Raw genomic sequence first — 144,179 nt, 5'->3', positions numbered from 1 at the left:
TGCAAGGTCTATTGTCGCTAGGAAATGTCCCGCCCTCACTGGAGTTTTCTGACCCTGTGTAGGGACCTGATTAGAATTTGTGCTTTGTTTTTTTTTTTACAGAAAAGCAGGTTGATTTTGTTTAGTTCATTTCTTTCTTGATAGTTTGTATGATATTTTATTTATTTTTACCCATGTTTTTTTTCTTCCCTTTTTGGATCCATATTATCCACCCACACAGTAGGTGGCAGAATGCACATCCAATTGGTGCGAACGCCATTATACCATAGAAGAAGTAGTATCGATAACTGGTCTTGCGATTTGCTCATTCTGAAAATGCTTACCTGTACCTATGTTTGTCCTGTACAACTGCAGTCCTGGGTTTGTATCCAGATGCGATCAGAGGTAAGTTGCACTTTAATTACCTTCTGCCTTTAAAAAAACATATTATATATTTCTGGAGTAAGATAAGTATTTCTCAGATATAATTATGTTGTTGAAATTGTGTTTGGGGGGGAGTGCAAATCAAATGGCTAAGCAGGGCACTGTGGGTGTTGAAATTCTTACTTTTAATGAAAACGTTTATTGAATACAACCACCCGACTTTTTCCTCCTGTGTTGCTCAACTAGCGGCCTTGACTAGCTTCGTCAGTTGAGATTCAATTTGCACAGCCGCATTCGCATTGAGTTGAGCAACACAAATTAGGAAAAAGTTGGTGGTTAAAAGTATGAATTTCAGCATCCTGCGGAAGGGCCATAACTGTATAGGACAAACATACAGTAGGTACAGGTAAGCGTTTTCAGAATTTACATTTTTACAAGTATCGACTGATGGTGATTCAATGTTGTTGCTAGCATATCGCGCGACCAGTTATTAATACTCAACTCGAAAGAAAATAACAGAGTTGAGTGGTCCTCAGCTAACACAGAGTGAGAAAGCAATGCAGTCGGGGGGGATGCTTGGCTGGACTGACTGGTTGATTTGGCTAACTTTAACTAACTGCATGGTTTACACTGCAGCTAGCTAGCTTAGCCAGTTTATCTAGTGGCAACCTAATGTAATAGCTAGTTAGCTATTGCCAAACATCTGATGAATCCGTTCACTCTTTATGCCAATGACAAGGTGGCTTGTTAGCCAACAAGCAGAGATCATATGGGGAGCTAAGAACAGGAGAGTGTTAAGAGTTGCGTCAATTCAAATCTGGTATCAGTATAAATATGACAATGAGTATTTTTCCATTATGAGAAAGGCCTATGGCCCTGAAACTGTTAACAATGTTTCAAGTCAACTATTTTGCAAAACACATACATACATCCACACAAGCCAACAGCAGATAATACTCAATCACATATATGGTAACGGGCTATAGTGCATAACACAGAATCCTCATAAGAGTCAACTTTGTCAGATTCTGGGTTAGCCAAAGCTAGTTAGCTACCTAGCCATTTGATTTGCACTCGCCCCAAACACATTTTCAACAGCAAAATTGTATCTGAGAAATACTTATCTTACGCCAGAAATATGATATTACAAAGGCAGAAGGTTATTAAAGTGCAACTTACCTCTGATTGTGTCTGGCTACGAACCCACAAACAGAAATATCCTCAGGAGTGATGACGTGCACTTCACTTCAAGAACAGTGGTGGAGATACGGAGTTCGGCAGAACTTTGAAGCCAATGGACTTAAGAGTTTTGATGCCAAGTTATTTTGAATACATTTCATAGGTCATAGGGGTCGTGAAACTTTCATACAGACATAACGGGAAACAATAGTATCGATTCATGTACAAAAAAAACAACCTCAACTCCAAATTTGGTGTTTTCAAACAACAATGAGGGTATAATAATATAAATCTCTGTCGTAACCGGGAGGTCCGTGGGCGACGCACAATTGGCCTAGCGTCGTCCGGGTTAGGGAGGGCTTGGTCGGTAGGGATGTCCTTGTCTCATCGCGCACCAGCGACTCCTGTGGCGGGCCGGGCGCAATGCGTGCTAACCAAGGTTGCCAAGTGCACGGTGTTTCCTCCGACACATTGGTGCGGCTGGCTTCCGGGTTGGATGTGCGCTGTGTTAAGAAGCAGTATGGCTGGTTGGGTTGTGTATCGGAGGACGCATGACTTTCAACCTTCGTCTCTCCCGAGCCCGTACGGGAGTTGTAGCGATGAGACAAGATAGTAGCTATTACAACAATTGGATACCACGAAATTGGGTAGAAAGAAGGGGTAAAAAAAAAATATATATATATATATCTATGTAACTGAAGTGATTTGGTAAAATGTAACGGAGTGAAAAGTTACTTCCTTCAGAAATGACTTGAGTAAGAGTACAAGTACAGCAAACCACAGAGAGAAACTAGGAAAGTATGTCAGTGGGCCGGATTCAAGCCCATGTTACATGTGCCGGGGTCAGCAGCTGTAACCATTGTGTCACAGGCACTGAGGCACCAATAAGTTATACGCATGTGAACAACTGGCACAACTCTGATATAAAGTGGGTTTGTCACGTGTCCTACTTATATAGTACACTCCGATACAACCTAAGCATTACAAAACGTACATTTGAAAAAGCCACACGTACCAAATTAACCATTACATTTTTTGTTTACCAAATTCGACACGGTCTTTGACCTTCATACAAAAACTCCTGGCTTGGTGAGTGAAAAAAAATTAAATGTGCCACCTGCTGGACAAGATGGATTTTGGGCCCAGTTATTCCTCTCGCTTCGCCTCTTCCTCTCTGTGTTCTGTATAGCCTACACAACGCTTCCAGCTGCCCACGGGTGGTGATTATAAATATTCATTATTAATTCAAATCCTCCTGCTGCAGGATTATTTTCCTCCTGCCATGAACGAGGTCAAATTAAGATCCAACATCTGTCAATTTAACCCTCTAGATGGCAATATCTACTAAACAAACATATGTAATTGTTTTAATATGGTCATAAGATGGACCATTTAGCTATTTAATTTTGAGTTGTTTTGTTACCCAAAACATTTTTTTTTATAAAACATTTGATTAGACCATACTCCTATTAATCTATGGAAACACATTGAATAATACATTCATACATGGCAAAAAAATGAAGTATGGTTTGAGGTGTTTGAAATGCATAAGAGATATAGGAAAGCATCAGGAGTTTTACCTTACACTCACGGGTAAACCTTCTCACGAGTCCTGTGAAGATTGTGGGTGTTGTAGAGCCATGAGAAGACATATTTTTGGGATGTCTTCTGGTCTGACAAACACCACTGTAGCTCTATCTTCTTCCACCGCAGATGCAGAAGGCTGACATATGGTGGATTGAGACACAGTCCATACAAAAATCCAGAAGTTTCTAGCTAAACAGACAGATTCTGTTAAAGATTTTTGTATTATTCTGTTTTTCTCAATGACAAATGCAATTCGGCATTGAAAAAAGGCACAAGTTTAAGTTCCACCTGAGCAAGTCTGACCACAAGTCAGAGACCACTATGAATACACCAAATGTGTTTGATGGATCCTGTTTGTCTTATTCTAAAGCCTATTAAGGGGAAAGTAATCAAAAGGTAACTGAAAGTACAGGTATATATATAACTGTAATGGATTACATTTAGATAGGAGCCTATGTAACGGATGTGAAACGGCTAGCTTAGTTAGCGGTGCGCGCTAAATAGCGTTTCAATCGGTGACGTCACTTGCTCTGAGACCTTGAAGTAGTGGTTCCCCTTGCTCTGCAAGGGCCGCGGCTTTTGTGGAGCGATGGGTAACGATGCTTCGAAGGTGACTGTTGTTGATGTGTGCAGAGGGTCCCTGGTTCGCGCCCGGGTATGGGCGAGGGGAGTACTCAGCAGGGTCTGTCATTTCATTGGGAACTGTGCTCTACAAACCCAGCAGCACTTTTTCCCCTCTACCACCCCTACATGCACTGCAATGCATTGATTACACTGTATTTGAAACATCAAATATTTTTTGGGCTGTAGATAAAAGTAGAGTACCTGTGTCATGAAATGTGTCTCAAATTAATGAAAATTAATAACGGTGGTGAGCAAAATACTCAATTGTGATACTTGAGTAAAAGCAAATGCTATACAACAAATTCCATATATTAAGCAAACCAGATGGTGGACTCTTTCACTGCAGCCGACGTTTTTAAACGTGTTAACCCTTTAAATCCTCAGAGCATGCGCAGACCAGCTGGCTGGTGTGTTTACGGACATATTCAATCAATCCTTATCCCAGTCTGATGTTCCCACATGCTTCAAGAGGGCCACCATTGTTCCTGTTCCCAAGAAAGCTAAGGTAACTGAGCTAAACAACTACCGCCCCGTAGCACTCACGGGGCAGTAGTCAAGGACCATATCACCGCCACCCTACCTGACACCCTCGACCCACTCAAATTAGCTTACCGCCCCAATAGGTCCACAGACGACGCAATCGCAACCACACTGCACACTGCCCTAACCCATCTGGACAAGAGGAATATCTATGTGAGAATGCTGTTGATCGACTACAGCTCAGCATTTAACACAATAGTACCCTCCAAACTCATCATCAAGCTCGAGCCCTTGAGTCTTGACCCCGCCCTGTGCAACTAGGTACTGGACTGTCTGACGGGCCGCCCCCAGGTGGTGAGGGTAGGTAACAACATCTCCACCCCGCTGATCCTCAACACTGGAGCACCACAAGGGTACGTTCTGAGCCCTCTCCTGTAATCCCTGTCAGCCCACGACTGCGTGGCCATGCAAGCCTCCAACTCAATCATCAAGTTCGCAGACGACACTACAGCGTTAGGCTTGATTACCAACAATGAGATGGCCAACAGGGAGGAGGTGAGGGCCCTCGGAGTGTGGTGTCAAAACAGATGATCGTAGACTTCAGGAAACAGCAGAGGGAGCACCCCCCTATCCACATCGAAGGGACAGTAGTGGAGAGGGTAGTAAGTTTTAAGTTCCTCAGCATACACAACGGACAAACTGAATTGGTCCACTCACACAGACAGCGTGGTGAAGAAGGCGCAGCAGTGCCTCATCAACCTCAGGAGGCTGAAGAAATTCGGCTTGTCACCTGACTCACAAACTTCTAAGATGCAGAATTTGATCCGGTCGGGCTTTATCACTGCCTGGTAGTGTTCCACCCCACAACCGTAGGCTCTCTCTGCACACTCACCGGCAAACTACCTGCCCTCCAGGACACCTACACCACCCGATGTCACAGGAAGGCCATAAAGATAATCAAGGACAACAACCACCCGAGCCACTGCCTGTTCACCCCGTTATCATCCAGAAGGCGAGGTCAGTACAGGTGCATCAAAGCAGGGACCGAGAGACTGAAAAACAGCTTCTATCTCAAGGCCATCAGACTGTTGAACAGCCACCACTAACATTGAGTGGCTGCTGCCAACATACAGAATCAACTCCAGCCACTTTAAGAATAGAAAAATTGATGTAAAAAATGTATCACTAGCCACTTTAAACAATGCCACTTAATATAATGTTTACATACCCTACATTACTCATCTCATATGTATATGAGTACTCTAAACCATCTACTGCATCTTGCCATTTTTATGTAATACATGTATCACTAGCCACTTTAAACAATGGCACTATATGTTTACATACCCTACATTACTCATCTCATATGGATATACTGTACTCGATACCATCTACTGCATCTTGCCTATGCCGTTCTGTACCATCACTCATTCATATATCTTTATGTACATATTCTTCATCCCTCTACACTTGTGTGTATATGGAAGTTGTTGTGAAATTTTGGGGTTAGATTACTCAAATCAAAATCAAATCAAATGTATTTATATAGCCCTTCGTACATCAGCTGATATCTCAAAGTGCTGTACAGAAACCCAGCCTAAAACCCCAACCCCGACTAGAATTGAGTTAAGAATGCCTCAAATTCCAATTCAGTTCTTGAATTTTAATTGAAGTAGTAAACAGGATAAAGAATTGCCATTTGAATTAAAAGGAATTGTAATTGAATTCAGTGAAATTCAATTAAATGCAAATGCCTAGTCCATTATATATATATGTATATATATAGTGCCGTGCGAAAGTATTCGGCCCCCTTGAACTTTGCGACCTTTTGCCACATTTCAGGCTTCAAACATAAAGATATAAAACTGTATTTTTTTGTGAAGAATCAACAACAAGTGGGACACAATCATGAAGTGGAACAACATTTATTGGATATTTCAACTTTTTAACAAATCAAAAACTGAAAAATTGGGCGTGCAAAATTATTTAGCCCCCACTTTCAGTGCAGCAAACTCTCTCCTGTGAGAGTTCAGTGAGGATCTGAATGATCCACCTGTTGACCTAAATGACTAATGATGATAAATACAATCCACCTGTTTAATCTGTTCCGTATGCACCTGCACTATTAGTCTCAGACCATGCTGGTCATGAAGAACAAGGAACATCCAGGCAGGTCCGTTACTGTTGTGATAATTTAAACCCGGCATACAAAAAGATTTCCCAAGCTTTAAACATCCCAAGGCACTGTGCAAGCGATAATATTCAAATCAAATCAAATCAAATCAAATTTATTTATATAGCCCTTCGTACATCAGCTGATATCTCAAAGTGCTGTACAGAAACCCAGCCTAAAACCCCAAACAGCAAACAATGCAGGTGTAAAAGCCGGTGGCTAGGAAAAACTCCCTGAAAGGCAAAACCTGGAAGAAACCTAGAGAGGAACCCTATGTGGGGTCCTCTTCTGGCTGTGCTGGTAGAGATTATAACAGAACATGACCAAGATGTTCAAATGTTCATAAATGACCAGCATGGTCATTAATAATAAGGCAGAACAGTTGAAACTGGAGCAGCAGCAGTCAGGTGGAATGGGGACCAAGTTCATGTTATAATCCTGGGGCACTGTCCTAGGGCTCAGGTCCTCCGAGAGAGAGGAAAGAAAGAGAGAATTAGAGAGCATATGGGGGTGGCCAGTCCTCTTTTGGCTGTGCCTGGTTATAACAGAACTGGCCAAGATGTTTGTTCTAAATGACCCAGCATGGTTGAATAATAGTAAGGCAGAACAGTTGAAACTGGAGCAGGAGCATGGCCAGGTGGACTGGGGACAGCAAGGAGTCCTCATGTCAGGTAGTCCTGGGACATGGTCCTGCTGTTTGAAACTGGAGCAGCAGCATGGCCAGGTGGACTGGGGACAGCAAGGAGTCATCATGTCAGGTAGTCCTGGGGCATGGTCCTAGGGCTCAGGTCCTCCGATGAGAGAAAGAAAGATATAAATAAATTTGAGAACGATTTAGATTCACACAGGACACCGATTTACAGGAGAAGTACTCCAGATATTGACCTAGCCCCCCCGACACATAAACTACTGCAGCATAAATACTGGAGGCTGAGACAGGAGGGGTCAGGAGACACTGTGGCCCCATGCACCCCCGGACAGGGCCAAACAGGAAGGATATAACCCCACCCAGTGCTGCCAATCACAGCCCCATACCACTAATATCTTCAACCACCAACTCACCATCCTGAGACAAGGCCGAAAACAAAGATCTCGACGGTACAACCCAAATTAGTAGACAGGCCGACCACAACAGTGAATCAACCCACCCAGGTGTGTTTCCCCAGGGACGAACAGGATAAAGCCAGTGACTCAGCCCCGTAACAGGGTTAGAGGCAGAGAATCCCAGTGGAAAGAGGGGAACCGGCCAGGCAGAGACAGCAAGGGCGGTTCGTTGCTCAGAGCCTTTCCGTTCACCTTCCCACTCCTGGGCCAGACTACACTCAATCATATGACCCACTGAAGAGATGAGTCTTCAGTAAAGACTTAAAGGTTGAGACCGAGCGTCTCTGACATGGGTAGGCAGACCGTTCCATAAAAATGGAGCTCTATAGGAAAAGCCCTGCCTCCAGCTGTTTGCTTAGAAATTCTAGGGACAATTAGGAGGCCTTCTTGTGACCGTTTGTAATTATGAAGGACCAAATCAGAGAGGTAGGTAGGAGCAAGCCCATGCCATTTTGTAGGTTAGCAGTAAAACCTTGAAATCAGCCCTTGCACAGGAAGCCAGTGTCAGAGAGGCTAGCACTGGAGTAATATGATCAAATTTTTGGTTCTAGTCAGGATTCTAGCAGCCGTATTTAGCACTAACTGAAGTTTATTTAGTGCTTTATCCGGGTGCGGAAAATAGAGCATTGCAGTAGTCTAACCTAGAAGTGACAAAAGCATGGATTAATTTTTCTGCATCATTTTGGACAGAAAGTTTCTGATTTTTGCAATGTTACGTAGATGGAAAAAAGCTGTCCTCGAAATGGTCTTGATATGTTCTTCAAAAGATATAAAACTGTATTTTATTTGAGACGACTGTACAGATTAATTGTCAGATTCAACAGAAGATCTCTTTGTTTCTTGGGACCTATAACAAGCATCTCTGTTTTGTCCGGTTTAATAGTAGAAAGTTGCAGCCATCCATTTCCTTATGTCTGAAACACATGCTTCTAGCGAGGGCAATTTTGGGGCTTCACCATGTTTCATTGAAATGTACAGCTGTGTGTCATCCGCATAGCAGTGAAAGTTTACATTATGTTTTCGAATAACATCCCCAAGAGGTAAAATATATAGTGAAAACAATAGTGGTCCTAAAACAGAACCTGAGGAACACCGAAATGTACAGTTGATTTGTCAGAGGACAAACCATTCACAGAGACAAACTGATATCTTTCCGACAGATAAGACCTAAACCAGGCCAGAACATGTCCGTGTAGACCAATTTGGGTTTCCAATCTCTCCAAAAGAATGTGGTGATCGATGGTATCAAAAGCAGCACTAAGGTCTAGGAGCACGAGGACAGATGCAGAGCCTCGTCCGATGCCATTAAAATGTCATTTACCACCTTCAAATGCCGTCTCAGTGCTATGATGGGGTCTAAAAAACCAGACTGAAGCATTTCGTATACATTGTTTGTCTTCAGGAAGGCAGTGAGTTGCATCATGAAAATCTTTGAGAGGAATGGAAGATTCGATATAGGCATAGTTTTTATATTTTCTGGGTCAAGGTTTGGCTTTTTCAAGAGAGGCTTTATTACTGCCACTTTTAGTGAGTTTGGTACACATCCAGTGGATAGAGAGCCGTTTATTATGTTCAACATCCAAGCACAGGAAGCAGCTCTTTCAGTAGTTTAGTTGGAATAGGGTCCAGTATACAGCTTATTGAAATGGAAGGAGTATCAGACCACTGCAAATCTACCAAGACATGGCCGTCCCTCTAAACTTTCAGCTCATACAAGGAGAAGACTGGTCAGAGATGCAGCCAAGAGGCCCATGATCACTCTGGATGAACTGCAGAGATCTACAGCTGAGGTGGGAGACTCTGTCCATAGTACAACAATCAGTCGTATATTGCACAAATCTGGCCTTTATGGAAGAGTGGCAAGAAGAAAGCCATTTCTTAAAGATATCCATAAAGTGTTGTTTAAAGTTTGCCACAAGCCACCTGGGAGACACACCAAACATGTTGAAGAAGGTGCTCTGGTCAGATGAAACCAAAATTGAACTTTTTGGCAACAATGCAAAATGTTATGTTTGGCGTAAAAGCAACACAGCTCATCACCCTGAACACACCATCCCCACTGTCAAACATGGTGGTGGCAGCATCATGATTTGGGCCTGCTTTTCTTCAGCAGGGGCAGGGAAGATGGTTAAAATTGATGGCAAGATGGATGGAGCCAAATACAGGACCATTCTGGAAGAAAACCTGATGGAGTCTGCAAAAGACCTGAGACTAGGACAGAGATTTGTCTTCCAACAAGACAATGATCCAAAACATAAAGCAAAATCTACAATGGAATGGTTCAAAAATAAACATATCGAGGTGTTAGAATGGCCAAAAAGTCTGAATCAATCGAGAATCTGTGGAAAGAACTGAAAACTGCTGTTCACAAATGCTCTCCATCCAACCTCACTGAGCTCGAGCTGTTTTGCAAGGAGGAATGGGAAAAAATTTCAGTCTCTCGATGTGCAAAACTGATAGAGACATACCCCAAAAGCGACTTACAGCTGTAATCGCAGCAAAAGGTGGCGCTACAAAGTATTAACTTAAGGGGGCTGAATAATTTTGCACGCCCAATTTCAGTGTTTGATTTGTTAAAAAAGTTTGAAATATCCAATAAATGTCGTTCCACTTCATGATTGTGTCCCACTTGTTGTTGATTCTTCACAAAAAAAATACAGTTTTATATCTTTATGTTTGAAGCCTGAAATGTGGCAAAAGTTCGCAAAGTTCAAGGGGGCCGAATACTTTCGCAAGGCACTGTATATATATATTTAAAAAATACATATTGTACATAAAACAAACATGTCATTATATACAATACATGCATATACATTATTATCAAAACAATTTATTTTCAGGACAAACTCTCAATGAATGATCAAGGAAAATAAGCCTGTATGTGAATATTCTAAAGTTATTATATGTCATTAATCACATACATTTTGTTCAATACTGGGAAAATTCTCAATTTCCGAGGATACAATTGTTTAACCCTCAAGCTGACCCTGAGGCCTCCAAAAATATACAAAACAAATGAAATAGTTGGTGGAAATATAATTGCCTATTCTAGTGCCGTGTTCACATGCGATCTGTGTTAAAGAGAGCTCTTAGTTCCCAGTTGGAAAACCCTCCAACTCGGAATTACAAGTGGGAGACTGAGAAAATGTTATTACCCAAGTTGACCACTGACCTTTTACCTTTTCAACCAAAAGATGACAACAAATCCGTTTTTGACAGTTACAACCATATTAGTATGGAGAATGTAGCTAGTTTGACCATATATCATTGTTAACCAAGCTAGCTTTACTATTAGCAATGTTAGCTAGCTAAAATCTTCTTGATTGAAGAATTGTTCTGACTTCAAAGGCACGTGAACACATATCGAATTTACGACTACCCATTTCCCATGAGCACTTGAAGCCACCCTAAGCACTAAGGTTAAAGGAGTATATGAACATTGTTTCCAGAGAAAAGAGATGATTTGTTATATGGAAGTGTGACCTGTCAAATTCAATTAAACTTATTGTAGCGACCCGCACAGACAGCTGTGTGTTATGTGTTAGGCTAGGAGGTGGTTGTGTTGTACTGACTAGTACCCGGTGTTCGCGGGGTCCGACCTGTCAATCAACCTGCTATCTGCCAATAACGGGAATGCCTGGAATGTTCTGATGCCGGGCATCCTGGTGGTTGGCGGAGTGGCGTGGAGGGGGGTTGGGCAGGGGGGTGGAGCATTGGAAGTTAAGACCAGGTTCAGCCTTTGTTCTCTCTCTCTTACGTCTGGGTTTCACAAGAGAAGGTCACGATTGGCTTGTGGGTTATCTGTCATCTATTTGGCGTGTGCTACGGCCCAAACAGTAGCCTGTGTAAAGTTGGTGTAATAAACCGTCAATTCGTAAACTCAAGCCTCTGTCTGGACAATTGTTCATTTATGATCTAGTCAGGTCATTACATTGGTGTCAGAAGTAAAAACGTTGATACAAGTTAGCCAGCTAGCTAGCTGACTTATGTGGCTAGCTACCGTAGGTGAGAACGGGGATTGAAAATGCTTCGAGGAATCCGAAAGTGAAGGTGGAGGTAGGGGACGATTATGGCCAAGGAGGTGCGTGTGAATGGACGTCGGGGGCTCTGTCTGAGGAGATCGCCAGGGCGTCGGAGCGCAGAGGCCGCTTGAGGGAGGACGTTAGAGCGATGGCGGCTGAAGCGGGCATGAGTGCTTCGTCGAATGTATTTCGCGCGGATTCTGGTGGGCGGACCGAAGTGGTGACGTCGACGCGGCGTGACGAGGAATCTGGGGCTCAGGATGTAAACAAACATGGCGGCGCCCAGTTCCCAGCTGCGTCCGTATCTGTTAAGACCCCGAAGTATTCCGGTAAGGCGGATTGGGAAGCTTTTCATGCTCAGTTTGAACTGTTAGCTCATTTTAGGGGGTGGTCGGATGAAGAAAGGGCACTGCAGTTGGCTTTATGCCTCACGGATGAAGCTCTGGCCTGTTTGATATTGATTAGCCCCGAGGACAGGCATGATTATGGGGCTTTAGTGGGAGCACTGAGGAGGCGCTATGGACAGTGTGTACAGCCCGGGCTACTGCGCTCCGAACTGAGTAATAGACGCAGGCAGCCTGGAGAGCCTCTACGGGTGCTAGCTAATGACATTGAGAGCCTCTCTCGGCGGGCATATGCTCACATGCCCCCTCCGTGCAGAGCAAGCTAGCACGGGACCAGTTCATACAGGCGCTCTCTCCTACGGAGCTGCGCATACAGACCCAGCTGGCTCATCCTGAGTCATTGCAGACAGCCTTGGAGATGGCTTTGGAGAGGGAGCTGGTGTGGGCTGGGGCTTCAGCTGGGGCTTTGGTGGGGGTGCAGGGAGACACACCCTCTGTGCGAGCTGGGGGCAGAGCAGCCCGGAGCCGGAAAAGCCTGCTTGGGTGGCCGAAATGACAAAACTCATTCGTGCTGTGTCGCTACAGGCGGAACGAAACACACGCCCTGGTCCCAGGGTCTGCTGGGGTTGTGGCCAGCCAGGCCATCTGCGCCGAGATTGCCCCATGTCCCCCAGAGCTCAGGGGAAACGGCTCGGGGTCCGCATAGACCGGGTAGTGCGGACCCCTGGCTTTCTATCCCAACCACCATCATCTTCAGGAGGAGCCCACCGGCACAGATGGGGAAGCAAGGCTCCACTTCCCCCAGAAGCAGACGAGGGCAAGCGGATGGAGCCTGTTGTTGTGGTGGGCCGGACCTGTGTTGGGGACTTTTGTCATGTCCCTGTCACTGTGGAGGGGTGCCCTGCTCCGCCCTGGTGGACACTGGGTCCACAGTAACCCTGCTGAGGCAGATATTGTGCCAGGTTGGACTCAGTGTGAGCCTACAACTGTGCAGCTCCGCACAGTCACAGGTGAGCTGGCACCCATGAAAGGGAAGGGAATAATGACTCTGACAGTAGGGGGCAGGACTGTGCGTCATCCTGTGTGGGTGGCGGCTGTGCAGGACCCTTGTATCCTGGGGTTGGACTTTCTTAGGAGCACAGGCTGCCAGTTAGACCTAAATAGGGGCACACTGAGCTTCCAGGGAGGGACGGAAGTCACCATGGCCCCCCCTAATGTCACATTCACTCAACCCAACAAACCCTTTACTCCAACAGTTAAAGCAGCAGAGACTCATGGCTGTGCCCCTCCCCCACAGCTGTGTGTGACTTTTCCCCAGTCCCCCTGTCACCTACGGCGGTGTGTTACATTCCCCCAGCTACCTCCATGACACAGCCCTCTGTGAGCCCGGGCCGCACCCCCAGCCCAGCTACCCCAGATGGGAGAGGAGAGGACACTGTCTGCAGTGAGGGAGATATGGGGGAGGAACTGTGTTGGTCTTGACCCTGAGCAGCAGGAACGGTTGTGGCAGTTGCTGTTTGAATTCAGAGACAGCTTTGCGTTGAGTGAGGAAGAGGTGGGTCAGACTCATCTGGTGCAGCATGAGATCGACACAGGTGATGCTCGACCCATCAAGATGCGTCCCCGCCGTATCCCGCTGGCACGCCAGGAGGCGGCAGACAAGGCTGTGTTGGAGATGCAGCGGGCAGACTTCATTGAGCCCTCAGACAGCCCCTGGGTGGCGCCAGTCGTCATGGTTCCGAAGAAGGGGGGCAAGCTGAGGTTCTGTGCGGACTACAGGCGGCTGAATGAGGTAACCAGGAAGGACTCATACCCCATACCACGTATCGATGAGTCGCTGGACCTGGTTAGGGGTCCTCCTGGTTCTCCTCACTAGACCTCCGCAGTGGCTACTGGCAGGTGCCCCTCTCCCCAGAGGCCAGAGCCAAAACTGCGTTCTCCACTAACAGAGGACACTGGCAGTTCAAGGTCCTGTGCTTTGGCCTGTGCAACGCTCCAGCTACTTTTGAGCGTTTGATGGACAGGGTGCTGGATGGCATCCCCCGACAGCAGTGTCTGGTATACCTCGATGACATCCTGGCCCATGGCAGCTCCTTCCAGTCAGCCCTGGGGGCGCTACGGCGTGTGCTGGAGAGGGTGGCTGCCGCAGGTCTGAAGCTCCACCCCGAGAAGTGCCACTTCATGAGGAGAGAGGTGTCCTTCTTGGGCCACCGAGGGGAAGGAGGGGATCAGCACCATGGAGGACAAGGTAGGGGCTGTCAGAGACTGGCCCACCCCCACCGACCAGCGTGAGCTGAAGAGCTTCCTGGGCCTGGCCTCGTACTACAGGAGGTTTGTACGGGGCTTCTCAAGCGTTGCTGCTCCACTGAACCGCCTGCTGCCGAAGGACAAGGCTTTCACTTGGACAGTGGAGTGTGAGGAGGCGTTCAACACCCTCAAACGTGCACTGATCGAGGCCCCCGTGCTCGCCCCCCCTGACCTCACCTTGCCCTTTATCCTGGACACAGACGCAAGCAATGTGGGCATGGGTGGGGTGCTGGCCCAGGTGGGGCCAGAGGGGGAGAGAGTGGTGGCGTACTTCAGCAAAACATTTGACAAACATGAGCGCCGCTACTGTGTCACCCGGCGGGAGCTCTTGGCTGTTGTGGCTTCCATCAAACACTTCAAGTACTACCTGGGTGGTCTGCCCTTTACTGTAAGGACTGACCACTCTGCTCTCCAGTGGCTCATGTCTTTCAGAGAGCCAGAGGGGCAGGTGGCACGCTGGTTGGAGGAGCTTCAGCCGTATGACTTCACGGTGGTGCACAGGGCAGGGGCATGCCACTCCAACGCCGACGCCATGTCCCGTCGGCCCTGTACTGCAGACGGCTGCCGCCACTGTGAACGGAGAGAGGGACGGGAGAGAGAGCTGCGGGCAGAGGAGGTGTCTGTGCCACAGTGTGTCGGGCGAGCAGGCCTGTCTGCTGTGAGCTGCAGACTGTCGACGTGGCTGAATGGCGGCAGCAGCAGGGACGGGACACAGACCTACAGCCAGTGCTACAGTGGGTAGAGGCGCAGGTGAGGCCACCATGGGAAGAGGTGACAGCGCTCTCACTCGCGACCAAAGGGTTGTGGTCGAAGTTTGAGAGACTGCGGCTGGCTGATGGCGTGCTACAGCGGGCATGGAAGGAGTCAGCTACGGGAGAGGAGAGGTGGCAGGTGGTGGTCCCAAAAGCATTGCGGGAGGCTGTGCTCCAGAGTACTCATGGGGGGGTGGGGACTGGACACTTTGGGGTCACAAAAACACTGCGCCGTCTCCGTCAGGGCTTCTACTGGGGGCAGCACAAGAGGGATGTGGAGGACTTTTGTCGCCGCTGTGACAACTGCACAGCGAGAAAGGGCCCCCCAGGCCGCTCTCATGCTCAGCTCCAACAGTTCCCAGTGGGGGCTCCCATGGAGAGGGTGGGAGTGGATGTAGTTGGGCCGTTCCCCACCACAGACAGTGGAAACCGCTGGGTGCTCACGGCCATGGACTATTTCACAAAATGGCCCGAGGCCTATGCTCTGCCTGACCAGGAGGCAGAGACCATCGTCGACGCCTGACAGCGGGGATGTTCAGCAGGTTTGGAGCTGCAGAGTCCATCCACAGCGACCAAGGCAGAAACTTTGAGTCCCGTGTGTTCGCCACCATGTGTGAGAGGCTGGGTATGCACAAGACCCGCACTACTCCTCTCCATCCTCAAAGTGATGGCCTTGTGGAGCGCTTCAACAAAACGCTTGGACAGCAGCTGGCCATCGTCTCTTCCAAACACCAGCGTGACTGGGACAAGCACCTGCCTATGGTCCTCATGGCATGCCGCTCCGCTGTCCAAGACTCCACTTCCTGCACGCCTGCCCTCCTCATGCTGGGGAGAGAGATCCGCACCCCTGCGGAGATGGCGTTTGGTCGGCCCCTGGATAGCCCTCATGTTCCTCCGGGGCCGGAGTATGCCCGGAGACTCCAGGACCGCCTGGAGACAGCCCACACCTTCGCCAGAGAGCAGCTGGTGAATGCAGGTGTGAGGCAGAAAAGGAACTATGACGTGCACACCCGGGAAGGCACTTTGTGGCTGGGGAGCTGGTCTGGGTCTACAGCCCCCTAAGGAAAAAAGGCAGATGCCCCAAGTTGGACAGTCACTGGGTGGGACCCTGCAGTGTCCTGGAGAGGGTAGGGGAGGTTGTGTACCGGGTGCAGCTTCCTCCCAGGGGGAGAAAGGTGGCACTGCACCGGGACAGGTTAGCCCCATACAGAGGGGCCTCTTCTCCCCAAACCCCAGGAACCCCCACAATTCCCCTCTCTGGCAATGACATTCTCCAGGCACCCACCCTCAGGTGCCGCAGACAAGGCTCCAGACAGCCCACTCCCCCTGTCTCCCCCCCTGTGTCACCGCGTGGTTCCCCAGAGCCACGGACTGTATTACCCGTTCCCGCTTCCTTGTCACCCATATCCCTGCCTTCATCCCCTGGGTCCCAGAGGGGCACTCTGCGACCATTACGGCCACGCAGGCAAAGGAGACCTCTGGGTCGCTTCAGAGACTTTGTTTGTTCCCTCGGGGACGAGGGACTTTGTGGTGGGGGGGGGCTGTGTAGCGACCCGCACAGACAGCTGTGTGTTATGTGTTAGGCTAGGAGGTGGTTGTGTTGTACTGACCAGTACCCGGTGTTTGCGGGGTCCGACCTGTCAATCAACCTGCTATCTGCCAATCACGGGAATGCCTGGAATGTTCTGATGCCGGGCATCCTGGTGGTTGGCGGAGTGGCGTGGAGGGGGGTTGGGCAGGGGGGTGGAGCATTGGAAGTTAAGACCAGGTTCAGCCTTTGTTCTCTCTCTCTTACGTCTGGGTTTCACAAGAGAAGGTCACGATTGGCTTGTGGGTTATCTGTCATCTATTTGGCGTGTGCTACGGCCCAAACAGTAGCCTGTGTAAAGTTGGTGTAATAAACCGTCAATTCGTAAACTCAAGCCTCTGTCTGGACAATTGTTCATTTATGATCTAGTCAGGTCATTACAGTATGTTCTATGACAGCAATTTATTTGAATTGCACTGAATCACAGAATATCCATTATATTGACCAGATACTCAAATGGCCACTCTAACAACGAAATTAAATGCCTTCAAAAATGCAAGGTTGTCGGGAGGAGACAAGATCAGGTGGGCATTCTAGCCAATGAGAGTGCAAAAAGTGTTTTTTCTCAAAGTTGCCAGGATGTCAAGTCTCCTACTTATATCAGTACACTCATAACAACCAAAGCATTACGAAACTTCTGTTCGTAAGCCACATGTAGCAAATAAACCATTAATATTTTTGTTAACCAAATTTGACACTTATTGGCCTCCATACAAAAAGTCCTGGATGGTGAGCGAAAAAAACGAACAACTGCCACCTGCAGGAGAAGGCAGATGTTGGGCCCAGTTATCCCTCCCGCTCCGCCTCTTCCTCTTTGACCCAATTAAATTCCACTTCCTGTCACTCAAACTCAAATTCTACATCTTGTGGGGTGTGGCCTATTCAATTAGAATTTTAACACGAGTTGAATGGAAGTCAATTCCAATATTCCGAATTGAGCCCAACCCTGACACACACAACATCTCAATTGCATACTCCTCTGTTCTCTCCCCCTTCTCAAAATCCATAGGAGGAGATGGTCAGAGGGGAGGGACCTCTGGCTTTCTCATCCAATGGGTTTTGTACAGGCGGCAAAGAGAGGACACGAGGAGTATGCAATTGAGATTTGGTTAGTACTATTTGGAATCCTTGGGCTGTTCCTACCCTAAACCCTTACCATTTAAAATGTAAATTTCAATGGGGTAGGGACATCCCAAGGACCTTGAATAGCACGGACCATTGAGATTTTCCCACAAACACACCTCTATTCCCTTCCCTGATGGACAGATAGTGTAGTCGTCGTGCTGTCATTCAGTCTGTGATTTGTTGTAACAATGTGTTACCTGGTTCTATTCATTCTCCTCTGCTCTGGAACTCTCCTGTCTATTACGCTCATAGACTACTACCAACACCAAAGGTATGTTTGTAATACTGTGTATGTGAGTGTGTTTCAACCCAATAAGTCAATTTAATAATGTTGTGCGTTTGGACAGGCATTGTTTAATTGATAATTGACAGCCGTCCCACCAATTTGGCCTGCTAATTGTGTGCAGGTGATTTTAAGGGTGTGGGAGAGGCACAGGGGGAAGAGCTCAATTGCATACTTCTCGTGTCCTCTTCTCCATCTCAAAACCCATTGGAAGAGCAGGTCGGGGGGCAGGAACCTCTGGCTTACTTATCCAATGGGTTTTGAGGAAGAGACGAGTGCAATTAGATCTTCACAACTAACAATTCTAGGGAGAACGTTTGTTAACTGTAATGGTCCCTTGAAGTTTGAGTGATCAGTTTTCCATTAGTTAGGGGACAATTATATGTATGTTAGCAAAAACTTAGTAAGAACCTATTTAGCATGTTTTGCCATTAGTTAAGAGAACATTCCCTTAATGTAAAAAATTACTTACCCAGAAAGTGGTTACCATGTTCTCAGAATATCCAATATTAAAGTTCTAGACACGTTGCAAGAACATTCATGTGTCTGGTTTTCTGAAGGTTAGGAGAATATTCCATCGAGGTCCCACCAAACATACACAGAACATGGTTTCCATGTTCTCAGAATATATGAATGTGCTAGCCACGTTTCATGGGAACGTTGCAGGATAATTTCTGTGCATCAGTTGTCAATGTCACCTGATGGTCCTGAAGAAACGTTCTACCACTCTCAAATGTTTTTATGACATGTTACAGAACCCATCAAGGACCTAATTGGTGAACCACTGATCCATTCACAGCTCTTTGTCTGTTGGCAAGGTTAGGGAACACACAGTGTTTTCAACTTACATATTTGACATGCATGATTACACTGTTCATGTTAATTTATACAGTCATTATTATTCAGCATGACCTCACCAGGGATGTCAACTCACAACCTCATGGCTGCATTCACAGGCAGCCCAATTCTGATCTTTTTTTGTTATTTTGATCAATCAGATCTGAAAAAGAGCTGATATAATTGGGTGGGTAAGGCCCTAGGTCCATTTCGAAACGGGTCCAACTCTTTGGACCTGTGAAGATCTCCAATCTACACTGTATTGCCAAAAACCTCCATACCACTCAACAACTTCAAACAGACTCTGACCTGTCCAATGAGGCAAACTGACTAAATGATTCAACAGTACCCAAACACTCCTCTCTCGCTCACACACACATTGTGCAGTAGTTAGAATCCATAGAGAAGCTTAGTATTTTTTTAATATATTTTTTTAGCTTTATTTAACTAGGCAAGTCAGTTTAAGAACAAATTCTTATTTTCAATGACTGCCTAGGAACAGTTCAGGGGCAGAACAACAGATTTGTAACTTGTCAGCTCTGGGATTTGAACTTGCCTTCCGGTTACTAGTCCAACGCTCTAACCACTAGGCTACCCTGCCGCCCCAGTATACGCCCCAGTATACTGTGTGCTCACCCCTCCTTTGCCTCCATCACTTTCTCTGTTGTCTGTTGCAATCTCTCTTGTCTACCCCCCCTATCTCGTCCTGTCCTGGTAGTAAAAGTAAACAATTGTTTTAATTAGTCATTTCACAGGCTTACTGCGGTCTCTTTTTCTTGTCTGGTGTCTCTCCATGTCATCCTATTCTGTTGCTGTCTCTGTCTTGTCTGTCTCTCTCCATCATCTACTCTTCTGCTGCTGGCTGTCTCTCTTTTCTTGTCTGGTTTGTTTCTTTCGCAATCTAAAACAGTCAAGGGAATGCTGGGGTAGCTTAACTTGTTTTTGGCCTGTGTCTGAGTGACCTAAATCATCATCTTCCCTACCAGTTGCCCCTAGCTGCTGCTGTTCTAAGTACTCTGCTTTCCTGATGTTCTCATCTTTCCTCCTTAGCACATCTGTAAGGTAGATGTGCAACAAGTCATTAGCTAGTGGTAAAGGGCGACTGCACTTCCTGATTTTGGCCTTGCTTTAGATTTGCTTCATTAAGAAATGCGACCATGACTGAATTCAAATGTGAATTGTTTTCGGGGTATGGTTTAATGTGGGTGTGTTCACAGGTGGGAAGAGTTAGCCAAGTTATTTTAACAATAAGTTTTAGCCGGCTGGTGTGCAACCAGAGATGGGCCATCCAAAGTCAATCTCTGGGGCTAGTTAGGGGTCGTCAATAAATTATACAATGTAAAAGAGATACTATTTTCATGCTGCACACCTTTTAGTTTTCTCATTAAATGCTTTAAATATTTGTATATGAATTTTTACAATTTTAGAGTTGGTTTGAGGTTTTTAAATCATTGAAATCTGGAGCTAATGGAATTTGAACATATTGTCCCGTACATTGTTTAATTTACTGAAGGTCCTTAACTAATCCTAAAGGGATATCCAAAGTCAACCCAAATTTACCACATGTATTATAAACGGGTCACGTGCAGCTGCATTTTGAATTGATGATATCTTGCTTGCTGTCAGCTGTGGATTGAAATGAACCCAACTTCATTTATGTTGTGATGTAATCACAACCACAAGTCTCACAACTCCGTTTTTGACGAGACTGACCTTATGACAAATGATCCTTTTGTAGTAAATTTTGACAGTAGAATAAATGTTCCGGACTCATGTCAATGCCACAGGGTGTTTTCTAAATGGGAAGTTGTTTTTTTTAGGGGCAATTGCTCTTTAAAAAATACTGTTTACTGACACAACCAGGGCAAGAAACTCAGATGTCTGCATAACAGAGCAACACAACTCCAAACATGATAGATATGGAGCTACATAGCCCCTAGGCTATATGAACCAATTTGTAAGTCGCTCTGGATAAGAGCGTCTGCTAAATGACTTAAATGTAAATGAATATAAAGAGACATGAGCCAACACATATGACCTGTAGAATGGAATAAGACCTCAGTAATCCGATTTCCATCCAACCTTTTAATGCCTTTTCTGGCTAGCTTCCACCTGTCTGGCTGCCCTCCCCCTCCACTTATAATACATTTATTTTTTCATATACACATGATATACATAGAGTACACAGTGCAACAAAATGCTTACTTGCAGGTTAACCTCTCAAATTATACAATAGAACAAGTAAGTCGCTAAGTGTATCATGTTGTGTCATGTTGCTGCTTTGCTATGTTCTCTATGGTCTCTTATGTAGTGTTGTCTCTTTTCTTGTAATGTGTGTCATGTCCTATATTTATATTGTATTTATTTTAAAACATTTATCTCAGGCCCCCGTCTCTGCAGGAGGCCTTTTGGTTGGCCGTCATTGTATATAAGAATTTGTTCTTAACTGACTTGCCTAGTTAAATAAAATAAGTGAATACAAAAAAGCTTAAATAATTTCACAGATTCAATAATGAGCTGTGTTTATTTATTTGTTATAGTTACATGGCCTATACAATAATGAAATGAGCAAGTTTACCTGTAGAATGGAATAGGTTATAAGCCCTCTCTGATTAATTTCATTTAGTCAGTTCTACCACCTCAGCATTGCGCATTTCTAAACATGGTTAAATATCAAGTTGTAGTAAAGTTCAGTTTCCTTCCACAGGGGGGCACTGTCAGTCAGAAGATATGTGCTTCAGTCAGAACCTTACATCTCTAGCCAGACAGTAGCTACTGAAGTGGCTAGCCAGCCAATCTAGCTACAGAAACCAAACGCATCAAATACACTTTTCTTAATATCATATCATTTTCATAACATCCTTAGCTTGCCCACTCACTACATATACTGCTTAATAGCTCTGACTGATAACCAATAGCTTAAGGATGCCGAGAGCTAATGCTAGCTTAGCTTATTAGCATTAGCCAACCCTTATACTGAGGGAGATGAGCTAGATGGCTGCCACCAACCCTCCGCTAACCTGTGACTAACGCTTCCGCTGCATTTAGATATTCTTTTTGTTCTGCCTACTCCACCTCATTCATTGTTGCCTGCTCATGCTCAACCTGCTAGCTTTTTTTTGCCTTTCTTTTGGAAGAAGTAACAATTATCCATATTTGCTCTGTGATATACTGCAGACCCTGACTGAAATTAGGGAGTGAACGTTATTTGTAATAAGGGTTGCATGGAGAAAATCTGACCTCTTTGAAATGAAACTGGATGCTATCCATTGGAGCTATGCGATTGGTTGTCTCAAACTGGGACTTAGCGAAGGGTCAATTGAGTACTTTTTCCACCACTGTACTTGAGTACATTTAAAACCAGATACTTCTCAACTTTCTGTAAAGCAGTATTTTAATAGGTGACTTTCAGTTTAGTCATTTTCTAGGAAGGTATCTTTTACATTTACTCAAGTATGACAATTTAGTACTTTTTTCCACCAATGTTCCCATGAAACGTGTCTAGGACAATATCTTATTCTGAGGTCATTTCTGTTTGACATTAAGGGAATGATCTTTTAGAAACAGTCCTTGCACATCACTGGTATATTCCTATGAAAACCTTAGAAAATGACCTAATGACTCTTAAGTGAACGTTCTCTAAAGTTATGGGAACATTTGTTGTTTGCTGGGTTCCCATGGTTCAGTTTTTAGGCAAGGATATGATGTCTGGAGGTTTTGCATCTTTTATACCTCCTCTCCATTTGACCTTTTATCCTTGTTTTAGACATTTGAACTCTACCTGTTTTGAAGTCTGTATTTATTATATTTATAGAAAATAAAATTCATATTTTGGAGTAAATGCTGTTCCAGTCATATTTTAAATATTTTTTTTAATGTGAGAAGCATCAACCAGCTTCATTACCGTGGGTGATTCGCAAAATGCATACTACTGTACATTGAGCACGGGAGGGTTGGAGTATTAGTCCAAATCAGAGTATGAGGAGCGGAGGGGAATTCTCGAATGCGTACACCATTTGTACATATTTGAAGCATGCATCGATTCAATCTTCAACGTAAAAGTACGCAAAGAAATATGACAGAACCAACCACTTAAAAATTACTCAACATTTCTTTAGATCAATGGCGGCCATTATTTCAGCCTAAGCGAGAGAAAATACACTCAGAATTCAGAATTAAATGTTGACTTACAATATTTTATCTTGAAACATTAATAAATACATGCTGTGTTTAATTTTTGGCATGTTTACCTGCCTACTGTACGTATCATAGATCGCAAGCCCATAATAAGTAAATAGGGCTAGCTACTAGTATTGTTAGCTAGCCAGATTGCCACGAAGTACTGTTAGCTAGCTACCTACAAAGAATTTACATCTATCTTGCATGTTAGTTTTAAGTCATTTTTGCCTGTTAAACTCTGGTTAGCTTCATTATTACAATTCACATATAGCTAGCTGATAATTATGAAGTAAAACTGTTGCTTTGTGTATAGCTTGTTTCTTCTCTATTGCCATTGTTTTCCTGGCTGGAAGATGGTTAAGTCTATAGTAAGTTAATAGGGCTAGCTACCCACAAAATGTATATCTACCTTGCATAACATTTAGTTTTAGGTCATTCATGCCTGTTTAACTAGCTGGCTAGCTAGATTATTACAATTCACATATCTAGCTGATAATTATGAAGTAAAACATTTGCATTTTGTATATATTGTTTAATCTATTGTTGCCATTGTCTTGACTGGAAGAAGGTTCAGTGAATGGGGAGGTGAGGTACTCTGTGCACGGTAGTATGCATATTGAGAAACACCCTGTGTCTAATGGCAAGATTAAAGAGTGATTTTAGATAAGTGATCAACACAATGCTTAGTATATTTGGAGTGTCTGTAAAACACATCCTTCTGTTTCCCATATTCTGTTTGTGACACTCTAAGTACGGGTGTATGGTCACGACTTGAAGCTGAATTTTATAGATTAATCTTATATTGTTGATAGGATTGATGCCAGACTGGATGTACAAAGACCGAGGACAAAGATTATTCACTGTTACATTGTATTGATGACCTTCTGGAAATCAGATGACAAAGTCATTACCTTTTTTTATTTGCAAGCCTCTCTGGCTGGTGTTTACAGAACATTTTGTTGCTGTCCGATTGGACTATAAAGGCACTAATAATTCAAATACAATACAGATGTTGGTGCTATAACAAGCAATTGGAAATGCTGACTTTAAAGGTCAAACGCCTCACTCCGTTTGACCCAAAGTCATGAAATTCGGTACGTAAATCTTTCTCCTCACAAGGAACAAATTTGCGCCAGACACAAGGTCTGCCTTGGTAGATTTTCCGCCATTTTTAATTTTGTGAAAACACAAAACACTACTCATCTGGCACCGAATGACCGATTCTGCATGAAACTTGATGTGGCATCTATGGACAAAGGTCTCTCAATGCAATATTTTCCAGACTAGTAACTAAAACAACATGGCTGCTATTGACCAAAAAACAATTATGTGGGCAAGGTCTGGCACAAATGCATATAAATCCATCCCAGATATTAATACTGTAACAAATTTGGTACACATTTTGCAAACACTGTCAAAACTCAACATATACAAGAACATTCATGGTGCTATAATGGGCTTTTTTTTTTTTTTTACTATCAGTATAGTTTTATTTTGCCCAAGGAAGGTGGTGCTGTGGGGGATGACGGGTTTACTGTTGTTTTTGATTGGCTTTACCAACAACTGTTCTCCTCTGTTCGCTTGCATGTTGCAGAGATGGGTTCCTGGACTCTGTTCAGAAGGGGTTGCAGTGTAGGAGACTGAGAAAGAGACTGGTGACCATGAGTACTATAAAAAAGTAGGTGGCGTTTTGAATTTGAATGATTAGCTGACACCATGCTGTCACCTAATCTTCCTGGGGTCAGTGAGTGGAAGCTTGTTCTTCCTATGTTTCATGATCATTCTATATGTACTAGTATAGATCAGATCAACATGACAATCCAACTTCCAGCCTGATCCAACAAGTTCTCCTCTGTGTGTTTGTGTGTCTCAGAGTGGACATTGCCCTGTTCTCTCAGGATGTGAGAGAGATGATGGACTGTCCTTGGAGACTCAACCTCACACACAGAGAACTATACAGGTGAGACACACACACACACTTTGCTCAGTCTTGTGATCTTCTGCAACAAACGTTCTGTCCTGTTTGTTGCCCCCCCCCCCCAGGACAGAGTTGTGGTCATGCTGTAATGCGTCTGATAGGTTGATGGTGACCAGACAGAACACCAATCTGAACCAGAGTCTGTCCTACGAGATACACAGGTGGAAGAAGAGAAAGGTGGATCAAGCACTATGGGAGATGCTGCCTCAGGTGTGCGTGCATGTGTGTGCGCAAGTCTTCAGTTCTCAGACAAAGTTAGTCATCACACGAGCGTGGTTTACCAGCATTGTGTGTGTGTGTATGTGTATAGACCGTACCCTGGAGTAAAGGTTCGTTGAGTCGTTGTGCCGTGGTGGGAAGTGGAGGAATCCTGCAGAACAGCAGCTGTGGAGCGGAAATAGACAATGCTGACTATGTCATCAGGTATCAGCAACAACATAATCAATCATGCAAACATAGATCAATCAATATGTTATTGGTAGTTAACTATTGTAATGTAGTGCTGTTGTGTAGTGTATAATGTTGATGTAATGTGTTTGAATGTTGATTTATCTTATCGAAACTGGCACCTCTTTCTGAGTATATCATCTTTGTTCAGTTAATTATTTTTTTCAGTTAATTGTTATGTCGTGAATGTTGATTTAATATTGTGTGAATGTTATTCATAATCGTGTGTGACCGGCGTTTCTAATTTGTGGTGTTTTTGTTGTTGATAGGTTTAACCTGGCTCCTATCAACAAGAGTTGTGACGTGGGAGTGAAAACAGACCTCGTAACAGCCAACCCTAGCCAGATCATTAAAGGGTACATGCACTACCAACAGGGTTGACAGTAGTACATGTAATCTGATTTAAAAAATGTAATCAGTTACATTACCAGCTAAAATATTGTAATCCGATTACAGATACATTAGCTGATTACTTCTTGGATTACTTTTAAATTCAGAAAGGATGTTTGAGAAAAAAATACATTATGACAACTTCCTGTTTTCTCAATGACATTCAATTCGGCATTGAAAAACAACTGCAAGTTTAAGTTTGTTTCACTTGAGCGAGTCTGACCACAAGTCAGAGACCACTCTGAATACACACCAAATGCATTTGATTGACCCTTTTTGTCTTCTAATGCCTCTCAAGTCATATAAAACAATCGGAAAGATAGGGGTCAAAATGATTGTTTACAGTACTCCAGCAGCCCCCCCCTTGTGAGGATAATGACATTCCTCTATAGACTATTTCTCCATACAGAATCTTTCCAGATCCTTAATATCCTTTGTCTGCTCTTCAAATCAAACCACAGGTTTTAAATGGGGTTCAAGTGTGAAGACTTGAGATGGCCATTTTGTGGTCAATTAATAATTTCTTTCTGAATTTGAATGTTGTAGCTAGAAACATAATTAAAATGTGTACGCGACCAATAAATGTTTATTTGGAATCAAATTAAATTGAAATATACCTGACAAGTGTGAGTGGTTTAGGTTAATTTCCCATCCTTTCGTGGGCTCTGCCTGTCGAGCAGTAGAAGAGTACATTGGCAAATGTGCCATCAGCCGATAATGTTTACTTTGCACGCTACCGGTAAAAATGTTGTACAGTTGGCTAAACATAGTGGTGGTGGTAGTAGTAGACTTAATGTACTTTTTTCTCCAACCAACGTAGGCCTACCTACCAAAGTTAGCTATCTCCTTTTCAACATTTTAAGTGTTTAATCACTGCTGCTGACAGACATGATAGACTACATTGATTGATGGACCATGTCAAATTGGCTAGATAGCTAATAACAGATCACCTCAATATGGCTAGTTAACAAGCCACATTTCAGGGGATAAACTAGATGGCTGTACTTGTTATGCCATCTATAGTGGTGATGACAGTAGTCCGACTGACAACTTTACCAGGAATAGGACTTGCCAATGTCATGCTCTTTCCAAAAGCCTAATATCTGATGAAGCAAGCTAAATGACATGTTGTTTGCTTAGCTAGCAAGCTACATGCCAAATGGATAGGCTACCCTCACATCTGAAAATACATGATCAATTGATGTTTACTGATCATAAAAAGCATGCAGTTACTTGCTGTATAACTCTGATAGTTCTGATTATTTCATATTTAGTGATTTGATTATATTAAAACCAAATACAGTGTAGTTAAAAAATATAATTAACAATCCCTTATAAATGGCACATCAATGGTTTTAGCGGAGCTGGGGTCTCCTTGCCCCCCCAGCAGCCAAATCGAACACTCTGCACCGTATTGCAACATTTTATTGACAACAACCTATATATTGTCAATATTCACAATCAATATACATGATCAATACTCACCTGTCTCTGCCTCACACCTGTCCAACATGATTTCACAAACTCAAATAAATTCTTGACATCAAGTCGATTCTAGACATTTGTCCAACTGCCACTAACATCAACCCTGCCTCTCACCTGCCTCCTGTCTGCTAACTCCTCTCCTCCCTCACCTGTCTCCTCCCCTCCCCTGTCCTCAGGTACACTGACCTCCAGCAGAACCCTGGACACCTGGCAGAAGTCCTGTCATTCTATGGTCACGCCCATCTGCTTCTCCCCGCCTTCTCGTCTGCCTCTGGGACAGCCCCCTGCTTCAAGGTGCGCTGCTACTATGAAATGAATACAACTACGACTGGAAGGGATTTTTTTTTTCCCGTAGCAGGTTGGGAGAAGCAGGTTGGGAGAATTAGGTTAAGGTTAGGAAAGGGGTTATGGTTAGAGAAAATGTGTTCCTAACCTGCTACGAAAAGTCATTTCTGGTCGAAGCTGCATCAGTGCCTTGTTTTTAGTCCCAGACAGTGGAGGCTGGTGGGGTTAGCTGTAGGAGGACAGGCTCATTATTCATTTGTAAGGAATACATGGAACGAAGTCAAACGTGGTTTCCATATGTTTGATACTGTTCCACTTATGCCATTACAATGAGCCCATCCTCCTATAGCCCTTCCCACTGGTCCCAGATTAGACTAGGTAAAGCCCTGGTAACTATTTTTTTTTTCATCAATAAGTAGTCCACGGGCTGGGCTTGGTAGCATTTTTAAGAATGACAAAATTGATAACACATTTTGATCCTGGGGGAGAGGAGGGCTGGGGAAGGAAGGGGTCTGGGGGAGGAGTGTAAATGGTGATGATGTCATTAATCAGTCTGTTCCGTACCAGGTGTACCATGCCCTCCGTAAGGCCCGCCCCCAACAAGAAGTGGTGTTCTTCCACCCAGACTACCTGTTTGAGCTGGGCAGGTTCTGGCGTCACCGCGGGCAGCGAGCCCGACGGCTTTCTACTGGTTTGATGTTGGCCAGCACTGCTTTGGAGATCTGTGAACAGGTGTGTGTGTGTTTTGTTTGTTGTGTGTGTTCGTCTTCGTGTGTGATTTCTATCTCTTTCTTTCAGGTTCATCTGTACGGCTTCTGGCCCTTCCCTCTGGATCTATCCCACAATTCTTTGCCCCATCATTACTATGACAACGTGGGTCCGAACCGCAAAATGCACGCAATGCCTGAAGAGTTCCTGCTGTTACTACAACTCCACAGCCAGGGGGCGCTACAGCTACATGTTGGACCCTGTACACTGACCCCTACACCCTAACCTATACAACCTTAGTTACTACAATTCCACAACCAGGGGGCGCTACAGCTACATCCCTGTTGATAGCCCCTTGTGCAGGGCTAGGCAACAGAAGGCTACCACACTAACTTGTATTCACACCCTGATCCCTCAGTCTCTGTGGTGAGACAATACTGTGAACACGATTTGAGATTGAATTTGGACCACAACTTAATAGAGCTAACAGTTTAGAACACAACCTAATTCAGCATTACCCAAACTTGGCCCTGGGGACCTCAAGGGGTGCACATTTTGTTTTTTGCCCTGGCACTACACAGCTGATTCAAAAAAATAATCAACTCATCATCAAGCTTTGATTATTTTAATCAGCTGTGCACCTCATGAGATACCCAAGACTGAGTTTGGGAAATGCTGACTTAACTGTTTTAGAACTAAAAATACCAAATAGTTTGGAACCTGACCTAAATCATGACTGGTCAATGTTGTTCCTTTACCAGTTTGTTTTGTGTTTCCAGATAAATGTCAGAATAAAGAGATGAGGAGAGAGTGACAAGGTGTTTTGTTTGTGGGTCCAACATAGCACTCTATTCATTACACAGTGCACTATATCAAAAAGGTGCCATTTGGGACTGAATCTTAGGGTGCGTTCGTTAACAAACGCGCAACACCCTTTGAATATGACCGGTGTCACTAAACGTCTGCCCCCAAAAAAATACTCAATTCAATTGTTGCCAGCAGCACAGGTACAGTCACCAATGCTCTGGATAACATGATAACAGCCACCAGCTCTGTTACTGCAAGTAAAATGGTCAGAGTGAGTTCTTCTCTCATTTGAGTCTGGAAGCAGCTGGCAAGTTGGATATCTTTAGCCAGTTAACTTGGGTGCTTGACCACTGTGAGGTCAGAACATTTGGATCAACCCTCAGCCAGAGTGTCCAGTATGCGCTCTGAATGCCCCGAGAGTGAAACGCTCTGAATTTACAAACCGACAATACTGAATTTATGAACACCCGGAGTGCACTCTGAGCCACTCTGGCACTCGAGTGAATTTACAAACACACCCATAAGACTGTAGAGTCTACTGCCTGCCTCAGATAGTACACCTGTAGTACTGATTTTAAAAGAGCAACTGAACACAAAAGTTAACTGGTTTAAAATGGCCTATGTGGCATAAATATAGTTCAAACATTTAATTCCAGAGACAAAATTGAATAAAAAGTGTAAGTAGGATCATTTTGGTCATAAAGTCAGTATATTCCAGAGATTTGGGCAACTGAGGTCGTCACAATTTACATCAGGGATGAGTTTTGATTGCCTGGCACAGTCTAATCAAGGCTGGCAGTAATCAAATCATACAGAGCACAGCTGACCAGTGTGCTGCAGAGCACACTATCCAATCTCACCAGAATCAACCTACAACCCACCCTGGCATATGCACAAATATGTAGGAGAGTTAAAATGGTTATTCTATCAAACTTTAAATTCTAGCAATAGTACACAACGCAGAACAGAACATCCAGGTTCAGGTTAATGTCAGTGGCCCAAGCCAGCGAAAAGGAATATTCTAACTGTTTTGCTATGATTTTCAATTGTGGAACTATTAGTACTGCCTGTTTGATGTTAAAAGCAACTGGATAAGGTAGTGATTTCATTAAATGTATTTTATTTCATTTGGGTGCTTTACGTCACCTAACACCTACCCGTAGCTCCTGTTTCTCAGTAAATAAACACTGAGAAAGTTGTATCGCAGATTACATGTTAAATAAAGAATATTTAATGCTATATTTGTTTATAAGGGAAGACTATCGAAACATGTAACTTTATTTTTATTGATATCGTTTTACAGAGTATGTTACAGTTTTCTTCCGTCGAAGGAGAGTCGGACCAAAATGCAGCGAATTTTGATACATGTTTAATAATGATGAATTTTTTATTTTTTTTTAATAAAAAAGCATTATCTTCAATTTCATTCTTTACAACTCATAATTTACATACATACTGGAATTTTAATTAAACTAAACATAAACCCCAAACAAAACCTTGCATTGTCACCCTACAAAATACCTTTCCTATCTCCCCGTCCCTAATCTATCCCCTTACAAATCTAAATGACACCCAGCCCTAAACCCCCCACCCCCTCCACCTCTCCCGAGCAGCATGCTGCCCCCACTTCCTCTTCATCCTCTCCCTCAAATCTCCTTTTACCCTCCTCACTATCCCTTCCACCCCCAAATCACTCCCGGTCTTCACCATGTTCTGCCTTGCTTCCCACAGCCCCCGTTTAAAGAGACTCATGATAAGCCAGAGCAGAAACCTGTCCCTATCCGTCCCTCTCGCTCTCCCTACACCCCTCTCTAACCTGGCCCACGTCAATACAAAATCCCCCTTTACCAAACCTAACAACACCTGCCCTGCCCATACTACTCCGGCAAAGGCACAGTCCCAAAAGACATGGCACACAGTCTCACAAGAGGATCTTGGACAGGTGGGGGATTGCACCAAACTATACCGGTACAAGATGGAACGACCAAGCGGAGGCTCAACCAATTCAGGTCCTTGAGCCTGTTGTCCAGACCCCGCGCCTGCTCTCCCTCCCAGACCACTTCCGAGATGCCCACTACAGGCGCCGGACTCCCCGCCTTTCTGACCTCCTCGTACAGGTGCCTGTGATCTAAACCTACTCGGGCAACTTCAACCTCAGGGTGCGCTGCAGCCGTGAAGACCAAAGTGCCAGAATAGCTGTTCCGGAGGACTCGTGTTAGACCACACCATTATGCTTCTCCCTTCGAGAAGAACACCCGCAGGAGGTAACCGGACGGGTGTATCACTGGCTGAGAAGCTCCGTTAACAAGAAAGAAACAAAAAATTGTGTCCAGCTTGAGGGGGAAATGTGGTACCCCCCATTCTCCCGATGGGAAGAAAATTGCACCTGCCACTCCACATAAACTGAAACACAAGCCTCACTAGAGGCCTCCTCAACAAGCCGGCAATGGGTAGATGTATGCCAAATACAAAAGAGACGGCAACACATCCACCTTCAGGACCAGGACTTTGCCCATAAAAGACAAATACCTAGCCTTCCACTTTGCTAGCTTCCTCTGTACCACTGCGATACCCAGTTTAGCGTCGCTGAGCCGGAGGTCTCAAAATGGACCCCGAGAATCCTCAGGGCCCCCTCACAGAGAGAGAACCCCCCAGGCACATCCGTTCTACCGCGCCATCTTCCGAAAAACTTGACGGAAGACTTTGCATGGTTCAGAACTGCTCCCGACGGCAGGTGAAATCCCCAAAGATGGCAAGGGACCTTGTCAGACCAGGGTCCTTGCACAACAGCAAGGAAGTGTCTACTGCGTCATCTTAACACTGTAAACCACTTCCAGGGATCAGCAAGCTGTGTCTGCCCTAATGGCAGCCCCCATATCTAAAGAGAGAGCCGTCTGCCTGACCCCAGACGAGAGGTCAAAAACGTCACCCAAGTGACTATTTACACTAACTGAGCTCCGACATATAATGTACGAATCCATCCTATAAACTTCTCCCCAAATCCTAATCGACCTAACACTCAAAAGGATCTATTCACGCGATCAAAGGCTTTCGCCTGATCTAGCGCTGCTACCATTAAAGGCAGTCCTCTATCTTCAACCCAAGCGATGGAGTCCCTGATTAACTGTAGGTTCCATCTAATACAGTCTACCCCGAGGATCCTGGCACGTAAGAAGGGCAGCATTGAAAACCTTTGCTAGTAGCTTGTAATCTACACACAGCATGGTCAACGGCCGCCAGTTGCCAAGGTCTGTTACTTCCCCCTTCTTATATAAAAGTGACAGCACACCAGAGCCATTGATCCCCCGGGACCCCCGTCTCAGGATGGCCTTCAAGACTTCGAGGACCACTGGTCCAAGTATACCCCAAAACTTGAATAAAACTCAGCCGGCAGCCCATCCATCCCAGGCACCTTCCCTTTTCCCATCCTCCTAAGCTCTCAACCTCTTCTAGTGAGATCTGGGCCTCCATCACTTCTCTAATGTCCTCCGGCAACCGTCTGGACAAGTGTTCTAAAAAAAGCTCTACATCTATTTCCCTTTCCTTAAATAAACCTTGGATCAGTTGTCACCCTGACCATATCCTCTGGTTCTCTAACTAAAACCATTTTCTTCCCTAACACCATGATTACCTTCCTACTCTGTCTGGCCCTAACCAACTTAAAGAACATAAGAACAAGTCTCATTATGTTCTAGAAAGCCACTAGACGCTCCAGGAAAGCTCGAGCCTTCCGCTCCTGCATGTGCGCCTTTAGGGGATCTCCCCAGTCAAACGACCCACCGAGGTTGCCTGCCTCGTATTGAGGAATTAACCTACATCCACCTCCCTCCTCTCCTCCCTTTTTTTTTCCTCTTGCAATACCCTATTATAAAAGCCCTAATCATCACCTTAACTAATTCCCACCACTCTAACACCCCCTCACATGGACCGGAGGCCTTCAAGCCTCCAAAAGAAACCATAAAACCCGTCAACAAAAGCCTGCTCCTCCAGGACATCCCGATCTAACTTCCAGTTACCAAAGGGCAGACATCCCCACCTGAGCACCCCGTCGTGATCCGAAAAGAAAACAGGCAACAGCCGCCCAGACAACTTTGGGTACAAAAATATAGAGCGCTCAACCCCCTGGAGTTGCGCCATGTAGGACCGTCCATTTTCGGATAATGTGCAGACCACCATCTACCAGACCAAATTAGCCCGGCAATGGCCCACCGCTATCCCCCTCTTCCTAAATCTGTATTAAAATCCCCCTATCACTAATTTCCTAGGCAAAATATCCAATCTCCTCCTGTCTGCCACCACCTGTGGCCCATACACCACCACTAATCTAAATTTACAATCGCTTATCGTGACATCCACTAAGATTGAATCATACCCCTAGAACCCTCCCCTGCATTACCACAAAAGAATCCTCCACTTTTACCTCCTGTGCCCACACAAAATCCCTACCCCGAAAGTGCTGGTCATCCCTCCCTCAAACCTAACATCCCCTCCATCCCTCAGGTGAAACCTCCTGTAAAAAAAAAATCAAACCCACACCCTCCAAATAACCCCCCAACAAAATCCACAGTAAAATTAGACCCCATGAAAAAATAAAAACATGTAATACACTTTCTAAACTCAGACAGAAAAAAAAAAAAAAAACAGGAGACTCACCTGATGCTCCCCTGCTCCATATCTACCGCCGTACTCCCGACACCCCCCCCCTCTTCCTCCATCTCACCATCCCAGGATGCAGGAATAGTGTTTGGCTCCGGGGTGCCCTGCACCCTGGGTCTACCCCCACAATCCTCCCCCTCCCCAGTGTTGCAGCTGGTTTGGAAGAAAAACAATCGGGAGGCTGAATGCAACTCACCTCCTCCTGACCCAGCTCAGTCTTGTTAGGTGTGTCAACACTCTTCTCTCTGTGCCCTCAAAGTCTAGGTTGAAGAGGCTTCATCAATAAGCCATAAGACTCCTGAAGATCTAATCGGCACCTCCCCCCCTAAACACTCTCCCTGTTGCTTTCATCACTTTAATAACTCTACCTACATGGTACCACAACTAACCGGTGCCCCCGCACATTGACTCTGTATTGGTACCCCCTTGTATATAGTCTCGCTATTGCTATTTTACTGCTGCTCTCTAATTAAATGTTACTTTTATCTCTTACTCTTATCCTTATTTATTATTTTTTTAACTAAATTGCTGGTTAAGGGCTCGTAAGTAAGCATTTTCCTGTTGTATTCGGTGCATGTGACTAATACGATTTGATGTATGTATGAATGTAATTGTGGGAGTCGGAGAACAGAGAGAACAACTTGTCAGATGGTGCATTGGAGACTGATGTATTCCTGTCCTTTCTTTTTATAATACCATTGCAGATCTACATAGGCCAAGAAGACTGCCTTGGTGTCACTCTTCGTTTCTTGGTTCTTCTGTGGTACATACATACTGCTACAGATAGGGCTTTACCTGAGCAGAGCACATGTACCTTTTCCCTTCCAGTCTCCGAAGTGCCCTTTTGGATGGTATACTGTATATTATTTTTAAGTATTTAAAAAAAAAAAGTTTTGTCATTGCTGTTCGGAATCCTCTGCCCGCAAGTCGTTGCGTATTCATCATGTTCGCCACCCTCCACCCCATCCGTTGGTTCCACCTTTTGGTCTTCCTTGTACAGAACTTGCCGCGCCAGGTTGTGCCCGTTTCCCAGTCTTTCCTGTGTGGAGATTAAATGATGAGCCCGGTATCCAAACCTGCATGGCTTGAGAGATGTGGTCACCACTGGGATTTTGGCGAGATTTGTGTGTCCCGAGTGTACGTGTGGTGTGCAGTGATGCCAATTTAGCAATTTTGTTGCTAGACTTCGACGAGCCAAACCCAATGAATATAACTTACCCTGAAAATTAGTTGGCAACACTGGTGGTGTGGGGGGTCCGAGCTGACGGGTTTCCATGACTATTGGACGAGCACCCTGTATTGGTTTGTGTGTAACAAGGTAACTAGGTGCAACGGATTAACCTAACACCAGGGGAGTAGAGGAGCTACTAAAGAAATAATAAAGGGATACTCCGTGATTTTGGCAATGAGTCAGATGAACTCGTGGACACCATTTGTATGTCTCTGCGTAAAATAAGAAGGAAGTTACAGGTAGTTTTGCGAGCCAATTCTAGCTAGTGTTAGTGAAATGCTAGTTAGCAAATTAATTCAAACAGCACACGGAGACATAAAAAGGTATCCACAAGTTAATCTGACTGGGGAAGTAGATAAAGGGCCTTATTGCAAAAATCCTGTTAAAAAAAAGTATCCCTTTAAACATCATGAAGTGTATCATGTCGCTTTAACTTATGTTATTGTATCATGTTGTTATTATGTTGAGGTTTTGGTGTGCTCTGGTTCTTGGCGCTTCAGTGATGATGGTCAACTTTTATATTGATTCAATGCAACAGTGTTTCATAGCTGCTGTTAATCAATTGGAATATTATCTGATTGATAATCTACAGTAGTTGATTCATTTTGTGTGTGTGTATACTGTATTCTCATTTGAGTCGTTTGGAGACCTTTGTGCAGATGATAATAATAATAATACGTCTTATTTCACAATATTTCAAACCAGCACTGATATTTAACCCTTTCTCCTACGCTGAGTCTCCTCCTACTCATCTGTACAAACAGTGTTCTTTACTGCTAGGCAGGACTTTAGTGATACGGGCCATAAACTTATATTTCTCCCTTAGCTTGCCTTCCACAAGCTTCCCACAATAAGTTGGGTGAATTTTGTCCCATTCCTCCTGACAGAGCTGGTGTAACTGAGTCAGGTTTGTAGGACTCCTTTCTCGCACATGCTTTTTCAGTTCTGCCCACACATTTTCTATAGTATTGAGGTCAGGGCTTTGTTATGGCCATTCTAATACCTTGACTTTGTTGTCCTTAAGCCATTTTGCCACAACTTTGGAAGTATGCTTAGGGTCATTGTCCATTTGGAAGACCCATTTGCTCTAACTTCCGGACTGATGTTGCTTCAATATATCCACATAATTTTTCTCCCTCGTGATGCCATCTATTTTGTGAAGTTCACCAGTCCCTCCTGCAGCAAAGCACCACCACAACAAGATGCTGCCACCCCCATGCTTCACGGTTGGGATGGTAATCTTTGGCTTGCAAGCCTCCCCCTTTTTTCTCCAAACATAACAATGGTCATTATGGTCAAACAGTTCTATTTCTGTTTCATCAGACCAGCGGACATTTCTCCAAAAAGCACGATCTTTGTCCCCATGTGCAGTTGCAAACTGTAGTCTGGCTTTTTTATGGAGGTTTTGGAGCAGTGGCTTCTTCCTTGCTGAGCGGCCATTCAGGTTATGTCGACATAGGACTCGTTTTACTGTGGATATAGATACTTTTGTACCTGTTTCTTCCAGCATCTTCACAAGGTCCTTTGCTGTTGTTCTGGGATTGATTTGCACTTTTCGCACCGAAGTACGTTCATCTCTAGGAGACAGAATGTGTCTCCCTCCTGAGTGGTATGATGGCTGTGTGGTCCCATGGTATTTATACTTGCGTACTATTGTTTGTACAGATGAACGTGGTTCCTTCAGGCTTTTGGAAATTGCTCCCAAGGATGAACAAGACTTGTGGAGGTCCACCATTTTTTTTCTGAGGTCTTGGCTGATTTCTTTTGATTTTCCCATGATGTCAAGCAGAGAGGCACTGAGTTTGAAGGTAGTCCTTGAAATACATCCACAGTTACACCTCAAATTGACTCAAATGATGTAAATTAGCCCGAAAGAAGCTTCTAAAGCCATGACATCATTTTCTGGAATTTTCCAAGCTCTTTAAAGGCACAGTCATCTCAGTGTATGTAAACTTTGATTTGATTTGAACTTCTGTCCCACTGGAATTGTGATACAGTGAATTATAAGTGAAATAATCTGTCTGTGAACAATTGTTGGAATAATTACCTGTGTCATGCACAAAGTAGATGTCCTAACCGACTTGCCAAAACTATAGTTTGTTAACAAGAAATGTGTGGAGTGGTTGAAAAATTAATTTTAATGACTCCAACCTTAAGTGTATGTAAACTTCTGACTTCAACTGTATGTAAATGTGATTGATTGCTAATTTTAAAAATATATAATTATAAAAAACTGTTTTTTCTTTGTCATTATGGACTATTGTGTGTAGGTTGAGTAAAAATAACAATTGAATCAATTTTAGAATAAGGCTATAAGCTAACAAAATTTGGAAAAAGTCTAAACAATTATTATGACGAGGCACATGGGCCACTAACAGCTTACTAGACAACATACACTTAGTATTACTTTCTTGGCTACAGTATACATAACACCCTGGCATATTACATAATTTATGCAGTAGCATACAAGACGTTTTTGGATTCCCCTTGTTGTGCTGTGCTCACTTGAAAAGGAAGGTGGCGCGGCGGTCCTTCTTGACTTGGAATTCCGAGTTGGATGACCGTTCCAAATATTTTCCCAGTCTGAGCTAGTTTTATCTGAGTTCCCAGTTGACTTGAACTCACTGAAGTCTGAGATTTCCCCTTTTAAAGTTTCCAGTTGTTTTGATCGCGGCAGAAGTCATGCTGGATGGACAGCATGGCCAATGTATCCAAACTTTTCTGGCCCATGGCATTACCTCCTTTTTTGTGATATCCAACTGGTAGTTACGCTCTTGTCTCAATGCTGCAACGCCACTACGGACTCGGCGAAGGTCAAAATCCTTGCCGCACTACTTCTTGACACACTACTTCTTGACCGAAGTCAGCTTGCAGGCGTCCAGCCCGCCACAAGGAGTCGCTAGAACACGATGAGGCAATGACATCCCGGTCAGCCAAACCCTCCCCTAACCTGGACGACGCTGGGCCAATTGTGCGCCGCCTCATGGGTCTCCCGGTCACAGCCCGCTTTAACACAGCCTGGGATCGAACCTGGGCTGCAGTTGCGCCTTAGCACTCATTGTTGAATATGTGATTTCCAACTTGTTGTGTAATGTTTATGTCCAATGGCAGATGAGCACCGATACACTTTATTTATAATTTCTCTTCAAATGACAAAGATTGAAGTAGATTGCCGACTTGATGCATGATGATGACTGCTTGTCTAGCTTGCTATCTAAGATTTTGAAAGTATGATTTTGACATGATCAGTCCAATCAAAGCTACAGTAGATATAACATGATTTGATGTCATTTTTTTCTGTGTTCAATGACCTTGAGCCTTCTTGGATGGGCACTTCTAATGTAAGTCTATGGCAGCACCCAAGGTGCTTGAGTTTTCGAGCTCTACCCGTACATTTTGATGTGACGTAGTGTCCCCATGAGTGACAGAACACAGAGCCAGTCATGGCGCAACTAGAGAACATTACCAACCCCTATGCTGACTGCCCCACCACAGAGTAGCAGCAGTGTAAAAACAAAGGGGGAGAGTCAATGCAAATATTCCCGGTGGCCATTTGATTAGTTGTTCAGCAGTCTTATGGCTTGGGGGTAGAAGCTGTTAAGGAGCCTTTTGGCCCTAGACTTGGCACTCTGGTACTGCTTGCCATGCGGTAGCAGAAAGAACAGTATATGACTTAGGTGACTGGAGTCTTAGACACTTTTTTGGGCCTCTGATACCCCCTAGTATATAGGTCCTGGATGGCAGGAAGCTTGGCCACAGTGATGTACTGGGCTGTACGCACTACTCTCTGTAGTGCCTTACACTCGGATGCCAAGCAGTTTCCATACCAGGTTGTGATGCAACCGGTCAGGATGCTCTCGATGGTGTAGCTGTAGAACATTTTGAGGATCTGGGGTGTTGTCATGCCCTTTTCACGACTTTCTTGGTATGTTTGGACCATGATATTTTGTTGGTGATGTGGACATCAAGGAACTTGAAACTCTCGACCCGCTCCACTACAGCCCTGTTGATGTGAATGGGGGCATGTTCGGACCTTCTTTTCCTGTAGTCCACAATCATCTCTTTTGTCTTGCTCATGCTTAAGGAAGATGATGTTGTCTTGGCACCATACTACCAGGTCTCTGACCCCCTCCCTATAGGCTGTCTCATTGTTTCTGGTGATCAGGCCTACCATTGTTGTGTCGTGGTGAAACTTAATGATGGTGTTGGAGTCGTGCTTGGCCATGCAGTCGTGTGTGAACAGGGAGTACAGGAGGGGACTGAGCACGCACCCCTGAGGTGCCCCCGTGTTGAGGATCAGCGTGGCAGATGTGTTGTTGTCTACCCTTGCCACCTCAGGGCGGCCTGTCTGGAAATCCAGGATCCAGTTGCAGAGGGAGGTGTTTATTAGTCCCAGGTTCATTAGCCTAGTGATGAGCTTTGTGGGCACTGTGGTGTTGAATGCTGCACTGTAATCAATGAACAGTATTCTCACATATGTGTTTCTTTTGTACAGATGGGAAAGGGCAGTGTGAAGTGCAATTGAGATTGCATCTTCTGTGGACCTGTTGGGGAGGTATGCGAATTGGAGTGGGTCTAGTGTTTCCGGCATGATTGTGTTGATGTGAGCCATGACCAGCCTTTCAAAGCTCTTCATGGCTACCGAGGTGAGTGGTATGGGACTATGGGGGTCTGCTTGAAATATATAGGTATTACAGACTCGGTCAGGGAGAGGTTTAAAATATCAGTGAAGACACTTTCCAGTTGGTCTGCACATTTTTAAAATGTTTTATTTGTTTATTTATTTTATTTTTTATTTAACCTTTATTTAACCAGGTAGGCCAGTTGAGAACAAGGTCTCATTTACAACTGCGACCTGGCCAAGATACAGCAAAGCAGTGCGACAAAAAACAACAGCAGAGTTACACATGGGATAAACAAAAATACAGTCAATAACACAATAAAAAAATCTATATGCAGTTTGTGCAAATGGAGTAAGGAGGTAAGCCAATAAATAGGCCACAGTAGCGAAGTAATTACAATTTAGCAAATTAACACTGGAGTGGTAGATGTGCAGATGATGATGTGCAAGTAGAAATACTGGTGTGCAAAATAGCAAACAAGTTAATAAAAACAACATGGGGATGAGGTAGGGAGATTGGATGGGCTATTTACAGATGGGCTGCAGCGATTGGTGAGCTGCTCAGATAGTTGATGCTTAAATTTAGTGAGGGAGATATAAGTCTCCAACTTCAGCGATTTTGGCAATTTTGTTCCCGTCATTGGCAGCAGAGAACTGTAAGGAAAGGTGGCCAAAGGAGGTGTTGGCTTTGGTGATGATCAGTGAGATATACCTGCTGGAGCACGTGCTACTGGTGGGTGATGCTATGGTGACCAGTGAGCTGCTCTGAGTACCTGTCCTGGTAATCCATCTGGCCCCACGGCCTTGTTTAAAGGTCGTGCTCACATCGGCTACGGAGAGCATGATCACACAGTCATCCGGAACAGTTTGTGCTCTGATGCATTCTTCAGTGTTGCTTGCCTCGAAGTGAGCATAAAAGGCAGTTAGCCTTTCTGGTAGGCAGTTCCCCTATGTCTCAGTATGGGTAGACCATGTATCTGATGCTGTCTGGACATAAAGAGTATGGCATGTCATACTTTTTCTGGCTAGACAGCATCAGATACATAGGCTACATATAGTAAAACAGATGGAGTTAATATGCAGACCTAAGCTTGTCGCCTGCCTTTCTGCCTTTGGGACAACAACTCCCATTGTCAGGGCAGAGACATGAGCATCTCGTCATTTTATAGATACTCTGGTTTCAGGCTGCCACTTTTCTTTAAAAAAGGATTGCTACATTGTATGCCTATTTGGGAAGGCCTAGCTGATTACTGAGTTGAGGCGGACAGTGAAAAGCATCTAAAATACAATTGGCATGCTGACTGCAGAAATGTCCACCAGAGCTGTTGCCAGAGAATGTAATGTTCGTTTATAAGCCACCTCCAATGTCGTTTTAGAAAATTTGGTAGTACGTCCAACCAGCCTCATAACCGCAGACCACGTGTACGTCCACATCTGGCTTTTTCAATGTACATCTGCAGTGCATCTCCTCCTCATGGGCTGCACCAGATTTGCCAGTTCTTGCTGTGAGATGTTACCCCACTCTTCCACCAAGGCACCTGCAAGTTCCCAGACATTTATGGGGGGAATGGCCCTAGCCCTCACCCTCCGATTCCAACAGGTCCCAGATGTGCTCAATGGGATTGAGATCCGGGCTCTTTGCTGGTCATGGCAGAACACATATATTCCTATCTTGCAGGAAATCACGCACAGAACGAGCAGTATGGCTGGTGGCATTGTCATGCTGGAGGGTCATGTCAGGATGAGTCTGCAGGAAGGGTACCACCTGAGGGAGGAGGATGTCTTCCCTGTAACGCACAGCGTTGAGATTGCCTGCAATGACAACAAGCTCAGTCCGATGATGCTGTGACACACCGCCCCAGACCATGACGGACCCTCCACCTCCAAATCAATCCCGCTCCAGAGTACAGGCCTCGTTGTAACACTCATTCCTTCGACGATCAACGTCAATCTGACCATCATCCCTGGTGAAACAGAACCGCGATTTGTCAGTGAAGAGCACTTTTTGCCAGTCCTGTCTGGTCCAGCGACGGTGTGTTTGTGCCCAGAGGTGACGTTGTTGCCAGTGATGTCTGGTGAGATCCTGCCTTACAACAGGCCTACAAGCCCTCAGTCCAACCTCTCTCAGCCTATTGCGGACAGTCCGAGCACTGATGGAGGGATTGTAGGCCTGCTGTCCATCCTGTTTCCCTGTAGCGCTGTCTTGGGCATCTCACAGTATGGACATTGCAATTTATTGCCCTGGCCACATCTACAGTCCTCATGCCGCCTTGCAGCATGCCTAAGGCACATTCACGCAGATGAGCAGGGACCTTGGGCATCTTTATTTTGTTGTTTTTCAGAGTCAATAGAAAGGCCTATTTAGTGTCCTAAGTTTTCATAACTGTGACCTTAATTGCCTACCTTCGGTAAGCTGTTAGTGTCTTAACTACCATTCCACAGGTGCATATTCATTAATTGTTTATGGTTCATTGAACAAGCATGGGAAACAGTGTTTAAACCCTTTACAATGAAGATCTGTGAAGATATTTGAATGTTTACAAATTATCTTTGAAAGATAGGGTCCCGAGTTTATTTTTGTTCAGTATAGAGGTATACAATTTTCATGTTTTCCATTAAATATAAAACCACATCATAAAACAACTATACAAATGATTTATAAATAACTTTTAAAGATTATGTTACAGACAGTCCAACATGTTGCTGTATTGCCCCCTAGCTGTGGAGTTGTTTTAATAGGGGTTAGGGGGTAGGGGTTACAGGTTGTTCAAATCAAATCAATGTTGCTGTAAAAGAGAATGTATTCTCAGTCAACTCACCTGGTAAAATAAGGAATAAATAAATCCAATAATTTTAAAAAGCAAGGTATAGTTGAAAGGGTTTGGGTCCAACATGTAGCTAGCTGGTAGTGCCCACTGACTGGAGTTGTAGAAACAGGGGTTAGGGTGTAGGGCAGGGTTCGGCGAGTAAAATAAATGTGCCAAGTTTTTTGTAGAAATATATACCTTTAATGTTTGGTCAAAAAACACTACAATCAACAGGAATTTAGCAAAAAAAGACTGTTTAATTTAGAACATCTGTTCCCAATTTTTCCCACGAAATAAAGGTCATGTCTCAAAGTAATCAAAGTATGAATGATCGGCTATGAAAAGCCAACTGACATTTACTCCTGAGGTGCTGACCTGTTGCACCCTCGACAACCACTGTGATTACTATTATTTGACCCTGCTGGTCATCTATGAACATTTGAACATCTTGGCCATGTTCTGTTATAATCTCCACCCGGCACAGCCAGAAGAGGACTGGCCACCCCTCATAGCCTGGCACCTCTCTAGGTTTCTTCCTAGGTTCTGGCCTTTCTGGGGAGTTTTTCCTAGCCACCGTGCTTCTACACCTGCATTGTTTGCTGTTTGGGGTTTAAAGGCTGGGTTTCTGTACAGCACTTTGAGATATCAGCTGAAGTAAGAAGGGCTTTATAAATCAATTTGATTTGTTGAAATTACGGTTGTTTTCAAATACATCTTTTGGGCTTTAGTTGTGGTCAATTTTCACGGTATAAATTATCATTTAATTCCAGCCCCCGATGATCCACCTGTTAGGGTGTACAGGGTCCAACATGTAGCTGTAGCGCCCCCTGGCTGTGGAGCTGTAGTAGCAGCAGGAACTCTTCAGGCATGGCGTGCATGAAGTGACTTGGACCAACGTTGTCATAGTAATGATGTGGCAAAGTATTTTGGGATAGATCCAGAGGGAAGGGCCAGAAGCCATACAGATGAACCTGACAAAGAGAGATCTAGACTTAGAAACAAACACACACAAACACACACACACTTAATCTCTTAAAGTAGCCGATCGCATCCGACTGATTGTGGGTTGGCTGATGACTGTATAATCCGATGCGGGATGCATGCTGTCGTTGAGGCCGGTGCAGCCATGGTCATATGTCTTCTCTGTCACTTCACCAGGTGACACTCAGTCCTTTTTTCCTGAGCCAACTGCACACCTTGATGGAAGAGGCTGCACCAGGTGGAACGGTCCGCAGCACCAGGTGGAACGATCCACCGCACCAAGTGGAACGGTCCGCAGCACCAAGTGGAACGATCCGCCGCACCAGGTGGAACGGTCCACAGCAACAGCCCAGAGGGAGGCAGGGTTTATCCCACACTTTAGTGAAGTCTTCAAGTGGTCCTTTAGATGCTTTTTCTGACCACCTGCAGAACGACAGCCCAGTTGTACCTGTCATTCACGTACTGAAGCTCAAGGACTCGTTCAGATTCAAGCTTTGTGCTAGCTGCTACTAGAGTCCCAGTGTTGCTCCAGAAATAACTGAAGCACGGTGTATATGATCTTCAAAACAACATCTGTTTATGGCCTTTATGGACCTCTCCTAAGCAGAGGTTTAGACAGGTGGGCCTGGGTGGACACAGACCCACCCACTGGGGAGCAAGGCCCTGCCAGGCTCATCCAATCAAATTGAGCAAAAAACTAAAAATAATACATTATTATTACAAAAATACTCCTCAGTCAAAATTTCTGCAAGCCCACCCACAAATTAATTTCTGGCTACGCCCCTGCTCCAAAGCCTTGAGCAAAGTAGACTGTGAACACCTTTGGAAGGTTTTTCTGCAGTATGGCTACCCTGGGAAATTTGTCAACATCCTCGGTCAGTTCAATGAGGGGGTGATGATCAGGGTAACAATTGGTGGTCAGGAACCTTTTGGAGTAGGCACAGGTATGAGGCAAGTGGCGTGTGCTTGAGCCGGTCCTTCCTCCTGTCTTCCTCCTTTGTGTCCCAACACTGCTGGCACAAGGACATGGAAACGTGGAGTGGGGTGACCCTAGACTTCAGATTGGACAGAAACATCTTCTGAGGCAACACACACACATACTAACACCTGTTCACAGATCTCCAGAGCAGTGCTGGCCAGCATCAGACCTGTAGAGAGCCGTGGGGCTCGTTGCCCTCGACGATTCCAGAACCTGCCCAGCTCAAACAGGTAGTCTGGGTGGAAGAACACCACTTTCTGTTGGGGGCGGGCCTTACGGAGAGCTTGGTACACCTGGGACAGAACAAAGACTGATTCATGACATAACTATCTACTCTCCTCCCCCCCAGGATCAAAATGTTAGTTATCCATTTTGTCATTCTTAAAAAGTCTACCTGAGCCCAGACCTTGCCCTAGTAACTGATTTAAAAAAATAACCGCTACATTGTATTGTGTCCTGTCGGGCCCATGCCGGGTCGCAGTCTCATCTCATGATAGCAGCTCACCTTGAAGCAGGGGCTGGTCCCAAAAGCAAAGGAGAAGGCTGGCAGAAGTAGATGGGCATGACCGTAGACTGACAGGGCTTCCGCCAGGGGTCCAGGGTTCAGCTGGAGGCCAGGGTACCTGAGTACAGGTGAGTGAGGAGATGGGTGAGGAGATGGGGGAGGGGAGGAGTGAGGAGACAGGTGAGGTGAGGGGAGGAGTTAGGAGACAGGTGAGGCAAGGCGTTAGGAGACAGGTGTTAGTGGCAGTTCGAATGTCTAGAATCGACTTGATGACAAAAATCTATTTGAGTTTGTGAAATCATGTTCAAGGCCGAGACTGGTGAGAATTCATCATATATATAGATTATGTACAGTATCAGTCAAGAGTTTGGACACACCTACTCATTCAAGGGTTTTTCTTTAATTTTACTATTTTCTACACAGTTCAAATAAGCAAAGAGAAATTAAAGTCCATCATTACATTAAGATATGAAGATCAGTCAGTACAGAACATTTCAAGAACTTTGAAAGCTGCTTCAAGTCCAGTCGCAAACATCATCAAGCGCTATGATGAAACTCTCATGAGGACCGCCAAAGGAAAGGAAGACCCAGTTACCACTGCAGAGGATAAGTTCATTAGAGTTACCAGCCCAAATAAATGCTTCACAGAGTTCAAATAACAGCCACATCTCAACATCAACTGTTCAGATGAGACTGCGCGAATCAGGCCTTTGCGGTTGAATTGCTGCAAAGAAACTGCTACTAAAGGACACCAATAAGAAAAAGAGACTTGCTTGGGCCAAGAAACACAAGCAATGGACATTAGTGGAAATATGTCCTTTGGTCTGATGAGTCCGAATTAGATTCTAAAATCTTTTGTAAATTAAATATTGATGCCTATAAGCTAGATAAAGAACGCATAAATATTGTTTCTCACACAAACTTCCCTTATTTACATATTATTTATCTTTGGTTTTAGGCCACCCTCTTTCAACAACATTTCTGAGTTTTCACAATTTCCCGGGAATCACCAAGTCTGACACAAGGGAAAGCAGCTCCTTCCCCTCTCAAAGGTATGCTAACTGCATCCTGTGTTGCTTGGCGACATCTCCTCGAAGTTGTAACAGCTCAGCCGTTTTCCATTAACCACCCGAGCCAAAGCCTGTTCACCCCGCTATCATCCATAAGGCGAGGTCAGTACAGGTGCATCAAAGCTGGGACCGAGAGACTGAAAAACAGCTTCTGTCTCAAGGACATCAGACTGTTAAATAGCTATGACTAGCCGGCCTCCACCCAGTACCCTGCCCTGAATTTAGTCACGGTCACTAGCCGGCTACCACCCGGTTCCTCAACCCTGCACCTTACAGGCTGCTGCTCTCTGTACATAGACATGGAATCACTGGTTACTTTAATAATGTTTACATACTGTTTTACTAATTGAATATGTATATACTGTATTTTACTGTATTCAAGTCAATGCCACTCCGACATTGCTCTTCCTAATATTTATATATTGCTTTTAAATTGTGTCTGTTGTGAATTGTTAGATACTACTGCACTGTTGGAGCTAGAAACACAATTTTGCTACACCTGCTACCAATACAATTTCATTTGATGTCATTGCTGCCAAATGTGTTTCTAACTTATATTAACTCAGGGGGTTTAATACTTATCTAATATACTATCGTTTAATTTTCCATTAATTGTAAAAAATAAAAAAAATCCACTTTGACATTACAGAGTATTTTGTGTAGATCGTTGGCAAAAATGTTCTTGATGAGCTATTTGGCCTTTCTGTGACATCGGGTGCTGTAGGTGTCCTGGAGGGCATGCAGTCTGACCAGGTTATGCATTGGGCAGACCCACCACCCTCTGGAGAGCTGTGCAGTTACGGGCGGTGCAGTTTCCGTATCAGGCGGTGATACAACCCAACAGGATGCTCTCAATGGTGCATCTCTAAAAGTTTGAGTCTTACGGGCGAAACCGAATTCCTTCAACCTCCTGACGTTGAAGAGGTGCTGTTGTCAGTGATGTGTACGCTGAGGAACTTGAACCACTTCTCCACTGCGGTTCCGTTGATGTGGATGGGGGCGTGCTCCCTGTGCTGTCTTCTGGCACCACTCCGCCAGGGCCCTCACCTCCTCCCTGTAGGCTGTCTCGTCATTGCTGGTAATCGGTCCTATCACTGTTGTGTCGTCCGCAAATGTTATGATTGAGTTGGAGGCATGTGTGGCCAACCAGTCATGGGTGAACAGGGAGTGCAGGAGAGGTGCTGATCATTGCATCTTTGTGGGGCCCCTGTGTTGAGGATCAGCATAGTGAAGGTGTTGTTTCCTACCTCCCCCACCTGAGGGTGGCCTGTCGGGAAGTCCAAGACCCAGATGTAAAGGGCGTGTTCAGACCCAGGACCCCTAGCTTAATGATGAGATTGGAGGGTACTATGGTGTTGAAGGCTGAGCTATAGTCGATGAACAGCACTCTTACATACTGTAGGTATTCCTCTTGCCCAGATGGGATAGGGCAGTGTGATGGCAATTGCATCGTCTGTGGATTGGTATACAAATTGAAGTGGTCTAGGGTGTCAGGTAAGGTGGAGTTGATATGATCCTTAACTAGCCTCTCAAAGCACTTCATGATGACAGAAGTCAGGGCTATGGGGCGATAGTCATTTACTTCAGTTACCTTTGCTTTTTGGGGTACAGGAACAATGGTGGACATCTTGAAGCAAGTGGGAACAGCAGACGGGGATAGGGAGATATTGAATATGTCCGCAAACACTCCAGCCAGCTGGTCTGCGCATGCTCTGAGGTTGCGGCTAGGGATGCCGTCTGGCTGGTTTTCCCTTTGTAATCCATTATTTTCTGGAGTCCCTGCCACATGCGTCTCGTGTCTGGGCCGTTGACTTGCGACTCCACTTTGTCTCTGTGCTGACGTTTGCCTGTTTGATTTCCTTATGGAGGGAATAACTGCACTGCTTGTATTCAACTGTATTCTCAGTCCCCTTGCTGTGGTTAAGTGCGGTGGTTTGCGCTTTCAGTTTTGCCCGAATGCTGCCAACTATAATTTTTTGGGTTTGGGTAGGTTTTAATAGTCACAGTGGGAACAACATCTCCTATACACTTCCTGATGAACATGGTCACCATGTCAGTGTATACGTCAATGTTATTTCTGGAGGCAACCCGGAATATATCCCAGTCTGCGTGATCAAAACAATCTTGAAGCATGGATTCTGATTAATCAGACCAGTGTTGAATTGACCTTAGCACGGGTAATTCCTGTTTGATATTCTGCCTATAGAAAGGGAGGAGCAGAATGGAGTTTTGATCTGATTTGCAGAAGGGGGGGGGGGACGGCCTTGTAGCCATCCAGGAGAGAGTAACAATGGTTGAGTGTTTTTGAAGCACAAGTACTACAGACAATGTGTTGATAGAACTTCCGTAGCATTTTCCTCATATTTGCTTTGTAAAGGTCCCCAGCTACAGTAAATGCGGCCTCAGGATATGTGGTTTCCAGTTTGCACAAAGTCCAATGTAGTTCCTTGAGGGCTGTCGTGGTATTGACTTAAGGCGGATTATACATGGCTCTGACTATAATTGAAGAGAATTCTCTTGGGAGGTAATATGGTCGGCATTTGATTGTGAGGTATTCTAAGTCGGGTGAAGAAATAACTTGAGTTTCTGTACGTTATCACAACATGAGTAGTTAATCATGAAACATAAACCTATGCCTTTCTTCTTCCCGGATAGTTATTTATTCCTGTCTGAGCTATGTACTAAGAACCCAGCTGGCTGTATGGATGGGGACAGTATATCTGGAGAGATCCATGATTCCGTGAAACAGAGTATGTTACAGTCCCTGATGTCTCTCTATAAGGAGATCCTCACCAATGAGCTTGTCTACTTTATTGTCCAGGGACAGAACATTAACGAGTAATATACTCGGAAGTGGTGGATGGTGTGCACGTCTCCTGAGTTGGACTAGATGTCCACTCCGAACACCTCTTCTCTGCCGGCGGCGTCTTGGAGCAGCCTCTGGGATAAGTTCAATTGCTTTGGGGGGATACAAACAAAGGATCTGATTCGAGAAAATCGTATGTCTGGTCGGAATGCTGGTGAGTTACCGCTGCTCTGATATCCATAAGTTATTTCCGGCTGTATGTAATAACACAAAAAAACGCTCTGGGCTAATAATGTAAGAATAATCTGCAAATATTGTGCAATCCAGGTGTGCAAAGCTCTTAAAGTTGCTTAGGAGCTGGCAGCAAAGCTGTCATGTCTGTCGGCGCCATCTTAAAGTGACTCAGTGAGCAGTGAGTCTTTCTCTCTAAGAGCTTTGCATACCTGGATTCCCGATTTATTCTTTAAAAAATACTTCAAGCTCTGTAAAGTTGGTTGTTGACCTTGGCTAGTCTTACCATAGATTTTCAAGACGATTTAAGTCAAAACTGTAACTAGGCCACTCAGGAACATTCAATGCTGTCTTGGTAAGACGCTAAAGTGTATATTTGGCCTTTGGTTTAGGTATTTATCCTGCTGAAAGGTGAATTTGTCTCCCAGTGTCTGTTGGAAAGCAGACTGAACCAAGTTTTCCTCTATGATTTTGCCTGTGCTTAACTCCATTCCATTTCTTTTTTATCCTAAAACACTCTGTAGTCCTTAATGATTACAAGCATACCCATAACATGATACAGCCATCACTATGTTTAAAAAAATGGAGAGTGGTACTCAGTAATGTCTTGTGTTGGATTTTCCCCAAACATAACACTTTGTATTCAGGACAAAAATCGAATTGTTTTGCCACATTTTTTGCAGTATTACTTTTGTGCCTTGTTGCAAACAGGATGCATGTTTTGGAATATTTTTATTCTATACAAGCTTCCTTCTTTTCACTCTGTCAATTAGGTTAGTATTGTGGAGTAACTACAATGTTGTTGATCCATCCACAGTTTTCTCCTATCCAGCCATTAAACTGTAACGTTTTTAAAGTCACCATTGGTCTCATGGTGGAATCCCTGAGCTGTGTCCTTCCTGTCCGGCAACTGAGTTAGGAAGGACGCCTCTATCTTTGTAGTGTAATTAAAAACGTAATCATGCTCAAAGAGATATTCAATGTCAGTTTAACCATTTAAAAAAAAATGTTTCTACCAATGGGTTCTCTAATGCACATAGAGTGAGTCCATGCAACTTATTATGTGACTTAAGGACATTTTTACTCCTGAACTTATTTAGACTTGCCATAAAGAAGAGGTTGAATACCTATTGACTCAAGACATTTCAGCTTTTGACTTTTTATCCATTTGTAAAAATGTTGAAATACGTAATTCTGCTTTGACATTATGGAGATGTTGTGTTGGCCAGTGACAAACAAATGTAAATTTTAATCCATTTTAAATTCAGGCTGTAACACAACTACATTTGGAAAAAGTAAATGTGTGAAACAAACCAATGCCTGGCTTGAAAACAAAAATCTCAACAAATAATCCATAGTATGTAACACTTGCATATATATTTCCAACTAAAAAGCAAATGCGACACATCACTTTATCTAGCTAGCAAGATAGCTAGTTACATTAACTACTGTAACTCGCTATGTCCTACCTTTTCAACAGATCGGTTTTGAGTCCCTTAGCTAGCTAGCAAGCTCTCTCCAATTTGTCAACGCAATACAAGGTTTACTTTCAACACTCGTCTTGGCCCAGACTCTATCGTTTACACTTTTTGACTGTTGGCTCTCCGATGTTCCCGGTTTCTTTGGGTTAGATGGGGTCCGAGCTGCCTGGGACAGGTTGGCTGCTACCCGTCCTTGCTATATTGTCATCGACGTTCCATTCATATCCATTTGAATCTGTCTGAGCTGGCACCGCCTCCAAAAACTTGTCATTCATTATGCGCAGCAGTAAATCTGGCATGAAAATCCAAACCATCAGGGAGGTGCAATATTGTTACTGTTGAATCACATTGGATGACAACTAGAGATTTTAAACAGAAACAAAAGACAAAATATTACATATTGCCGCTTTAATCATTTCTTTGTGGATTTTGATTAGTGCTTGGGGTTATTGTTTTGCTGGAAGATTCACTTTTTGCCAAGGCTGACAGCCTCCTGGCAGAGGCAACCAGGTCTTTGGCTAAAATGTCCTGATTCTTGGTAGAGTTAATGATGCCATTGACCCTAACAAGGGTAGGCCCATAACATCAAAGATCCACCACTGTATTTTACTGTAGGTATGAGCTACTTTTCTGTGTAGGCTTCTTTTTCATGTCATCTGACCATACTGCAGCACCGACTGGTAACTGCATCAGCACTATGATTGGAACCAGTCAGATGACATGAAAATAGAGCTCTTTGTCTGTATCTGATCATGTGTATTGATAGAGTATATACCTTTTATTGATCTGGGTCGGATTGGCTGTTATGAGGTCTGTCTTCACTCCCACGTCATAACTCTTGTTGATAGGAGCCAGGTTAAACCTGTCAACAATAACAATCACACAACAGTACAAACAACTACGATCAGAAACAGCAATGTAAACAACAACATTCACACAACATTCACATTACATTATTCAACCATACACGACCTAACAACATTCACACAATATTTTTTTATTTTACCGTTATTTTACCAGGTAAGTTGACTGAGAACACAATCTCATTTACAGCAACGACCTGGGGAATAGTTACAGGGGAAAGGAGGGGGATGAATGAGCCAATTGTAAACTGGGGATTATTAGGTGACCGTGAATGGTTTGAGGGCCAGATTGGGAATTTTAGCCAGGACACCGGGGTTAACACCCCTACTCTTACGATTAGTGCCACGGGATCTTTAATGACCTCAGAGAGTCATTACAAATAATAACTGAAAAGAGCGCCATGTACAAATTGGTGATGGACTCAGAAAGAGGTAGTGGTTTCGATAGGAAGAAATAACTTTCAAACAACATTATAAACAACAGTATTCACACAACGTTCCCAGAATATCCACAGAACGTTCACACAAGATTATAAACAACAACAGTCACACATCACATCAAAGTTTAACACTACACAACAGAACTACATTGTTATAGATTACTACCAACAATGGATTGATTGATTGATAGATAATGTTGTTGCTGATACCTGATGACATAGTCAGAATTGTCGATTTCCGCTCCACAGCTGCTGTTCTGCAGGATTCCTCCACTTCCCACCACGGCACAACGACTCAACGAACCTTTACTCCAGGGTACGGTCTATACACACACACCATGCTGGTAAACCACGCTCGTGTGATAAATTTCTCTGAGAAATGTAAGACTTGGCCACACACACACACCTGTGGCAGCATCTCCCATAGTGCTTGGTCCACCTTTCTCTTCATCCTCCTCTCTACCTCGTAGGTCAGACTCTGGTTCTGAATGGTGTTCTGTCTGGTCACCATCAGCCTATCATACGCGTTACAGCATGACCACAACTCTGTCCTGCGGTGGGGAGGGGGGGCATTATGTTTGTTTGAGGTAAACGTAAGACTGAGCAAGGTGTGTGTGTATGTGTGTCTCACCTGTGTAGTTCTCTGTGTGTGAGGTTGAGTCTCCAAGGACAGTCCATCAGATCTCTCACCTCCTGAGAGAACAATCCAATGTCTACTCTGACACACACACACACACACACCCACATACACACACACACACACACACACACACACACACACACACACACACACACACACACACACACACACACACACACACACACACACACACACACACACACACCAGCCAGGTCACTCCAGATCCAATGCAATGTTTGATGTTTGTCCAGATCGCCACGATGTCAAGAGATGCCTTCAATACCGATCACAAGCTGCAATGTTGAGCTCAATTACCATCAAGTAGTCTTGCAGCAATGCGGATGACGGATGCTCATTTTTAAAATATTTTTTATTCCCTAACCCAAACCTTACCCCTGAACTTCAGTTTAGGCATTCATTCAGATTGGTTAACTGTTAAAACACAACCTTTGGACAAACGTGGACAAATATAGAATACTGAAATCAGACCGTGTCAAACTATGAGATCTTGTTACACACAGACACACGACTCATAGATGGAGAACTTGTTGGATCAGGATGGATTGTCTGGTTGATCTGATCAGAACTACATGCACTAGCGTGAAACATAGTAAGAGCAAGTCAGGCGAGGGAGAAACGACACCTCTCTCGCTCAATTAGCTGACATCATGGTGTGAGCTGACATCATGGTGGGATCCTAATAAAATTCTAAATTCTACCTACTGTTTCATAGTAGTCATGGTCACCAGTTTCTCTCTCAGTCTCCTGCACTGCAAACTCTTCTGGACAGAGTCCAGGAACTCATCTCTGCAAAACACACATGCACGCATGCAAACACACAGTTATCAAGACTCCAATGAACATTCAACCATTTTAGCGCCGAAAACCGTCCCAGCACAGAGGGCTCATTTGTAATGGCTGGAATGGAATGAATGGAACCCAGTCAAATATGTAGTTTCCATATGTTTAATATGATCCATATTTTCCATTCCAGCCATTACAATGAGCCCATCCTCCTATAGCTACTCCCACCAGCCTCCACTGATGAGTATGTTTTTTCGTCAAGAACGCATACTGGAAGAAAGTCCTCTGATGGCTGCTAAATAATGTTGTATAGAGTCAGATAACAGGATAACCTTACAGATCACCTGACTTGGAAGCCATCTTAGTTCAGGAAGTTGTATAAATCTGGGTAAAAAGTTCTGAATCCTGTAATTTTTTATACTTTATCATTTTTAATGGTTACTTTGAAGAATTCTAAACAATTTGTTTGTTCATTTTACTAACAGATTTGTTATCAACAGAGACCACATACACAAACTTTAAATAATTGATTTGAATCCACATAAAATTCCAGAAGGTTTTAAACCTTTATTTTTTACTAGGCAAGTCAGTTAAGAACAAATTCTTATTTTCAATGACGGCCGAGGAACAGTAGGTTAACTGCCAGTTCAGGGGCAGAACGACAGATTTGTACAATGTCAGCTCGGGGATTCGAACTTGCAACCTTTCGGTTACTAGTCCAACGCTCTAACCACTAGGGTACCCTGCCTGAAGGTCGATGTATGCATGGACACTTAAGGATACAGAAAGCACCTTCTCCAAACAGCTGAAACAGAGCAGTACCTAGCCAATTGCTTTGCTTTAGTCTTTGGCAGGCCTGCAATCTGGAGGCCATATAACGTAAACCTATGTACATGGCCGAGACTGCCAAATGTGACTTGATTCAGGAAACTAGACGTATGTCGCATGTCACTACTTCACAGGAGAGCCATTTCAACGTAAATGCGTTTTTTGGCAGAAATGCATTCTGGAACATGTGAACTTTCATGTGCCTTAATAGCAAACTTGTATGCCATCTGAAAATATGAATACAATTGTTAAATTACGAACCTAGTTGGTTAAGCCACAGAAGAAGAAAAAAACAGCCTTCCCACTAGCCATGATTGGTTGAGATAATGAGTGGGCTGGACATGCCGAGAGATGAGTTCAGATTGGTCTGCCATGTTGCACGCTTCTGTCTATTTGAGCTGGTCAGTATGTGTAGGTAATCCTGTCCGATGTGGCATTTTTAAAAATATATATCATGTGGTAGAACTGCATAAGTGTTGCTCCACTTTCTGGAGGACTGAGTTTTGAAATCAGTGGAATTAGAGTATGATAGCTAAGGAGATTGAGAAAACACCTGTCTCCGGATTACATCTTCAAACTAAGGGCAACCATGGCATCCGTGACAGAGATGGAGAGGCGTCCATCCATGTAAGATAGTCTAGCTAGCTACATTTCAGATATTACACCTTTCTAATTTTGTCTGAAAGTTGTTAAAGTATACTGTTAGCTAGCTAGCTAACGTTAGCTGGCTTACTGGCTCGCTAGCTAACGTTATGTGTATGATCTGTTTAGTAATATTATTCATATCCCAGAGCCATTTGCTTTGATAGCTATAGCCTAATGTTAGCTAGATAACATTGAACCTGGTTGGTTAGCTATCTGCAGGGTAGTAACGTCATGAGTTGGGATTATGGTTCATTGTTTAGCTAGCTGGCTACATGTCTTAAGAAAAGACTCCATGCAATTAATCATTTCAATAGAATGTTGATAGACAGAGCTGGTAAATTTGCTCTGATTATCTACTCCAATTTCAGAGAATTCTAGTCTGAGTGTGCCAGAGCGCAGAATAACTGATGAATTTACCAACTCTCAACACCCGTTGAATATGGCCGGTGTCAGTAAACGTTGCCAAAAAAGCGTAAATTGTTGCCAGCAGCACAGTAAAATTGTCAGAGTGAGCTGTTCTCTCATTTGTGTCTGGAAGTAGCAAGCAAGCTAGCCAATGTTAGCCAGTTAGCTTGGGTGCTTGACTGCTGTTGTTAGGATCAACCCTTAAAGAGATGGGTGGGGCTAAAGCTTAAGAGTGTGTGAACGATGCAGAATGGGTGTAGACAAAGAAGAGTTCTCCAGTAGGTGTACCAAAACATTCAAAGGCCATTTTCGCAACTTTCAAATCAGAATAACTTTCCCATTGCTCCTCAACTGTAGTGTATGATATACCATTATTCTAGATATACAATTTTCTAGTCTACCTTTATCCAATGTAAAAAATACAATTTAAAATGTTGCTACATAACACCGAATCGATCCGGTCGGTCACAAATCAGTGCTCCTAGCTTGCGCATATATCAGAGCAATTGTGGCCCGTCCATTAGGGTGTTAGGGGCAGTGCCCCACTTGTGATTGGTCAAAAAAAGAACAAAATATAAATATGTAAAAATATATATTTTTTCATACTGAGTGTACAAACATTAAGAACACCTTCCTAATATTTAGTTGGATTTCACAGGTGACATCAATAAGGGATCATAGACTGACCAGGTGAATCCAGGTGTAAGGTATGTCATGGTAAGAGCCGGTGTTGCTAATGTTTTGTACACTCAGTGTATATTATATAATTCAAGGATTATGATTAAAATGTCCATAAAAGTGTGGTTAATTTGTGTCCATTTTATGGTTTCAATACAAGCTGTTAATTTACCTACTGCTCTGCCATCAGCAGACCTGCCACCCAGTGCTTGGATTGATGGCACTAAAGAGCAAATCGCAATGAACTGGTAAATAAATAATCATGACAGTCCATTGGTAGCTTGGGCCCTGAGCCCGACATCCATATCTATCAACAGTCAAAGGACAGAGGGATACACTAACTGGAACCGTTTCACCCCCCATGGCTCTGTGCCGAAATCGCAAGAATGTTATGTAAACACCAGCCCGAGAGGCTTGTATGAAACCCAAATAAAAAGGTAGTGACTTTGTCAGCTGCTACAGAATCACATAGTGTTCACAGAACGCCATCAATACGGTACAACAGTGAATAATCAGTGTGTCTTCAGTTATTGTGTCTCCAGTCTGGCATTAACCATTATCAACAGATAAGGCAATAATCCATAACAGTCAGCTTCAAGCCTAGTGACCATGATCACGCACACTGAGAGTCACAAACAGAACACGGGAAATGATGTGCATTACAGAAAGTTTAAAAAATGCTGAACATTGTGTTGATCACTCGAAACTAAATCACTCTTAAATGTCCCCATTACTCACACGCACATACACAGTATTACAAACATACCTTTGGTGTTGGTAGTAGTCTATGAGTGTTATAGACAGGAGAGTTCCAGAGCAGACCAGAATGAATAGAACCAGGTAACACATTGTTACAACAGGTCACCGACTGAATGACAGCACGACGACTACACTGTCTGTCCATCAGGGAAGGAATAGAGGGAGGGAGGGAGGAGAGTCTGAGGGGAAAGGAGGAGAGGTGTGTGTTTGTGTGTCAAGTGACATTTTATTTGTCTCGTGCGCACAACAGGTGTACAACAGGTGTAGACCTTACCGTGAAATGCCTACTAACATGTCTTTAATCAACAATGCAATTCAAGAAATAGTTAAGAATATATTTACTAAATAAACTAAAGTATGTCAAAAAAATCAATCAAGAAGTAACACTAGGAAATTACATAACAATAACAAGGCTATATACAGGAGGTACTGGTACTGAGTCAATGTGCGGGGGTACAGGTTAGTCAAGGTCATTTGTAAAGTGACTATGCATACATAATAAACAGCGAGTAGCAGCAGTGGGGCGGCGGGCGCAATTTAAATAGTCCGGGTGTCCATTTGATTAACTGTTCAGCAGATATGGCTTGGGGGTAAAAGCTGTTAAGGAGCCCTTTTGTCTTATACTTGGCTCTCCGGTACCGCTTGCCATGTGGTAGCAACAGTCTATGACTTGGGTGACTGGAGTCTTTGACAATTCTTTGGGCCTTATTCTGACACCGCCTAGTATATAGGTCCTGGATGTCAGGAAGCTTGGCCTCAGTGATATACTTGGCCGTACGCACTACCCTCTGTAGTGCCTTATGGCATATAGTACCATTCAAAGGTTTGGACACACCTACTCATTCTAGGGTTTTTCTTTATTTTTACTATTTTCTATATTGTAGAATAATAGTGAAGACTTCAAAACAATGGAATAACACATATGGAATCATGTAGTAACCAAATGAGTATTAAACAAATCAAAATATATTTTAAAAAAAATTCAAAGTAGCCACCCTTTGCAAATCTGTCAAGTCAAATGGTGGCTAATTTGAAGAAAAGGGCAGTGTGGAGTGTGATTGAGATTGCATCATCAGTGGATCTGTTGGGACAGCATGCGAACTGGAGTGGGTCTAGGGTTTCCGGCATGATGGTGTTGATGTGAACCATGACCAGCCTTTCAAATCACTTCATGGCTACCAACGTGAGTGTTACGGAGCAGTAATCATTTAGGCAGGTTACCTTTGCTTACTTGGGCACAGAGACTATAGTGGTCTGTTTGAAACGTAGGTATTACAGACTCGGTCAGGGAGAGGTTGAAAATGTTAGTGAAGACACTTGACAGTTGGTCCGTGCATGTTTTGAGAACACGTCCTGGTAATCCGTCTGACCCCGCGGCTTTGTAAATGTTAACCTGTTTAAAGGTCTTGCTCACATCGGCTACAGAGAGTGTGATCACACAGTCTTCCGGAACAGCTGGTGCTTTCAAGCAACAAAGGTATTTAGCGCGTCTGGTAGGCTCGCGTCACTGGGCAACTTGTGGCTGGGTTTCACGTTGTAGTCCGTAATATTGTTTGTCCTAGCAAAACAGAGTCCTATAGTGTAGCATCCGCGTCATCTGACCACTTCCGTATTAAGCGAGTCACTGGTAATGCCTGCTTTAGTTTTTGCTTGTAAGCGGGAATCAGGAGGATAGAATTATGGTCAGATTTGCCAAATGGAGGGTGGGGGAGAGCTTTGTACGGGTCTCTGTGTGTAGAGTAACGGTGGTCTAGAGTTTTTTTCTCCTCTGGTTGCACATGTGACCTGCTGGTAGAAATGTTGCAAAACTGATTTATGTTTGCCTGCATTAAAGTCTCCAGCCACTGGGAGCACCGCTTCTGGATGAGCATTTTCTTGTTTGCTTATGGCCTTATACAGCTGGTTGAGTGTGGTGTTAGTGCCAGCATCAGTCTGTGGTGATAAATAGACGGCTACGAATAATATAGATGAGAACTCTCTTGGTAGATATTGTGGTCTACAGTTTATCATAAGGTACTCTACCTCAGACGAGCAATACCTCAAGACTTCTTTAATATTAGACATTATGCACCAGCTGTTATTTATAAATAGACACACACCCCCACCCCTTGTCTTACCAGTAGCTTCTTCTCAGTTCTGCCGGTGCAAGGAAAATCCCGCCAGCTCTATATTATCCGTGTCGTCGTTCAGCCACAACTCAGTGAAACATAAGATTTTACAGTTTTTAATGTGCTGTTGGTAGGATAATCTTAATCGTAGGTCATCAATTTTATTTTCCAATGATTGCACGTTAGCTAGTAGAACGGATGGACCTTGGGAGTTGACTCGCGGGCCTACGGATTCTCAGAAGTCAGCCCGACCTGTACCCCCATTTCCTCCGTCTTTTCATCACGCAAATGACGGGGATTTGGGCCTGTTCCCGGGAAAACAGTATATCCTTCTCGTTGGACTCGTTAAAGGAAAAAGCTTCTTCCAGTTCAAGGGGAATAATCGCTGTTCTTATGCCCAGAAGATATTTTGTTAGCTCAAAAGAGAAGCCCACTTTGGTCTACTCACCAGGTACTATTAGGCCAAATGTGAATTCCATAAACTTGAATACCCCCTCGGTTTTCAAATCACATAGAGGGCATGGGCTGTTGCACGATAGCAACCAAAGCCCATGTTAGTCAGTTTATAACATTCCATCATTGATTACTCTGAGAGTTTCTCATACTGACATTGGCTGCGGCCTCAGGCCCTTTGATGCCAACCTTGGAAAAGTAATTCCAATTTCTACTTTCTTCTCTATTACAAATAGTGATAGACCAAATTGTGCAGTTCTATGCAATCATATAGCCATACCAACTATATCAATATCAAACATCAGACATGATGCAACTGCCTATTGAACATAGCTTGTTTGAGTTGGAGGCTTCGTGTGGCTTTAAACATCGTAAAGGGCTTGGGTTGATGCATCTTAACATTAGGAGCTTACTTCCTAAACTGGATAACATCAAGATCTGGCTATGCAGATAAATCCAGAAATTCTGGTGTTGTTTGAATCTTGGATCTCTGGGGACATTCTGAACTCTGATATTAACTTTGAGGGTTACAATGTGTTCAGAGCTGACAAACAGGGTGGAGTGGCCATTCTTATTTTTTTGGAATTCTCTGTGTCTTTACTGAAATTCATTTACCTTGCCAACAAATATGAGCAACAATCCTTAAGCCTTTGTCTGGGGAAACATTTATGCATAACTGTTATAGGGGTCTTACCGTCCTCTCTCGGCTAACCTTTGTGCACTCAAGGAGTTATGTAGTTTGTTGTCGTCTTTGACTAAATCAGAAGTTTGGGTGACCTAAATTATGATTGTGAAATACAGGCTTCAGACAATCTAAAAGACACGTGGAATGATCCAAACCTAACCTAGCTGGTGACTAAGCCTACACAGCCCAACCCTAAATATCCTTCAAAGTAAACATTAATTTCATTCTAACGAATACACCATAGAAATATGTTTCTACTGGTGTCTTCACCTAAGATGGTAGTGACCATTGCCCAGTTGTTTGTGTTAGAGATGTGAGAATACAAAAAAGCCTTGTGTCATCACAAAGAAGAACTTTTAAAAAACTTAAGTGAACAGGCTTTTTTACATGATCTTGATTTTAGTGACCTTGATTGTATTTCAGCTATCCCTGATCCTGATTTTAGCTTTGAGCCTTTTTGGAGATGTCTTCAATACTATTGTGGATAATCTTGCTTAAAAAGGTTTAAAAGGTAGGTTGGATGCCTTGTGCACTATGGAATTATCAGAAGTCATTCATAAAAGAGATGATGCTTGGGTCAAGGCGAGGAATTAGAAAAGCTACATCTGATTATTATGTAACCACTCTTTGGGATTGTAATGGGAACCCAGCAAAATTCTGGAAAACTGTCACATCCCTGAAGGGTTCTACTTCCTCCTCTCTGCCACAACACATTCATTCAGACACTGGCCTCATTGCAGAAAACAATGCCATCATTGATGAATTTAATCAACATTTTATCTTTGAAATAACTTCTAAGCCTATTCACAATGAGACTGGGCTTGATGCTGGATGCTGGATGAGACTGGGCTGGATGCTGATAGGGAGAAAAAGCCTTTCTGTTAGGCTATTTACAAAAAAATAAGTCCTGGATGCTTTGCTAGCAATAGACAACTTTTCTCTTTTTTATGAGAAGTGTATTTTGAATGTAAACAGCAACCACTTCAATTGTTAATGATCTTGTCAATGCTTTAGACACTGAAATTATGTGCTGCTTTGTTTATGGACCTGTCAATAGCTTTTGATACTGTTTATTTATTATATTTTACTGATTAAGTTTTCCTCGATAGGCCTGAGAATCTGACGCCTGTTCATGGTTTCATAATGATCTTAGTGACAAAAACTCAGGCCTTCGTGATTGTTGAGGTTAAGTCTGAACTTCCTGAAGTGCATAAAGGTGTATCACGGGTCGATTTTGCGACCTGTTCTCTTCAATTGTGTAATAAGTTATTTAAAAAAGGCTAACCCTCTTCTGCCCTATGCATAATTCCTAAATATATGCCTGAATAACATACACACACACAAAGAAAATCCTGAACTATGTGGACTGCAGGCATAAATGTGGTACCTACAGAGAACAAGCATCTGTGAAACTAACTGTCGTGTCAAGACATTATGTGGGCATTCCCGAGTAAGTTCAACAGGAGATATACTCTGAAACAGTATTTTGCCCATCCCCGGGCAAGCTTGGGTAGAACAGGGTTTAAAGCATTTTATCCTTGTGTTTGTTCCCTTTAAACAAAACTCAGAGGTTACACTGCAAGAGTCCAGCGTCGAGTCTTCTTGTGAGCAAACTCATTTATGTCTTTAAATTAAAATTTCTAGCTAACTGGTTTGCAATTGAAAGGATGGCAAGGCTGTTCAACCTGTCTTGGCACATTGTAGACCTTAGATAGTTCTTTATACCTTTCAGCTTACTGAAGGCACGTTCACCTCCACCAACTGTTACAGGCATTGTGCAGAACATTCGCAGTGCGATGCACACCTCTCCAAAAATGCTCTGTAGCTGCATCTTGTGGGTGGCATTTGGGAGCTCTACAGGAGAAAGATCATCTGAAAAAGTGGCACCATTTTGTGTCATTAAACGTCGCACTTCATTTTCAAATCCATCTGTGAGATATTTGGAGTACTTGTTTCTCAATTTGTGGCAAGATGGGAAAATGACTGAAACACGAATTTAGTTAACTGTAAGTATTGGTGAACACTTCTCTTGCCTATAACTGCAGTCGTGTTGAACCGCATGTCCAAATGACTGACTATACTATCCAGAGCCACATAAAACACTGTTGCGAAATCCAGTGTCTGACATCTGTTCATCTGCTATGTCATCTTCAGTCTCATCAGGGAAACGATTCTTTTTTTCCTGGCGGCTCCTCTGTTCACTGTGAAACTGAGTAGTTCCACCCATTTAATTTGCCACCGTGGAGGCTTCTGCCAGAAGAGCGTCCCATTGATTACACAGAGACTGTATTTCTTCCTGTAGTGCCTTAATGTGAGCTGCTTCCATGTCCAGAGAAATATTTCCTGACTGAAGAATTAGGCTTCTATTATCAATACACTGCAAAACTTTTACCCAGAAAGTGAGCAGGAAGATTGCCTTGAAAGACATGAAGATGCTTTTCAGACCTTTTGCCTCAGATTTGGCTTCGTTTGTTAGACTGCAGGTAGCAAGAAGCATGTCTAGGGCCTTGATGATAGTAAATGAGTTGCCACTGGTCAGACCACAGCAATACGACACACTCCATTGCGTGTCTGAAAGGCGGTTAAGACAGCTGCCAGTCTTTTCATTGAGAATGGCACAGTGCTCTGGGCTGGCATTGAACAGATTATAAAGACGATTCACACAGCCAAAAAAGGTTGATAATTCTGGGCACGACTAAGCTGCATGTACACCCACAAGATTAAGAGTTATGGAGGCACAAGGTGAGTATGTGGCCAGTGGATTCTTTTGCAGTATGTGTGCTTGAACACCCTTCATTTTCCAATTCAAATAACATTTTATTGGTCATACACACATGGTTAGCAGATGTTAATGCGAGTGAAGTGAAATGTTTGTTCTTCTACTTCCGACAGTGCAGTAATATCTAACAATTCCCCAACAACTACCTAATACACACAAATCTAAAGTGGTGAATGAGAATATGTACATGTAAGTATATGGATGAGCGATATAAATGTTATAAAATACAGCATATACACGTGATATGAGTAATGTAGGCTCTGTAAACATGATTAAAAGTGGCATTATTTAGAGTGGCATTGTATAACGTGACTAGTGATCCATTTATTAAAGTGGCCAGTGATTGGGTCTCAATGTAGGCAGCAGCCTCTGAATGGGGGGGGGTCGTCTCCCTCCACTGGTTCCACAGCGAAATAACCGGAGTAGCCTACCCAGGGGCGTTTGCCAAAATTAAAACCTACCGGGCCCCTAACATAGAAATCAGAATGTTTCAGATTGTGATAACGTACTGAACAATGTGTAATTAAATGTACTAACTACACGCTTCTGCTGCTCTATATTGCAATTGTGCAACTTCTAGTTTTCACCTTCATCCTTTGCCAATATTAACAGTAATGCAAACATTTTCGGTTCCTAATGTTAAAAGTTGTCTGTGTCATGAGGATTTTTATGCTTTATTATAATATATGGTATTGTAGTCAGTTTTAATGAAGAAATTACCAATGATCCATGTTTCAGATGATAAAAATGCGTAATAAGTTATTTAAACAAGGCTAACCCTCTTCTGCCCTATGCATAATTCCTAAATATATGCCTGAATAACATGCACACACACACAAAGAAAATCCTGAACTATGTGGACTGCAGGCATAAATGTGGTACCTACAGAGAACAAGCATCTGTGAAACTAACTGTCGTGTCAAGACATTATGTGGGCATTCCCGAGTAAGTTCAACAGGAGATATACTCTGAAACAGTATTTTGCCCATCCCCGGGCAAGCTTGGGTAGAACAGGGTTTAAAGCATTTTATCCTTGTGTTTGTTCCCTTTAAACAAAACTCAGAGGTTACACTGCAAGAGTCCAGCGTCGAGTCTTCTTGTGAGCAAACTCATTTATGTCTTTAAATTAAAAAAGGTCTGAAAAGCATCTTCATGTCTTTCAAGACAATCTTCCTGCTCACTTTCTGGGTAAAAGTTTTGCAGTGTATTGATAATAGAAGCCTAATTTTTCAGTCAGGAAATATTTCTCTGGACATGGAAGCAGCTCACATTAAGGCACTACAGGAAGAAATACAGTCTCTGTGTAATCAATGGGACGCTCTTCTGGCAGAAGCCTCCACGGTGGCAAATTAAATGGGTGGAACTACTCAGTTTCACAGTGAACAGAGGAGCCGCCAGGAAAAAAAGAATCGTTTCCCTGATGAGACTGAAGATGACATAGCAGATGAACAGATGTCAGACACTGGATTTCGCAACAGTGTTTTATGTGGCTCTGGATAGTATAGTCAGTCATTTGGACATGCGGTTCAACACGACTGCAGTTATAGGCAAGAGAAGTGTTCACCAATACTTACAGTTAACTAAATTCGTGTTTCAGTCATTTTCCCATCTTGCCACAAATTGAGAAACTGAAAAAAATTGACCCGTGATACACATTTATGCACTTCAGGAAGTTCAGACTTAACCTCAACAATCACGAAGGCCTGAGTTGTCACTAACATCATTATGAAACCATGAACAGGCGTCAGATCTCGGGCCTATCGAGGAAAACTTAATCAGTAAAATATAATAAATCAACCGTATCAAAAGCTATTGACAGGACCACAAACAAAGCAGCATATCATTTCAGTGTCTAAAGCATTGACAAGATCATTAACAATTGAAGTGGTTGCTGTTTACATTCAAAATACACTTCTCATAAAAAAGAGAAAAGTTGTCTATTGCTAGCAAAGCATCCAGGACTTATTTATTTTGTAAATAGCCTAACAGAAAGGCTTTTTCTCCCTATCAGCATCCAGCCCAGTCTCATCCAGCATCCAGCCCAGTCTCATTGTGAATAGGCTTAGAAGTTATTTCAAAGATAGCCCGCTGAAATAAAATGGTGATTAAATTCATCAATGATGGCATTGTTTTCTGCAATGAGGCCAGTGTCTGAATTAATGTGTTGTGGCAGAGAGGAGGAAGTAGAACCCTTCAGGGATGTGACAGTTTTCCAGAATTTTGCTGGGTTCCCATTACAATCCCAAAGAGTGGTTACATAATAATCAGATGTAGCTTTTCTAATTCCTCGCCTTGACCCAAGCATCATCTCTTTTATGAATGACTTCTGATAATTCCCTAGTGCACAAGGCATCCAACCTACCTTTTAAACCTTTGTAAGCAAGATTATCCACAATAGTATTGAAGACATCTCCAAAAAGGCTCAAAGCTAAAATCAGGATCAGGGAGAGCTGAAATACAATCAAGGTCACTAAAATCAAGATCATGTAAAAAAGCCTGTTCACTTAAGTTTTTTAAAAGTTCTTCTTTGTGATGACACAAGGCTTTTTTGTATTCTCACATCTCTAACACAAACAACTGGGCAATGGTCACCACCATCTTAGGTGAAGACACCAGTAGAAACATATTTCTCTGGTGTATTCGTTAGAATGAAATCAATGTTTACTTTGAAGGATCATTAGGGTTGGGCTGTGTAGGCTTAGTCACCAGCTAGGTTAGGTTTGGATCATTGAGTGGCATTGTATAACATGACTCGTGATCCATTTATTAAAATGGCCAGTGATTGGGTCTCAATGTAGGCAGCAGCCTCTCGGAGTTAGTGATTGCTGTTTAGCAGTCTGATGGCCTTGAGCTGTTTTTCAGTCTCTCGGTCCCTGTACTAACCTCGCCTTCTGGATGGTAGCGGTGTGAATAGGCAGTAGCTCGGGTGGTTGATGTCCTTGATGTTTTTGGCCTTCCTGTGACAATCGGGTGCTGTAGGTGTCATGGAGGGCAGGTAGTTTGTCCCCGGTGACGCGTTGTGCAGACCGCACCACCCTCTAGAGAGCCTTGCGGTTGAGGGCAGTGCAGTTGCCGTACCAGGCTGTGATACAGCCCGACAGGATGCTCTCAATTGTGCATCTGTGAAAGTTTGTCAGGGTTTTGGGTGACAAGCCAAATTTCTTCAGCCTCCTGAGGTTGAAGAGGTGCTGTTGCTCCTTCTTCACCACACTGTCTGTGAGTGGACCATTCAGTTTGTCTGTGATGTGTACACCGAGGAACTTAAAACTTTCCACTTTCTCCACTGTTGTCCCTTCGATGTGGATAGGAGGGTGCTCCCTCTGCTGTTTCCTGAAGTCCACGATCATCTCCTCTGTTTTGTTGACGTTGAGTGAGAGGTTGTTTTCCTGACACCACACTCCGAGTGCCGTCACCTCCTCCCTGTAGGCTGTCTCGTCGTTGTTGGTAATCAAGCCCATTACTGTTGTGTCGTCTGCAAACTTAATGATTGAGTTGGAGGCGTGCATGGCCACACAGTTGAAGGTGAACAGTGAGTATAGGACGGGGCTGATCACACACCCCTGTGGGGCCCCAGTGTTGAGGGTCAGCGAAGTGGAGATGTTTCCTACCTTCAATAACTGGGGGAGGCCCGTCAGAAAGTCCAGGACCCAATTGCACAGGGTGGGGTTGAGACCCAGGGCTTCCAGCTTGAGGATGAGCTTGGAGGGTGCTATGGTGTTGAATGCTGAGCTGTAGTCAATAAACAGCATTCTTACATAGGTATTATTTTTGTCCAGATGGGGTAGAGCAGTGTGCAGTGTGATGGCGATTGTGTTGTCTGTGGACCTGAATGCAAACTGAAGTGGGTCTCGGGTGGCTGGTAAGGTGAAGGTGATATGATCCTTGACTAGTCTCTCAAAGCACTTCATTATGACAGAAGTGGTTGCGATGGTCATTTAGTTCAGTTAGCTTTGCCTTCTTGGGTACAGGAACCATTGTAGCCATATTGAAGCATGTGGTGACCACACACTTGTTAGGGAGCGATTGAATATGTCCGTAAACACCTCATCCAGCTATCTGGGCCAAATCAAATCAAAATCAAATTTAATTTGTCACATACACATGGTTACAGATGTTAATGCGAGTGTAGCGAAATGCTTGTGCTTCTAGTTCCGACAATGCAGTAATAACCAACGAGCAATCTAACCTAACAATTCCAAAACTATTACCTTATACACACAAGTGTAAAGGGATAAAGAATATGTACATAAAGATATATGAATGAGTGATGGTACAGAACGGCATAGGCAAGATGCAGTAGATGGTATTGAGTACAGTATATACAGTGTGGCAAAAAAGTATTCAGTCAGCCACCAATTGTGCAAGTTCTCCCTCTTAAAAATATTTGTCTGCTGGCACTCCAAAATGTTACAGTTACATTACAAATGGTCCTTTTGTTCGATAAAGTCCTTTATATCCATGTTTTTTTTAACTCTGTTTAGCTGGCGCGCTTCAGTCAATAATCCACTCGGTTTCCCTCCTTCAAAAGGCATACAAAATGAATCCCAAACATTACCAATAAACTTATCCAAACAAGTCAATCAACGTTTATAATCAAACCTTAAGTACCCCAATACGCAAATAAACTATAAAATGTAAGACGGAGAATCATTATTGTCTTTACCGGAGATAAACAAAAAGAACCCGCTCTCTCGACCATGCGCTTGGAAACACTACAGCCAAAATGGGAGCCACTTAGAAAAACTACAACTTCACCCTAATTTTTCCAAAAACCAGCTTGAAACTCTTTCTAAAGACCGTTGACATCTAGTGGAAGCCCTATGAAATGCAATCGGGGACAATTTCGCCCTATTATAAAAGTGCCAGCCATTGAAATCAGTGGTATGCTGAATTTTTTTCAATGGTTTGTCTTCGGGGTTTCACCAGTGTTTTCTATCCAAATCTACCAATTATATGGATATTCTAGATTCTGGGCCTGAGTAGCAGGTAGTTTACTTTGGGCACGCTTTTCATCTGGACGTCAAAATACTGCCCCCTATCCCAAAGAAGTTAACAAACTGTAGTTTTTCCAAGTAAGGACATCTACTTTGTGCATAACACAAGTACATTTTTCAACAATTGTTTACAGACAGATTATTTCACTTAATCACCATTCCAGTGGGTCAGAAGTTTACCTATACTAACTTGACTGTGCCTTTAAACGGCGTGGAAAATTCCAGAAGATTAAGTAATGGCTTTAGAAGCTTCTGATAGGTTAATTGACATAATTTGAGTCAATTGGAGGTGTATCTGTGGATGTATTTCAAGGCATACCTTCAAGCTCAGTGCCTCTCTGCTTGACATCATGGGAAAATCAAAAGAAAATCAGCCAGAAAACAAATGGTAGACCTCAACAAATATGGTTGATCCTTGGGAGCGATTTCCAAAAGCCTGAAGGTACCACGTTCATCTGTACAAACAACAGTATGCAAATATAAACACCATGGGCCCACGCAGCCGTCATACCACTCAGGAAGGAGACATGTTCTGTCTCCTAGAGATGAACGTACTTTGGTGCGAAAAGTGCAAATCAATCCCAGAACAGCAGCAAAGGACCTTGTGAAGATGCTGGAGGAAACAGTTACAAAAGTATCTATATCCCCAGTAAAACAAGTCCTATATCGACAACCTCAAAGGCCGCTCAGCAAGGAAGAAGCCACTGCTCCAAAACCGCCATAAAAAAAATCCAGACTACGGTTTGCAACTGCACATGGGGACATTCAGAAAGATCATACTTTTCTGGTCTGATGAAACAGAAATAGAACTGTTTGGCCATAAAGACCATTGTTATGTTGTTTGGAGGAAAAAGGGGGAGGCTTGCAAGCCGAAGAACCTCATCCCAACTGTGAAGCACGGGGTGGCAGCATCATGTAGTGGGGGTGCTTTACTGCAAGAGGTACTGGTGCACTTCACAAAATAGATGGCATCACGAGGAAGGAAAATTATGTGGATAATATTGAAGCAACATCAGTAAGGAAGTTAAAGCTTGGTCACAAATGGGTCTTAACAATGACCCCAAGCATACTTCTAACATTGTGGCAAAATGGCTTAAGGACAACAAAGTCAAGGTATTGGAGTGGCCATCAAAGCCCTGACCTCAATCCTATAAAACATTTGTGGGCAGAACTGAAAAAGCGTGTGCGAGCAAGGAGTCCTACAAACCTGACTCAGTTACACCAGCTCTGTCAGGAGGAATGGGCCAAAATTCACCCAACTTATTGTGAGAAGCTTGTGGAAGGCAACCCGAAACGTTTGACCCAAGTTAATCCATTTAAAGGCAATGCTACCAAATACTAATTGAATGTATGTAATCTTCTGATCCACTGGGAATGTGAATAAATAAATAAATAAATGCTGAAATAAATCACTCAACAATTATTCTAATGTGATTTCACATTCTTAAAATAAAGTGGTGATCCTAACAGACCTAAGACAGGGAAGTTTTACTCGGACTAAATGTCAGGATTTGTGAGAAACTGATTTGAAATGTATTTGGCTAAGTTATGTAAACTTCCGACTTCAACTGTATATATACACACGTGTGTGTCTGTATATATGCACATAATTACCAATGGATGCACTCATTATTTTATTTAACCTTTGTTTAACTAGGCAAGTCAGTTAAGAACAAATTCTTATTTACAATGACGGCCTACCCCGGCCAAACCCTAACGATGCTGGGCCAATTGTGCGCAGGCCTATGGGACTCCCAATCACAATATAGCCTGGAATCGAACCAGGGTCTGTAGTGACACACACAAGGAAGTGTATAAATAATTTGATAAATTCATTAAAACCATTACAGGAAGGAAATCCAAAAACTGGTATAACATTTTAATGTTTTCCATAAAATATAAAACCACAGCATACTAATAACAATGTATAAATAACTCTGTTACAGACAGTCCAACATGTAGCTGTATCACCCCCTGGCTGTGGAGTTGTATTAATAGGGGTTAGAGTGTAGGAGTTATGGTGAAGGGGTTAGAGAGTGTAGGAGTTATGGTGAAGGGGTTAGAGAGTGTAGGAGTTATGGTGAAGGGGTTAGGGTGTAGGAGTTATGGTGAAGGGGTTAGAGTGTAGGAGTTAGAGTGTAGGAGTTATGGTGAAGGGGTTAGAGTGTAGGAGTTATGGTGAAGGGGTTAGAGTGTAGGAGTTATGGTGAAGGGGTTAGGGTGTAGGAGTTATGGTGAAGGGGTTAGGGTGTAGGAGTTATGGTGAAGGGGTTAGGGTGTAGGAGTTATGGTGAAGGGGTTAGGGTGTAGGAGTTATGGTGAAGGGGTTAGGGTGTAGGAGTTATGGTGAAGGGGTTAGGGTGTAGGAGTTATGGTGAAGGGGTTAGGGTGTAGGAGTTATGGTGAAGGGGTTAGGGTGTAGGAGTTATGGTGAAGGGGTTAGGGTGTAGGAGTTATGGTGAAGGGGTTAGGGTGTAGGAGTTATGGTGAAGGGGTTAGGGTGTACAGGCAGGGCCAGCCCTAAGCAAGATTTGGTTGGGGGGCCCCTGCAAGTTTTTTGTAGTTCTACACATTTTGTCATGGGGCGGAGATAAATTCTTGCCATTTTAAAGCTAATGTCCTGGAATTTTACCAATTTTGCCATAGGGTAGAGAACATTTTTTTGCAGTTTTAAAGCACATTTCCTGCAATAATATTTTTTGTAATGACTTTCATGTTAATGATATTGGAGTGACAAACAAGGTCAATGGGGGCCATTTGGAGGTCAGGGCCCTAGGGCACGTGCCCGATCGGTATTAGGCCATGATGACTACCAGTTTAGATAACTGGCAACACTAAGGTCTCTATTGAATCTGTATTGCTAATTTCCTATTGAGCCAAAATCTGCAGTGTTTACCGTAAATGCAATCTCCGCTCATGTGGAACATTGCATTTAAATTTCAATCACGCTGTAATGCTGAATTTCTGGGATATGGATTGAATAGAGCCCTAACAAAAACATGTACTATTCTAACTCTCAACTGTAAGTTGAGACCCCAACAGTTATTATTGTTGTTTCAGGGGCCCCCTGGCAGCCGCTTGTGTCGCTTATGCTTGTGTACAGGGTCCAACATGTAGCTGTAGTGCCCCCTGGCTTTGGAGTTGTAGTGGTGTAGGGGTTACTGGTCGTTGTTGTAAATGAGAATGTTTCCTCAGTCAACTCACCATTAAAATAAGGCTAAATAAAACAAATAAATAGAGACATTTAGGTTATAGTTGAAGGGGTTAGGGTGTAAGGCAGGGGTCGGCAACAGGCGGCCCATGAGATTTTTTGGAGCTTAAAAAAGAGACACGTTATGATTGTTGGAATGATTGTTATTTTCAAATATAACCTATTTTGGGGCTTAGTTGTGGTCAATTTGCACTGTGCAAATTATTAGAATTATGTTCTGGCCCCCTGACCATCTGCTTGTTAGGGTGTACAGGGTCCAACATGTAGCTGTAGTGCCCCCTGGCTGTGGAGTTGTAATAGCAGCAGGAACTCTTCAGGCATGGCGTGCATGAAGTGACTTGGACCAACGTTGTCATAGTAATGATGTGGCAAAGTATTTTTGGATAGATCCAGAGGGAAGGGCCAGAAGCCATACAGATGAACCTGACAGATAGAGATAGAGACTTAGAAACATATACAAACACATACGTACGCACACACACACTTAATCTCTTAGGGTAGTAAATCACATCCTCTACCACTTGTGTCTACGCTAATGACTGTATAATCCGATGCGGGATGCATGCGGTCGTTGAGGCCGGTGCAGCCATGGTCTTATGTCTTCTTGGTCACTTCGCCAGGCGACACGCAGTCCTTTTTTTCCTGAGCCAACTGCACTCCTTGATGGCAGAGGCAGCACCAGGTGGAACGGTCCGCAGCACCAGGTGGAACGGTCCGCAGCACCAGGTGGAACGGTCCGCAGCACCAGGTGGAACGGTCCGCCGCAACAGTCCAGAGGGAGTCCAGGGTTTATCCCACACAGTCTTCAAGTGGTCCTTCAGACGCTTTTTCTGACCACCTGCAGAACGGCCCAGTTGTAGCTGTCTGTACAGCTGCGGTGAGGGTGGCTTGTAGAGCTTCTGGGGTGTGTCACATGAGCACAATCATCCACATACTGAAGCTCAAGTACTCGTTCAGATTCCAGCTTTGTGGCAGCTCCTACTGGAGACCCAGTGCGGCTTTAGAAAGAACAGAAGTCCGGTGGACATTATCTTCCGTGCAACTTCAACTTCAGGAAAAGTGCAGTGAACAGAAACACCGACTCATGGGCTTTGTGGACCTCTCCAAAGCCTTCGACACAGTACACCGTGAACTCCTTTGGAAGGCCCTCATGCAGGTTGGCTGTGTGAACATGTGTGAACATCCTGTGTCAGTTCCATGAGAGGATGATGGCCAGGATAACAGTTGGGGGTCAGGAGTCTGAACCCTTTGGGGTAGGCACTAGTGTGAGGCAAGGGTGTGTGCTTGTGCCGGTCCTATTCAATGTTTTCCTCCTTTCCCTCCTGCACAAGGACATGGAAACTTCAGATTGGACAGGAACCTCTATTGAGGCAACACACACACACACACATACCTGTTCACAGATCTCCAGAGCAGTGCTGGCCAGCATCATACCAGTAGAGAGCCGTGGGGCTCGTTGCCCGCGGTGACGCCAGAACTTGTCCAGCTTAAGCAGGTAGTCTGGGTGAAAGAACACCACTTTCTGTTGGGTGCAGGCCTTACGGAGGGCGTGGTACACCTGGAAATGAATAAAGACTGATTAATGACATCATTACCATCTACCCTCCTCTCCCAGGATCCAAATGTTAGTTATCAATTTTGTTCTTAAAAATGATAGTTATTGATGGGAAAAAAATAGGCCCAGCCCTTAACAGGCATATAGCATTGGGTCCTGTCGGGCAGGAGCCGGGTACCTAGTCTTATTTCATGGTAGCAGCTCACCTTGAAGCAGGGGGAGGTCCCGAAACCAAAAGAGAAGGCGTGGAGAAGCAGATGGGTGTGGCCATAGGCTGACATGACTTCCATCAGTGGTCCAGGGTTCCGTTGGAGGTCAGGGTATCTGAGGAAAAGCAAGGGGAGTCATTAGGAGATTCTCAAAAGGGGTCAAATTATTAGCACCCCTGTGAGGATTATCCCTTGTGAGGATAACGACACTGAGCCTTAGAGAGGGTGCTAATTAATTGTGGTCAATTACAGCTGCACTGGGTAACTATGTGTGTACAGATGTTTTGTAGGGACAGCTCTAACAAGAATGCAGATTTTTCCTAGATTTGAACACAATTTCCAAGAAACACCCGCTCTCATGGGTAGTCGGCTGGGAATGACGTAGTGTCAACGTCCTGAGCAGTCTAGGCTGTGGCACATTTGAAACTGTAGTGGATGCAATAACAGTTCACAGACAATTTTGAAAAGAAGATAAATCTATTCCATTTTCCAATGTCTTCAGAACAGTTAAAACATGTATACACTCGGTATAATTCTTTGGTTTTACATTGAAATAAAAACTATTCATGCCGTTTGCCAGAAAGGTAGCAATGTTAGTAACATTGTCTTGTCAAAACGCTGTAACTACCGTTCATTCCTCTGCCTGGTAAAAGATTAGATCGCTATCCAAGCTAGCTAACTTGGTAGCTACATTAACTATCACACTCGGATGTCCTCACTACAGAAGGCAGCACAGTAAATCAACTTCTAAAGAAAGCATTTAACGACACGGTGGACTGTTCTATCATTTACAGTCCAGCAGTACAACCAGAGACATCTCCAAATTCACAGAATGCTATATACCCAATACAAAGACTCATGCACCTTACAACATACAATTGCTGCCATTTTACAACTGCACTATTCTATTTATTACCAAGTACAGTGCCTTGGGGGGGGTGAGTATCCAGGCCCCATGATTCTTTCCACATTTTGTTAGGTTACAGCCTTATTCTAAAATGGATTATTTATTTAATCTCAGCAATCTACACACAATACTGCACAATGACAAAGCGAAAACAGGTTGACATTTTTTGCTAATTTATTAAAGATGAAAAAAAACGAATAGCTTATTTACATAAGTATTCAGACCCTTTGCTATGGGACTCGGAATTGAGCTCAGGTGCATCCTGTTTCCATTGATCACCCTTGAGATGTTTCTACAACTTGATTGGACATCATTTGGAAAAGCACACACCTGTCTATATAAAAAGGTCCTACAGTTGACAGTGCATGTCAGAGCAAAAACCAAGCAATGAGGTCAAAGGAATTGTCCTTAGCAATCAGGGGAGAAGGGCCTTGGTCAGGGAGGTGACCAAGAACCCATGGTCACTCTGACAGAGTTCTAGAGTTCCTTTGTGGAGATGGTTGTCCTTCTGGAAGGTTCTCCCATCTCTGCAGTACTCCACCAATCAGGTTTTTGTGGTAGAGTGGCCAGACGGAAGCCACTTCTCATTAAAAAAGGGCATGACAGCCCGCTTGGAGTTTGCCAAAAGGCAACTAAAGACTCTCAGACCATGAGAAACAGGATTCTCTGGTCTGATGAAACCAAAATTGAACTCTTTGGCCTGAATGCCAAGTGTCACGTCTGGAAGAAACTTGGCACCCTCCCTAAGGTGAAGCATGGTGGTGGCAGCGTCAGCTGTGGGGATGTTTTTCAGCTGCAGGGACTGGGAGACTAGTCAGGATTGAGGGAAAGACGAACGGAGCAAAGTACGGAGAGATCCTTGATGAAAATCTGCTCAAGACCTCAGACTCAGGCTTAGGTTCACCTTCCAAACTCTAAAAATAAAGTGTCGCACACTCCATATATATATATAAACTCCCAGTCATTTAATGGGTAAATCACCAACGTTCCGGCATCACTGTACCTTCTTCAGGGTGAACGTTCACCTTCCAACAGGACAACGACCCTAAGCACGCAGCCAGAACAATGCAGAAGTGGCTTCGGGACAAGTCTCGGAATGTCCTTGAGTGGCCCAGCCAGAGCCCAGACTTGAAACGAATCAAACATCTCTGGAGAGACCTGAAAATAGCCGTGCGGTTACACTCCCCATCCAACCTGACAGAGCTTGAGAGGATCTGCAAAGAAGAATGGGAGAAACTCCCCAAATACAGGTGTGCCAAGCTTGTCGCATCATAAACAAGAAGACTCAAGGCTGTAATTGCTCCCTAAGGTGCTTCAACAAAGTACTGAGTAAAGGGTCTGTACTTATGCAAATGTGTTCCGGTGTTTTTTTTGCACATTTAAAAAAAAAATCTAAACATTTTTTTTTTGCTTTGTCATTGATAATAAAAATATTTTTAAAAAACAAAGGAAAAAGCTATCCATTGTAGAAGAAGGCAATAACGTAACAAAATGCGTAAAAAGTAAAGGGGTCTGAATACTTTCCGAATGCACTATATATAGTGTGGCTGAGGTTCTTCCTGGAGTTTTTATTATTTTTGCTCTGGGATTGAAACCGGTGCTTCGGTCAGATGACATGAAAATAGAGCTCTTTGTCTGTATCTGATCATGTGTATTGATAGAGTATATACCTTTTATTGATCTGGGAAGGGTTGGCCGTTATGAGGTCTGTCTTTACTCCCACGTCATAACTCTTGTTGATAGGAGCCAGGTTAAACCTGTCAACAACAACAATCACAACATTAGAAACAACTACGACAACACAACATTCACACAAGATTACATCAACATTCACACCACATTACATCAACACAACAAATAACTGTATCCCCCTCCCTACATATTACCTCAACTAACCTGTGCCCACGTACAATGACTTTGTACCCCCTGTATATTGACTGGTTATTGTTATTTTAATGTTACTTTATATATAAAAATATATCTAATACTTTTTTTTAAAAATAATATTTTGCTAAATACATTTTTTTTAAACTCTACATTGTTGATTAAGGGCTTGTAAGTAAGCTTTTCACGGTAAGGTCTGACACCCGTTGCATTCTGCGCATGTGACAAATTCAATTTGATTTGAATAAGAGCGCCATATACAAACTAGTGATGGACTCAGAAAGAGGTGCCGGTTTCGATAGGATAAAACAAGATTCACAGAATATCCACACAACATTCACACAAGATTATAAACAACTGTCACACATCACATCAACTTTGGACATTATACAGGCCTCCCGCACAGCGCCAGCTGTGCCACCAGAGACCCTCCCTCCCACAGCGCCAGCTGTGCCACCAGAGACCCTGGGTTCGCGCCCAGGCTCTGTCGTAACCATTGGCCTAGCGTCGTCCGGGTTAGGAAGGGTTTGGCCGGTAGGGATGTCCTTGCCTCATCGCGCACGAGCGGCTCCTGTGGCGGGCCGGGCGCAGTGCACGCTAACCAAGGTTGCCTGGTGCACTGTGTTTCCTCCGACACATTGGTGCGGCTGGCTTCCGGGTTGGATGCGTGCTGTGTTTAGAAGCAGTGCAGCTTGGTTGGGTTGTGTATCGAAGGTTGAAAGTCATGCGTCCTCCGTCTTTCCCGAGCCCGTACGGGAGTTATAGCGACGAGACAAAATAGTAGCTACTAACAATTGGATACCATGAAATTGGGGAGAAAAAGGGGAAGAAAAAAAATGAAATAAAAAAATGAACTTTGAACATTACACAACTGCATTACATTGCTATAGATTACTACCAATAATGGATTGATTGATAGAGAATGTTGTTGCTGATACCTGATGACATAGTCAGCATTGTCTATTTCCGCTCCACAGCTGCTGTTCTGCAGGATTCCTCCACTTCCCACCACGGCACAACGACTCAATGAACCTTTACTCCAGGGTACGGTCTATACACACACACACACACGTTTTGTTATTATATCCTCAAGGGGGACATAACATTTATTTCCATTAAATATCCTATTTTCCATAACCACTAACACTAACCCAAACCCAAACCCTAACCACTAACCCCTTTCCCTATACCCAAACCTTAAAATAGCCTTTGTCCTCATGGGGATGTGGGAAATGTCCCCACGAGGGACAATTGTCCTGGTTTTACTAACCTTGTGGGGACTTTAAGTCCTCACAAGGATAGAAGAGCTAACCCATACAAACACCTGAGGCAACATGTCCCATAGTGCTTGGTCCACCTTTCTCTTCCTCCACTTCTCTGCATCATAAGTCAGACTCTGGTTCTGATTGGTGTTCTGTCTGGTCACCATCAGCCTATCAGAAGCGTTACAGCATGACCACAACTCTGTCCTGGGAGGGAAGGACAGGAAGTTTGTTGGAGACTATCGCAAGACTGAGCAAGGTGTGTGTGAAAACTGTGTCAGTGGCGGCTGGTGGGAGTTAGCTATAGGGGATTGGCTCATTGTAATGGCTGGAATGGAATAATTGGAACGGAGTCAAACGTGGTTTCCATGTGTTTGATACTGTTCCATGTATTCCATTCCAGCCATTACAATGAGCCTGTCCTCCTATAGCTCCTCCCACCAGGCTCCACTGGTGTGTGTCTCACCTGTGTAGTTCTCTGTGTGTGAGGTTGAGTCTCCAGGGACAGTTCATTAGCTCTCTCACCTCCTGAGAGAACAGGCCAATGTCCACTCTGACACACACACAAACACACCAGGTCACTCCAATTCCAATGCAATATTCAACATTCCCACCACGTCGGGAGATGCCGTCAGATGCCACTAAGGGCAGCGGTGAGCACGTACTTTCAAGTAGTCTTGCGTCATTGGCTCTGAGAATCGTGGGTTTAATATCCCAAACCCTATCCCAAACCTTAACTATTTGGAATTAATACCTAAACTTAACCTTGTTTCTGTTTTAACCCTCTCCCAAACCTTAACCCTTAAAACCCTTTCCTGCGGTCAAATGACCAAACCGCCCTCAACCTTTTCATAATTTCATAGTTAAATTACATTTTTTTGTTTTTTTAACCCGCAAATCAAGTGTTTCTTATTTTATTTTTTTCTCACCAATTTCGTGGTATCCAATTTTTGTAGTAGCTACTATCTTGTCTCATCGCTACAACTCCCGTATGGGCTCGGGAGAGACGAAGGTTGAAAGTCATGCGTCCTCCGATACACAACCCAACCAAGCCGCACTGCTTCTTAACACAGTGCGCATCCAACCCGGAAGCCAGCCGCACCAACGCGCCGGAGGAAACACCGTGCACCTGGCCACCTTGGCTAGCGAACACTGCGCCCAGCCCGCCACAGGAGTCGCTGGTGCGCGATGAGACAAGGACACCCCTACCGACCAAGCCCTCCCTAACCCGGGCGACACTAGGCCAAGTGTGCGTCTCCCCACGGACCTCCTGGTCGCGGCCGGTTACGACAGAGCCTGGGCACGAACCCAGGGACTCTGATGGCACAGCTGGCGCTGCAGTACAGCGCGCCCTTAACCACTGCGCCACCCGGGAGGCCCTGCAAATCAAGTGTTTCTATGTGAAATTGTTTGGTTATATTTCAGCCTTCTGTGACACATATAAAAGTATAATAGTATATAAAATATATAATACTCAAAACTGAATACATTTCATACATACACTCTATATCTGGGCCCATACCATGTGTATGCTTTTGTTTCAAAGTAGATTTGTTTAAGACTGCCAAGAAACACTCTGTGACACTGATTTAGCCCACCCTCGTAAAAAGGTTACTTAACCAATCGGAATTCATTCCTAAACTTAACCGTCAAATTATGACGTTTAGACAAACGTAGAATACTGAATTCAAACCGTGTGATCTTGTTACACACACACACACACACACACACACACACACACACACACACACACACTATAAATTGACATATAGATGGTGAACTTGTTGGATCAGGATGGATTGTCTGGTTGATCTGATCAGACTTTCCAGTAAAGAAAATCTTACGTAGAATCTCTCACTCGGACCCCAGGAAGATTACCTGACATCGTAGCGTTAGATAATGGAGATTAAAAAATAAAAGTAATCAAATAATCAAAGCCCCACTTACTTTTTCATAGTAGTCATGGTCACCAGTTTCTCTCTCAGTCTTCTGCACTGCAACCTATTCTGGACAGAGTCCAAAAACCCATCTCTGCAACACACACATAAATCAATTCTCTGATAAGGCTAAATGATCAAATCACAGAAATGCTTTATGACTAGATAAGGTTGTAAACTAGTCTATAAATGGTTTAATATGAAAGGACAATTATGCAGTACTCAGAAATCCGGCTCCGGGTTAGAGAGTGGGGTGTACAAGAGTCCAATGGACATTCAACCACTTATTTGAACAGCAAAAAACATCCCAGCCAGAGGGGAAAACACAGATGAGAACATACCCAAACATTCTATGTTTTTTCATCAAGAAGTTATTGGAAGAGTCCTCTGATGGTGGCCAAACAAAATAATGGCTGCAGTCCAAACTCAAAGTGGCCATCCCTCAGCCCTGAACCCTCAGCCCTTGAATGACGTTTTACATAGTCACATCAGAGTATACTTCAAAATGTCCCTTGCCCAAGTGAGGGAGAGTGATGATCGGTGAGGCAACGTCCTTGGTGGAAATGTTGAAGTTGAGCTTAAACCTATTAATGTACCTAAAAAGCTAACATAGCTAGCTAGCACGCCTGTCAGGTATCTACCTACCCATAGCTTGCAAGCTAGTTTTATAGTTTGGTCATTTATTCCAATAAATTTCAGAATTCCCCCCAAAATGTTAATGAATCTAGCTATGTTTTATAGGCCCCTCACTACAAGACTAAGGCAATTTTACAAAGCAAAAATCAAATCTCATATTTTTTTTTTTGTTAGCAAGCTAGCGTCATAATTTTGTCTGACACGCCGAAAATGCAGCAGTGGCTGCATTTCAACCACGTAAAAGACACACGCTTGAATTATGCCCTTGGGGGAATCCCCGTGGCCATCTATGTCGTAGGTCCAAACAATTAGCCAAGCAAGGGAAGTTAGCAACCTAAGCCCCTCAGCCCTCGTTTGTGATCGAGTGTACAATTCTGTTCACTCCGGGGCCTAAAACAGACCATAATTAAATTGGCGAGGATTGTACATCCGCTAAGAAAAAAGTCTGCCAAAACTTCAAATCCTTATGGAGTCAACATACAAGTGTAAGAACAATTTAAATAAGTTACAAATTGTGCTACTAATGCACACGATGGCACAAACATGAGACTTGAAATTGAGCTCAGGTGCATCGTGTTTCCATTGATCATCCTTGATGTTTCTTCCAACTTGATTGGATTCCACCGGTGGTAAATTTAATTGATTGGACATGATTTGGAAAGGCACACACCTGTCTATATAAAAAGGTCCCACACTTGACAATGCATGTCAGAGCGAAAACCAAGAAATGAGGCGGAAAGAATTGTCCGTAGATTTCCGAGACAGGATTGTGTCGAGGCACAGATCTGGGAAGGGTACCAAAAAATGTCTACAGCATTGAAGGTCCCCAAGAACACAGTGGCCTCCATCATTCTTAAATGCAAGAAGTGGAACCACCAAGACCCTTCCTAGAGCTGGCCACCCAGCCAAACTGAGCAATCAGGGGAGAATGGCCTTGGTCAGGGAGGTGACCAAGAACCCGATGGTCACTCAGACAGCTCCAGAGTTTGTCTGTGTAGATGGGAGAACCTTCCAGAAGGACAACCATCTCTGCAGCACTCCACCAAATCAGGCCTTTATGGTAGAGTGGCCAGGCAGAAGCCACTCCGCATGAAAAGGCACATGACACTTGGAGTTTCCCAAAAGGCAACTAAAGGACTCAGGCCATGAGAAACAAAATTCTCGGGTCTGATGAAACCAAAATTGAACTCTTTGGCCTGAATGTCAAGTGTCACATCTGGAGGAAACCTGGAGCCATCCCTAATGTGAAGCATGGTGGTGGCAGCATCATGCTGTGGGGATGTTTTTCAGAGGCATGGACTGGGAGACTAGTCATGATCGAGGCAAACATGAACAGAGCAAAGTACAGAGGTTCTTGATGAAAACCTGCTCCAGAATGCTCAGGACCTCCGACTGGGGTGAAGGTTCACCTTCCAACAGGACAACAACCCTAAGCACACAGCCAAGACAATGCAAGAGTGGCTTCAGGACAAGTCTCTGAATGTTCTTGAGTGGCCCAGCCAGAGCCCGGACTTGTACCCAATCTAACATCTCTGGAGAGACTTAAATAGATGTGCAGCAACACTCCCCATCCAACCTGACAGAGCTTGAGAGGAATGGGAGAAACTCCCCAAAAATACAGGTGTACCAAGCTTCTAGTGTCATACCAAAGAAGACTGGAGGCTGTAATCGCTGCCAAAGGTGCTTCAACAAAGTACTGAGTAAAGGGTTTGAATACTTATGTAAATGTCATATTTCAGTTTGACAATTTGCAAAAAGCTCTAAAAACATGTTTTTTCACTGTCATTGTGGTGTGTTGTGTGTAGACTGATGATAAAAACACAACCGTGGGTTGAATGAGTGACGAATTTCCGGACAAGGGCGGTACATTTAAAATTAATTCATTCTTCCCTCGCCCTGCAAGTGTCCACTTCATTTGGGGGCTGAGGGTGTGTCTTTTACGTGTTTAGAATGCAGCGGGTGTTGAGTTTGACACGTGACTACAGTTTGCATTGAATTGGAGGGTCATATCGACCCCACAAGTGAACAAAGTGAAAGTTCTTCACTATCTCCCTCGAGCTAATTCGAGGGTCGAGCAGGCAACATTTATGAATTGGACAATGATGGCAATAAAACTGCATCCAGTTTTGACAGGGATTCTCCCGGGCAATTTAAAAAAAACATTTGGTCTACAAAATATATAATTCAAGGATTATGTTTAAAATGTTCATAGAAGTGTGGTTCATTTGTATACATTTTACGGTTTCTAAAATCTATTGTTCAAAACAAGCTGTTCAGTTACCTACTGCTCTGCCATCAGCGACTCCAGGTGTTTGGCCTGTCCCTCAGTGCTTGGATTGCATAGCCAGCTATTACATTGCTTGGTATAGGAATGACTGCAGCAATGAGATTGCAGCATTTCACCATATTTTCACAGCACAAAATAAAATGGACCTTCCTGGGGGGTGTTGAAATGAAGGCCCAGGTCTTCTGGGTCTGCTTTATCAGGTACTGAACAGATGGCGCTAAAGAGGAAATTGCAATGAACTTGTAAACACAATCATTACAGTCATTAGTACCCTGGGACCTGAACATCCACTGCCTGTCAAAAGTACAGAGGGATACAATTGTTAGGATATTCTCAGATTTGGTAGGACAAAAACATCACAGCGAGCTCATCATGCTTGTGACATTATGCTCGGTAGCTATCCCTTAGTTAGATCATTTGTGTTCAGTTGTCGCTTGTTTGCATTTTCCCTCTGTTTGTGTGGCCATGCACTTGGGACCTGGCTGCTCACTGCTCATTCTAAAAATATCACTTTTGGTAGGCTAATCAAAAACATTGAAAGCATGTGCAGCAGTTGTGGTTCTGTTTTTACATGCAAACGTGAAATTGGTGTATTTATGCAGTTGTTGAAATGCACAGATCCCTTTACTGGTTGTTTCTTTGGGAAGATGTATAATTTGAAAACTTGGGTTAATAATTCTGTCTTGCTGCTTTGTTGACAATAGAACCAGGTCGACAAGGCGATCATGTCTAGCAGTGTACAGGTCCTTGTATGAACAGCAACCATGCACAACAGACCATTACTTTTGAATCATGTAAAATACAAAATGGGTCATGGTTCGCAGGGTACCACACAAACAAATTGTTAGTTTGTCAAACTTCCCCTCTGGAATAAATAAAGTACACACACATTCATTTCCAGGTCAACATAAAGCTCACTGGGCAAAAACTGGTTGAATCAATGTTGTTTGCACGTAATTTCAACAAAAATGCAATGTGATGACACTGAATCAATGTGGAAAACAGATTTGCAAAAAGTCATCAACATCAGGGAAGTGTCTTTTTTTCACCTAAATCCAATGATGGTGATTTGTTTTGTTGATTTCACATTGAATTCACGTTAGTTGACAACTCATCCAAATGTAAATCAAAACTAGATGTTGAACTGACTTCTCTGCCCAGTGGGAGGAGAGCATACATTGGTGAAGTCAATCAAAGATCTATCTGGTTTATTACAAGTCGCAACAGGGAGAGACCACCAGCACAACATTTTAAATGTAACCTTGATTTAACTTGGCAAGTCAGTTAAGAGCAAATTCTTATTTACAATGACGGCCTACCCCAGCCAAACCTGGACGACACTGGGCCAATTGTGCGCCGCCCTATGGGACTCCCAATCATGGCCAGGTGTGATGCAGCCAGAAGCAGAAAAAAATTCTAACTGGCATCTTGGAGGCAGGTCCATCATATCCTAATGAGACAGTACCAAATACTCTGTAAACACCAGCCCCGGGAGGCTTGTGTGAAACCCAAATAAAAAGATAGTGACTTTTATCAGCTGCAACAGAATCACAGTGTTCACAGAACGTTGTTATCAATACAACATAATAGTGAATAATCATTGCATCCTCGGTCCTTTTACATCCAGTCTGGCGTCAAGCATTATCAACAGATACGAGAATAATTCATAACATTCAGCTTCAAATCTAGTGACCATGAACACGCACCCTGAGTGTCACAAACAGAACATTGGAAATTATGTGTATTACAGAAAGTCCAAATATTCTAAACATTGTGTTGATCACTAAACGGAACAAAATTATACATGCAACGTGTTTCAAGAGCTGAAATAAAAGATCCCAGAAATTTTCCATGCACACAAAAAGCTTATTTCTCTCCAATTTTGTGCACAAATGTTTACATTCCTGTTTGTGAGCATTTCTCCTTTACCAAGATAATCCATCCACCGACAGGTGTGGCATATCAAGAAGCTGATAAAACAGCATGGTCATTACACAGGTGCACCTTGTGCTGGGGGCAAGAAAAAGCCACTCTAAAATGTGCAGTTTTATCACACAACACAATGCCATTTATGTTAAGTTGAGGGAGAAAGCAATTGGCACGCTGACTGCAGGAATGTCTACCAGAGCTGTTTCCAGATAATCAAATGTTAATTTCTCTACCATAAGCCGCCTCCAACGTAATTTTAGAGAATTTGGCAGGACGTCCAACCGGCCTCACAACCGCAAACCATGTGTATGACGTCGTGTGGGCAAGCGGTTTGCTGATGTCAATGTTGTGAACAGAGTGCATCATGGTGGCAGTGGGGTTATGGTATAGGCAGGCATAAGCTACGGACAACGAACACAAATACATTTTATCGATGGCAATTTAAATGCACAGAGATACCGTGATGAGATCCTGAAGCCCATTGTCATGCCATTCATCCACCGACATCACCTCATGTTGCAGCATTATAAGGCCTCATGTCGCAAGATTTGTACACAATTTCTGGACACTAAAAATGTCCCATTTCTTCCGTGGACTGCATACTCACCAGACATGTCACCCATTAAGCATGTTTGTAGGTGAGTGGGACAACATTCCACAGGCCACAATCAACAGCCTAATCAAGTCTATGCGAAAGAGACTTGTGGCACTGCATGAGGGAAATGGTGGTTTCACCAGATACTGACTGGCTTTCTGATCCAAGCCTCTACCTTTTTTTGGGGCATCCGTGACCAACAGATGCATATCTGTATTCCCAGTCATGTCAAATCCATTGATTAGGGCCTAATGAATTTGTTTCCATTGACTGATTTTCTTATATGAACTTTAACTCTGTAAAATCTTGGAAATTGTTGTGCATTTATTTTTGTTCAGTATAAATCCCTTTTAAAATTTCTCCATTACACACATGGCATTTTGGGATCCTGAGTGGCGCAGCGGTCTAAGGCAGTGCTAGATGAGTAACTACAGTCCCAGTTTTGATCCCGGGCTGTATCACAACCGGCCAAGATCGGGGGTCCCATTGGGCGGCGCACAATTGGCCCAGCATCCTCAGGGTTAGGGGAGGGTTTGGCCGGAGTAGGCCGTCTTTGTAAATAAGAATGTTAACCGACTTGCCTAGTTAAATAAAGATTTAAAAAAATAAAAACGTACCTTTGGTGTTGGTAGTAGTCTATGAGCGTAATAGACAGGAGAGTTCCAGAGCAGACCAGAATGAATAGAATCAGGTAACGCATTGTTACAACATGTCACAGACTGAATGACAGCATGACAACTACTCTGTTGGCCCATCAGGGAGGGATAGAGGGAGGGAAGAGCAGCCTGGGTCTCCTAGACTATACGTAACATAGTAAACATAATTCAGGGACAATTAAATTACTATAATATGTTACGTTTGGTATGGTTACATAAGACAGAAGGTTACTTAAGTCAAATACGAAAGTAGGGTGGTTTGTCGGGCTGGATGGGTTGGCATATTACGTGAACGTCTACCAACCCAATTGGCAACTTTGCAACTACTTACCAGCAACTTTGCAACTACTTACCAGCTACTTTGCAACTACTTAGCAAGTTAGCCTACTTTAACCTTACGCCTAATCTTAACCCCTTACGCCTAATCTTAACCCCTAACTCTAACCCCTTGACTAGTTAACGTTAGCCACAACAAATTAAAATCCATAACATATCATACGTTTTGCAAATGTCTAACATATTTTGTGAACTGACATTTGTACAATATGCTATTCGTAACATGCTATTCACAATATGCTTATTCGTAACATCATATGAACTGTAATTCATAACATCTCTTATGAAATGGATGATGGACATTCACAAATTAATACACACCATACAAAAAGGTAACATATTATACTAATTGGAGTGTACCGGATTTAGATGTACTATTTTACATTTACCCCTGACTCCAGGTTGGGAGGAGTTGGAGGGGAGGGAGGAGAGGTGTGTGTGTGTGTGTGTGTGTGTGTATATGAGTACCACAGTAGGAGTGATAATACCAATAAAACCTAGCGGTCAAACAAGGAAATGGTTTCAATCGGTTTTCCACCATTCATTTCTCCCATAGGGGATTTTAGTAACACTAAAAATAAAGGCTGTGTTCCGTGTAGGCTTACACCGGCGTGATGTTTTAATAACCATGTATATCTCTCTAGTACAAGGTGTCTTTTATCAATCAATTAGCTTGGATTTCTGTTTGCAGCGTCCAAACCGTTTGGGCTAGAATTAAATGGTGGGAACCTGGTTACCGAGATTTATTGCCCAAAAGTATGAGCACCTTCTCCTCAAACATCTCATTCCAAAATCATGGGAAATAATATAGAGTTGGTCCTCCCCTTTGCTGCTATAATAGCCTCCACTCTTCTGGGAAGGCTTTCCACTAGATGTTGGAACATTGCTGCGGGGACTTGCTTCCATTCAGCCACAAGAGCATTTGTGAGGCCAGGCAATGATGTTGGCCGATTAGACCTGGCTCGCAGTCGGCGTTCCAGTTCATCCCAAAGGTGTTCGATGGAGTTGAGGTCAGGGATCTGTGCAGCCCAGTCAAGTTCTTCCACACTGATCTTGATAAACCATTTCTGTATCATGGACCATCGCTTTGTGCACAGAGGCATTGTCATGATGAAACAGGAAAGGGCCTTACTAGAAGGCCACAGTTATTTGCAACGCACACTACAGAGTTCCAAACTGCCTCTGGAAGCAATGTCAGCACAACAATTGTTCGTTGCGTGATTCATGAAATGGGTTTCCATGGCCTAGCAGCCGCACACAAGCCTAAGATCCACATACACTACAGGACCAAAAGTAACTAATTTCGGTGTAGTCTTGTGTATGTTTGTGTCAAACAAGCAAACCTAATCCTATAATAAACTTTGCTTGTTATTTATATCTCTGTACCGTTTCCCTATATTGGGCCTAGAACCTGTAACGTTTAGATGTTACAATTGTAATATAAAATTGTCTAGTTTTGCTAAGGTGTTATCTGTTGCATTGATCAGAACTGTTGAACAGCAGTAGATGGCCCGTCGCAAACCTGTGAATGAATGTATGTATCAATCACATTTTATTTTCGCGTCAAATCGCCAATTGGCAACCCATCCCTTACGGGATTAATTGAAACAAACAAACATTACAATACTTCACAGCGTCTTGATCTGGTTGAGGTGTTCCCCTCATTAAACAGTAACTGGCGTAGTCTGGTAGTTGTGAGATTGTTGGAAACTATCAATAACAGACGGACGGGAGGGTGGTGTGGCAGGTGCTGCTTCTCCTCAAGATGCTGTTATTTTATCTAAAGCCGGTGTACACCGACCCCAGCTAAGTGACTCATGCAAAGATTTAAAGCGCAAGTATGCGTTTTATCTTCAGTACATTGCCACGATTGTCAATGATGTAGCTTCTCTACCGATAATCTCAGTGCGTCCTTGCTCATCTACTGTCCTTGAATGCCGCCACCACCACCCCAGACAAACACATTAGTTCACCGTTCCACGAGAGCGGACAGTACACACCATACCATAATGTTCTGCATAATGGCCAAGTCTACCTCGCTCCCTATTCGACTGAATCGCTTATGAGTAACAAGCACAAGTCCAACATATATTGGAAACTCACTACTCTCCGGGGATGTGCAACTCAACCCTGGGCCGAACACCACTGAGTAAGCGATACTCACCGGAGTTGAAAGCAGTGGATGGCCGTGTCCTCTAATCACCGCGGAAGTGGGTGAACGTTATGGTCCCATGATTTATCTCGAGTCATCCGGGTCCAATATTACATTTAGCACTCCAAACATATCCAAGTCGCTATACGCGATACCCACGCATGTTTTTACTTAGTCCCCCGCATCCAGTGCAAGCGGAAGGGATAGTTAATTGCACTACTGAACTGCCCCTAATCAAAACGGCCTAAACACAGAAAATGTAACTTTTTTCAATATGTCAATAACTCTCGAGTAATCTGGGACCCGCGAACTAAACCCAAGAGACTACTAGGGGGGCACTTGAACATTCGCAGTGCCATTCCAAAAAGTGATACAATTCAACATCTTCTCACAGATTCCAACCTTGACTTCCTCTGCCTCTCAGAGACATGGCTCCATAAAACCTCTCCATCTGCTGCTTTGATTGTGCCTGGCTACAATGTTTTCAGGGGAGACAGGACTGAAGGAAGAGGAGGGGGTGTGATGATTTACATTAAAGAACATATCCGATGTAAACAAATTGGGTGGTCATGTGATAATGAACTAGAATGTATTGGCCTGAACTTTACACTGTCTCCCCAAATGTCTTTTACCCTTATTGGAATGTACAGGCCACCTTCCACCAAAAGTGTGTTTTTTGATCAGTTTAATAACATGCTTAGGGAATGTGACTTTGGGAAAGAGGTCATCTTAATGGGAGATTTTAACACTAATTATGAAGACAAGTCTTGTAAGAAAACCCTGAAATGGGGAGCACTAATACCTTTGACCTTATGTAACGGATGTGAAATGGCTAGCTAGTTAGTGGTGGTGCGCGCTAATAGCATTTCAATCGGTGACGTCACTCGCTTTGAGACCTTGAAGTAGTGGTTCCCCTTGCTCTGCAAGGGCGGCGGCTTTTGTGGAGTGATGGGTAATGTCGTTGCTTCGTTGTTGATGTGTGCAGAGGGTCCCTAGTTCGCGCCCGGGTAGGGGCGAGGGGACGGATTAAAGTTGTACTGTTACACTTACACAGCTAGTTAAAGGGCCGACCAGGTTGACTTGTTGTTCTAAAACACAGATTGATTTGGTGTTCCGTAATAAACCAGTGTGAATAAATCATTCAATGTGGTTACTGGGCTGTCTGATCATAATCTGACACATACATCCAGAAAGTTTTCCAAGAACAGGTTTAACCTCTACTGTTAGGTATTCTGAGCTGATCAGGCTTTCTAACAGTGAATTTAATTATTTTGGAAACGCAATTAAGGGAATTAACTGGAATGATCTCTTGTCCTATACAGATGTGGAAGCTGATAGTCAGGTTTTTCTATACACAATCCAGACTACAATAAATGCCTTCCTAAAGAAAATCAAATCCAAACCTGGCCAAAAGAGCACTCTTCCATGGCTAAATGGAGAAATCTGGATACTGATGAAAGAATGAGATCATGCTCTAAAAACAGCCCTAAAATCCAAATTAGAACATGACAGATGTACCTTTACCATGCTGAGAAATAAGGTGATGAAAGAAATCAGACAGGCCAAGGCAAACGTTTTTATCAATATAATTGGTGAAGCAAAGGGAGAATCTAAAAAAGTTACAGGGAAAGATCATAGTAACACTGCAAAAAGAGACAGTATAACACAGGATGCAGTCGATTCCTACTTTGCGGACTCTGTCAAGGTACTGACACAGAACCCCTCCACTGGTTTGTTGGGCTCAGTGCTAGTGAATGACACTCAACCTGTCTTCATCATAAGGGAGGTTTCTGAGTCAGAGGTGAACAAGGTGATTAGCTCACTAAAGAACTCTAAAGCCAAAGATGTGTTTGGGCTGGACTCTACCTTTCTTAAAAACTACAAAGAGTCACTCATTGGCCCAACTACTAAGGTCACCAACACATCTATTGGTCAGGGGGTGTTTCCAAGGGTCTGGAAGTCGGCCATAATAACGGCCATCTTTAAATCAGGTGACCCTGCTGACATGAGTAACTACAGGCCCATTAGTATACTACCTGTGGTGTCGAAGGTTACTGAAAAGTGTGTAGCAGAGTACCTTCCTCTGATGCCTTGAGATGGATGAAATCATACCTCGAAGGTAGAACCCAGTGTGTCAGAGTGATTTAATCACTCTCAACTATGATGTGGGCGTGTCCCAAAGGTCAATACTGGGGCCTCTCCTGTTCAGCCTGTACATTAATGATCAAAGAGCAAACAACAGGCTGTACAAGAACTCACTACTGTAGTGGTCCAGGTTACAAAGTGGCTCAGAGACTCATGTTGGCATCTCAATGTGAAAAAAACAGTCTGCATGTTCTTCACAAAGAGAGAAACTGATGCCACTGAGCCAGATGTCTATGTGTCAGGGGAGAAGCTCCAGCTGGTATCCGATTTGCAGTATCTTGGCATCATACTTGATTCCAACCTCTCTTTTAACAAGCAGGTGAAAAGGGTAACTCAAATAACCAAATTCAACTGAGCTAATTTCAGATTCAAACGAAATGGTTCTGCTCACACTGCCCTACCCTATGCTCTGACCTCTTTCTCCCCTCTCTCTCCAGATGAAATCTCGCGTCTTGTGACGGCCGGCCGCCCAACAACCTGCCCGCTTGACCCTATCCCCTCCTCTCTTCTCCAGACCATTTCCGGAGACCTTCTCCCTTACCTCACCTCGCTCATCAACTCATCCCTGACCGCTGGCTACGTCCCTCCCGTCTTCAAGAGAGCGAGAGTTGCACCCCTTCTGAAAAAACCTACACTCGATCCCTCCGATGTCAACAACTACAGACCAGTATCCCTTCTCTCTTTTCTCTCCAAAACTCTTGAGCGTGCCGTCCTTGGCCAGCTCTACCGCTATCTCTCTCAGAATGACCTTCTTGATCCAAATCAGTCAGGTTTCAAGACTAGTCATTCAACTGAGACTGCTCTTCTCTGTATCACGGAGCGCTCCGCACTGCTAAAGCTAACTCTCTCTCCTCTGCTCTCATCCTTCTAGACCTATCGGCTGCCTTCGATACTGTGAACCATCAGATCCTCCTCTCCACCCTCTCCGAGTTGGGCATCTCCGGCGCGGCCCACGCTTGGATTGCGTCCTACCTGACAGGTCGCTCCTACCAGGTGGCGTGGCGGGAATCTGTCTCCTCACCACGCGCTCTCACCACTGGTGTCCCCCAGGGCTCTGTTCTAGGCCCTCTCTTATTCTCGCTATACACCAAGTCACTTGGCTCTGTCATAACCTCACATGGTCTCTCCTATCATTGCTATGCAGACGACACACAATTAATCTTCTCCTTTCCCCCTTCTGATGACCAGGTGGCGAATCGCATCTCTGCATGTCTGGCAGACATATCAGTGTGGATGACGGATCACCACCTCAAGCTGAACCTCAGCAAGACGGAGCTCCTCTTCCTCCCGGGAAAGGACTGCCCGTTCCATGATCTCGCCATCACGGTTGACAACTCCATTGTGTCCTCCTCCCAGAGCGCTAAGAACCTTGGCGTGATCCTGGACAACACCCTGACGTTCTCAACTAACATCAAGGCGGTGTCCCGTTCCTGTAGGTTCATGCTCTACAACATCCGCAGAGTACGACCCTGCCTCACACAGGAAGCGGCGCAGGTCCTAATCCAGGCACTTGTCATCTCCCGTCTTGACTACTGCAACTCGCTGTTGGCTGGGCTCCCTGCCTGTGCCATTAAACCCCTACAACTCATCCAGAACGCCGCAGCCCGTCTGGTGTTCAACCTTCCCAAGTTCTCTCACGTCACCCCGCTCCTCCGCTCTCTCCACTGGCTTCCAGTTGAAGCTCGCATCCGCTACAAGACCATGGTGCTCGCCTACGGAGCTGTGAGGGGAACGGCACCTCAGTACCTCCAGGCCCTGATCAGGCCCTACACCCAAACAAGGGCACTGCGTTCATCCACCTCTGGCCTGCTCGCCTCCCTACCACTGAGGAAGTACAGTTCCCGCTCAGCCCAGTCAAAACTGTTCGCTGCTCTGGCCCCCAATGGTGGAACAAACTCCCTCACGATGCCAGGACAGCGGAGTCAATCACCACCTTCCGGAGACACCTGAAACCCCACCTCTTCAAGGAATACCTAGGATAGGGTAAGTAAGGGTAAGTAATCCTTCTCACCCCCCTTCTCCCCCAACAAGATTTAGATGCAAGTGGCTGTTCCACTGGTTGTCATAGGTGTTTGCACCAATTTGTAAGTCGCTCTGGATAAGAGCGTCTGCTAAATGACTTAAATGTAAATGTAATTACAGAGGTAGGTGTCTTCCTGAAGACAAACAATGTATACGAAATGCTTCAGTCTGGTTTTAGACCCCATCATAGCACTGAGACGGCACTTGTGAAGGTGGTAAATTACATTTTAATGGCATCGGACCGAGGCTCTGCATCTGTCCTCATGCTCCTAGACCTTAGTGCTGCTTTTGATACCATCGATCACCACATTCTTTTGGAGAGATTGGAAACCCAAATTGGTCTACACGGACAAGTTCTGGCCTGGTTTAGATCTTGTCTGTCGGAAAGATATCAGTTTGTCTCTGTGAATGGTTTGTCCTCTGACAAATCAACTGTAAATTTCGGTGTTCCTCAAGGTTCCGTTTTAGGACAACTATTGTTTTCACTATATATTTTACCTCTTGGGGATGTTATTCGAAAACATAATGTTAACTTTCACTGCTATGCGGATGACACACAGCTGTACATTTCAATGAAACATGGTGAAGCCCCAAAATTGCCCTTGCAAGAAGCATGTGTTTCAGACATAAGGAAGTGGATGGCTGCAAACTTTCTACTTTTAAACTCGGACAAAACAGAGATGCTTGTTCTAGGTCCCAAGAAACAAAGAGATCTTCTGTTGAATCTGATAATTAATCTTAATGGTTGTACAGTCATCTCAAATAAAACTGTGAAGGACCTCTGCGTTACTCTGGACCCTGATCTCTCTTTTGAAGAACATTGCAAAAATCAGAAACTTTCTGTCCAAAAATGATGCAGAAAAATTAATCCATGCTTTTGTCACTTCTAGGTTAGACTACTGCAATGCTCTACTTTCCGGCTACCCGGATAAAGCACTAAATAAACTTCAGTTAGTGCTAAATACGGCTGCTAGAATCCTGACAAGAACCAAAAAAAATGTATCATATTACTCCAGTGCTAGCCTGTCTACACTAGCCTCCTGTCAAAGCAAGGGCTGATTTCAAGGTTTTACTGCTAACCTACAAAGCATTACATGGGCTTGCTCCTACCTATCTCTCTGATTTGGTCCTGCCGTACATACCTACACGTACGCTACGGTCACAAGACACAGGCCTCCTAATTGTCCCTAGAATGTCTAAGCAAACAGCTGGAGGCAGGGCTTTCTCCTATAGAGCTCAATTTTTATGGAACGGTCTGCCTACCCATGTCAGAGACGCAAACTCGGCCTCAACCTTTAAGTCTTTACTGAAGACTCATCTCTTCAGTGGGTCATATGATTGAGTGTAGTCTGGCCAGGGGTGGGAAGGTGAACGGAAAGGCTCTGGAGCAACGAACCGCCCTTGCTGTCTCTGCCTGGCCGGTTCCCCTCTTTCCACAGGATTCTCTGCCTCTAACCCTATTACAGGGGCTGAGTCACTGGCTTACTGGGGCTCTCTCATGCCGTCCCTGGAAGGGGTGCGTCACCTGAGTGGGTTGATTCACTGATGTGGTCATCCTGTCTGGGTTGGCGCCCCCCCTTGCGTTGTGCCATGGCGGAGATCATTGTGGGCTTTACTCAGCCTTTTCTCAGGATGGTAAGTTGGTGGTTGAAGATATCCCTCTAGTGGTGTGGGGGCTGTGCTTTGGCAAAGTGGGTGGGGTTATATCCTTCCTGTTTGGCCCCGTCCGGGGGTGTCCTCGTATGGGGCCACAGTGTCTCCTGACCCCTCCTGTCTCAGCCTTCAGTATTTATGCTGCAGTAGTTTATGTGTCGGGGGGCTAGGGTCAGTTTGTTATATCTGGAGTACTTCTCCTGTCCTATTCGGTGTCCTGTGTGAATCTAAGTGTGCATTCTCTAACTCTCTCTTTCTTTCTCTCTCTCGGAGGACCTGAGCCCTAGGACCATGGCCCAGGACTACCTGACATGATGACTCCTTGCTGTCCCCAGTCCACCTGGCCGTGCTGCTGCTCCAGTTTCAACTTTTCAACTGTTCTGCCTTATTATTATTCGACCATGCTGGTCATTTATGAACATTTGAACATCTTGGCCATGCTCTATTATAATCTCCACCCGGCACAGCCAGAAGAGGACTGGCCACCCCACATAGCCTGGTTCCTCTCTAGGTTTCTTCCTAGGTTTTGGCCTTTCTAGGGAGTTTTTCCTAGCCACCGTGCTTCTACACCTGCATTGTTTGCTGTTTGGGGTTTTAGGCTGGGTTTCTGTACAGCACTTTGAGATATCAGCTGATGTACGAAGGGCTATATAAAGAAATTTGATTTGATTTGTAGCAAAACTGTACTTCAAATCTATGATACTCCCCCAATTAACATACTGCTTGATTAGTTGGGCCCAAGCTTGCTGTACAACTTTAAACCCCATTCAGTCTGTCTACAAACAGGCTCTCAAAGTGATTGATAGGAAGCCCAATAACCATCCTCACTGTTACATCCTCAGAAAGCATGAGTTCCTGAGTTGGGAAAATCTTATGCAATACATCGATGCATGTCTTGTATTCAAGATCCTAAATGGCCTAGCTCCCCCTCCACTTAGTACTTTTGTTAAATAGAAACCCCAAACCCATGGCAGCAGATCCACAAGGTCTGCCATGAGAGGTGACTGCATAGTTCCCTTTGCTTTTCCTAATCTTCTTTCTCTGTGAGAGCTTCCCATGTCTGGAACACACATTGCACCTTCACAAAAAACATGAAAACATGGCTAAAGGCCAATCAAACGTGTGAACATAATCCCTAGCTGTGTATTGCCGCTTTCCGTGTTGTCTGTAGCTTGTGAGGTGTGGAAAAACTGTTGCTTTTTGTTCTGTTGCTCTGTCTGCGTGCTACGTGTTGCTTGTTCTATGCTGCTCGGCATGTGCTCACTGCTCATTGCTTGTCTGTATTGTTATTGTAATTGTTTTTAATGACCTGCCCAGAGACTGAGGTTGAAAATTAGATGGCTGGCTAAAACCTGGACTTTTACTGAAACGTTGATTAATGTGCAGTGTCCCTGTAAAAATACAAATAAACTCAAATCAACCCTAGATGGCAGGTGTTACTACAATATACTACAGTAAATAATAGTTATGTCTGCAAAAACACTACAGGGAATATTACAGTATACTAGTCATGTCCGGCAAAACTTTATAGTAAAAACTATTGTAACTAGTCATGTGTGCAAAAACACTACTTGTGTTTTGGGCCATTTGGCCCCAGGTGACAAAGAGCACATTTGAGTGAAGGGCCTAAAATTGTACTTGTACTAATAAAACATGGTAATTTCTTATCAAGAGGGGAAAAGTAAACATTCTTGAACTGTAGGCTACACATTTGACATTCAATTGCGATTGTGTTGAATTTTGAATCAAATTATAATTTATTCGAATTAAGTTATTTAAAGTTGCACAAATTATCGTGTTTAAAAAGAAAATGGTGTTCGTGGTTAGGCTGGTATTGAAAAGCAACATTTTCTATGTTGTGTTGAGAGCGGAGATTTTCCATTTATTTGTAGAACAATGCGATAACACTCAATAGTGAACCTTCATATTTTCTTACAGGACTACAAGGCCAGTATGTCTACTGTGGCATATTGTACTTCGTTGTGGAAACAATGTCTGATGTGGTAGGGAGAGTAATTTCTTATTATTTGGAGGTCGTTATCTTAACCAAAGAAACGTATGCAAAGTGCTTTGTTTTATAACATATTTTAAAAAATGGTCTTCCACTTGCTGCATTCCAAATCACTTTCATTTACAATGTGGTAATAAACAGTTGGTCTTCAATAACTTTATTTTAGCAGAAGAGTAGCCTCGATGTAGGCATAATTTGTCAAGGTAATTGTCTGCAAATAAACATGTTACTAAATCATCATAATTGACAGGCTAGGGTAATTGTACCTATTAAGCCCAACAAAATCTAAGTTGACATTTCTAACTATCAGGTATGAAGTTGAGACCCAGATGGAGACAACGTCGAATTAACAATTGTTTAATAATCCAACAGGGGCAGGTTATAGACAGGTCAAGGCAGGCAAGGGTCAGTAAACCAGAGGTGGGGCAACGGTACTGGACGGCAGGCAGGCTCAGGGGCAGGCAGACTGGTCAGGCAGGCGGGCTCAGACTCAGGACAGGCAAGGGTCAAAACCAGGAGGGTGAGAAAAAGAGAGACTGGGAAAAGCAGGAGCTGAGACACAAAACCGCTGGTTGAATTGACAGACAAGACAAATTGGCAACAGACAAACAGAGAACACGGGTATAAATACACAGGGGATGATGGGGAAGATGGGCAACACCTGGAAAGGGGTGGAGACAATCAGAATGACAAGAACAAATATTAAGACAAATATTTGATAAAATATGTGAAAAGTCCAGACTGGGCTTAATGGGTACTGAATGTACCCTTTAAGCCCATGGGTTTTCCAAATAAGTCCACCTCTTGAATAATCAGTTTAAATTAACTTCCAAATGTTCAAACCTTAAACTGATATTTCTTATGTAAAATTATATTATCTCCCCTAAAGTTATTAAAATAAACGTATCATTACTATTCATTATACAAGTAACACTCATAACAAGGGTGTGTCCAATCATATCCACAGAGATCAATGTGGACTTTTGTTCTTACCAACCTGTTAAACAAATCAACTAATCATAGACTTCAACCAGGACATAAGTTGAATCAGGTGTATTATTCCTTGGCTAGAACACAACCCTGCACCCACACTGGCCCTCTGGATAAGAAGCTGTGCATAAGACCATAACACCACACAACTTTCAATTAATTATCTGAACTGATTCACATTTGCTGTCATGTTATTCTTGTTAATTAGTTGAACTTGTCTTTCTAAAAACTATCTGAAGACTATATCAAATCTCCCACTCTAATGTATTAAAAGGGACAGGTGGAGGACCAAAAAATATAATCAACAATATGATCAACAATATCTCAATCTTCTATCCCTGATATCCCTCAATAATATGCACGACTGTAGTTTGTGTTTTAATCAACTGAAATCTGAACAAAAAAACATTTATGCTCATGTTCATTGAATAATAGGGATAAACACACCATGTCCATGTGTTTCAATGCAAACCAGGCATACTGGGTGTAAGAAATAGTCTAAATTTGAAAGGATTGTATGGCTGGGATTAATGAGAATGGTGGTGCCCGCCAAAGGGCTCTTGTCAGAGAGACTCAGATTCAGGACTTATCTTTGATCACTGTGATCCGTTTTATTTTGGCCGAGGTCAGTATGTAGTATGGTTCTAGGAACAAAGGAAACAAGTGCCAGTTATCAACAAATCCAAGCTGCAATTACCCTGGCCCAATTCCTCGTTACACATTTCCTATGTAACGCTACTCAAAAGGGTGCTCTTAAGTAGCAATATTGAATGTCTTAAACCTAAATTAACAATATGCCATGGGCAAACAATATGGCAGCACAGCAACAAAAGTTCAAGAACATCGAAGTCGGAAAATATAGAACAAATCAAAGTACAGAGTAAGACAAAACATCAGATAATAACTCACCTTTGGTTGATGATGCTTACTGCTGGTCCCCAGATGATGGCTGCTGTTCAATGAATTGTTTGGTGTGGTGTGTGTATGGCGTCGATCTTCATATGGTCAGCTGGTGACTACATGAGCCATCATGTGAGCCTTTTGGAGAGGCACTTTTCTTTAGGTTTGGAGAACAGGCCTATCCAATGAAGTCAATGCAGCGACGTCATGCTCACTTAATGGATCTCCCTTTGCTTGATACACAAATTCCCTCCCTTTTGTGTGTGTCTGTACGCGCCAATGGTGTGCACTCATGTCTGTGCTCATGAATGCAGTATGTTTGGGTTATGAATGGGTTGTTAGGTTCAGAACAAATAGTAATACCTCAAATGGACGACTTGCAAAAGTTCAAGCCAAGTTTATTCATCCCATTGAGTCATACAGCTGCAAAGACAAGGTATGATTATACAAGCACATATATTTATAACCTCCTACTAGGCGGGGTCAACTCTTTACACATCTAGACAGCCAATACATCTCTGTTGCTATGCAGGAACTTAATTGGTTCCTCTCACTAGTGTAGTCATGGCCATGCCTGATGTTAGAACCTTCACGGGCTTGGAAGTGTATGTGTGTGAGATAGGACTGTAGTAGGAGAGTCGTTGGGGTGGGCCTCTCTGGCCCCCCACCCAGAGGTTTCTTCTCACTTCATCTGTTGACTTGACCTCGGGCCAAATTCCTCGCTCCCCCTTAGTTCCGCAGCTGGCCTGGCTTATCAGAGACGGTTGCCCTTTGCCTCCCTCAGTAACTTTCCATACACATTCCTTATTCACCCTTCATTGACACAGAACATAAACCGTTATCATACGTAACATAACCAGTACCTTCTTATATAGTGATAGGAATAAGTATATTTCAAGTTAGAACCCAATAGTTATGAAGTCCTTATGGTAGGACATTATTTTGAATTGTATGCCATAACAGTATCACAATTTAGTTACACAATATGAAACATTGAAGTGAAAAATGCTAATATGAGTGGCATTGACTAATATAGGATAGCCTAGGTTATGTATAGTTGTTTGGAACAGAATATATAAAAGGCTATACTAAAACGTAAATAGGATGAATAGAATGTAAAATCTATTCCCAATGCATAAACTCAGTTAATGATGGATACCCTAAGGAACTGAAGGATTATGCTACATGTGGTGTGTTTTTCCCGGTCTGTCAACAGTTCCTGCTACTACTAAAAGGGAAAGGGTATGGCTGGATAGAGAAAGAATGCCCTCCAGTGTTCAACCTGAACAGTAGCAAGCCTATGGCCACTAGAATAATAGTCTCTCCTCAAAGCTGGAGACACAGTGGCTGTGAGAAGAAACTACTAATTCCATTCCACAGGACATGAAGAACCTGAATATTGTAACTAAATTAACATGAAAAGTCATTTAAACAGTGTCAATACATGACAAAACAAAGTTTGTATTAAAATTACAATGCTGTATTTTTTATTTCACTTGGGTGTACAGTCAACATTACAAGAGCAGCACGTTTTTTTTACAATAAAATAATTACAATTGCAACAATAATAGAAATAACAATATCCATAAAATAGCCAAATTGAGTCATTTCACACTTGACAACATATTGTCTATATATTTTCTGTTTTAAAAGGAAATAGTTCATTTATTTATGGAATGATGTATGATTCCTGTTGAGTGACCGTCATCTCACTCACGTTCTCTTTTGTGACAGGTATCAGTTTGAATGTGGTCAAATGCAGAGGAACATAGCATGGGTCTCAATTAGGGTTGCAAAGGGAGGGTATATTACTGGAGAACTTCAGTTTACTAGTAAACTACCCACATTTTTGTATCTTTGAATGATTGTAAGATACTAAAATTATCACAAGACATCAGGTGGCCCTTTTGAGTCACTCAGATTATCACAGGTGTCTGTATTTATCTCTGGCCCTCTGTGTAGCCGTATCACATGTAAAATATAAGCTGTAAAACATTGTCCTAAATATAAACAATCAATTGAGTGAATACCATTGATGTTTAATATGAGGGTTTCAGTGTGAAATATATTTACATGTATAAATATACACTACCGTTCAAAAGTTTGAGGTCACTTAGAAATGTCCTTGATTTTGAAAGAAAAGCAACTTTTTCTGTCCATTAAAATATCTAATTGATCAGAAATACGGTGTAGACATTGTTAATGTTGTAAATGACTATTGTAGCTGGAAACAACTGATTAAAATGGAATATATACATAGGCGTACAGAGGCCCATTATCAGCAACCATCACTCCTGTGTTCCAATGGCACATTGTTTTAGCTAATCCAAGTTTATCATTTTAAAAGGATAATTGATCATTAAAAAACCCTTTTGCAATTATGTTAGCACAGCTGAAAGCTGTTGTTGTGATTAAAGAAGCAATAAAACTGTCCTTCTTTAGCATCAGCATTTGTGGGTTGGATTACAGGCTCAAAATGGCCAGAAACAAAGACCTTTCTTCTGAAACCTGTCAATCTATTCTTGTTCTGAGAAATGAAGGCTATTCCATGCGAGAAATTGCCAAGAAACTGAAGATCTCGTACAACGCTGTGTACTACTCCCTTCACAGAACAGCACAAACTGGCTCTAACGAGAATAGAAAGAGGAGTGGGAGGCCCCAGTGCACAACTGAACAAGAGGACAAGTACATTAGAGTGTCTAGTTTGAGAAACAGACGCCTCACAAGTCATCAACTGGCAGTTTCATTAAATAGTACCCGCAAAACCCCAGTCTCAATGTCAAAAGTGAAGAGGCGACTCTGGGAAGGTCAGTCAATACAGAAAATGTCAATAACTTTGAACGTTTCTTCAAGTGCAGTCGCAAAAACCATTTAGCGCTATGATGAAACTGACTCTCATGACGACCGCCATGGGAATGGAAGACCCAGAGTTACCTCTGCTGCATATGATAAGTTCCTTAGAGTTACCAGCCTCAGAAATTGCAGCCCAAATAAATGCTTCACAGAGTTCAAGTAACAGACACATCTCAACATCAACTGCTCAGAGGAGACTGTGTGAATCAGGCCTTCATGGTTGAATTGCTGCAAAGAAACCACTACTAAAGAACACCAATAAGAAGAAGAGACCTGCTTAGGCCAAGAAACACTATCAATGGATATTAGACCGGTGGAAATGTGTTCTTTGGTCTGGAGTCCAAATTGGAGATTTTTGGTTCCAACCGCCATGTCTTTGTGAGACGCGGTGTGGGTGAACGGATGAACTCCGCATGTGTATTTACCACCGTAATGCATGGAGGAGGTGTTATGGTGGGGGGGTGCTTTGCTGATGACACTGTCGGTGATTTATTTAGAATTCAAGACACACATAACCAGCATGGCTACCACAGCATTCTGCAGTGATACCCCATCCCATCTGCTTTGGGCTTAGTGGGATTATCATTTGTTTTTCAACAGGACAATGACCCAGCACACCACCAGGCTGTGTAAGAGCTATTTTACCAAGAAGGAGAGTGATGGAGTGCTGCATCAGATGACCTGGCCTCCACAATTCCCCGACCTCAACCAATTGAGATGGTTTGGGATGAGTCAGACCGCAGAGTGAAGGAAAAGCAGCCAACAAGTGCTCAGCATATGTGGGAACTCCTTCAAGACAGTTGGAAAGGCATTCCATGTGAAGCTGTTTGAGAGAATACCAAGAGTGTGCAAAGCTGTCATCAAGGCAAAGGGTGGCTATTTGAGAATCTCAAATATAAAATATATTTTGATGTGTTTAACACTTTTTTGGTTACTACATGATTCCATATTTGTTATTTAATAGTTTTGATGTCTTCACAATTATTCTACAATGTAGAAAATAGTCAAAAATAAAGAAAAACCCTTGAATGAGGAGGTCTTCTAAAACTTTTTACTGGTAGTGTATATATATATATATTTATTTTACTATGTCAATATGTATTTGTTGTCAATGTTTTTGCATCAAACTGGTGGCAGTTGTAAAACAAAAGTCAATAGTTGGAAGAGTTGCAGAGTTAAATCTAAATAATGCCATTGTTGATTTTTCATTAATAAGACTATTTTCTCTTGAACCGTATGGTCTATATACTAGAAACTCATGGACAATATGGATACAGATATTTAAAAAAAAACAGGAATACTATATATGAATACATTTTTTTTTTAAGTTATTCAAGTATAAATGACCAAAGTTACAATAGATTGCCATATATTTTCTGTTAATTACCTAAATTAATAAGGATTCTGGTAACTTTGGTAAACTACAGGTAGCTTTGCAACCCTATTTTCAATGGTTAAAGCATTGGTTGAGTGGAAATGTAGTTGGGTAGATATAGCACTATGATAAGCAGAGCCATAGATGGAGAAACAATAGTTTTAAACCTCTCTTCATCCCTGAATACGTAACACTCCCAGACACGTGGAGCCTAAGTGACAAATAATGAAATCAATTGTGACATAGGTGTGTGGAGTGCATGGGCAGTTCCAAAGGGCAACACGTTTTCCAATTCCATTAGACACCTTAGTAGCATAATATTTCAGCAAGGCTAAATAACACCACAAGGGCTATATGGATAGTTGAGTTATAACTGTCAAACAGTATTAATCCAATACCAGCCTGATGCAATAATAAAGTGTTATGTAATAACACCTACAATGGGGCTGTAACACAGTACCTGAGGGAACCACTATATGTTGTGCTCAATCTAACTCAGGGGCTGTTGAGCTCAACACGTTTCACTTCTTATTGCTGCATTGCCCAAATTGATCAGCAAAACTCAGTGACGTGTACAAAGCACTTGAGCTGTGTTATTTTCCATTTCCTACCCAACCAACACACTCAACAGAAGGGATAAACCTATCAAGATGACAACCCATATATCATGGTACTGTATATCTACAGACAAAGGAAGACAAAGTATTGTCTGTGTTACAATCCACTGTGAGGGGTGTCATCTACTTTGACCAAAACTAAAAGCACAAATCAAACAGTGATTATAAATGGACACCTCTGATTTGATAACTGTGGGGGAAAGAATTGACCTTTTTGACCTTGAGCATAGGGTATGTTGCCAACATGTAGGCTTAGTAGAAATTACACTCCAACTGGATGAAATTGTCATGCTTTGGAGATGTCCAACTTATGGATGACATAAACCCTAGCATCTGTGAAGTACATCCCTAAACAGCCTGACTTGGAGAACGGAAAGGCACATGTATCAAATGCACCAGAGCACAGGAAGGAGCCAATAAAAGCACTCATGTTCCTGCCCCTGGATAGAGTGACGGTTTGCATTCAGTCCAGGTTTTTCAACGCCACATCATGAAGCCTAGCCTACTTCTTCCTGCTGCTGTCTTAAATGATGAGCTTGCATGTCGTATTATGCATCAATGTTAGAACATCGGTCATAACTTCACTTCAGTAGGCTTGAGATTGATCGTTACCAAAACTAGGGTACCTGATTGAAATGAATGCAAAGGAAAGTCATCTTTCATTCCAAAGATACATTTGATGTTTTCCAGAGTGACCTAAACTGAGTGTACAAAACATTAAGGACACCTGCAGTTTACTGTGCATATCAACAATGGTCCACCACCCAAAAGACATCAAGTCAACTTGACACAACTGAGGGAAGCATTGGAATCAATATGGGCCAGCATCCCTGTGGAACACTTTTGACACCTTGTAGAGCTAATGTCCGTGCGAGTTAAGGCTGTTCTGAGGGCAAAAGGGGGTGCAACTCAATATTAGGAAGGTGTTCTTAATATTTTGTCACTGTATAAGTGATATTATTATGGCCTAATTTAAACTGATTGAGAATGACTCATTGTATCCAAAGTTGGGGCATCCTATTACAATTATATTTTTACAAGTTGTGTTGGGTTTCTTCTCAAAACATTATTCCCACGAGTCACTGGATTTCAACTTTTAAAGCCTAATAACTACTGTATAACTGCCGGGATCATGTCTTGGTGTTCCCCAAGGCTTCATTGTGGGTCTATTCCATATTCCATCTTATATTAATTTGGTGAAAGGCATAGTGTGATATGAGGCTTTAAAGGCGTCAGCATGCTTCAGTTCGGCTGACGGCTAGCCAAATTTGGCTAGGCGAACCGAAAGTGTGCTCGCATACTCCCTTGAAAAATTAGAAAAAAGTGTCAATCGTACTGTTTGTCCAGTATACACTTCCTCAAAAGTCAGAATGAATCTAAGATAACTCAAGAAATCTGTCATTCATTTTGACGTTTTTGCATGGGAGATCTTAGTCGTGTAATTTTACATCTAACTAAGGTGCAGTATTTCTCAAGGAAACAATTAGCATGAAAACAAGTCGTTTCTCATTGAGTGACAACCATGCATTCGTAAATTTACTCGGACTATTTACTCCGATTTCAGAGCACTCTTGTCTGAGTGTGCCAGAGCACAGCATAACTGATGAATTTACAAATGTGCAACACCCAATGAATATGACCAGTGTCTGCAAAAAAACTGAATTTAATTGTCGCCAGCAGCACAGTTAAAGTCACTAATGCTCTAGATAACATGAAAACAGCCTAACCAGCTCTGCTAGGGCGAGTAAAATGGTCAGAGTGACGTGTTCTCTCATTTGTGCCTGCAAGTAGCTAGCAAACTAACCAACTTTAGCCAGTTAGCTTGGGTGCTTGACTGCTGTTGAGGTCAGAACACTCGGATCAACCCTACTCGTCAGCCAGAGAATCCAGTGTGCGCTCTGAACTCGCCGAGAGCGAATTTACGAACGACCCAGAGCGCACTCTGACACACTGAAGGCAATTTACAAACACACCCAAAGACTTTATTGAAGAATCCCCACAGTTGACTAATTACGGACGAAGGGGGCGTAGACTTCGGCTCCTGAACGTCGGCTGGCCTCGAGAAAAACATTTGTGTACCCGAACTGCTGAAAAAACTCTTTACCGAAGTCCAAAACAAACAAAAACCTCACAAAATGTTGTCATAATATATGCACAAACTGTTTCGGCTGGGAAGCATGCGGACGCCTTAAGGAGGAACTTACAAGAGAAAATACTGAGCGTCTGAGGTTTTGGCTGAAAGACAAAATGTGGGTTTACACTGTTATCATGAGGTATTCTGGCTTTAGTGAGTTCCGCCGTGTGGCAAACTGTTTGGTTACATACACTGTACTGCTTCATCACAAATACCCACACCACTATTTTAAAGCTTACGTTTTTTTGGCTTTTTTCATCTTTTGGTAAGAAAATAAATTAGCTTGAGAAAAGTGCCCTGTGTTATTATAGGGCTAACAAGATAAGAATGACTAACTATTTGAGTTGAGATCCACACACAGGAGAACACAACACATACACAGAGATGACAAAAGGATGGCTGGCTAGATTAATTAGGACACTGGTTCCATCACTCTGGTGTTCTTCACAGTTCTGAGACATTTTGGTTCTGTGACCCAGGTTCTAATCACCGATATAAAGCATCTGTTCTATTGGTCTGGATTTACCAAAAACTCTGTACATCTTCTAGGTTAACATCGGAATCCAAATCTGATTTTGTAGTGTGAGATTTGTGTTTGACAAATTGTTCATGAGTTATTTAGGTCAAGATCTTTAGTCCTCCTGGGTTTGGGTCATCTCTGGATTTCTGATGTGTGTGTGTGTGTGTGTGTGTGTGTGTGTGTGTGTGTGTGTGTGTGTGTGTGTGTGTGTGTGTGTGTGTGTGTGTGTGTGTGTGTGTGTGTGTGTGTGTGTATGTAAGAAGGAAATGAGCAAGTGTGGATTGTGTGTGCATTTGAGGAGTACTAAAGTGCTTGTATCATGTCAGAACACTGGATCTCTGAAATGCATCCCTAGATTTCTACAGTGCATTTCTATTTCTGTAGAGAATAGAAGAATAAACATAAATTACTCAGTATACATTTTCACTAATGTTACCTGTTTATACTATAATATAGAACCTCTATGAAAGGTAATTCAGGGGTCAAGGCTGCTTTGTGGTGTTTGTGCTGTGAAACAATAATTAATGTTCACAAAACATGGAAAGTATGATCAGGACATCAGTAGTTTTATATCTGCATGCCCACAGGTTTGGTTAATGGTTGCATGGGCGTGTGGGAGACAGTACAAGTGGTTAAGGAGAGTGCAGTGATTGTTGGCTGCTTGAGTGTGTGTCTGTGTGTGACGGAGAAATAGAGGATAGCCTTTGTGGGGCTTTGAGTAGCTCTACATTGTGTGCGTTATATAGAACAGAAACATGCATGTGGTTGTATGTGCATGTATCAATCTGTATCAGCCTTTATAAACTGGGTGGTTCGAGCCCTGAATGCTGATTGGCTGACAGCATATCACGGGTATGACAAAAACATAAATTTTTACTGCTGTGTGTGTGTGTGTGTGTGTGTGTGTGTGTGTGTGTGTGTGTGTGTGTGTGTGTGTGTGTGTGTGTGTGTGTGTGTGTGTGTGTGTGTGTGTGTGTGTGTGTGATTGTACGTTTTTAACCCCGTATGGATTTTTAACTGATCCTCTTTCCTTTTACTCAGTTAGCAGGTCCTGGGTCGGCCAAGGGCATGGTGTGTAGTACCTCGTCCAGCAGCTGCAGAGCCCGGTGCAGGTGTACCTCCACCCAACAGGGGGTATGTTTGATGCTCTGCCGGGGGTAGTCAGGGCCCCAGCCCTTCACAAAGCTCAGACGCAGGATGCACAGCCTCCGGAGGTCGTCCACACCTATCCCTGCTGCTGCAGAAAGACCTGGAAGAAAGAGGAAGTGAGGTATTAGGGATGGGCATTTTAAATGATTTCACTATTCAAATAATATCACGATTTTTCTCTCGGATATCCAGATAGTCAAACTATAGGTTTTTTAAAGAAAACATAAATGATTTGGAAACTTCATGTGGAATTGCTTGTGTGACTCGGGAGAGAGCCAGTGCGCTGTGCACTGCTTGTTTTTGGTCAATCGGCAGAAGAGGAGCAGGGTCCTGTGTGTGTGACAGTCTATGCGTGTGGCATGGAGGGAGAGAAAAAAGTAGCCAAACCGACTCACGCTAGTTAGACAAACTTGTCTCTTTATAGGTGATTTATCATACCATCTGGTAGTACCTGTCTTGACTGCATCAAATCAATGTAAAGATGCTAGCTAGCTACAATAGCCAGCTAAGTTAGCCTGCTAGCTAGATAAAGTAGCAAGGCGAATTGAGGCTATTTTGCTGCTCTCCCTGTCCTTATCTACAACAACTCCATTCATATTAAACAACAGCCTACCTGTTGGTTGATCATTGTAGCCTTCTACTTCTCATTTAGCCAACTTAATTCCGTAATTGTAATACCATTTGGCAGTGATTGGAAATCTCCCACTTCACTTGCTACACATGAAGTCACTGACAACAACAACAACAAGCTACACCACGTGTATAACCTGTATAGGCTATAAGGTACGACTTTTGTTTGTTGTTTTATTAAATGAAGCATATAACATGTCATGGTATATCTTTGTGTGTAGCATTGCCACATAGATCATTTTATTTAATTGAGAAAAAGCCTTCATTGTTAAAATAGGGCTATATATTTTTTTTTTTACCAAAAAAATGCATACTCCTTCAAGTAATCGAATACTAACGTCCGTTTGGATATTAAAATATTTGAATAACTGTGCCCATTCCTATGAGGTATAAATGAAAAGACAAATGTGGTGTCCCACATGGGTCAATACCTCTTCCTCTGAAGAGGTGAAACAAGGATCGGACCAATATGCAGCGTGGTAGGTGTCCATGGTTTTTAATAAGAAAAACTGAACATGAACACATATACAAAATAATAAAGTGAACTGGCAACGAAACAGTCCCGTGTGGCACAAACACTGACACAGGAAACCCCTAGACAAGACAAATCACATAAAACCGCCATGGCACACCCTCACCTAACCAAAATAATAAAGAAAACAAAGATAACTAAGGCCAGGGCGTGACATCAAAAGAATACCACTTCAACAGAGACTATAAATTCACAATAGCCTAATTGGAAAAATATTAAAATAAAACACACTAAGCCTGTGCATATCTCATATATTGTACTTACTGACTGCAGGGGCTATGCCTCCAACGCTGCCTGGCCCAGGGATGTTGCCTGCCACGGCGGCAGCCTGAGCTGCTACCGCTGCCTGCGCTGTAGCTGCCTGCTGCTGCATTTGCCTGTGACACTGTCTCAGGTCAAACACCTACAGAGGACAGAACAGTCTGATGTCAGAACACCTACAGAGAGACATCAGCGTCCAGTCAAACTCCTATTGGGAGAAGGTCATCAAGAGGACAAACAACTGCAAAGAGAACAAACAGAGGTCATTGTGTTTCTCACCTTGATGTAGGCGCCGGGGTAGATCTTGTGTACTGCGTCGCCTGGCGCTCTACCTGCCTCTCGATCCAAGTAATAGCTCTGCACGAACACGGCGTGGTCGCTCATACAACGCATCCACACATCTCCCTCGCCACGACACTCCAGCTGCACTCCTTTACCTATGTGCAACCTGTGAGAGAGAGGGAGAGATCAAGATGATGAGTACAAGTGAATATAGTTGTATTAAAGTGTTATATTTCAGTCAATAACAGAAGTCGGGTCTTCTGCCACGGGTACAAACAGAGAGACAAGGCATGGCATGATTATGAATGAGAGATATACGCATATACACAGTTTACACAAAGGCATAGATATACTAATCAACATTTCAACAGATACATATAAAGGTATTCAAAATAGACATTTGTGGCAAGGTAGGAGCACAGACCTGGCTCTTTCGCTGGCGTCGGTACGGTGGACGTTGCTTAGCTGGCCCAGACAGAAGCGGTCACCCCCTGAGGGGTCCACGTAGCCGTCCACCGTCACCACCGGGCAGCTAGCCGGTACCTTGAACATCTCCCCCACCTGCACATCCATTTCAAAGTAGGAGATGGAGCACCAGAACTCTGGCCCTGCACACAGACAATAATGTGGTTAGCAGAGTGGGTGTGCTTGCGTTTGCATCTATACATCTATATATACTGTACATATGTGTTGTCTTACCTGGATGATTGGACACAGGGGGAGGAAATGAGGCTGAGCCATGATGCTGAGACCCTAGAAGGTGAACAAGGAAACAACACAGATTATCAAACATACACTATTCCTAAGTGTCCCCCAAAAAAGCACCTCAGAAGACATACAGACACACTTTGGGCATATTGTGACTTACTGTAACTGGCAAACTTACAGAAGCTGGTTGGATGGTGGAGAGGAGGCTGTTGGTGGCCACGCCCATTCTGTTGTTGGGGTCCCACAGGAGTGTAGGAGGCTGTGCTACTACCTGTCCAAGTTGCTGAATTACAAAACAATAAATACAAATGAACAACAGGCACAAGCTCAAGCCATAAATCTGGCAAACTACCATTTTGCATTTTAACTTTTTTAAACTTTTTTTTTTACAGTTTTCAAATACAGTATGATGATTTATCATGCCGTTGAAATGAATTGTGTTTGGCTCCCTGAGTGTGCGTGTGTGTGTGTGTGTGTGTGTGTGTGTGTGTGTGTGTGTGTGTGTGTGTGTGTGAACCATATGGCAGTACTAACTGTGGAACGCAGCCTGTGACTGTGTGTGTTTGGAGCTGTTGTATCCATTCTGACCAGGCGGGGGCTGGGGTGGCTGGGGGTTCTGCGGTGACCCGTGTGGCAGCCCGTGTGTTGGGGTGGAGGGGGGCGGCGTGGGGGTCATAGGGGTCATGACCTGACCCTGAGGAGAGGCTATCTGTAGGAGCCCCTCACTGTGACCTCCCTGGAGAGGCAGCATAGAGCCGGACACTAGAGAGGAGAGAGAGAGACACACACACACACACACACACACACACATGAAGAGCTACCAGGTGTTGTCAATATCAATAGGTAGGCAGCAATCAATAAACAAATGTCACAAAACAGGATGACGCAGTGACACCCATAGAAACAGAAACAGAACACTTGTGGACATCTTTGGTAACACCTATCTGTCAAACAATCCCCTAAGCTTTATTAAAAGATTTTGGTCCAGCTCCCGTTATTATGTTGGATGGGCGTAAAACCCCCTCCATTCATTAAACACCTATTGGTCTTACCTGTGGGTGAGAGGGGCATGTTGGGGTAGAGGGTGATGGGCAGAGGGGCCCGCTGCGGTTCAGGAGGGAGCTGCAGAGGCGGGAGTGGCTGGCCGTAGTGGTCCGGAGGCTGTAGCTTGAGCGCCCCTGGGTGGGGGGATATGCCTAGTGGCATATCCATCTGGATACAGTCATGAATATACTCCTCCTTGATCAGCCTCCCAGGGGGGCCTAGAGGAGAGAGGGCTACCAACAACATGGTATAACATTGTTATTAGTTTCAAGTTTTATTAGGCGCACGGGATACACATGGTACACACCGTCCAACAAAATGCTTACTTGCAGGTTCCTTCTCGACAATGCAACAACAATAAGAAATAATACAATATTAGAATACAAATATAAAGTAAATAGCTCAGTAGAATAAAATAAAGATTTTAGCATAAAATAGCATAAAGTATATTAGCCACCAGTGTGTAATGCATTAACCACCTGTATTAACAGGAAGAACACCTGTATCAACCACCTGTGTGTAATGCATTGTAAATGCATTTATGCAATTATAAACATTAAAAAGTGCAATGCTTTGTAATGAATACAAGTCATTTTTGGCTAGGTAACTATAAAGAATTGATGAATGCAGAAACAGTCTGGCATCCAAGCCAGTGAGACATGGGCATACCACAATAGTACTCTTTTCACACTATTGTGCCAAGCCGAACCATAAGTTGCTGGCTTGGATATTTTCTTTTCACATTGTCCTTTCCGGCACAGTTCCAGCAACTATGGTGGATTCTTAACCAGACCAGCACAGTGCAGCTTGGCTTGTTGTGGCTAGGCTCTATAGTATGAAAAGGGTATAGGGCTGAAGGGAAAGAGGAATGTTTGTAGATGAAGAGAAAATAATACTGTTATACTTAACAAGCCTGCAGTAAATTCCTTTGTACTGTGATAGTGCACTCACCTGTATTTTGGAGACTGAGACCAACTTTGAAAGAGAACAAAAGAAAGAAGGAGGGGGCAAAGAAAGAAAGAAAGAAAGAAAGAAAGAAAGAAAGAAAGAAAGAAAGAAAGAAAGAAAGAAAGAAAGAAAGAAAGAGAAAAAAAAAGAAAAAAAAGAGAGGTAATACGAGAGAGAAAATAGGGGGTAAATGTCTGCAATTTCACTGCAATGATATGCCTATCATTTGTAATTAATTCAAATTCTGATTAAGTCCAAATATCATTCACATAAATAAATATCTTTATGCGAGTAAAGTAAAGTATGATACATAAAACATGCCATGACCGGCCTGATGGAAACAGCAAATGTCGGTAAACTTTCTATATGTAAACATTTTTTTAAATACACTATACAAGGTGGGATCTTTTTGTGTCGGTAAAATTAATTATGTGAGAAATGGCAGTGGAAACGCTTTTAATACAAAGTATTGATATGGCCAAAAGTATGTGGACATTTCTTCAAATTAGTGGATTTCACCTGTTGCGGACAGGTTAATAAAATCGAGCACGCCGCCATGCAATCTCCATAGACAAACATTGGCAGTAGAATGGCCTTACTGAAGAGCTCAGTGACATTCAAAGTGGCACTGTCATAGGATGCCACCTTTCCAAGTCAGTTTGTAAAATTTCTGCCCTGCTAGAGCTGCCCTGGTCAACTGTAAGTGATATTATTGTGAAGTGGAAACGTCTAGGAGCAACACCGGCTCAGCCGGGAAGTGGTAGGACACACAAGCTCACAGAACAGGGCCGCCGAGTGTTGAAGCACCTAGTGCATAAAAAGCGTCTGTTCTTCTGGAAGCAACGTCAGCACAAGAACTGTTCGTCGTGAGCTGCATGAAAAGTGTTTTCATGGCCGAGCAGCCGCACACAAGCATAAGACCACCATGCGCAATGCCAAGCGTTGACTGGAGTGGTGTAAAGCTCACCGCCATTGGACTCTGGAGCAGCAGAAACGCGTTCTCCGGAGTGATGAATCACGCTTCACTATCTGGCAGTCCGACCGACTAATCTGAGTTTGGCGGATGTCTGGAGAACGCTACCTGCCCCATTGCATTGTGCCAACTGTAAAGTTGGTTGGAGTAGGAATAATGGTCTGGGGCTGTTTTTCCTGGTTCGGGCTAGGCCCCTTACTTCCAGTGAAGGGAAATCTTAATGCTACAGCATACAATGACATTCTAGAAGATTCTGTGCTTGCAACCTTGTGGCAACAGTTTGGGGAAGGCCCTTTCCTGTTTCAGCATGACAATGCCGCCGTGCACAAGGCGAGGTCCAACCCCGTCAAACACCTTTGGAATGAATTGGAACAACGACCAGGCCTAAATCAAATCAAATCAAATTTATTTATATAGCCCTTCGTACATCAGCTGATATCTCAAAGTGCTGTACAGAAACCCAGCCTAAAACCCCAAACAGCAAACAATGCAGGTGTAAAAGCACGGTGGCTAGGAAAAACTCCCTAGAAAGGCCAAAACCTAGGAAGAAACCTAGAGAGGAATCGGGCTATGTGGGGTCACCCAACAACAGTGCCCGACCTGAAGCAAGTCCCTGCAGCAATGTTCCAACTTCTAATGGAATGCCCTCCCAGAAGAGTGGAGGCTGTTAAAGCAGCAAAGTGGGGACCAACTCCATATTAATGCCCATCATTTTGGAATGAGATGTTAGACGAGCAGGTGTCCATGTACTTTTGGTAATGTAGTGTATAATAACCATCACATCGAAGTAAACTTGAAGTCACGCTGTGATATGTTGTGTGGTCCTCCCACTACGACTCGGGAAAGCTTGCAGATTATTAGGCTACAGATTAAATAAATTATGATGAAGTTCACAGGGTGGCGAAAGTGCACGGTGATGAGCTTGATTCTACTTTCCAATAAATAGAGGGTCTAATTCTGGTGACATGATGATCGATGCTTGGCTGCTATTTGTCAAATAAAAATAATCTCGCTCTTATCCATAATAATCTCATCATGTAGGTAGCCTACCCGCACTGTGCCAAAACCAGAGTGGGCACACCTTTTTTTGGTTTGACTAAACCATCAGTAGAATTGAAAATCCGTTGCAAACCCATTTAACTTGTATTTTTTATTAGGTACATGGGAATTTCATCACGCAGAGACTTTTATCCACAAAAAGTCCATTTGATGGAAAGAAATCTCCTGTTAAGCGGATTTTAGAAAATTTGCATGAAAATCTGTCGCCAGTTGGATTGAAACCTAGCTACTGTAATATTTGTAATGTTATGACAGAAAACATAGTATTTACAGTACATATCAGAAACATCTGCACCATTAGGCATTAAGCAATATAGGGTGAACTATCCCATTAAGCTGTTGAGCAGACCTACCAATGCCGGGCGAAACCACTCTCTCATAGTGGTAAGGGTTGACACACACATTGTCATATTTGAGGTCGAAGGCGTATTGGCAGAACTTTACATGCTTTAGCTCATTCTTGTGTAGGTCTGGCCAGCGCCATAATCGAGCGTAGATCACATGGGGGAAGCCTTTCCTCCCTGCAACCTGGAGTGAGGGGGAGGGTGGAGAGAGAGTTAGAGATACAAGGCCCTATTCAATCAAAACTAGTATATGGGTTTATGTTAACTGGGCTAGACATTTTTTAAAAGAGGCATTGCAGTCAAAAAATAGATTTTACTTATTTTTTTAATGATATTTCCACACCATGAGTTTGAAATAACACTCTTTTTTAGGCTCGGAATTTCAGCCTGTTCAGGTGGGATTAAGTTTTTGGCCCACATCATGACATTGCAATCTGATCTGATTATTCTGACCAATGACCAGTCATCTTTTATTTGAATATGTATCCTCCTACATTGAAGGGGTAAGTGGGGTAGGCTTTAGAGTCTAGACAATATTATCCGCCAATCAGGGCTGTGTATGTAAATATATAAAAATTGTATCAACACATGATGAGACTGAACATTTCAATGGCAAAAGGAGGCTCCGGGAAATAAATGAGTTATTTTCATGAAATAAACACAAAGTGATTTATTATACATACATAGATTATTTATTATTTAAATGAAAATAGACTGCATGGGGGCATAAAAACATTTTTTTTTTGCACATAAGCTGATTTGACTGATTTAAGATGAAAACTTTGACCTTGTTACGGGTCAACCCTGTTACTTTATTTGGCACTTAATAAGCACTTACTATAATCATTTTCATTTAACCTCTTGAAAAGTGTAGGCATCCTGATAAATAAGAACCCTTTCCATTATACCTCAGAACACGGACCAAAAATGCCGCTATCTAATGTTGAATTGTACCTTTCATGGTGAAAAATGCACATTGATTTCATTGTATATCCCCCCTGGGGCAAATCTGGTGTTTTCGATAGAATTCAAGCTATATTCGATCAAATCCAGACAGGAACTAGTATTTTAGCAGGTGATCTAAATCACACATTCGGCAAGTTAGACAGACAGCAATAAAATACACTTAGCGACAGAATATGGAGAGGTGCAGACAGTGTTGAAGAAACTAAAGTTTATTATTTTAACAGCGCAGGCAAACGACAGGTCAATGTAGGCAGGGGTCAATGATCCAGCGAGGGTGTAAGGCACCAGAACAGCAGGCGGGCTCAGGGTCAGGTCAGGTCAATCCAGAGTTGAGGCAAAGGTACAGGACGGCAGGCAGTAAAGGTCAAAACCGGGAAACTAGAAAAAATGGACTATAGCAAAGACAGGGGCAAGGGAATACGCTTGTAGGTTTGAACAAACTGGCACAGACAGACAGAAAACACAGGAATAAGTACCCAGGGAATAATGGAGAAGATGGGCGACACCTGAAGGGGGGTGGAGACAAGCACAAGAACAGGTGAAACAGATCAGGTGTGACAGTAGCCCCCCTCTAGGGACGCCACCTGGCGTTCTACCTGGGCACATACCTGGTTGAGCGGGGGTGCCGGCATTGGAACTCAGAGATGAGGCCTGGGTCCAGGATGTCCCTAGAGGAGACCCAGCACCTCTCCTCCGGGCCATAACCGTCCCAGTCAACCAGGTACTGGAATCCCCTGCCCCGAGGTCGAACCTTCAGGAGGCGTCTCACCATGTACGCTGGTCGGCCGTCGATGACACGAGGGAGAGGGGTGGACCTGGAAACAGGAGACAAAGGGTTGTGAGACATGGGTTTAATTCTAGACACAGGAAAGGTAGGAAGTATAAGAAGGGTACGGGGCAACAGAGGACGAACAGCAGAGGGGCTAATGATCTTAGATCAGGGGGGGGGGCTCGGCTTCAGGGGGTGTAGATGCGGGGCTATAGCGGCATGCCAGCGCATCTGGCTTGACCTTCTTGGATACCGGTCAGTGTTGTGAAAGCGAAGTGGCCCGGGGCCTTACTGAACCCCTCCCGGAGGTCCTGGTACTCCGCATGGCTAGCGGAAGGCGTCCCTGGGCAGGCAGAGCTGACTTCAGGAAATGAGTGTGGCAGAACAGGCTCCAGACCATGATGGCACCAATAGACCAGTCAATCGAGGGATTGTGTCGCTAGAGCCAAGAGAATTCCAATACCACAGGAACCTGCGGAGACTCAATTAGCAGGAATTGGATCATCTCATTGTGGTTCCTGACACTCGTAGGTTGACGGGGTTGGTATGGTGGGTGACCCGGCCTATAGAGCGCCCGTCCAGTGCTCTAACATCCATGGGAATGGAGGTCGAGTGGGGATACTCACCTCGGACGCCAGGGTAACGTCCATAAGTCTCAAATCAGCCCTCGAGTCGATGAGTATCTGGAGAGACTTGAACAGGTATCCCCACAGCAGGGTGGCATGGAGAGGGGTGCGAGAAAGGGGAGAAGCAAAATTGTCCTTAAGACCCACCAGAGTACTCATTCCTACAAATGAGCTAGGTCTCTTGAAGGGACAGGTAAACACATAATGACCGGCAGTACCGCAATACACAGTATGAGTACCCGTTCAGCCGGAGACAGCCTAGCCCTGCCGAGCTGCATCTGCTCGGGAAGAGGTAAATTGGCAGTCTTCGAAGGCTCTTGGAGGAACTCAGGTAAGCTTTGATCCTCTCGGGGACTTCTGGAGTTCATCAGCTGCAAGGTGGGATCCTTGAGTGAGCGATTGGGACCGCAATCAGACCTCTTCTCCCTCCTACGTTCCCGTAGCCGTCCATCAATCCAGATGATTAAGGCAATGAGTGAGTCGAGATCCGTCGGGAGTTCCCGGGCTGCAAGCTCGTCCTTTATTTCCTCCGATAATCCGTGCAGGAATGTGTCGAACAGCGCTTCCGGGTTCCAGGCACACTCCGCTGCTAGCGTGTGGAAATCCACAGCATAGTCTGCCACACTGAGAGAGTCCTGCCGAAGCTGGAGTAACTTCCAGGTAGCCTCTCTCCCAGACACCGGAGCCTCTAAGACATTTTTCACCTCCGCCACGAAACCCTCCAGACTGTTGTTCCCAAACGGCCATAGCCCAGGGGAGGGCCCTCCCGGACAAAAGCGTGATGAGGTACGCTATATTAGAGCGGTCCGAGGGGAAGGAGGAAGGCTGCAACTCCATGACGAGAAAACACTGACAGGTGCCCGACTCTCCATCAAAGCGCTCCGGGGGAGGTAAGTGGAGTTCCCGGGAAACCGGAGTGACGGAGCTGCTACCAGCCGGGCTACTGAGGGGCTGGGAGAGTACCGTTGTGGTAGGCTGTCTAGTAGACAGCCCACGGAATACTCCCGCAATGTGTCCAATGCTAGGTTGTGACGTTCGGCCACGTTCTAGAACCCTTCCATCAGACCGCGAAGCAACCCTTCGTGCCTACCAATGGAGGCTCATTGGGAGGAAATGGCATCGCGGAGCTGGTACTAGTTTTCTGGGTCAGTCATGGCCAGTTCGTACTATCATGTTTTAAAAAACTGGTATGACCCAAAAGCAGACAGTGTTGAAGAAACAAATGTTTATTCTTTAAACAGGGGCAGGCAAGCGACAGGTCAAGGCAGGCAGGGGTCAATGATCCAGAGATGGCGTAAGGCACTGGAACAGCAGGCGGGCTCAGGGTCAGGTCAGGCAGAGGTCGGTAATCAGAGTAGAAGCAAAGGTAGAGGATGGCAGGCAGGAAGGCTCAGGATCAGGGCAGGCAGGAAAGGTCAAAACCGGGAAACTAGAAAACATGGACTATAGCAAAAAGAGGAGCAAGGGAAACGCTGGTAGGTTTGAATGAACAAAACAAACTGGCACAGACAGACAGAAAACACAGGTACAGTGCCTTGCAAAAGTATTCGGCCCCCTTGAACTTTGCGACCTTTTGCCACATTTCAGGCTTCAAACATAAAGATATAAAACTGTATTTTTGTGAAGAATCAACAACAAGTGGGACACAATCATGAAGTGGAACGACATTTATTGGATATTTAAACCTTTTTTAACAAATCAAAAACTGAAAAATTGGGCGTGCAAAATTATTCAGCCCCTTTACTTTCAGTGCAGCAAACTCTTCCAGAAGTTCAGTGAGGATCTCTGAATGATCCAATGTTGACCTAAATGACTAATGATGATAAATACAATCCACCTGTGTGTAATCAGGTCTCCGTATAAATGCACCTGCACTGTGATAGTCTCAGAGGTCCGTTAAAAGCGCAGAGAGCATCATGAAGAACAAGGACCACACCAGGCAGGTCCGAGATACTGTTGTGAAGAAGTTTAAAGCCGGATTTGGATACAAAAAGATTTCCCAAGCTTTAAACATCCCAAGGAGCACTGTGCAAGCGATAATATTGAAATGGAAGGAGTATAAGACCACTGCAAATCTACCAAGACCTGGCCGTCCTCTAAACTTTCAGCTCATACAAGGAGAAGACTGGTCAGAGATGCAGCCAAGAGGCCCATGATCACTCTGGATGAACTGCAGAGATCTACAGCTGAGGTGGGAGACTCTGTCTTAGGACGTGGTCCCTGTAGCTCAGTTGGTAGAGCATGGCGCTTGTAACGCCAGGGTAGTGGGTTCGATCCCCGGGACCACCCATACGTAGAATGTATGCACACATGACTGTAAGTCGCTTTGGATAAAAGCGTCTGATAAATGGCATATATTACAACAATCAGTCGTATATTGCACAAATCTGGCCTTTATGGAAGAGTGGCAAGAAAAAGCCATTTATTAAAGATATCCATAAAAGTGTTGTTTAAAGTTTGCCACAAGCCACCTGGGAAACACACCAAACATGTGGAAGAAGGTGCTCTGGTCAGATGAAACCAAAATTGAACTTTTTGGCAACAATGCAAAACGTTATGTTTGGCGTAACAGCAACACAGCTCATCACCCTGAACACACCATCCCCACTGTCAAACATGGTGGTGGCAGCATCATGGTTTGGGCCTGCTTTTCTTCAGCAGGGACAGGGAAGATGGTTAAAATTGATGGGAAGATGGATGGAGCCAAATACAGGACCATTCTGGAAGAAAACCTGATGGAGTCTGCAAAAGACCTGAGACTGGGACAGAGATTTGTCTTCCAACAAGACAATGATCCAAAACATAAAGCAAAATCTACAATGAAATGGTTCAAAAATAAACATATCCAGGTGTTAGAATGGCCAAGTCAAAGTCCAGAGAGAAGGTGACTGAATCCAATCGAGAATCTGTGGAAAGAACTGAAAACTGCTGTTCACAAATGCTCTCCATCCAACCTCACTGAGCTCGAGCTGTTTTGCAAGGAGGAATGGGGAAAAATTTCAGTCTCTCGATGTGCAAAACTGATAGAGACTTACCCCAAGCGACTTACAGCTGTAATCGCAGCAAAAGGTGGCGCTACAAAGTATTAACCTAAGGGGGCTGAATAATTTTGCACGCCCAATTTTTCAGTTTTTGATATGTTAAAAAAGTTTGAAATATCCAATAAATGTCATTCCACTTCATGATTGTGTCCCACTTGTTGTTGATTCTTCACAAAAATACAGTTTTATATCTTTATGTTTGAAGCCTGAAATGTGGCAAAAGGTCGCAAAGTTCAAGGGGGCCGAATACTTTCGCAAGGCACTGTATAAGTACCCAGGGGATAATGGGGAAGATGGGCGACACCTGGAGGTGGATGGAGATAAGCACAAGGACAGATGAAACAGATCAGGGCATGACTGAGACTGAACAGAGCACATCTTCAAGATCCTAAATTTATTAAATACGTAAACAAAAAATGTAAAACCTTTACCATTACAAATGGAGACATAGAGGACAGAGAAAAGCCGACCCCTGACATAATTTGGGATGCTTTTAACCTTTTGCGTGTAGGGGGCAGTATTTTTGTTTTTGGCTAAAATACATACCCATTTGAAACTCCCTATTTCTCAGCCCCAGAAACTCGAATATGCATATAATTAGAAAACACTCTAAAGTTTCCAAAACTGTCAAAATATTGTCTGTGAGTATAACAGAGGAGGAAAATCTGAGGAAAATCAAACCAGGAAGTGCTGTTTTTTCCTAAAAGCTCTCTGTTCCTTTGGATGCCTTGCCTCCATTTAAAGGGATATCAACCAGATTCCTTTTCCTATGGCTTCCTCAAGGTATCAACAGTCTTTAGACATAGTTTGAAAAATGATCGAGAAAGATAACATCAGCAGACAGAAAGTACAGCAGTAGTGACATCAACGTGACACCAGGCTTATGCAAACTACCATCTACGCATGTGTGCTGTGGTGTGTGTGTGTGTGTGGACAGCTGGGCGTTCGCAGAGTTTTGCTTGTGCAACAGAGTGGGGCAGCCATTGTCTCTCCCTCTCCTATTGAAAAAGTGACAGTCAAGGTTGATATATTATCGATTATATATTTTAAAAACAACCTGAGGATTGATTATAAAAAACCTCTGACATGTTTCTGTGGACATTACGGATACTATTTGGAATTTTCGTCTGCGATGTCGTGACCGCTCGAGCCTGTGGATTTCTGAACATAACGCGCCAAACAAATGGAGGTATTTTGGATATAAAAATTATCTTTATGGAACAAAAGGAACATTTATTGTGTAACTGGGAGTCTCGTGAGTGCAAACATCCGAAGATCATCAAAGGTAAGCGATTTAATCTATTGCTTTTCTGACTTTCGTGACGAATCTGCTTGGCTGCTAGCTGTTTGTAATATTTTGTCTACTGAGAGAGATGTTCTTACATAAACGCTTGTTATGCTTTCACCGAAAAGCTGTATTGAAATCTGACACGCCAGGTGGATTAACATCAAGCTAAACTGTGTTTTGCTATATTGTATTTGCGATTTCATGAAAATTCAATATTTTTAGTAATTTAAATTAAAATTTGCGCGCTGCAATTCAGGGGTGTTGATGAAAATGATCCCACTAAAGGGATGGGTGCGTCAAGAAGTGAACTTTATCCCATTACTCAACAACATGAAAGCAGATCTATTTAAATGGAACAATCTTCCCATAAATCTTACTGGTAGAATAAACATCTTTAGAATGGCATGGCTCCCAAAGTTTCTATATTATAAAATGTATACTCGGTCACTTTATATGGGGATATGAAACTCATAGAATAAAAATGAAAGTTTTACATCTCCTTAAAACTCGCCACCCAAGGCTTTTACTTGCGACATATTGTTAAATGCACTAAAGAGGAACAATGGGTACATATTGAAGATGCAGAGTCTTTACACATGTCTATTTTCAAAAGATAAAGTTAAGAACATTAACAATTTCATAGTTAAGAACACTATAACAATATGGAAGAAAATGAAACAGATTGTACAAGAACTAATAAAACTCACCCCTATGGAACAAGTATTGGATAGCTTTTCAGAATTCAGCAATAAATTGGCCCACATGGAAAAGTCAAGTCAAGTCAAATAAATGCATTTCCATGACAGAATTAAAAATCCCTTTTGGACTGACCAATGTAGACATTTTCAAATACATGCAACTTAAAAGGTTTTATATCACACAATAAAATATTGATCAAGCAAACGTTGAGGGAATCCAATTTGATTCAGAAAATGATATTAATTTGTTAGGTAAGATATACAAAACCTTGCAGGGAGCCTATCCATCTAACAATCTCTTAGAAAAAAATACAAACTATTGGAACCAAGACTTAAAAAGAACTGATATTGGCACAAGATGGAGGGAGTGTTGGGACACGAAATTACAGTTAACGAAAATGTATGTTTAATCCAGTACAAACGAATGTATAGAACGTATTATACATGAGACAAAATGCATCAATTCTTCAGCACAACGGCAGAGTCATGTCTTAAGTGTAAAACTAACAGTGACTCAATGATTCATGCTTTCTGGGAGTGCTATAAAGTACAACAGTTATGGGTGGAGTTAGAAAGTTGGCTGTCGGAAGTTTTACAATGTAAATGTACTTTTAATCCGTCTATCTGCATATTTCAAGGTATGCCATATGAGGGCACGGTGAGATAACCAGTGAGTTGGACCATACTTTTCTCATCAATCATTTTGAAAAAACATTTACTAAAAAACTGGAAATCAAGTGATCCTCCATCGTTGGGACGGGGGAAGAATCAAATGCATTATTGTTAGAATATTGAAAGTGTGTGGGCGACAGAGAAAGGCAGAGTGGTGCAGTTTGAGGACATGTGGCATAGAGTCTTGCAGGCGATCTGGAGATGAATGCGGTGGGAACATGTGGGTCTGGACAGGTGGGATGTTGATGTGTGTTTGTCTGTTGTCTGTGTATGTTTATTTTGTTTTAAAAATGTAATAAAATGTCATAAATATAACAACAAAAAGTTGAACATGTGCTCTTTAAGACAGAATGTTAAAATTAGGTGAATTTTTGTATATATATATTTTTTTTTACAAAAGTACACTACCTAAAAGGCACTCTACGGGTGGAATGACACAACTGTCGAAAATAAATGAATATTCCTGTACAATATAACAGCATGTTTTAATCAATAGGCAATGTGGTTATATTTCATATTGTTTAAAACTGTGAAAATAAATATGATTAAATATTAAACGGGCGTGAAAATATACTGTCTGTAATGCTGATTGAAGCAAAGATTGAACCTCATGATAAACTTCCATGAGGTTTCTATGGAAGAGGAACAGAGACATTAGAGACACGAGAGACTTTAATCTGTTTATACAGGCCTGGGCTAAATGATAGGGGTTAGCGGGGATGCTGACGTAGCGGACTTCAAAAGTGTCACCCTCACTCTTGGTCTAATGGTCGAGACATTGGTTTCTCCTGTGGGAGACCTGGGTTTGGATCCTGACTGTGACAATAGCACAAAATTTGTGTAGAGAACTTTTCACGGTTCCTCCAAGGGTCAATGTATAATTCGCACCCTTCACTAAGTCTAATGTATTGTGTGATGATGTCACTTTTGCTCTGCTACTACAGCTGCTGGTGTCAATACTGTTCTGACTGTACCTGGAATCAGCAGGGGAAACGGTGTGTGTGTGGCAGGGAGGTTAATTATGTGTGAAAATGGGGGGGGTGAGTTCGTACAGTATTTAATGTAAGTGTGTGCCTGCGTGCGTGCAGTCATGCATGTGTGTGTGTGTGTGTGTGTGTGTGTGTGTGTGTGTGTGTGTGTGTGTGTGTGTGTGTGTGTGTGTGTGTGTGTGTGTGTGTGTGTGTGTGTGTGTGTGTGTGTGTGTGTGTGTGTGTGTGTGTGTGATAGAGAAAAGGGACAGAGACAGAGAAGGGGAGAGTGAGTGACAGAAAGAGAGACAGAGAAAGGGAGAGTGGGTGACAGAAAGAGAGACAGAGAATGGGAGAGTGGGTGACAGAAAGAGAGACAGAGAAAGGGAGAGTGGGTGACAGAAAGAGAGACAGAGAATGGGAGAGTGGGTGACAGAAAGAGAGACAGAGAAAGGGAGAGTGGGTGACAGAAAGAGAGACAGAGAAGGGGAGAGAGAGTGGGTGACAGAAAGAGAGACAGAGAGAGAGACAGAGAAAGGGAGAGTGGGTGACAGAAAGAGAGACAGAGAAAGGGAGAGTGGGTGACAGAAAGAGAGACAGGGAAGGGGAGAGAGAGTGGGTGACGGAAAGAGAGACAGAGAATGGGAGAGTGGGTGACAGAAAGAGAGACAGAGAAAGGGAGAGTGGGTGACAGAAAGAGAGACAGAGAATGGGAGAGTGGGTGACAGAAAGAGACAGAGAATGGGAGAGTGGGTGACAGAAAGAGAGAGAGAAGGGGAGAGTGGATGACAGAAAGAGAGACAGAAAAGGGGAGAGTGGGTGACAGAGAGACAGAGAATGGGAGAGTGGGTGACAGAAAGAGAGACAGAGGAGGGGAGAGTGGGTGACAGAAAGAGAGACAGAGAAGGGGAGAGTGGGTGACAGAAAGAGAGACAGAGAAGGGGAGAGTGGGTGACAGAAAGAGAGACAGAGAAGGGGAGAGTGGGTGACAGAAAGAGAGGATATGGATCTACATGTGACTGTGAGCAAAGTCATTAGACATTTGAAGCCTGATCTAGTCCACAGCTATGTCTCCACAGCTCCCCCTCTCTCTCCCTATTTCGCTCCCCTCCCTCTTTTGTTGGGGAGAAGGTCACAGAAGGTGAGGCATGATGTCTTCAATCAGCAGTTAGGATTTATTCTTCCAGGGCGTATTGAATTAACTACCTCTCTCTAGTTCCACCGTGGGTGCACACACACACACACACACACACACACACACACACACACACACACACACACACACACACACACACACACACACACACACACACACACACACACACACACACACACACACACACACACACACACACACACACACACACACACACACACACACACACACACACACACACACATTGAGTAGTCACTTTGCAGCATTAGCCAACATTAGCAAGGCTTAAGTAACTGAAACCTCATAGCATCTGCATAAATTAGCACCTCCTCATTTGACTGTTGCCATGTAACAATAGCCAACATTCGTTACAGGCATAGTCTATGAAAGAGGTTTCCGTCATCATAAAAATCATTCAGAAATGTCTATGTCTTTCAGCAGAATATCTCCAACATGTGTTTGGCAGCAAGTTCTTGACAGAAACCTGGGCCGACCTCTCAAAAGAGAAAACCAGGGCAACAGCGGCAAGGAAAAAATCCCTACAGTAGGCAGAAAGAAACCTTGAGAGATTTCACATTAGGCTACATATGACCATGTGGCATGACATACATAAATGGTCTATTTATGTATTGCTCCGTTTATTCAACTCAAGTTAAATAATCGGCTCCGTCACACCCTGATCTGTTTCACCTGCCTTGTGTTTGTCTCCACCCCCCACCGGGTGTCTCCCATTTCCCCCCATTATGCCCTGTGTACTTATACCTGCGTTTTCTGTTGGTCTATTGCCGTTTGTCTTGTCAAGTCCTTCCAGCGTGTTCTCCCGTATTCCAGTATATCTAGTTTCTGTTTTCTAGTCCTCCCAGTTCTGACCATTCTGCCTGCCCTGACCCTAAACCTGCCATTCTGTCCCTGTTTTACATTTTCTTGGATTACCGACATCTGCCTGCCCTGGAACTGCCGTTTGCCTGCCCCACTTGTAATAAACATTTGGAATTCGACCTGTCTGCCTCCTGTGTCTGCATCTGGGTCTTATCCTGAGTCGTGTTAGCCTCCTCATATCAAACATTGTTAAAGACAAGTTTCAAATTAAATCATAATGCAAGATTGAGGTTTACTGTATTTTTTTACACTTTGCCCAGGATCAATAGGCCTGTACTGTGTACTACTTACATTTCTCTATGTGTGCTAAAGGTGACCATTCTGCAGGTGTCAATATACAGTGCCTTTAGAAAGTATTCATACCCTTTGACTTATTCCATGATTTGTTGTATTACAGCCAGAATTCAATTATTATTTTTATTTTTTATCTACACACAATAATCCATAATGAAAGTGAAACATGTTTTTAGAAATGTTTGCACATTTATTGAAGATGAAATAATGCCAGTATTTGACAGTATTTTATGTTTTTGAATAATAAAAGTTCTAAATATGCTTTCTGAGTAGGTCATGACCCCTAGGTTGGCAACAGATAAATTATAAGTGATTTCCTGCCAAGAACTCATCACAAATTCAGATACCTCCTGCACTTCGACCTGTTATTTTGTGCAGTTGTTTTCGAAGTTCGATTTTGTTTTATTTGTTCATAAGTGTTTGTGTCAAAACCTGCTATCAACTAGCCAGCTAGCTAGCTAGGTTGCAATGGAGCCTGCTTCGCCTGGAATAACTAACAAAAGTTTCCAGCACGGTAGAAACTGTGTTTATTATGCTCTTGTCCAGGACAATATTGACAATCAGGAGTACAGTACAGCAATTGTTTGCTTGCGGAGGATTACAGGAATAAGGTGGCTATCCTTAGCAAGCAAATGTCAATTCTGCGCAAACTTTCTCGTTCTCAACACCTGTGGCTGGATGCCACTCGGGCTTCATGGATGTATCCCCACCTTGTCAGCTGTCCCTATCTGAGTGGCCTGTGCTACCTGGAGCCTGCCTGTCAAGGAAGTCACCTCCAACTGCTTCTCATCCTCCATCTTGTAGCGGAGTAGACGAAGAACAGCAAGAGGATTGTTCCAATCAGCGCTGGTCCCATGTCACAAGTAACGTGGAAACCAAAGGCAGCGGCATGCTGCTAAGTGAACTGGAGTGTCTGCAAGAGGTCCGGAGAAGATTATCATGAGGAATAGCTTAGCTGTCACACCCTGATCTGTTTCACCTGTCTTTGTGCTTGTCTCCACCCCCCTCCAGGTGTTGCCCATCTGCACCATTATCCCCTGTGTATTTATACCTGTGTTATCTGTTTGTCTGTTTCCAGTTCGTCTTGTCTCGTCAAGCCTACCAACGTTTTCCCGTACTCCTGTTGTTTTCTCTCTAGTCCGTTTTCTAGTTTTAACCATTCTGCCAGCCCTGACCCTGAGCCTGCCATTCTGTACATTTCAGACTCTGCTCTGGATTACTGACCTCTGCCTGCCCTTGACCTGTCGTTTGCCTGCCCCCTGTTTTTGTAATAAACTTCTGTTACTTTGAACTGTCTGCATCTGGGTCTTACCCTGAGGACTGATATTCGCAGCCCTCGTGCCTGATCTACCTGCGTTTTTATCGCTGGGACTGCCTGTGTCTGCGACGGCTGAGCTGACTCCAACTACGCTGACTCCAGCAGCGGCTTTGTCGTCGAGTTCAGCTCCTTTCCATCTCTCTGGATCTGACGGGGCACTGCCTGCTGTGGGAGGTCTGGATCTATCGCCAGAGCTGCTTCTCGTGGGCTCGTGAAAGGTTCCACTAATGTGAGGGGTAGGAATGGGCATATTTCCCCATCCCCTTCTCCGGCCGTTGTATTGGGCAGTTCAATGGCGAGAAACATCTCAGTAACTGGAATAAAAACGGAGTACAGGTCATCAATAAGATGCGCCAAAACATTTTAAACCTGCAGCAGGAAATTCTGTCGATCATAGTTAATGTGGGATTCAATGACATTATGAATGGTTCTATGCTTTACACCAACAAACACACCATAATATCTGGCCCTGTGCCCTCCCTAAATCATGGCTTTGAACATTCCAGCAGACATTTAGCCTTCCATAACTGGCTACGTGACTATTGCAACTCTGAGGGTGTAACATTTATTGACAATTTCGATACCTTATGGAAACAAAGCTTGTTTTCCACCCAAATCATTTGGGTTCCTGGGTCGTTTCACAGCATTATAAGGTTGCGTTGAGACAATGATTATCAATGACCCAAGCCCAGCTCAGTTAATCCCTACCATTGTGTCACTGAGTTGTCATAATGTTTAAGAAAATGTACACTACCGTTCAAAGGTTTGGGGTCACTTAGAAATGTCCTTGTTTTCCATGAAAACATACATGAAATGAGTTGCAAAATGAATAGGAAATATAGTCAAGACATTGAAAAGGTTATAAATAATGATTTTTAATTTAAATAACAATTGTGTCCTTCAAACTTTGCTTTCATCAAAGAATCCTCAATTTGCAGCAATTACAGCCTTTGGCATTCTAGTTGTCAATTTGTTGAGGTAATCTGAAGAGATTTCACCCCATGCTTCCTGAAGCACCTCCCACAATTTGAATTGGCTTTGTGGATACTTCTTACAAACCATACGGTCAAGCTGCTCCCACAACAGAGCAACAGGGTTGAGATCTGGTGACTGTGCTGTCCACTCCCTAAATAGTTATTGCATAATTTGGAGCTGTGCTCTGTGTCATTGTCCTGTTGAAGGAGGAACTTGGCTCCAAATAAGCTCTGTCCACAGGGTATGTCATGGCGATGCAAAATGGGAGTGATAGCCTTCCTTCTTCAAGATCCCTTTAACCCTGTACAAATCTCCAACTTTGCCACCACCAAAGCACACCCAGACCCTCATATTGCCTCTACCATGCTTGACAGATGGCGTCAAGCACTCCTCCAGCATCTTTAAATTTTTTCTGCGTCTCACAAATGTTCTTCTTTGTGATCCGAACACTTCAAACTTAAATGAATCTGTCCATAACACTTTTTTTTACAATCTTCCTCTGTCCAGTGTCTGTGTTCCATTGCCCATCTTGATCTTTTATTTTTATTGGCCAGTCTGAGATATGTCTTTTTCTTTGCAACTCTGCCTGGAAGGCCAGCAACCCGGAGTTGCCTCTTCCCTGTTGACGTTGAGACTGGTGTTTTGCGGGTACTATTTAATGAAGCTGCCAGTGGAGGTCTTGTGAGGTGTCTGTTTCTCAAACTAGACACTCTAATGTACTTGTCCTCTTGCTCAATTGTGCACCGGGGCCTCCCACTCCTCTTTCTATTCTCGTTAGAGCCAGTTTGCTCTGTTCTGTGAAGGGAGTAGTACACAGTGTTGTACGAGATCTTCAGTTTCTTAGCAATATCTCGCATGGAATAGCCTTAATTTCTCAGAACTAGAATAGACTGATGAGTTTCAGAAGAAAGTTATTTGTTTCTGGTCATTTTGAGCCTGTAATCGACACACAAATGCTGATGCTCCAGATACTCAACTAGTCTAAAGAAGGCCAGTTTTATTGCTTCTTTAATCAGAACAACAGTTTTCAGCTGTGTTAATATAATTGCAAAAGGGTTTTCTAATGATCAATTATACTTTTAAAATGAGAAACTTGGATTAGCTAGCACAACGTGCCATTGGAACGATGGTTGCTGATAATGGTCCATAAAAAAATCTGCCATTTCCAGATACAATAGTAATTTACAACATTAACAATGTCTACACTTTATTTCTGATCAATTTTATGTTATTTTAATGGACAAAAATGTGCTTTTCTTTCAAAAACAAGGACATTTCTAAGTGACCCCAAACTTTTGAACGGTAGTGGACATTATACCAGAGGCGGTGGAAGACACAATGTAAGTAACTTGCCTTGGCAGCAGCTAATGAGCATCCTTAAAAAATAAAAAATGGGTCTATCTCCATTTATACTGTTGAATCCAAACAAATATATTTTTTTCTGCATTTTTATTATAATTTGCATACTGTGCCACACAGCATGATGTGGGCAAGAAAATCTAGGGCGAGTTAATTGGTGAACTGTTGGAATCATGGAAATATAATGATTATTCTAATTCTATAGTTGGAATATAGTGGTCTGCACCTTCAATGCATTGTTGTCTGTCATGTTAATATGTGAGTGACAAAATTACTGTCAGGGCAGGGACCAAAGTGTTGGTCAGTGTTTCCAGGTGATCCTAAATATATGTTACATTACATGTTTTCCTACTTCATGAAGCTAGCCAACATATTCATGCTTTGCCTATTCCTCTCTGTTACGATGCCATTGCACAAACATGCTTATCTAGGCCTAGATCAGCACTGGTACCCAGCAGTATTACCGAACAGACTATGTTTGTAACGGTTCTCTTGTGGTGAAGGAGAGTCGGACCAAAATGCAGCGTGTAGATTGCGATCCATGTTTTAATAAACAAACGTAACACGAATCTAAATACAAACACTACAAAAAAACAATAAACGTAACGAAAACCGAAACAGCCTATACTTGTGTAAACTAACACAGAGACAGGAACAAGGACACTATGGACAATCACCCACGACAAACTCAAAGAATATGGCTGCCTAAATATGGTTCCCAATCAGAGACAACGATAAACACCTGCCTCTGATTGAGAACCACTCCAGACAGCCATAGACTTTGCTAGATCACCCCACTAGCTACAATCCCAATATATACACACCACATACAAAAACCCATGCCACACCCTGGCCTGACCCAATACATGAAGATAAAGACAAAATACTTCGATCAGGGCGTGACAATGTTTGCTCTGACTCACATTTAGCAAGCTAGCTAGCCAGCTAACTAGGGATTAGCATTAGCGGATAACACAAATTATTTTAGCAACCTTACTAAAAAAAGACAAAATAACAAACAGGAGTTTGCAGACAACAAGGTACACAAACTAATAGTGTACAGTAATTATAGAACGCTTATGGAAAGCAGCATGTCACCAACATTTTTGCATCCATCTGACAATGAAGAATAAACGGCAAGAAAGTGCTTGTGACTCCGTGGTCGAGCAACTGCCCTCTCCTTGAGTGACAGGAGGCAGGGCTTGGTGTGGTTCGGAGAGAGATGACTGAACTAGAAAATGGCGTAAACTATCAAATTGGACATTACACGTGTCGGAGTTGCGCATCACATTTAACAAACTGTGCAACAATACCGGTATATAGTAAAATACGGTATACCGCCCAGCCCTAAATGAAGTACAGAAGTATCTCATTTATATAAGTATTTACACAACTGAGTCAATACTAGTGGTTAGAGCGTTGGGCCAGTAACCGAAAGGTTGCTGGATCGAATCCCAGAGCTGACAAGGCAAAAATCTGTCGTTCTGCCCCTGAGCAAGGCAGTTAACCCACTGTTCCCTGGGCGCCGAAGATGTGGATGTCGAGTAAAGCAGCCCCCCACACCTCTCTGATTCAGAGTCAGTTGAAGGCATTCAGCTGTACAACTGACTAGGTATCTCTCTTTCACTAAACTTATCGACTCGATACATTTCAGCTTTTCATAATAAAATATTATTAAAATGTAATAACAAATGTAATAAAAATGAGTACATGGTTGTCATCCACTTATAAGCCTACATGTATAATATGTTGCTGTTAATTTAATGTTAACATGATATACTGTATCTTTAGACCCCAGTCGTGAACCTATTATAACATTATACACTACAGAGTCTGCTGTTATATAGCAAACAGTGAGCATTCTGACATTTCCTCATAAAACAGCCGATGTTGCTAATTACATCTCCTATCCAGCAATGCTCACCATACATAGGTCCCTAGTGCCCAAATATTTGTACAAATAAATCAATAAAACATCATTCTATTTTGACATTATGGGGTATCGTGTGTAGGCCAGTGACAAAACATCTCAATTTAATACATTTTAAATTCCGACTGTAACAAAACAAAATGTGGAAAATATATAATTTATCCTATAGACTTTGCACAATGCTTTTGCACTATGAATGTGTCTATATAGTATCAATTGTATATTGTGTATTCATTCATGTACACTGAGTGTACAAAACATGCTCTTTCCGTGACATAGACTGACCAGGTAAAAGCTATGATCCTTATTGATCTCACCTGTTAAATCCACGTCAATCAGTGTAGATGAAGGAGACAATTGAGACATGGATTGTCTATGTGTCCCATTCAGAGGGTGAATTGGCAAGAGAAAAGATTTAAGTGCCTTTGAACGGGATATGGTAGGTAGTAGGTGCCAGGCGCACCAGTGTGTCAAGAACTGCAACGCTACTGGGCTTTTCACGCTCAACAGTTTCCCGTGTGTATCAAGAATGGTCCAAAGGACATCCAGCAAACTTGACACAACTGTGGGAAGCATTGGAGTCAACATGGGCCAGCATCCCTATGGAACGCTTTCGACATCTTGTAGAGTCCACTGCCTGTTGAATTGAGGCTGTTCTGAGGGCAAAAGGGGGTGCAACTCAAAATGAGGAAGTCCCTAACTTTTTACTACTGTAATGACCCACCTGCAGGCGTCCGTCCAGGGTCCTCTGGATGGTGACACACTTGCTGGGGTGCACACCGTTGGTGGTGATGGCGGTGATGAGCGAGTCCAGCTCGTCCTTCTTCTCCTTGAGCTTCTTCACCAGGCTCTCGATGGCACGCTTGGCGAAACCCTCATTCTCGCCACCCTGCCGGTGGCACATGAGGCTGTGCACGATGCTCAGGCAGGCGTCATTGCTGCTGGGGGCATTTACCGACATGATGCTGCCGGGGGAGGGAGGATGGAGAGGTCAGTGATTGGCATAATGATAACCCTTTACATATGTTAATTACACTTGTCATAAAGGTTCAGGTGCATGTAAAATGACACTGTCTTGTCACTTGACATTCAGTTGTTATGCCATGTTAATGACAACATTGTGATACTGTTATGGCATACAATTCAAAATACTGTCCTACAATAGGACTTCATAACTCCTTCATAACCCATACTGTATTCATGAGAACAGACATGAGTGCACACCATTAGCGCATACAGACACACACACAAAACGTAGGGAAGTTGTGTATCAAGGCTTGTGCTTTTAGTTTTTACAACTTGCGAGTGTGTGTGTTATCATTCTTTACTGGCATTGTTACTCAGCTGATAACCCTCAGTACAATGACCCAACACACCTCCAGGCTTTGTAAGGACTATTTGACCAAGGAGAGTGATGGAGTGTTGTATTAGATGACCTGGCCTCCACAATCACCCGACCTCAACCCAATTGAGATGGTTTGGGATGAGTTGGACCGCAGAGTGAAGGAAAAGCAGCCAACAAGTGCTCAGCATATGTGGGAACTCCTTCAAGACTCTTGGAAAAGCATTCCAGGTGAAGCTGGTTGAGAGAATGCCAAGAATGTGCAATACTGTCATCAAGAGGGTGGTTTCTTTGAAAAATCTCAAATATAAAATATATTTTGATTTGTTTAACACTTTTTTGGTTACTACATGATTCCATATTATTATACCTTTATTTCAACAAGGAACACAGACTGAGACCACGGTCTCTTTTACAGCTGGACCCTGCGTTCACATGTTTACACATACAGTTTAGGTACAATGATTAAGAAACTACACAAGACAAACAAAACGATCACAAATAACACAAAAGCAGCAGATTGTTACATTTCCACACAGGTTATTCCCCCAACAGCTTGCATTACCCGAATAACTTGCATTACTCGAAGCAGTTACAAGCAATACAAAAATCCTCCAATAAATGTTTAAAATGGGCAAGGGGGACAAGAGTATCAAGTTTAAGTTTAGACTGCAGGCTATTCCATAAGCAAGGAGCGTAACAGGAAAAGGCAGCCATACGCAACTCTGTGGAGATCGTATGGGCCTCAAGTGTAATCCATGCTTGAGACCTGGTTTTAGGAATTATCATTTTAATGTTGATGAGTGATGATAAATAAGAAGGTAGTTTATTCAGAAGTGCTTTATAGACAAACACGAGAGTACGTTGTTCTCGTCTCATGGACAGCGAAGTCCAACCTACATTTTTATATAAAACACAGTGGTGAGTTCTGTAGCTAGCACCCGTAATAAACCTAAGTCCGCAATGATAAGTAACATCCAGAGGTTTAAGTGTGAATGCCATAGCATGCATGTAGATAATATCCCCATAATCTATAACAGAAATTAAAGTAGCTTGCACAATTTGTCTTCTATTTGTAGAGGACAAACATGTCCTGTTTCTATAAAGGAAGCCTCGCTTGATATTTAGCCTATTACAAAGTTCATCAATATACATTTTAAAAAGACAGTTTATCATCCAACCATATCATTAAGCATTTATATGCAGAGGCCTGATTAATTCGAAACCCATCTAAACTCGTAAGTGCAAGTGTATTTCCAACCAACTTTTTGAACCTATTAAAAATCATAAAATGTGCTTTCTTTGCATTTAAAACAAGATTCAGCTGAATAAAAGACCCTTGTAATATCTTAAAAACAGTCACCAATTGTGATAATGCTTGGTCAGCCGCTGGAGCAATAGAGTACATGATAGTGTCATCAGCATATAGATTCATTTTACACTTTATCTCGTCACCGATATTGTTTATGTAGAGAGTGAACAGTAATGGACCAAGTATAGAACCTTGTGGGACCCCTTTAATGTAATTTCATAGTTTTGATGTCTTCACTATTATTCTAAAATGTAGAAAATAGTAAAAAATAAAGTAACACCCTTGAATAAGTAGATGTGTCTAAACTTTGGACTGGTACTGTACATGCTAACAATTATAATCTCCCAGAATGAGTTTGATGCAACTTGGCAACCCTGAACTAGCCGGGAGGCATCTACCTGTGAGGGGAATGTACCTGGTACTTTAAAGTAGCCTGCCCTTAACCATTCTACAGTTTCATTTGAAAAGGGGGAAAACATGTTTATGTGCTACTAGTGCAATGTGAATTTGATTAAATGAAGCCCCCCATAGTCACTAATCAACATACCTTCCCTACCATGCCTGAGTTCAGGAGGCACACAAAAAGAAAGGAGAAAACAGGAAGGTATGATCTAAAAAGGTAATGTCTAAAAAGAAATGCTTGATCTTATGTAAGCTAATTTCTGAACTGTTAGGCCAATAAAGCCAACATGTCACTATCAGGAACTCCGTAGCAAAACTGCAGCCTTGCTCTGTTTGTCTGTTAATACGCGCCAGAGGTAATCTAATTCTGCCATGAGAGCTATCATAACCTGTTGCATCTACGTGGCTAATTTGACTGGAAGTGACTCTGTTCTCCCTCTCCTCTCATTATCTTAATATCTGTCCATTTGGAAACATGCTCGCACAACAACATGGCTTCAAGCTGTGGGAGAAAGTCTCAGGCTACCTGTGTGTGTGTGTGTGTGTGTGTGTGTGTGTGTGTGTGTGTGTGTGTGTGTGTGTGTGTGTGTGTGTGTGTGTGTGTGTGTGTGTGTGTGTGTGTGTGTGTGTGTGTGTGTGTGTGTGTGTGTGTGTGTGTGTGTCCTCTCATGAAGAAAATTCATTGACACAGCTTCTTCAACATAGAACATCCATAAAAAGACAAACTCAGTCACTATAACGTGCCTCACATTACAAAAATGCCTGTCCTATTCATATCAAGTGATGCATGTCTTCGTTATTCAGGAAATACTGTATAGGCCAGGCCTACTGAGTTGGTGTTGTAGTTAAAAGCTTATCGAGAGCAGGATAGCAATGCTTTGATAGTCGTTTTTTTTTAAAGCAGTCATAGAGAATGGTGTATGTCACCATCAAAAACTTGGTGTGTCTGTCCTCTTACACTGAACAAAACTGAGAAGTGTCTAGTGGCAGGGGTTAAGGTATGTTACTCTGAGGTCATTGCTCCAATAGAGATTGAGGGTGATATTATGAGTGGATTTGAGGGCTCTGTGGAAAGGGGAAAGTCTCAGTTGAAGAGAAAGCTACGATGGTTTACAGTAGATCTAAGGCAGTGGTCACTAACCTTTTTTTTTTATTTTTTATATTTTATTTTTACATTTTCCAATTAAGAACATTCAAAACAAAAGTGAAAAGATATTAGGCAACGATAGGACAAAGTGGCAGTAACAGACGAACGTAACAAAAATAAATTATAGTTATATAAACCAATATACAATAATAAAAAATAATACAATATTTTTAAAAAAGATTTAAAAAAATAAAATAACGAGACATTGGATCACCTGCCGTCGGCTACATAATATACATTACGTGTGAAACATTATGTGAGGATTATATATAGATTCAATCAATGAGATGTGGGGGGAGATTCTCCATATAGTCAATAAAAGGTTGCCAAATTCTGTAAAATGTCTTTAACTTATTCCTCAAGCAGTAAGTGATTTTCTCCAAAGGGATACAACTATTAACTTCCGAAAGCCACATTGCAACTGGCAGGGAGGAATCCAATTTCCATTTCAAGGCAATACATTTCTTGGCAATCGCTAGCAATATTTCTGTTAGCTTTATAGTATGGCTTTACTAACCTTTTCTGAGTCAAGATCCCTTTCCTAGTTACCCCTTTTTCTCCCCAATATCGTGGTACCCAATTGGTAGTTACAGTCTTCTCTCATCACTGCAACTCCCGTATGGACTCGGGAGAGGCGAAAGTCGAGAGACGTGTGTCCTCCGAAACACAACCCAACCAACTGCTTCTTGACACAATGCCCACTTAACCCGGAAGCCAGCCGCACCAATGTGTCAGAGGAAACACTGTACATCTGGCGACCGTGTCAGCGTGCACTGCGCCCGGCCCGCCACAGGAGACGCTAGTGCGCGATGGGACAAGGACGTCCCTGCCGGCCAACCCCTCCGCTAACCCAGACAATGCTGGGCCAATTGTGTGCCGCCCCATGGGTCTCCCGAGCGCGGCCGGCTGTGACAGAGCCTGCACTCTAACCCAGAATCTCTAGTGGCACAGCTAGTACTGTGATGCAGTGCCTTAGACCACTGCGTCACTCGGAAGGCCCTGTCAAGATCTCTTTCTGAGTCAAAATGCCAGCCGAGGCCTCCCGGGTGGCGCAGTGGTTAAGGGCGCTGTACTGCAGCACCAGCTGTGCCATCAGAGACCCTGGGTTCGCGCCCAGGCTCTGTCGTAACCGGCCGAGACCGGGAAGTCCATTGGGCGACGCACAATTGGCATAGCGTCGTCCGGGTTAGGGAGGGCTTGGTCGGTAGGGATGTCCTTGTCTCATCGCACACCAGTGACTCCTGTGGCGCGCCAACTGAGGTTGCGGCTGGCTTCCGGGTTGGATGCGCGCGGTGTTAAGAAGCAGTGCGGCTAGGTTGGGTTGTGTATCGGAGGACGCATGACTTTCAACCTTCGTCTCTCCCGAGCCAGTACGGGAGTTGTAGCGATGAGACAAGATAGTAGCTACTACAACAATTGGACACTACGAAATTGGGGAGAAAAAGGGGTCAAATTCACAACAACAAAAAAATGCCAGCCGAGAACTCCCGCTCAGATTTTTTTAAACATGACTTAAAAAACGTAAACCTCAACAGTAACCCATTGAAAACAGTACTGTAGCAATGAGGTTTGTGCAGTAGGCTATAGGCCCAATACATTACCACTGCATATTGGCTTTGCTTGAATTGCCTTGCCAATGCATTGTTGTTCTGACCATTGTTTTTAAATATATTTCAAAATTTGAGGTAGGTTATATGATCACACCGGTAATAGGTCAGTTGTTGTATTCTGAGTGAGCATACATTTAAGTGTGTTTCTTCATCTGATGGTCAGTCTCAGTGGAGGGAGAGAGCAGCAGGCTGAGGGTCTGCCTATCAACATCCCTCCGCTCTCCCTTTCCTCCCCTGACACTGACCAAAACGTTCTGACCTTAGTTCCTTTGTTTTGTCTTTGTTTAAATGGTCAGGGCGTGAGTTGAGGTGGGCAGTCTATGTTTGGTTTCTGTGTTCGGCCTAGTATGGTTCTCAATCAGAGGCAGGTGTCATTAGTTGTCTCTGATTGAGAATCATACTTAGGTAGCCTGGGTTTCACTTTTGGTTTGTGGGTGTTTGTTTCTGTGTGAGTGTTTGGGCCACACGGTACTGTTTCGGTTTTATAAATTCACCTCATCGTTTATTGTTTTGATTCAGTGTTCAGTGCTTTCTTTTATTAAAATCATCATGAATACTTACAACGCTGCGCTTTGCTCCGATCCTTACTCCTCCTCAGACGAAGAGGAGGAAATCCGTTACACTGATGGCGAAACTCGAGTCGCACCACATTATTTCTGCCTCATGCACAAATTCAGTTTGTTATTCCTATGCGCAGAGAAAGTGAAATGTTTCTCAATATTAAAAAAGATAATAATAATAATGCAAGCATATCGATACACTTTCCTACTCAATCATTTCATCTGCAGTGCTGGTTGTAGCGCAAGTGGAAGTGGGAAGAACAGGCATTTTATGGCTTATAAAAGTGTTGAATAAAAAGTGTTGACAGTGCTGACTAAGAACTTAAAGCGAACTCACTCATAAAAACAGCAGCTCTTTGCTGTATTTGTTGGCGTCTCTCTTTTTTCATGGTTTTAAAAATGTTGAAATCTCACAGTATACATTTTGCTGTAGCTTTCTTTTGGGTCTGCTACGTTACGGCAGACACTGTCATCTGAAAGCACTTGATTTGCTCTCCGGGCCCACAGGGAAAGCAGAGTTTGTACCTTCAGACTGGTTAAAAAAGGGAACATTTCACCTACCTAGTGCACCTACCGCCAACAGCATGAGAGGAATAAAAAATAAAAAAGGAACGCAAGCATTAATAATTTTTCGGGGGTGAAATATGTTTGGCAATCGACTACGAATGCCTTGGAGATCGACCAGTTTGGTTAGTAACCACTGGTCTAAGGACTGTTGATCAACCTGTCGTAAGACCGACTACAAACCAAGCTTAAGAAAGGCTCTAAATCATAAAGCAAAATTAAAGTATTCAGAAGTGAATCCATGCAACAGGTGACCAACAATAAGGGCAGTCTGAGAAAAGAATGATAGCCTGGCATAGAGATGTCATTGTGTAGGTATATGATAGATTTGTACTAAACTAGGGCCTACCCCACAATGAATAGGTATATAACTAGAAAATTATCAAGTGAGCAATTAATGAAGGAAGGACTACAATTCTGTTCTGACACTATTCCTCTAGGCCAAAAGTACCCTGTTAGGGCTGCCCCATTTTGTAGGTAAAATATTATGAAAATGTAATAACAATGAGCACAAGGTTGTCATCCACTTATAAGCCTACATGTATAATGTGTTGCTGTTACATTTCATGTTAACATGATATACTGTATCTTTAGACCATAGTAGTGAACCTTTTATAACATATAACAGTTATAACAGCGCCCAAATATGCTTTGCCAATTGAAGATGTACTGTTTTATGGCAGTGTCTGGTACACTTGCACTTGACTATAAACTCATCTCATGGAATGGAAAGGATCCTTACATGGAAAAAATAGACTACCTTCTTGGCCGACCCTTACAATGCATTATTCTAACTCAATCTGACCAATTTTCAAGCCATACATTCACTTTACTAGGATCTTCCGCGGAGACGTAAACACTGCCACACCATATTTGGTCATTACGCGTCACCAAATCTAGGCTACCGTCTAACGTCTAAACATTTTAAGAAATCCTGGTAGGGATGATAAAACGCTTTCGGCATTGTATCAATCTAATCATACGAAAGCCGGCGCTACAATGCAACTCATTACAGTAGCATATTTGAATAGAACATCAGAAGTTGAATAAATAGAGGGCAAAATGTCATATCAACTACCTTTCCGAAAAAAGAATCGCCAATGCAGACTAACGTTAGACAGTCATGCAGCCAGTGAAATCACTGCAGGACCAAATCATTCGAAATAAAAGCAGCTTATTTTAAGCATATCATAAAAACCAAGACACACAGACACACTCCCCAGACACATGCCTGGTTGATACAACTAACGTTAGCGAGTAATCAAGCTATTTTGCTTGTCAGGACCGGGTACAGAAATCTCCTCAACATCCATATCTTATTTAGTATGATTGGAGAATGAAGAGCCTCCGTGACGAGAAAAAGCCGCATACTTTGATAAATTAACTATACTTACACATCAGCCGGAGTATTGAAGGATAAGAAGTGAAATAGTGGTGAATGTGGTGCACTGAGGTAGCTAGTAATCCGACTTTCCTTCCTCCCCTAAGGGGCTATCTGCTTCTATCCCTGTCGATATGACTATCAGTCTCGCTGTCTCCGCTCGTGCATCCTGCTAGCGCCCAGAAACCTCGCGCTCCGTACAATAACAAAAGAAGGAAGATTTTGTGCGCGTGAGTGTCTCGCTGAGCACCAGCCAATGGGGCCTCCGGTCTCAAAGGGACGGCGGCTCTCAGCCAATAGTGACGAGGCTTTCACGGTGAAAGATTGACATATCAACGCGACTGTTTTTTTAAAGTGGCGCCGCGGAGATTACCACGCCCCTCTGCCCTTCCACACTGCTAATGACTACTGATGTGTGTTGTAGGCTATTATCATTATTGTGTACATTTATTTAACTAGGCAAGTCAGTTAAGAACAAATTCTTATTTCAGTGAGTTAACTGCCTTGTTCAGGGACAGAACGACACATGTTTACATTGTCAGCTCAGGATTCGATCTTGCAACCTTTCTATTACTGGCCCAATGCTCTTAACAACGAGGCCACCTGTCGCCCAAGTAGGCCTACACACCACCCCAAGTTTGATGACTATTGTATTGTTTATTATGTCCCTATTATTTTTGCACCACTAAGCATTTCCCTGTTGTATTCTGCGCCCAGCACGGTACACATGACAATAAACTTTGATTTGATTTGACCCTCATTTGTTAACTCTAAGGTCATTTTAGAGTGAAACTGAAGGGGCATGGCTAACAATGACAGACAACAAGGTACCATGGTGACAAATGGGGCAGTTAGTTTTTTTCTTTTCTTTTGGAAAAGTTTTATTGACACAATTCCTTTAAAAACAGCTCATACATTTTTTACATCATTTACACACATAAAAAACGGCAACAAAGCATAAAACACAGCATTTGAAAGTTACATTTAAATTTGTTAAAAAGTACATGTTGTTAAAACCAATGAAAACAACCATGAATAAAAGTACTTTCTTTGTAAAAACATCAAATCTGTAAAAGCCATTTAAAATGTGTGCTGATGATCTAACAAAGGTAAAACATTTTTAAGGCATGAAAAACATGTTAAAAAGCCACTTTGTTAAAAAGCTGTCTTCAGTCCCTTGTACAGGAGCGGGGTGAGTCTTTATCAAGCTCACCTCATCCTGCTCTTCTGAATAGATCATCGTCCCTCCCCTAGGCGCATCGCCCTAGGCGCCGCAGCGCTGTCAGGCCGTGGCCGCCGGGACCTAGGGTGTTGTGGGGGACCCTTCGCCTGGGGTCGAGGCCCCCTTCCTTTCGTACCACCCCAGGGCTTCCGTGGCTACCATGGCCACTGCCTGGGGGGTGGTCTCTACGTTTTTCGCTACCAGCAGGTTACGGGAGGACCACAGTGCTTCCTTCAGGCACGTGAGGGTGGGCCAGAGCTTGGTGAAGGTCTTCGATGGAATGGGGAATGCGGAATACAACCGTTGTAGACCTTACAGTGAAATGCTTACTTACAAGCCCTTAACCAACAATGCAGTTTTAAGAAAATACCCAAAGAAAATGTAAGAGATAAGAATAACAAATAATTAAAGAGCAGCAGTAAGTAACAATAGCTAGGCTATATACAGAGTCAATGTGCGGGGGGCACTGGTGCCAAGGTAATTGAGGTAATATGTACATGTAGGTAGAGTTATTAAAGTGACTATACATAGATAAAAAACAGAGAGTAGCAGCAGCGTAGAAGGTGGGTAGGTGGGGGGTGCAATGCAAATAGTCTGGGTAGCCATTTGATTAGCTGTTCAAGAGTCTTATGGCTTGAGGGTAAAAGCTGTTTAGAAGCCTCTTGGACGTAGACTTGGTGCTCCGGTATCGTTTGCCGTGCGCTAGAAGAGAGAACAGTCTATGACTAGGGTGGCTCGAGTCTTTGACAATTCAATTTGATGGATGGAACCCTGGGTCAGGTGATGTACTGTGCCGTATGTTCTAACCTCCGTAGTGCCTTGCGGTCGGAGGCCGAGCAGTTACCGTACCAGGCAGTGATGCAACCAGTTAGGATGCTCTCGAAGAGTCAGTACAATTCTGTTTTAATGTAAAATTTGTATCATCAAATTTATTTATAAAGCCCTTCGTACATCAGCTGATATCTCAAAGTGCTGTACAGAAACCCAGCCTAAAACCCCAAACAGCAAGCAATGCAGATGTTGAAGCACGTTGAGTAGGAAAAACTCCCTAGACAGGCCAAAACCTGGAAGAAACCTAGAGAGGAACCAGGCTGTAAGGGGTGGCCAGTCCTCTTCTGGCTGTGCCGGGTGGAGATTATAACAGAAACACGGCCAAGATGTTCAAATGTTCATAAATGACCAGCATGGTCAAATAATAGGTCTGGGACAGGTAGCACGTCCGGTGAACAGGTCAGGATTCCATAGCCGCAGGCAGAAGAGTTGAAACTGGAGCAGCAGCACTAGGTGGACTGGAGACAGCAAGGAGTCATCATGCCAGGTAGTCCTGAAGCATGGTCCTAGGGCTCAGGTCCTCCGAGAGAGAGAAAGAAAGAGTGAAAGAGAGAATTAGAGAGAGCATACTTAAATTCACACAGGACACCGGATAAGACAGGAGAAGTACTCCAGATATAACAAACTGACCCTAGCCCCCCGACACATAAACTACTGGAGGCTGAGACAGGAGGGGTCAGGAGACACTGTGGCCCCATCCGATAATACCCCCAAATAGGGCCAAACAGGAAGGATATAACCTCACCCACTTTGCCAAAGCACAGCCCCCACACCACTAGAGGGATATATTCAACCACCAACTTACCATCCTGAGACAAGGCTGAGTATAGCCCACAAAGATCTCCGCCACGGCACAACCCAAGGGGGGGCGCCAACCCAGACCTTGAAGATCACATCAGTGACTCAACCCACTCAAGTTACGCACCCCTACTAGGGACGGCATGAAAGAGCACCAGTAAGCCAGTGACTCAGCCCCTGTAATAGGGTTAGAGGCAGAGAATCCCAGTGGAAAGAGGGGAACCGGCCAGGCAGAGACAGCAAGGGCGGTTCGTTGCTCCAGAGCCTTTCCATTCACCTTCACACTCCTGGGCCAGACTACACTCAATCATATGACCCACTGAAGAGATGAGTCTTCAGTAAAGACTTAAAGGTTGAGACCGAGTTTGCATCTCTCACATGGGTAGGCAGACCATTCCATAAAAATGGATCTCTATAGGAGAAAGCCCTGCCTCCAGCTGTTTGCTTAGAAAATCTAGGGACAATTAGGAGGCCTGCGTCCTGTGACCGTAGCGTACGTGTAGGTATGACCAAATCAGAGAGATAGGTAGGAGCAAGCCCATGTAATGCTTTGTAGGTTAGCAGTAAAACCTTGAAATCAGCCCTTGCCTTGACAGGAAGCCAGTGTAGGGAGGCTAGCAATGGAGTAATATGATACATTTGTTTGGTTCTTGTCAGGATTCTAGCAGCCGTATTTAGCACGAACTGAAGTTTATTTAGTGCTTTATCCGGGTAGCCAGAAAGTAGAGCATTGCAGTAGTCTAACCTACAAGTAACAAAAGCATGGATGAATTTTTCTGCATTTTCGGACAGAAAGTTTCTGATTTTTGCAATGTTACGTAGATGGAAAAAAGCTGTCCTTGAAACAGTCTTGACATGTTCGTCAAAAGAGAGATCAGGGTCCAGAGTAACGCTGAGGTCCTTCACAGTTTTATTCGAGACGACTGTACAACCAAAGTTTGCAGCCATCCACTTCCTTATGTCTGAAACACAGGCTTCTAGCGCGGGCACTTTTGGGGCTTCACCATGGTTCATTGAAATGTACAGCTGTGTGTCATCCGCATAGCAGTGAAAGTTAACATTGTGTTTTCAAATGACATCCCCAAGAGGTAAAATATATAGTGAAAACAATAGTGGTCCTAAAACAGAACCTTGAGGAACACCGAAATGTACAGTTGATTTGTCAGAGGACAAGCCATTCATAGAGAGAAACTGATATCTTTCCGACAGATACGATCTAAACCAGGCCAGAACTTGTCCGTGTAGACCAATTTGGGTTTCCAATCTCTCCAAAAGAATGTGGTGATCGATGGTATCAAAAGCAGCACTAAGGTCTAGGAGCATGAGGACAGATGCAGAGCCTCGGTCTGATGCCATTAAAAGGTTATTTACCACCTTCACACGTGCAGTCTCAGTGCTATGAAGGGGTCTAAAACCAGACGGAAGCATTTCGTGTACATTGTTTGTCTTCAGGAAGGCAGTGAGTTGCTGCGCAACAGCATTTTATAACAATTTTGAGAGGAATGGAAGATTCGATGTTGGCAAATTGTTTTTTATATTCTCTGGGTCAAGGTTTGGCCTTTTCAAAAGAGGCTTTACTACTGCCACTTTTAATGAGTTTGGTACACATCCGGTGGATAGAGAGCCAATTATTATGTTCAACATAGAAGGGCCAAGCACAGGAAGCAGCTCTTTCAGTAGTTTAGTTGGAATAGGGTCCAGTATTCAGCTTGAAGGTTTAGAGGCCATAATTATTTTCATCATTGTGTCAAGAGATATAGTACTAAAACACTTGAGTGTTGTATGACATTCTGTGATAAGCAGTGCCACTCGCTTGGCACATGTGAGTGTTACTACCTCCACCTGAGCCTCAGGCTTTGTGGTATAGGTCATTAAACAATTGCTTCTGCACCGCAGATTGAGGATCGAGCCCCCTTCAGCTTTTCTCTAAGATACAAGAGTTATAGGCACAAAGAACTGTCGTGAAACTCTATCTAACTCTCCATTGAAAATGCCATACATACCTATCTGCACAAATTCTCTCCAAATCCATGTTCAGGGAAATCCAGGGATATTCAAGAAAGTCAGACCTGATCCGCAACACATAATAATAATAATAATAATAATAATAATAATAATAATAATATACATACCACGGGCTGTACAGTCAGTGTACATCTTCACTTTGTCTCAGCCTTTCCCTTTCTCTCTAACTACCCCAAACTAAGATGACGCCACCATAAAACTAAAACTCGGGCCTCACCCAAACCATTTTGATCAATTCCTCTTCCACAAGCCTTCCCCTCTTGACCTCCGCCCTTCTCTCATATCCCTCTCTCACATTCCCTCCGACTCTAGCTCAAACCCAACGGGGTCACCTTCAACCCCCCTTCTCTCATTACAAAACATTCAGTATTGACATTGGAGGCAGACATACCTTGCATTTTTATCACTGATCCAATTATGCAAGAGGGCAATGCTGATAAAGGTATTCAGGCGAAGGACTTTTTGAAAAGAGAGGTGGAGCAATTCTAGCTCGATCTCATATTTGTTGGCTAACAATGACCATAGGAACTGACAAGAAAGCACAAAAAGATATGGGAGCAGGCTAGAGCAATAATAAATAATAAAAAAACATAGCCCATTGTTCTAAAAACATGTTTGAACAGTTTATTGTTTTTTTGGTCCTAAATTATCACAATCAGTGATGTCACTGATGGTCAATATACACTCACCGGATAGTTTATTAGGTACACCCATCTAATACTGAGCCGGATCCCACCCTTTGCGTCCAGATCAGCCTGAATTCTTTGGGGGAATTCTACAATGTGTTGGAAACGTTTCACAGGGATAATGGTCTATGCTGACAAAATGGCATCAAGCAGTTGTTGCCGATTGGACGGCAGTACATTCATGCTGCGAACTGCCCGTTCCAGCTCATCCTAAAGAAGCTCTATTGGGTTAAGGTCTGGGGACTGGCCATGCCACTTAAGTAAACTGAACTCACTGTCAAGTTCCAGGCAATGTTTTTCCACTCCTCAATTGTCTAGTGTTGGTGATCGCGTGCCCACTGGAGCGGCTTCTTCTTGTTTTTAGCTGATAGGAGTGGAACCTGGTGTGGCCGTCTGCTGCAATAGCCCATGACAAGGATCAATGAGTTGTGTATTCCGAGATGGTGTTCTGCACAACACTGTTGTACAGCGACGTTATTTGTCTGTTTGTGGCCCGCCTGTTAGCTTGCACAATTCTTGCCATTCTTATTCGACCTCTCTCATAAACAACCTGTTTTCGCCCACAGGACTGGACTTTGTTCCACCTTTTTAAGTAAAACATCAACACAGTAATGCTAGAAAAGCCCAGGAGGGCGGCCGTTTCTGAGAGACTGGATCCGGTGCACCTGGCACCGATGATCATGCCATACTCAAAGTCGTTTACAGTAGGTCACTCGTTTTACCCATTCTAACTTTCATTCGAACAGTAACTGAATGCTTCATGGCTGCTTTATACAGCAAGCCACGGCCATGTGACTCACTGTCTGTAGGAGCAATCCATTTTCGGGAACAAGGTGGTGTACCTAATAAATTGATCGGAGTATCCTACAACACGGTCTCTCATGGCATGACAACACAATTATTTAAGATCAGTATACCCACATAAACATGAGTTTTATACACAACACAAGGTTTGTTTGTGAGAAAGACGGAGTTGGTTGAGATTTGTGATTAGAATTACAGAGCAGAATTGGAATTAAATCGCATTTTTTAAGGTGTCCTTGAAGTTTTACTGTCAAAACGCTTGAAAACAGTTGAGAAGAAGGATACTGGCTCGCCACCATTCATCTTCCACTTTGATACTGATCTGTCGTCTTGAACCAATTAAAACTGTTTGTG

General features: G+C 43.3%; 3 protein-coding genes across 13 annotated transcripts; 1 reads left to right on the top strand and 2 right to left on the bottom strand.

Annotated features, from left to right (window-relative positions):
* Positions 1 to 17,661: 17,661 nt before the first annotated feature.
* LOC118399393 (alpha-2,8-sialyltransferase 8F-like) lies at positions 17,662 to 29,057 on the top strand. Of its 2 annotated transcripts, XM_035795446.2 has the most exons (9): positions 17,665 to 17,919; positions 24,542 to 24,625; positions 24,821 to 24,907; positions 24,991 to 25,135; positions 25,236 to 25,348; positions 25,642 to 25,728; positions 27,424 to 27,541; positions 28,100 to 28,264; positions 28,331 to 29,057. In XM_035795446.2, exons 1-9 carry the CDS (start codon positions 17,837 to 17,839, stop codon positions 28,523 to 28,525), a joined length of 1,077 nt encoding a protein of 358 aa, XP_035651339.1. In that variant the 5' UTR covers positions 17,665 to 17,836; the 3' UTR covers positions 28,526 to 29,057. The 2 variants fall into 2 exon arrangements, with proteins under 2 accessions (XP_035651340.1, XP_035651339.1); XM_035795447.2 differs by lacking the exon at positions 24,542 to 24,625 and having other exon boundaries at positions 17,662 to 17,919.
* Positions 29,058 to 41,319: 12,262 nt separating this feature from the next.
* LOC118399392 (alpha-2,8-sialyltransferase 8F-like) lies at positions 41,320 to 87,539 on the bottom strand. Of its 5 annotated transcripts, none has more exons than XM_035795444.2 (9): positions 56,485 to 56,623; positions 53,082 to 53,165; positions 52,350 to 52,436; positions 52,125 to 52,269; positions 51,929 to 52,041; positions 51,191 to 51,277; positions 44,828 to 44,945; positions 44,451 to 44,615; positions 41,320 to 43,333 (listed from the first exon to the last, which is right to left on the bottom strand). In XM_035795444.2, exons 1-9 carry the CDS (start codon positions 56,565 to 56,567, stop codon positions 43,151 to 43,153), a joined length of 1,065 nt encoding a protein of 354 aa, XP_035651337.1. In that variant the 5' UTR covers positions 56,568 to 56,623; the 3' UTR covers positions 41,320 to 43,150. The 5 variants fall into 5 exon arrangements, with proteins under 5 accessions (XP_035651337.1, XP_052328031.1, XP_052328030.1 ...); XM_052472071.1 differs by lacking the exons at positions 44,451 to 44,615; positions 44,828 to 44,945; positions 51,191 to 51,277; ... (3 more) ...; positions 53,082 to 53,165; positions 56,485 to 56,623 and adding exons at positions 72,101 to 72,265; positions 72,469 to 72,586; positions 75,049 to 75,135; ... (3 more) ...; positions 78,472 to 78,555; positions 87,065 to 87,539 and having other exon boundaries at positions 41,693 to 43,333; XM_052472070.1 differs by lacking the exons at positions 41,320 to 43,333; positions 44,451 to 44,615; positions 44,828 to 44,945; ... (4 more) ...; positions 53,082 to 53,165; positions 56,485 to 56,623 and adding exons at positions 69,361 to 71,130; positions 72,101 to 72,265; positions 72,469 to 72,586; ... (4 more) ...; positions 78,472 to 78,555; positions 87,065 to 87,539.
* Positions 87,540 to 98,231: 10,692 nt separating this feature from the next.
* Positions 98,232 to 137,651, bottom strand: smad10a (SMAD family member 10a). Of its 6 annotated transcripts, none has more exons than XM_035795438.2 (12): positions 137,473 to 137,651; positions 129,866 to 130,106; positions 112,212 to 112,386; positions 109,830 to 109,853; positions 108,887 to 109,111; positions 108,369 to 108,596; positions 107,995 to 108,117; positions 107,826 to 107,879; positions 107,551 to 107,734; positions 107,124 to 107,292; positions 106,848 to 106,986; positions 98,232 to 105,521 (listed from the first exon to the last, which is right to left on the bottom strand). In XM_035795438.2, the coding sequence occupies exons 2-12, from the start codon at positions 130,100 to 130,102 to the stop codon at positions 105,310 to 105,312; spliced, it is 1,770 nt and encodes a 589-aa protein (XP_035651331.1). In that variant the 5' UTR covers positions 130,103 to 130,106; positions 137,473 to 137,651; the 3' UTR covers positions 98,232 to 105,309. The 6 variants fall into 6 exon arrangements, with proteins under 6 accessions (XP_035651331.1, XP_035651333.1, XP_035651335.1 ...); XM_035795440.2 differs by having other exon boundaries at positions 108,013 to 108,117; XM_035795442.2 differs by having other exon boundaries at positions 108,423 to 108,596.
* Between the last annotated feature and the right edge of the window lie 6,528 nt (positions 137,652 to 144,179).

The sequence above is a fragment of the Oncorhynchus keta genome, chromosome 20 (assembly GCF_023373465.1).
Source record: "Oncorhynchus keta strain PuntledgeMale-10-30-2019 chromosome 20, Oket_V2, whole genome shotgun sequence".
In the NCBI taxonomy this organism is placed as follows: domain Eukaryota; kingdom Metazoa; phylum Chordata; class Actinopteri; order Salmoniformes; family Salmonidae; genus Oncorhynchus; species Oncorhynchus keta.
This window is presented reverse-complemented; position numbering and strand designations above follow the sequence as displayed.

Excerpts from the sequence above, each read along its gene's own strand:
- LOC118399393 (XM_035795446.2), top strand. The coding sequence starts at position 17,837 with ATGTGTTACCTGGTTCTATTCATTCTCCTCTGCTCTGGAACTCTCCTG. Across the intron at positions 24,908-24,990 it reads ACACACAGAGAACTATACAG|GACAGAGTTGTGGTCATGCT; the intron begins GTGAGACACACA and ends CCCCCCCCCCAG. Across the intron at positions 25,729-27,423 it reads CCTAGCCAGATCATTAAAGG|GTACACTGACCTCCAGCAGA; the intron begins GTACATGCACTA and ends CCCTGTCCTCAG.
- LOC118399392 (XM_052472073.1), bottom strand. The coding sequence starts at position 84,608 with ATGCGTTACCTGATTCTATTCATTCTGGTCTGCTCTGGAACTCTCCTG. Across the intron at positions 77,078-78,471 it reads ACCATGACTACTATGAAAAA|AGTGGACATTGGCCTGTTCT; the intron begins GTAAGTGGGGCT and ends TGTGTGTGTCAG. Across the intron at positions 75,136-76,200 it reads AATGCTGACTATGTCATCAG|GTTTAACCTGGCTCCTATCA; the intron begins GTATCAGCAACA and ends TGTTGTTGACAG.
- smad10a (XM_035795438.2), bottom strand. The coding sequence starts at position 130,102 with ATGTCGGTAAATGCCCCCAGCAGCAATGACGCCTGCCTGAGCATCGTG. Across the intron at positions 108,597-108,886 it reads CATGCCCCTCTCACCCACAG|TGTCCGGCTCTATGCTGCCT; the intron begins GTAAGACCAATA and ends TCTCCTCTCTAG. Across the intron at positions 108,118-108,368 it reads GTCACAGGCTGCGTTCCACA|CAACTTGGACAGGTAGTAGC; the intron begins GTTAGTACTGCC and ends TTTGTAATTCAG.